Here is a 127,955-nt window from a genome sequence, read left to right on the forward strand (position 1 = left end):
TGGACTGATGTACAGTAGGTGGTGATGTAATCACTTTACCTTCTCATCTTGGGGAACAGTTAGAAAGTTTATAAATTACTTGGAACTGACAGCAATGGAGGTAAAATAGAGAATCATAAGAACATCAAACTTGAATTTATGTAGTACCATTGAAACACTTCACAGAAATGTTAAAGAATAAATTTAAAGGACAAATGACAGATGATTTAAATCAGCTCCACTATTGCAATCATTGCAAAAAGTTATTTGCTGCTGACGCAGCACAAGGTTTAAGAAGAATTTGGTGCTTTCGGGACTTTTCAGTGGGCTGCAATCGTATTGATCGGTTCAGCACTCGCAAGGGGCCAATAAGAAGTGATGGGTAAACAGAGTGGCCATTGTTGGAGTAGACAGCATTAGAGTGGCCAGGCTTTGGCTAAAACAGGCTTTGGTGAGAACAGGCTTGGGCAAGCAAGAGTGAAGGCTCTAAGTAAGTTTTAGCACTTTTTTACTGTTAATACATAGAATAGGTCCGGAGTTAGTGGCATGTTCTTTGTGTGAGATGTGGGAACTTTGGGTGACCACCAGTCTCCCTGCTAACTACATCTGCATGAAGTTCACCAAGTTGCTGCTCTTTAGAGATGTCACTAAAGAACTAGAGCTGCAGCTGGATGACCTTTGGCTGATACGGGAAAATTAGGATATGATAGATAGGAGCTACAGGGAGGTAGTCACCCCTAAGTTGGAGGAGGCAGAATGTCAAGAGAGTGAAAGTGAATAAGCAGCCAGTGCAGAGTATCCCATGTGACCATTCCCCCTCAATATGCCATTGGTAGGAGCAACCTACCACCAGAGGGAAGCTGCATTGACCTGATCTCTGGCTCAGAAGAGAAGGGGAAGCGAGAAGAGACGAGCAGTACTGATATAGTATTTCCTAATTAGAGGAGCAGACAGCCGACTCTGTGGACGTGAAAGAGACCCAAATGGAAAGACAGGAAAGACACTAGCATGGATAGAAGATGACTGACTGGAAGAGGCAAAGAGTAGGAATAAAGGGGGCTTTTTTTGTTGGCTGCCAGTAACAAGTGGTCTGCAGCAGTGGTCAATGCTAGACCGCTTCTTTTCACGTTACATGTTAATGATTTGGTTGATCGAATTGATGGCTTTGTGTCCAGGTTTGTGGATGATATGAAGATACTTGACGTGGCAGGTAATGTCGTGACAGCATGGTGTCTGCAGAAGGACTTAGACAAATTGGAAGAATGGGCAAAGAAGTGGCTGATGGAATATAGTGCAGGGAAATGCATGACCATGTGCTCTGGCAGAAGGATTAGAGGTGTGGAATATTTTCTAAAAGGGGAGAAAAATTTAAAAATCAGAGGTGCAAAGAGACTTGGGAGTCCTTGTGCAGGATTCCCTGAAAGTTAACTTGCAAACTGAGTCAGTGGTAAGGAAGGCAAATGCAAAGAGTAGAGGGACATCCATTTAGAACAGAGATGCCTGTAAGCAGTTTGTACGTTCTCCTTGTGAATGCATGGGTTTCCTCCAGTTGCTCTAGTTTCCTCCCATAGTCCAAAGACACACCTGTTGACAGGTTATTTGGTCATCATAAATTGTCCCTTGATTAGGTTAGGGTTAAATGGGGGGTTGCTGAGCAACATGGCTCAAAGAGCTAGAAAAGCCTATTCTGCACTGCATCTCAATAAATATAAATTAATTAATTTAGCTAGCAGGTGATGAATCTGTGGAATTTATTGACACACACCAAGTCATTTGGTATACTTAGGGTGGAGGTTGATAGGTTTTGATTAATCAGGGTATCAAAGGCTATGGGAAAAGATCACGTCAAAGTTTTGTCAAAGATCTTACATAGATTCATTAAGTAGAACAAAAAGTAAAGAGGAAGAAAGGTTTAAGCACAAGATTCAATGCTTAGCAATGTCTGAACATGGTTAATTCTCCAAAGGCAGAAGTGGAGAAACTCTGTGATGTTGGCTTGTTTTACATGCATATAAACATCAGAGGTAGGCCACTTGCCCTTGTGCCTGCTCTGCCAGTCAATATGATCACAAAGGATTGGAGGGAATTTACACAGATACAGAGAGACGTGAACATAGAAGAACTTGAAGTTGGGTATTGGAACTACAAGACAAATTTCAACATTGTGTTGGAAACAAGCTGTAGGGAATTCGTGGGAGACAATGTGTAACTAAGTTCTGTTGCTTTTAGCATTATGTTGGAATATTTCTGGACAGTGGTATTTGCCAAGGCATGAGGCTTGAGCAAGGCAAATGTAATGTTAGGCTTAAATGCCTAGAGTCCCAGTCATGCTGTCACTTACAAATTTGCAGCTCTAATGCCAAACCACTGCTGTTGTGAATTTCTTTCTTTCATCCAACCAGATAACATAGCTGATAACATGTGAAATTTGTTGTTGGATCGTGGCATCCCAAGCTCAGGGTAAGACTGACTAAAGTTCCATGGTTCACTCAGTCTTTGCTCAATCATACATAATACAGTTGCCAATCAGCTTTTATATTTCAGACTGCTGAAGCAGGGAACCTTTAAACCTTTTTTGTTACTTTTATAATTTAATGTGTTCCTTTAGTACTCTTGAATAAGAAATGGAAGCAGGAGTAGATATTCCAGCCTCTCACACCTGATCTATCATTCAATTATATTATGGTCAATTCTTTACCCCAGCACTGCTTCTCTGTTCTAACCCTGTATTAACTAAACAAATATCAGTTTCAGGCTCAAATAAACTCAGTGCCCTCTGTCAGTGCCCAGTGGCACTGATGCCAATCACCATGAAGTGCTTTGAATGGCCAGTAATGACTCATATCAAAAACTCCACTCCTGCCTCAGTGAACCCTCACCAATATGCTTACTGACAGAAACTCTCTCCAGCATCTGGTATGCACCCGGCCCTGGCACACCTAGAAAACAAGGACACATGCCAGAATGCTGTTTCTGGATTTCAGTTTGGCATTCAACTCTATTGTCTCACAGGCCCTGGTGAACAAACTCCTACTTCTTGGTCTAAATGCACAACTGTGCAAGCGGGCATTGGACTTCCTAATCAGTCAGGATGCACAACCACTCCTCACTCCCCATCATCCTCAACATGGGTGCTCCCCAGGGCTGTACATTCTGCTCATCCATGACTCTACAGCCAAATACCCAAGTAAGCGCATTGTCAAGATCTCCAGTGACATGGCAGTGGTGGGGTTCATACCAACAAGATGGCCTACAGAGAGCTCAAGGCCTAGTGGTTATCAACTTTGAGTAAATTTTCATCACTCACATCCCTTTTCACAATGACGGCACCGCAGATTCAAACTCCAGGATGGACACATCTTGCACAAACTCTCACAGTTCTAGATCACATACTGCACAGTCAAGATAGCTCAGCAATGCTTCTAGTTTCTGAGGAGGCTGCAGAGAGCTGTGTTCTGCAAATCTATACTCGCAACCTTTGACATATGCGCAGTTGAGAGCATCCCAGCATGCTGCATCATTGTCTGGTACAGAAACTGGACTGCAGCAGGCAGGAGGGCTCTACATTGGGCAGTTAAGACTGCCCAGTGCATTACTAGCACCAACCCACCCACCATCAAGGACATATATACTGAAAGATACTGGAAAAAGCAAGAGATATCATGAAGGATCCCATCTACCCTGCTTATGGACTGTTTATCCCACTCCCCTCAGGGGAGAGTCTATGCACCATACATGCCAGGAAACAGAAACAGTTATAAACAGTTACTTCCCCTAAACCGTCATGTTGATCCGCCCATCATCCCCCACTACTACTACAAACTACATTAGCCATTCCTCTCCACAGTCCCTCAGCACCTTTCATTCCCCCCACACACGGCTGCTTCATACATACACTCCACACCTCATACCTACACTGGCACAGTCACTAACTTACTGTATTTCCATTGCCATGCAGCTATCTAGAGTCACTTTGTCAACTTTATCATGTCTTGCCAGTCACTTTATGTACTGACGCTCCTGCATCTAGCAAAACTTCATGTACGGTTCATATAATCAATCTATTCCGGTAAGGCTGGAAGTTGCTGTCTGTGCTAGACCTTGATGAAAGAGCAGCTTGCAGGATGGGGGAGGAAGTAGAAAGAACCTCTTGCTGGATATGGAACAGACAAGAAGAGTTGAGCTGGAAGTCAGGAGCAGAGGGCAGTGATATGACCACCACCGCTGCTGACCCACCAGCTGGACAGTGAAGTGGTTAAGGGTCGAACCACTCTACAAAAGTCAGGTACCACCTGATGACATCTACTCCTGGCCAAAGGCTACAGTTACCTCATCAGGTAATTGAAGAGAGCACCCCAGTGTACGATGCAAGTCATGTATTGCATTGTACTGCTGTCACAAGTTTGTTAACAAATTTCACAACATATGCAAGTGATATTAAACCTGATTCTGAGATATATATAGCAGAATAGTGTTTGTTGTGTTCTTTATGCTCAATGTTGCATTGGATCCAGAATAGTAATCATTTTGTTTTCCTTTACACTCTCATACTGAAGAATGAGAATAAGAACTTTTGAATCTTGAATCTTGGTGAAGAACTTTCCTGTCACCTTTGTCCTAAATGGACTATGACTCCTAGCCCACAACACCCTGGTCAGGGGAACCACCATATTTGCATTTACCTTTCAAGCTGCATTACAATTAGTATGCTTTCATGAGATCCCTTTTCATTCTGAATTGTAGAGATTCTGCTGATGCTGGAAACCTTGATCAACATACACAAAATGCTAAAGGAACTCAGCAAGTCAAGCAGCATCTATGGAGGGAAATAAACAGTTGACATTTCAGTCCTGATGAAGGGTCTCAACCCAAAACATGAACTGTTTATTTCTTTCCATAGATGCTAAGCTCCTCCAGCATTTTGTGTGTGTTGCCCAATCTGTTTAATTATATAGGAAAATCTCCCCATTCCAAAAATTAATCAGATTTGTTACCCACGTCTTTAGTAGGAAAGGAAGGCCTGACCTCTACACAATATTTCTGGTACATTTTCAAAAGCGCACAATCTAATTTTAGGACATTGTAATTCTTGTATTTAAATGTTCTTGCAATAAAGGAAACATGCATTTTGCCTTCCTAATAATCTGCTGCACCCCCAGGTTAACTTCCAGTATTTTATATACAAAATCATCCGATTCCCTCAGACCTTTTCATCCTTGTGGATCAGTGGTCACTGTGGCTTCTGTGAGGAGTCAAACTGGTGATGTAGCAGCAGTGGCTCCCTGAACAGAACACTTCTGATCACATTTGCTAGGCTCCCTTTCCCCTCAAATGGAGTGCCCAGACTTCTGCCCAGAAAAAAAAAACTGTAATTCAACTTTTGTTTACAGTAATTATGATGATTGCTGTATTATATTTCAACTGTGAATGTTTAATCCATTTGCCAATGCCTCTGTGTTATTAATAAACCATTTGGGATATAAGCATAGACTGCTAAACACTAATCCCATTACATGTGTGAAAGTTGCTAAAGTGAGTGATGTAATGGATGGTTCAATAGCAATGCTACCGTGAGCATTTCAAAAAAAATGACTGATCATGGAAAGATGAATTTGCCTGTGCTAATACCACTGGCTACCCATACACATTGAAGAGGATACTCGATGAGTTTGAGTAGAATTGGGAATACGCATCTGATTTCCTTAGCAGGAGGGAAGAAGCCAAACGAAAGTTACTTTAAGATACAGCAGATATGTTTAAAATGGGTAAAGTTTGTTTATAAGGTATATATTATGCCTTTGCTAGAATTTATTGCTAGGATTTATTAGAAATGATTAACCGTTTTGGGAAGCAGCTTGCAGGATAGTTTTCAACATTCAATAAGCCTAGTGATGTTTCATAGATTTTCCCATTTGCTTTTATGCTTTCTCCATTATGTTCCATTATTTATGGGTAATTAAGGAATCTACTTGAAATATTGTTCCTTAAACCATGCCATGTGGTTTCTTTGCAATTAGATATAATTTACTGTAGTACAGCACATAATTAGGAGCCATGAATTTACCAACTATCACTTGCCTCCTCTGAGTTGAATTTAAATGGAACTTGCACCAGCTGAAAAGAGCTGTATCATTGCAGGTGCAGTCACTCAGATGAGAGGTGAACCGAAGGACCCATTTGGCTGCTCAAAGATCCCGGATCATTATCCAAGGAAGAGGGGAGTGCCCCCAGGCCGACATTTTATCCCTTAACTGCTAACGACAAAATGTGGACTAACTGAATATTTGATAGAACATTGGGGTTGCGGGATTTTGCTTTGCATAAAAGGACCGCCAACACTTTTGCTTAAATTGCAACTTCAAATAGTTCATCGCTGAGATTAATGGGGAGAGGAGAGATGTCCTGAGGATGTGAGAGGTTGGATAAGTAAATTTCCTGCAAATGCCTTGCAGCATCTTTATTGGCTGCTTCATGTCTGGGAAAGCTATGGAAGCTGGCAGCAGCTCAGTGATAAAGTCTTTTGCTGGATTATGCCACTTTAGTGCTCAATTTGGATAGTAGTAGACTGAACCATAGAAACATAGAACACTACAGCACAGTACAGGCCCTTCAGCCCTCCATGTTGTGCTGACCCATATAATCCTTAAAAAAAGTACTAAACCCACACTACCCCATAACCCTCCATTTTTCTTTCAGCCACGTGCCTGTCCAAGAGGCTCTTAAGTACCCCTAATGTTTTAGCCTCCACCACCATCCCTGGCAAGTCATTCCAGGCACTCACAACCCTCTGTGTAAAAAACTTACTCCGTCAGAACACTTGGCCCTCACAACTCATGGTCAGAGTCTCTGCAGAGTCAGGTGATGGCATGATTCCGTTCAGTAACATGGGCCTTGCGGTGAAAAAAGGAATACATGAAAAGCTGCCTGCAAAATTAAACCCCCATATAAATCAACATCTCAGTGTGAGCTGGCAACCAGCACTTCAACACCAATGTCCTGAGCCCAAGTCAGCATTTAACTGCCTGTCGAGGTGAAGCACCATCAATAACTCTCGAAGATGTGAGGCGAGATATAGGCTTTTATTGGCTGGAAGAAAGAACAAGCAGCAATTGACCACCACACTGCATCCTGGAGACTGAGGCCAGGGGCGGTGCCTCCAACCGCCTTTATACAGGGGTCAGTGCAGTGGGAGGAGCCACAGGAGCAGTCAGCAGGGGGGGGGGGGGCGTGTCCAGACAGGTATATCTAGTTCACCACACGAGGGTTCAAGCCAGTAGCCCAGTGTGAGTCAGAGCCTCAGTGGAAGTCAGCACTTCAGACTGACCTAGTGTGCCGTTCTGATCCCGTCATCAGAGTGGCCCAGTGCCCCAGTGTGACCCAGAGGCTCCGTGAGTCAGCACTGCAGCTTGGCAACTCCTACTAAAGCGCTGAGTCCCACATGTCATGTAGGCCAGAGCATCAGTCATCTTCTACTAGAAATATAGATCACAGCTGCAGACCGCAGAGGACCAAGGAGCCCTTGGTCTCCGCCTGTCTCTGAATTTACATCAAAATACAAAAATTACTTATGATAAGAAACACACAAAACTGTATTGCCAGAAACTTGCCACTTATCCCTGTGAACAATCTCCCACAGAGCAACCCTTGGAACTTGGTCACCAGTCTTCCAATGAAATGGTTATCTGAGCAAGTAATAAATACTGGCAATTGCCCCTTGGCAACCTAATATAATACCTCAGTCACAAAGAGGTCCATCTCCCTCAGATACATGTTCTTGCAACATTGCAACTTGTTCTTTCTGCTCACTTAAATCAAATGATGGGATTTGATATCTTGTCATGACATTTAATCGGTATCTGATGGACCAATTCTCTTAATAACATTATGCAACTATCAGTATCTTGATAGCATCTTTCTGCAGAGTGTGCAGAAATGAATAGGCCAGGTTCAACAGCTGAAGCGGCAGCCAATTCAACACATTCCTCTGATTAAAGTCTTTGAATCAATGTCAAAAATGCATCAGCATTTAGTTATGGCGAGCATGATTTCAATCTAACTGAATGTTCTGTTTTTTCAAGCTAAGACAGCCATTTCTGAGGCTATTGATAACAAAAGCATACTTTTATAAAAAGGTTTCTACTGAACCAGAACACTTCAGAAGAGCCTTTTCAGACCAATGTTGAGCTTGAGTAAGAGTAGAGGAACAGATGGGGACCAAATATTTGGTTGAAGTCACAGAGTCTACGCAATGACTTGAAGAGGATGCTGGAGTAAAGAAGGTGCAGAGTTCGGGAATTGAATTCCAGAGTTCAGGAGACGAATGCTAAAGGCATGGCAGACATTGGTGTAGTTAAAAAAATAACTGAACTTCACGCATAAAGTCAGAATTGAAAGAAGAGGGGGTTTTGGAAGATGATAGAGCTGGACAAAATTATTGCAAAAGAAAGAGGTGAGTTCAGGGAAACTTGAACACATCAAGGTTACAGTCAATATAAAGTACTAAGTAGTATGATATACCTAGCACTTCAGATATAATATGTGCTGCTTGAGACAGCCACATTGAAAAGTACAGTAAAGCACAAAATAACTGAGGCCTATCCAGTGTGCCACAGTTCCTGAGGAGATGCTGGATTGTGTAGTGGGAGAAAGAGTTCAAAGGAAGCGAGTGGGTGCAGTCAGGACATTCTGCTCACCACGGTCCCAGAGGAGACACTCAATTGTTCATAACTGAGCACCTGGCAAGGGCCAATAGAAAGAAACTCGGTTTAAGCAGAGCAGCCAGTGAGCCAGTGTTACCGTGGGGACCTCAGGCTTTGGCTCTTCGAGGCTTCAGCGAGGAGAGGCGAAGGCAGTAAGTAGAATATTTGTTTTTTTCCTTCCTTTTTTATTTCACAGAACAGCGGGGATGCCAGGCAGCATGGCAGAATGCTCTCCTTGTGGGATGTGGGAAGTTAGGGAGAACTCCGGTGCAAGAAGTGCATCAAGCTGCAGCTTCTTCCAGACCACGTTAAGGAATTGGAGCTGGAACTGGATGAACTCTATGTCATTCAGAAAACTAAGGGTTGATCGACAGGAAATACAGGGAGGTAGTGATATCCAAGGTACACAGCTGACCATCAGAAGGAGGTAAGGTGATAGGCAGCCAGTGCAGAGTAACCCATTGGCCATTGCCCTCAACAATGGGTATACACCTTTGTACTCTGTTGAGGGGATAACCTAGCAAATAAAGCCACAGTGGTCAGATCCCTGGCACTGAGTTTGACTCTGTGGCTCAGCAGCGGGGGTGGGGGGTGGGTAGTATGATAGTAATAGGAGATCCCAAAGTTAGATGAGCAGACAGGAGATATTTTGGATATGAAAGAGATACCTGGGTGGTTTGTTGCTCCCAGGTGACAGGGTCAGGGATATCTCAGATCTAGTCCACAGCATTCTAAAGGGGGAAAGTGAGCACCCGAAAGTCATTGTACATATTGGTACCAATGATGTAGGTAGGAAAACGGAGGAGGTCCTGAACAGAGAATGTAAGGAGTTAGGTATAAAATTGAAAACCAGGACCTTCAGAGTAATAACCTCTGCATTGTTGCCTGTTCCACGTGTCAGTGAAGCTAAGAATGGGATGATATGGCAAATAAATATGTGGCTGAGCAACTGGTGCAGGGGACAGGGTATCATATTTCTGGATCATTGGGACCTCTTCTAGGGAAGATAAGACCTGTACAAAAAGAACAGGTTACATCTGGACCCAAGGGAGACCAATATACTTGTGGACAGAGCTGTTGGGGAGGGTTGAAACTAGTTTGGCGGAGTGATAAGGCTGAGGATGGGGCAGATGGCAGATACAGTGTGTGGTGAGACTCTGAGGAAAGGCAGCACAAAATTACAGTCAGAGGGGTGAGTTAAGGTGCAACAGAGGACCAAAATCTAAAAGGGGTGATAAATACAAGACTGAAGATGTCATACTTGAATGCACAGAGTATATGGAATAAGGTAATGATCTTGGAGTACGGTTAGATATAGGCAGGTATGCATCACTGAGTCGAGGCAGAAAGAAGACAGCTGAGAGCTTAAAATCCAAGGATACATGTTATATCATAAAGATGGGCAGATAGGCAGAATGGGTGCAGCTGATAAAAATGAAATCAAATCCTTAGAAAGAGGTGACATAGGATCAGAAGATGTAGAATCCTTAAATCAATGAATTTGGGGAATTCATGACCACAGATAGCTGTGGAGGCCGTGTCATTGGGTATTTTTAAAGAGGAGGTTGATAGGTTCTTAATTAATCTGGCAGTCAAAGTTTACAGGAGAAGACAGAAGAATGGGGATAAATGGGATGGATTAGCAGAGCAGACTCAATGGGCTGAATGGCATTATCTGCTTCTATGTCTTATTGTCTTATGGTCTAAAGTGACTCTCCTTGGATAGCAGAAATCCTATTAGTAAGCTTTTGACTTTGAATGGGGTGGAATCAACAACAATCACCTGCATTTATGTGACGGTATTATTGCAGTCCTAAGGTCCTTTCCAGGAAAGTTATCATTGTTATAGAACACTGCAGCATAGAAATTGACCCTCAGCCAATCTAGTCCATGACAAACTGTTAATCTCACTAGTTCCATCAAACTGCACCCAGACCATAGCCCTCCGTAGCTTGCATCCATGTTCCTATTCAAATTTCTCTGAAATGTTGCAATCAAACTCGCATCTAGCACTTGCACTCAGCTAGTTCCATACTTTCACCACTCTCTGAGTGAAGAAGTTCCCCTTAAACATTTCATCTTTCAATCTTAACCCGTTAAAATTTTCACCAGGGGAGCATAAAATGAGCCACCTTTTGATCAGGGTGGTGATTGAGATTTTCAAGGCAGAGTTTCTCAGCAGGTTCTCCGAGTTGAGGAGCAACCAATCAACAAGAGGAATCCATTGGAAAAGGCCAATAGGAATAATTCAGGAGCAAGTGGAGTGGCCATTCATTGAGCGTGTGCCAGTCTTTAGAGTGACTTTGGCTGGTCAGGCTTGGGTGAGGTACAGTGGCTTGTAAGTTAGTCTCTCTCCCTGTTCTTATTTGTTCATTCCTCATCTATTCATGCATTGATTTGTGAGAATGGCTCCAGGGTCAGTGTTTTGTACTGTGTGCGGGATGTGGGAAGTCTGCTGCAGATCCTGCGAGAATGTATTAAAGAACTGAAACTGCAGCTCAATGACCATCGACTCATATGGGAGAATGAGGAGGTGATAGACAGGAGCTACAGGGTGGTAGTTACCAGGTAACTACCTTGCAGGTAACAGGCAATTGGGTTACAGTCAGGAGAAAGAGGGGAAATGCACAGCCAGTGCAGCGTACACCTACAGCCATTCCTCTCAATAATATGTATATAACTTTAGATACTATTGAGGGGGATAACCTACCAAGAGGAAGCCACTGACTGGGTCTCTGGCACTGAATCTGGTGCTGTGGCTCAGAAGAACAGAGAGATGAAGGGGAGATTACTTAGTCAGAGGAACAGGGAAAAGGATCTATGGGCACAATAGAGACACCTGAGTGTTAAGTTGCCTCCCTGGTGCCAGGATCAGGGATGTCTCAGATCATATCCATAGCATTCTGAAGGATGAGGGTGAGTAGCTAGAAGCCTTGGTATATATTGGCACCAGGTAGAAAAGGTGAGGAGGTCCTGAAGAGATTTTAGGGAGCTACATAGAAAGCGGAGAAACAGGATCTCCAGGATAGTAACATCTGGTATGCTGCCTGTGCCAGGTGCCAGTGAGGGTAAGAATAGGACGATTAGGCAGATGAATGCATGGCTGAGGAGCTGGTGCCAGGGGCAAGGATTGAGATTTATGGGTCATTGGGATCTGTTCTGGGGAAGGTATGACTTGTACAAAAGGGACGAGTTACACCTGAACCCAAGGGGGTCCAATATCCTTGCGGGCAGGTTGGTTAGAGTTGTTTGGGTAGGTTTAAACTAATTTTGCAGGGCAAGGGGAACTGGAGTGACAGTACTGAAGATGAGATAGTTAGTTTACAAACAAAGGCAATGTGTGGTATTACTTCTAGCAAAGAGAGGTTGATGATAGGTTAGAATCACAGTCAACAGGATGAGTTGCAACATAAAAGGTGGACAAAATCAAAAAAGGTGAATACAGGAATAAAGGTGTTATATTTGAGTGTGCACAGTATATGGAATAAGGTCGATGAACTTGTAGCACAGTTACAGATTGGCGTGTGTGATGTTGTAGGCATCACTAAATCTTGGCTGAAAGAAGATTATAGCTGGGAGCTTAATGTCCAAGGATACACATTGTATTGAAAGGACAGGCAGGAAGGCAGCGGGGAGTCATGCTTTGTTGGTAAAAATGAAATAAAATCATTAGACAGAGGTGACATAGGGTCAGAAGGTGTTGAATCATTGTGGCAGGAGCTAAGGAACTGCAAGGTTTAAAAGACCCTGATAGGAGTTGTATACAGACCCACAAACAGTAATAAGGATGTGGTCTACAACGGGAGATAGAAACCGCACGCCAAAAGGATGATGTTTCAAGAGTCATGGGGGACTTCAATATGCAGATAGATTGGGAAAGTGAGGTTGCTACGGGATTCCAAAAGGGGGAATTTCTAGAATTCCTATGGGATGGTTTTTTAGAACAGTTTTTTGAGCCCACTAGGGGAACAGCTATTCTGGATTGGGTTTTGCACAATGAAACAGAATTGATTAGAGAGCTAAGGGTAAAAGAACCTTTAGGGGCAAGTGATAATAATATGATCGAATTCATCCTGAAATTTGAAAAGGAGCTAAAGTCAGCTTATCAGTATTAAAGTGGAGTAAAAGGAATTACAGAGGTATGAGAGAGGAGTTCACCAGAATTGATTGGCATTTAACTCTGCCAGGGATGATGACAGAGCACCAAGGGCTGGAATTTTTGGAAACAAATCAGAAGGCACGGTATATATACATGCCAAGGAGGAAAAAGTATTCTAAAGACAAGAAGACACAACCATGGCTAACAAGAGAAGTCAAAGCCAACATAAAGGCTAAAGAGAGGGCATGCAAAAATTAGTGAGAAGTTAGGGAATTGGGAAGTTTTTAAATACCAATGGACAACTAAACAAGTCAGGAAGAAAGTAAAGATGAAATACTAAAGTAAGCTAGCCAACAATATTAAACAGAATATCAAATGTTTCTTCAGAAACATAAGGTGTAAAAGAGAGGCGGGAGTGGATATTGGACCGCTGGAAAATGATTCTGGAGAAATAGTAATAGTAAGTAGTAATGATTCGGGACAATGACATGTTGGATGAACTGAATAAGTATTTTGCAGCAGTCTTCACTGTATAAGACACCAGCAGGATGGTGGAAGATCCAGATGTCACAGACATGAGGTATGTGCAGTTACCATTACTAGAGAGAAGGTTCTTGGGAAACTGTGTCTGAAGGTAGATAAGTCACCTGAACCTGGTGCTATACACCCCAGACTTCTGAAAGAGGTGGCTAAAGAGAATGCAGAGGCATTAGTAATAAGCTTTCAAGAATCACTAGATTCTAAAACATAGAAACAAAGAAAACCTACAGCACAATACAAGCCCTTTGGCCCACAAAGCTGTGCTGAACATGTCCTTACCTTAAAACTACCTAGGCTTACCCATAGCCCTCTATTTTTCTAAGCTCCATGTATCCATCCAGGAGTCTCTAAAAAGACCCTATAGTTTCTGCCTCCACCACCGCCACTGACAGCCTACTCCATGCACTCACCACTCTCTACGTAAAAAACTTACCCCTGACATCTCCTCTGTACCTACTTCCAAGCACCTTAAAACTGTGCCATCTAGTGCTAGCGAATTCAGCCCTGGGAAAAAGCCTCTGACTACCACATGATCAATGCCTCTCATTATTTTGTACACCTTTATCAGGTCACCTCTCATCCTCCGTCGCTCCAAGGAGAAAAGGTCGAGCTCACTCAACCTATTCTCATAGGGCATGCTCCCCAATCCAGACAACATCTTAGTAAATCTCCTCTGCACCCTTTCTATGGCTTCCACGTCCTTCCTGTAGTGAGGTGACCAGAACTGAGCACAGTACTCCAAGTGGGATCTGACCAGGGTCCTATATAACTGCAACATTACCTCTCGGCTCCTAATTTCAATTCCACGATTGATGAAGGCCAATACACTGTATGCCTTCTTAACCACAGAGTCAACCTACGTAGCAGCTTTGAGTGTTCTATGGACTTTGTATCCCAAGATCCCTCTGATCCTCCACACTGCCAAGAGTCTTGCCATTAATGCAATCATATTTGACCTACCTAAATGAACCACTTCACACTTATCTGGGTTGAATTCCATCTGCCACTTCTCAGCCTAGTTTTGCATCCTATCAATGTCCTGCTGTAACCTCTGACAGCCCTCCACACTATCCACAACACACCCAACCTTCGTGTCATCAGGAAACTTACTAATCCATCCCTCCACTTCCTCATCCAGGTCATTTATAAAAATCACAAAGAGTGAGGGTCCCAGAACAGATCCCTAAGGCACACCACTAGTCACCAAACTCCATGCAGAATATGACCCATCTATAACCACTCTTAGCCTTCTGTGGGCAAGCCATTTCTGGATCCACAAAGCAATGTCCCCTTGGATCCCATGCCTCCTTACTTTCTCAATAAGCCTTGAATGGGGTACCTTATCAAATGCCTTGCTAAAATCCATATAAACTACATCTACAGCTCTACCTTCATCAATGTGTTTAGTCACATCCTCAAAAAATTCGATCAGGTTCGTAAGGCAGGTCCTGCCTTTGACAAAGCCATGCTGACTATTCCTAATCATATTATGCCTCTCCAAATGTTCATAAATCCTGCCTCTTAGGATCTTCTCCATCAACTTACCAACCACTAAAGTGGTTTCCTGGGCTATCCTTACTCCCTTTCTTGAATGAGGGAACAACATCTGCAACCGTCCAAATCCTCCAGAACATCTCCTGTCCTCATTGATGATGCAAAGATCATCGCCAGAAACTCAGCAATCTCCTCCCTCACTTCCCACAGTAGCCTGGTCCCAGTGACTTATACAACTTGATGCTTTCCAAAAGCTCCAGCACAACCTCTTCCTTAATATCTACGTGCTCAATTTGTCAGTCGGCTGCAAGCCATCCCTACAATCACAATGATCCTTTTCCATAGTGAATACTGAAGCAAAATATTCATTAAGTACCTCTGCCTTCTCCTCCAGTTCCATACACACATTTCCACTGTCACACTTGTCCTATTCTCTCACATCTTATCCTCTTGTTCTTCACATCCAGAAAATGGAAACTTCCAAATATTATTCTACTCTTCAAGAAGGGGTTGAGGCAAACAAAAAGAAATTATAGGCCAGTTAATCTGACCTCAGTAGTTGGGAAAATGTTGGAGTTCATTGTTGAGGATATGGTTTCAGGGTACTGGGAGCCACATGATAAAATAGGCCAGAGTCAGCATGGTTTCCTTATGCCTGACAAGTCTGTTGGAATTCTTTGAAGAAATAACATTTTTTTTTCTGCAACTGTCCATCGATTTTCGATGATGTCTGAGGCCTGGGCAAGGTTGTATGGAAGACCTGCAGTTGCCCATGCTGCAACCCCTCTCCACACCACCGATGTTGTCCAAGGGAAGGGCATTAGGACCCATAAAGCTTGGCACCGGTGCCGTCACAGAGCCATGTGCGGTTAAGTGCCTTGCTCAAGAACACAACACGCTGCCTCAGCTAAGGTCCAAACTAGTGGCCTTCAGATCACTAGACTGATGCCTTTACCACTTGGCCACGTGCCACACATATAGCAAGCAGGATAGAAAAAGGAGAAGCAGTTGATGTTGTGTACTTGGATTTTCAGAAGGCCTTTGACAAGGTGCTACACATGAGGCTGCATAACAAACTATGAGCCCATGGTATTACAGGAAAGATTCTGGCATGGATACAGCAATGGCTGATTGGCAGGAGACAAAGAGTGGGAATAAAGGGAGCCTAGTCTGGTTGGTTGCTGGTGACTAGTGGTGTTCAACAGGGGTCTGTGTTTGGACCATTTCTTTTGTCATTATATGTCAAAGATTTGGATGATGGAATTGATGGTTTTGCGACAAAGTTTGCAGACAATATGAAGGTAGGTGGAGGCATAGGCACTTTTGAAGAAATAGTGAGACTACAGAAGGTCTTAGACAGATTGGGGAAATGAGCAAAGAAGTGGCAGAGGAATACAGTGTAGGGAAGTGTATGGTCATGCACTTTGGTAGAAGAAATAAAAGGGTTGATTATTTTTTAAATAGAGAGAAAATACAAAAATCTGAGATGCAAAAGGAGTTGGGAATCCTCGTACAGGATTCCCTAAAGGTTAATTTGCAAGTTGAGTCAGTGGTGAGGAAGGCCAATGCAATGTTAGCATTCATTTCAAAAGGACTAGAATATAAAAGCAAGGATATAATGTTGAGACATTATAAAACACTAGTGAGGACTCACTTAAAGTATCGTGAGCAGTTTTGGGCCCCTTATCTTAGAAGGGATGTGCTGAAACTGGAGAGGATTCAAATCAAGTTTACAAAAATGATTCCAGGATTAAATGGCTTGTCATATGAAGAGCATCCTATGGCTTTGGGCCTGTAATCACTGGAATTTAGAAGAATGAGCGGTGACCTAATTGAAACTTATCACATGGTGCAAAGCCTTGATAGAGTGATTGGGAGAAGATGGTTCCTGTGGTGGGATTGTCTAAGACCAGAAGGACATCCTTTTAGAATGAAGATGAAGAGGAATTTCTTTAGCAAGAGAGTGGTGAATCTGTGGAATTCTTTGCCACAGGCAGCTGTGGAGGCCAAGTCTTTATGTATATTTAAGGCAGAGGTTGATAGATTCTTGATTAGTCTGGGCATGAAGGGATATGGGGGGTGGGGGGGAGAGGCAGGAGAGAGGGGCTGAGAGGAAAAATGGAATGGCTATGATGAAATGGCTGATCAGACTCAATGGTCCAATTGACCTAATTCTGCTCCTATATCTTTTGGTTTTATGATCTCTAGTTCTCATCTTACCCAAGCCTGCTTGCTTCTACCCTATCTACACCCCTCATAATCACACTATACATAACATCCCAACTTATGTATTCACTACCTTTATGTATTATGTACTCACTACATTATATATTCACTACTGCATGGAATGCACTGCCTGAGTCAGTGGTGGAGGCAGATACATTAGTGAAGTTTAAGAAACTACTAGACAGGTATATGGAGGAATTTGAGGTGGGGGATTATATGGGAGGCAGGGTTTGAGGGTCAGCACAATATTGTGGGCCGAAGGGCCTGTAATGTGCTGTACTATTCTATGTTCTCTATGTTCTATGTACCTTGATTCTGAAGGCCAATGTGCTAAAAGCTTTCTTTATGAACCCAATCTACTTGTGATTCATTTTCAAAGAAGTACAGATTTGTATTCCTAACTCTCTGTTCTACCACACTCCTCAGTGCCCTACCACTCACTGTGTAAGTCCTAGCCTGATTTGTCCTCTGAAAGTGCAACACCACACACTTAGCTGATTAAATTCCAGCTGCCATTTTTCAGCCCATTTTGCTGATCCAGTTCATTACATTATCATCCAGATTGTTGATAAAGATAACAAACTAAAATAAACCCAGTACCAATCTCTGCGGCACACCACTGGTCACAGGCCTCCAGTCAGAAAGCCAACCATCTATTTTCACTCTCTAAACACAAAGTGCACTGCAGATGCTGTGGTCAAAGCAACACGTACAACAAGCTGGAGGAACTCAGTAGGTCGGACAGCATCCATGGAAACTAGCAGTCAGCGTTTTGGGTCGAGACCCTTCATGACTTCTGACGAAGGGTCTCGGCCCGAAATGTTGACTGCTCATTTCCATGGATGCTGTCCGACCTACTGAGTTCCTCCAGTGTGTTGTACATATTATCACTCTCTGGTTTTTCTTACTAAGCCAAAGTTGAATCCAATTTACTTCTTCATTTTGAAAGCCAAGCACATGAATCATCTTGACCAATCTTCCATGACAGACCTTGTCAAAGGCCTTGCTAAAGTCCATGTAGACAACATCCATTGCTTTGCCTTCATCAACTTTCATGGTAACTTCTTTGAGAAACTCTATAAGTTTGGTTAGACACAACTTACCACGCATAAAGTCATGTTGACTATCTGTCTATCCAAATATTTATATATCCAGTCCCTTGGATTACTTTCCAATATTTACCCAGTACTGATGTCAGGCTCTCCAACCTATAATTTCCCAGCTATATAAAGCCTTAAAGCCTTTCTTAAACATCCTCTAATAATGAGGCGGACAGAAATGAACACAGTACTTTTCGTGTACTCCAACCAGAGTTTTATAGAGCTGCAACATTACCTCATGGTTCTTGAACTCAATCCCTCAACTAACAAAGGCCAACACATCATAGGCCTTCTTAACCAACTGATCAACATTGTGGGACCTATGGACTTGGACCCCAAGATCCTCAGTTTCTTTACACTACGGAGAATCCTGCCATTGACAATGTACTCCACTTTCAACACGTACAACATGCTGGAGGAACTTAGCGGGTCAGGCAGCATCCGTGGAAACAAACAGTCAACATTTCAGGCCAAGACCTTTGTCAGGACTAAAGAGGGAGGGAGCAGAGGCCCTATAAAAAAGGTGGGAGGAGGGTGGGAAGGAGGCTGGTAGGTGCCAGGTGAAAAACCAGTAAGGGGAAAGATCAAGCGGGGGGAGGGGAAGCAGGGAGGGGATAGGCTGGAGAGGTGAAGAAGGAATGTAAGGGGAAAGCACTATGGGTAGTAGAAGAAGGCAGAATCATGAGAGTGGTGACAGGCAGCTGGAGGAGGAGGCAGAGGGAAACTGGGATGGGGAAAGGGAGAGGGAGGGAATTACCAGAAGCTGGAGATTTCAATGTTCAGGCCAAACTCAGGGTGCTCCTCCACCCTGAGTTTGGCCTCATCATGGCAGTAGAGGATGTATGGACATATCAAATGGGAATGTGAAGCAGAGTTGAAGTGGGTAGAAACCGGGAGATCCTGTCTGTTGTGGCAGATGGAGTGGAGGTGCTCAACGAAGCGGTCCCCCAATCTGCGTCGGGTCTCACCGATGTAGAGGAGGCCACAGTGGGAGAACCGGATGTAATAGATGGCCCCAACAGGCTCATAAGTGAAGTGTTGCCTCACCTGGAAGGACTGTTTGAGGCCCTGAATGGTGGTAAGAGAGGAGGTGTAGGGACAGGTGTAGCGTTTATGCTTGCAGGGATAAGTGCCAGGTGGGAGATCTGTGGGGAGGGACGTGTGGACCAGGCAGTCACTGAGGGAACGACCCCTGCGGAAAGCAGAGAGGGGTAAAGAGGGAAAGATGTGCTTAGTGGTGGGGTCCTGTTGAAGGTGGCGCAAGTTGCAGAGGATAATGTGTTGGATCCGGAGGCTGGTGGGGTGGTAGGTGAGGACAAGCGAAACTCTGTCCCTGTTGTGGTGACGGAAGGATGGGGTGAGGGCCAAAGTGCTGGAGATGAAGGAGATGTGGGTGAGGACATCATTGATGACGGCAGAAGGGAAACCAGGATCCTTAAAGAAAGAGGACATTTGAGATGTCCTGGAACGGAAGGCCTCGTCCTGGGAGCAGATGCGGCGGAGACGGAGGAACTGGGAATAGGGAATAGCATTTTTGCACGTGGCGGGTTGGGAAGAAGTATTGTCGAGGTATTTATGAGAGTCATTCGGTTTATAGAAGATGTCAGTGGATAGTCTGTCTCCGGAGATGGAGACCAAGGGATTGAGAAAGAGGAGAGAAATATTTTGTGTTTACTCCAATTTAAAGTTTGATCTTCCAAGGTGCTTATAGCTAGGGGATCCAGTAGATAATGAGGTTATATCAAGGTCCAAGAGCTACTGCTGCTGATGAACCCCCTCTCTCTAAAACAATTCAAGTTCAAGTTCAGTTGGTCAATCAACCGTACACAAGCCAGCATTCCTCCAGGCTAAGGTGCACAAAACAGCACATATAACTCACACACACAACACATAAAGTAATATTACCACAAATAAATTAACAAACAATAAGGCTTATTTACAACACAAGTTAAAAAGTAAACATTGTAATGCTACTGGCGCTTCATATGTCATACAATTCAAAATCCTGGATTGTTAGAAACATGTTCTCAGAAGTGAACAATCAGTGGATCCATCAGGAACTGCTGCTTTGTGGTAGATCTTTATGGATGTCTACTTTAAGCCCTGAGGTGTGCTGTTAGTTGATGAGTCTTTTCATAACTGCTTAACACTAGCCACTGTTGGTGTATCTGTGCAGCCCTTTCACTGGGTTTGCCAGCTTTCATTGACAATATTTTTTGTTTCATAGTTTAATAGCTTCATGTGTTTGTTTTTTTTCATTTTTAAGAATTGTGTTTTCACATACTTCCTGCGTTTTTTGATCACCAGAGAAATTTGCAATGAAAAGGTTTTCTGATCATGCTAGCTATCAGTCTCAAAACGTTCCATTGGTGAAGCCTTAGTTCCAACTCAGAACCTGCTTAGAGATGCAGTGGCAAAGTTAGCAGGACCTTAGGGCTGGGATCACAGGCACAAAATCATAGCACAGTCATAGGGCCAGCACAAGTACACCCGCAATGCGCAGGCTGGAATCTATCCAATCCTACCTGATGTAATTATTCAAAGGTTTCAAAGTTTCAAAGGTACATTTAATGTCAGAGAAATGTATACAATATACATCCTGAAATGCATTTTTTTCGCAACCATCCACAAAAACAGAGGTGCCCCAAAGAATAAATGACAGTTAAATGTTGGAATCCCTAAGTCCCCCCTCCATCTCCCCTCCCTCCGTCACGTAAGCAGCAACAAGCAACAATCCCGCCTCCCCCCACTGGCAAAGAAAAGCATCAGCACCCACCACCGAGCACTCAAGTGTGAGCAAAGCAAAGACACAGACTTGAAGTACTCCAAAGACTACATGTTCATCCGGTATTTGACATACCACCAGCTCTCTCCCTCCCTAATACGGGAGAACGAGAGGTCTTTGTTTCAGAGCAAGAGGGGAGACACAACAAACAACTCGCTGGTTTACAATGTTAAAAGTCTGTTGTGTCACTTTTTGCAAGCTCTGTGCCCAAAGATCTCAGGTCTCTGGGCACACAGCCTTAGATCTTCCATCTCCCATGATACACCGGTCTTCTGCCCGGACACCAACCTCCGATTCCCCCCGTCTCCAGGCCACAAAATCTCAGTCCTCCAAAGCTGAGCGAAGCTCTTAGGCCAAGCCCTTGGCGTGCCGAATAATGGCCATTCATGAAACAGCGAAAGTGGGTCCTATTCCCGCAAAGAACTGTAGTCAGTGTGTAATTCCAGGTCACGGTCTTCAAAAGAACCCTGAAAGGGACAAATAGAGATATTGAAGACGGAAATAGAGCTGATTCCGAAGATGCAAGCAAAGGAGTCACTGTTAGGCTCTATTAATCCTCCTAAACTCCTCCATTCATACAGACATCTTGCCAAATTCAACTGAGTGATCCACCATACACTCAGTGTAGAGGGTAAGGTGCATCAACTCTAGAACGTCCTGTTATTTATCATTATGTATTGTGCCCTGATTTTCACTTTTGCACCAATTCCTGTAGTTCAGTCATTTTTCTTCAACTTAATGCAAAGTTCAGGATTAAGCTTTGATTGAACCTTGGGAAACTCCATTCTTGTTCACAATATTTCAACACTGATATCTAAGTTTCTTCCATTGTTCCTTTCAACTCTGTTCTCCACTTCTAGCCTCATAGCTCTGAACTAGTTCACAGAAGCTTCCAGTGGGTTCAAACTACTTTGTATCAGAAACAGACTGAAACCCATCAATGAAACTGGCAAAATATAAACATTTCCTATTTAAAAAAAACAAATCACAGATAACAAACTCTTGGCTAGCATTGTGTAACATCAAAGCATAAATGTTACATCAGAGATCACCCTTTAACCAAGATTTTATTTCCCAATTTGAATTCCAAAATGCCATTTTTTTGTCTTTAATTTATTCTGTTGCTGAGAAAAGTTCACACACACTTTTCTTTCCAACATCTTACAAAGAAAGATTAATCATGCCTACCAACAAAGTTGGCAATCTAAGGAGCATGTTGATTCATTTTATATCCTTTGATGCAGCGTCCAACATCCCAATGCATCAATCCAAATTTTGGATCCATGCATTTCCTTTGTAATGGAAAATAAATGGAAAAATGCATAATTGTAGTTCTTCTATTGCTTATCTTGAATTTTGCTTAGGGTAACCCAAGATTTAAGATTAAAAAAGTAAATTCAGTTTTTAGAAACTAATTGTCATTCTCTGGTGTAACAAATAAATGCTGGACACATTGGAAATCTGCATTAAAGATAGAACATTACACAGGTGCAGTGCTCAGCAGGACTGGCAAAATCTGTGGAGGGAGGAATTCAATGATAGGGTTGAAGGCAAGAACTATTAAATTGCAGAAGTGTTGAGAGTGCAGCAAATAGTAAAGGGTCATTAGAAATACAAAAGCTGTCAAGAGGAATTGTAAATTCTGGTCAAGATCCAATGCAAGGAAGACCTTCTAACAAGTAAGACCTCTGATCTTGAATTCACAACTGAAATTTCATTTGATTGGCTGTTCTCCATGGTTTCAACATCTGTTTACATCAGTATTTTTCAAATGAGCCCCTTTAATCAAATGCAACCCAATTATAAGCTCTGGAGTCTGCTGACCAGCATTTTAAAGTGTGGAGGTGGGAACCTGTCGTTTAGCATCCGGTGACTCAATCAAGGCCCGTGCCTTCCAACCTGAAAAGCAATTGGTTCAAAGTAAATTTATTAACAAAGTACACATATGTCACCATATGCTACCCTGAGATTAAATTCCTTGTGTGCATTCACAGCAAATACAAAGAAACACAATAGAACCAATGAAAATCTGCACAAAACAAAGACAAACAACCACTGCAAAATACAACAAACTGCGCAAATATAAAAAGAGGGAAAAAACAAAATAATAATAATGAATAAATATGCAATAAATATGGAGAACATGACGTAGAGTCCTTGAAAGTGAGTTCATGGGTTGCGGAATCAGTTCAATGTTGTGGTGAGTGAAGTTATCCCCTTTGCTTCAAGAGCCTGATGGTTGATGGGAAATAACTGTTCCTGAATCTAGTGATGGGGATTTAAGGCGCCTGTGCCTCCTTCCTGATGGCAAGGAAAGAATATGGTAGGGTTCCTTGATGATAGATGCTGCTTTCCTGCAACAGTGCTCCTTGCAGATGTGCTCAGTGGTGACGAGGGCTTTACCTTTAGTGGTCTGAGCTGTATCCATTACTTTTAGTAGGCTATTCCATTCAAGTGTATTGGTGTTCCCATACCAGGCCATGATGGAACCACTCAGAGGTAAGCACCAATCAGCACAACAGATCATGCATTGGTGAAGCAATGCAAGATTTAAAAAGAGTTTGGGTACTTTTTGGCTTTTTCTCAGCAGGTGACAAATCAGCGCAGGGCCAATGAGAAGAAAGGTGTAGTCAAGCAGCCATTGTTGGAGTGGGGCACTGTTAGAGTGGCCCGGCTTTGGCTCTGCATACTGAGATGGGAACAGGCTTGGGCAAGCACGGGTGGAGGTTCTAAATAAGTAAGAAGCTACAGGTAAGTTTTTCTGTTAGTTCATAACTTGTGCACTGAGTATGGATCTAAATTTAGTGGCATGTCCATTATTTGAAATGTGGGAAGTTTGGTAGACCTCCATCTGTACAAAATGCATCAAGCTGAAGGTCCTTAGGAACGGGAACTTCAGCTCGATAATCTTTGGCTCATACAGGAGAATGAGGAGCTGCTAGATAGGAACTAGAGCGAGATGGTCACTCCCTACATTACAGGAGTCAAGTCTTTGCATGACTGAGAAAAGGGAAATAGAACAGGTAGCTAGTGCAGAGGACCTCTGTGGCCATTCCTCACAATAATAAGTATACTGCTTTGGATAACATTGGGGAGAGGGGGAATGACCTACCAGGAAGAAGCTGCAGTGACTGGGTCTCTGGCACTGAGTTTGGCTCTGGGGCTCAAAAGGGAAGTGGGGAGAAAAGGAGTGCAGAGGATTCCATAATCAGAGGAGCAGATTCTGTGAACATGAAAGAGACACCCAGATGGTTTGTTGCCTCCCAGGTGCCAGGGTCAGGGATGTCTCAGATCAGATCCACAGATTCTAAAGGGGAAGAGTGAATGTGTGAGTCATGGCACTTATTGGTACCAACGACATACAGTAGGTAGGAAACGAGAGGAGGTCCTGAGAAGAAAATATAGGGAGTGAGGCAGAAAGCTGAAGAGCAGGACATCTGGGATAGTAATTTCTAGATTGCTGCCTGTGCTACGTGCCAGTGAGGGTAAGAAGAGGATGATTTGACAGATAAAGGTGTGGTTGAAGAATCAGTGCAGGGGTCAGGGATTCAGATTCCTGCATCATAAGGATCTATTCCAGGGAAGGTATGGTCTGCATAAAAAGGATGAGTTACACCCGAAGCTGAGAAGAACCAATATACTTGTGGGAAGGTTTGTTCAGGCTGTTGTGGAGGGGTTAAAATCTTTTGGCAGAGGGATGGGGCTGAGATTGGGGCAGTTGATATAGGTGTAGAAGCTGTGCATAGTGAGATTGTGGGAAAGAACAGGCAGATTATAGGGCAATATTGCAGTCACTAAGATGAGTTAAAGTGTGATCAAAAAAGGTGATGAATACAGCACTGAAGATGTTACGTTTGAATGCACAGAAGGCAGTGGCTGTATTTGTAAAAAAATGAAACCAAATTATTAGAAAAACATTGCTTAGGATCAAAAAAATGTCTGATCCTTGTGGGTGGAGCTAGGAAACTGCAAGGGTAAAAAGACTCAGATGAGATCTATACAGGCCTTTGAACTGTAGCAGGATGTGGGCTACAAACTACAATGGGAGATAGAAAATGCACATAAAAAGGGCAATGTTGCAATAATCATGGGCGATTTCAATATGCAGATAGATTGGGGAAATCTGATTTGAGTTAGATACCAAGAGAGGGAACTTGTTGAATGCTGCTTTTAGAACAGCTTGTGGTTGATCCCACTAGGGGAAAGGCAATTCCTGGATTGGATGTTATGTAATGACCCAGATTTGATTAGGAAACTTAAGGTAAAAGAATCCTTAGAAACAGTTATCTTCTTGTGTATTTAATATTTTAGTAATAATTGAGTGATATTGCAAATATATTATTTGATTGACCATTCTTGTTGACTTAAATAGTCCATTATGGGTTATGTGAATGTCATATATCAACACACCACCATGTCGTATGTGCATTTCTCGTTAGAAGTAAAATGAAACTAAGACACGTGTCTCTCAGGCTCCCTTGATTTCCTTTCAATTAGTTTTATGTTTTGGAGTTACAAAACTTACCAGTGACAATGAGAAAGTTTTAAATGAACCTCAGATGTTGAAGCACTGTGAGATGATTGCGTTCATAAAAAGGCAGAAACAGACAAATTCACAGGTTCATAAACAGTGCGTACTAGGTGATAATAATTACAAATAACAACGAACAGAAATGGCTGGCAAAATTAGAAAGATAGACATGTTCGATTGCACAAGAAGTAACTGGAATATGCATACTGATCGAATTGACAGCATTTTAAAGCCAAAGAGAAGCTCGTGGCTGTTTTACTGAGTGCATTGGGTTTAAAGGCAGAAAGTTTGCTTAGAAGTTTGACTGCTCCAATCAAGTCAGCTGAAATGAGCTTTGCTAATATCATGAAAGTAATCCAGTAACATTTAGAATTGATGCAGAATGCTTTTAATTTCATAAGTGGAATCAAAAGGAAGCGGTGTCCATTTCAATATATGTGGCTGAATTGAAAAGATTGAGCATTGTCAGTTCAGTGATGGCCTTAATGAGGCACTAAGCAATTGTTTAGTTTGTGGAATCTTACAAGAAAGCATTCAAAAATGCTTCCTAGGTGAAGCACAACGTAATTTAAAGTAATGGTTGAAATAGCTGTATAAATGGAAACAGCAGACAGAGATGCAACTGAGTTGTAGCCAAGATGGAAAGTAAATGTGAATAAAATTGCATCGTCTTAATGGAAACTAGGCTGGCTGAACAAATTGTGTTACTATTTTGATAGGGGGTCACATACACCAGACCAATGCAGATTCAAATGTGAAACTTGCATAAGATGCAACAATATAGGACACACACAGTGAAGAGAAAAAGATAGATAGTCAAGTTGCAGTTCCATAAAGAGCACAAATCTGCATGCTGTTGATCTAAAGTATGATGGGGTGAGAGTGACACAGTATGAGGTAACCGAGATTTACAGTGTGAAAACTAACAAGAGACAAGCAATATAGCTTAACTAGAAGTAATGGCAAATTAATTAAAATGGAATCGGACACTGTCTCGGCTGTTGCAGTCTTTTCACAAAATGAGTTAAAATGGCATTTCCAGGGAAACTAAATTGAAACCTGCAGATATCCAACTAAGAACTTACACCAGAGAAAATATAACTCTGGTGCAAAGACACTTGTAACAGCGAGGCAAGCCACATTGAGCTTGCATGTGGTAATAACAGGAGTGCCATCATTGTGGGATCTTGATTGGCTGAGACAACTACAACTTGACTGAAGATCTATCTACCATTTGCATGCGACAGCCATTGCAGTAAAGTCAACCAAAAGGGAATTAAGTAAAGTACTGGATGATATCGCAGCAGTGTTCAAGGATGGCATTGGAAAACTCAAACGTAACATAGGTAGAAGAGTGTTAAAAGAAAATGCCACATGCAGGTTTTAAAAAGCCTTTCTGGTTCCTTGTACCATCTGTGATAATGTAGCCAGTAAGCACATGGAAGCTGAAGGAATCCTTTCCAAGTTTGAGTGGAGCCAATGGGCAACGCCAATGATCCCAGAAGAATGAGTCTGTCAGGATCTGTGGTGATCTTAAGGTCACTATTAACCCAGTACTGAAAGTGGATCTTACCAGAAACACTCAGAAAGGGTTTTATCATTATAATACGCTTATTTTTGGAGCAGCATATGCACCTGCAGTCTGGCAGAAAGCTATATACATAGAAAACCTACAGCACAATACAGGGCCTTTGGCCCACAAAGTTGTGCTGAACATGTCCCCACCTTAGAAATTACTAGACTTACCTATAGCTCTCTATTTTTCTAAGCTCCATGTACCTATCCAAAAGTCTGTTAAAAGACCTTATCGTATCCACCTCCACCACCGTTGCCAGCAGCCCATTCCACACACTCACCACTCTCTGAGTAAAAAACTTACCCCTGACATCTCCTCTGTACCTACTCCCCAGCACCTTAAACCTGTGTCCTCTTGTGGCAACCATTTCAGCTCTGGGATAAAGCCTCTGACCATCCATACGATCAATGCCTCTCCTCATTTTATACACCTTTATCAGGTCACCTCTCATCCTCCATCACTCCAAGGAGAAAAGGCTGAGTTCACTCAACCTATTCTCATAAAGCATGCTCCCTGATCCAGGCAACATCCTTGTAAATCACTTCTGCTCCCTTTCTATGGTTTCCACATCCTTTCCGTAGTGTGGTGACCAGAACTGAGCACAGTACTCCAAGTGGAGTCTGACTAGGATGGAGTCTGACTAGTGGAGTCTGGCAAGGATGACAAGAAACATCTCCAAAAGCTCAGGACAGTACTAAAAAGATTAGAAGGTTATGGGCTCAGAGCCTGAAGCAGCAAATGTGAATTATTTAAACCCAACATCACTTACTGTGATCACACTATTGATGTACAAAGATTACACAAGTGTGCTGAGAAAATTCAAGTGCTGGTGGATGCCCCAAGGCCAAAAGATGTGTCATAGTTGTGGTCTTTTTTAGGATTTGTTGATTACTGTAACAGTTTCCTGCCAAACTTGGCTGCTGCGCTCCACCCTTTGAACTCATGACTACAAATCAGGAAGGAATGGCAATGGGCAAGGCAGTGTGAGGCGGCTTTCAAAAAGGTAAAAGAAATGATGACATCAGACACTGTACTCAAACATTATGATCCACATTGTCCAATGAGGCTCACCAGGCACTGTTTGGGATGTCAACATATCCAAACGAAGCTGTCCAGAGCTGTCAGAACCACTTAAGACCATAAGACGTAGAAGCAGAATTAGGCCATTTGGTCCATCAAGTCTACTGCACCATTTCATCATGGCCGATTCATTTTCTCTCTCAGCCCCAATCTCCTGCCTTCTCCCCATGTCCTTCTCTGCCCTGACAAGTAAAAACTCTATCAACCTCTGCCTTAAAAATACCCAACAACTTAGCTTCCACAGCTACCTGTGGCAATGAATTCCACAGATTCGCCATTGTCTGGCTAAATAAATAGCTCCTCATCTCCATTCTAAAAAGATGTCCCTCTATTCTGAGGTAGTGTCCTCTGGTCTTAGACTGCCCTACATAGAAAGCAGCCTCGCCACATCCCCTCTATCAAGGCCTTTCAACATTTGATAGGTTTCAATGAGATCACCCCTTATTCTTCTGAATTTCACTGAGTACAGGCACAGAGCTATCAAACACTCTTCATTTGCAAAGCCTTTCAATCCTGGAATCATCTTTGTGAACCTCCTTTAAACCCTTTCCAATGTCAGCACATCCTTTCTTAGATAAGGGGCCCAAAACTGCTCACAATACTGTAATTGAGGCCTCACCAGTGCTATATATGTCTCAACATTTCATCCTTGCTTTTATATTCTAGTCCTCTTGAAATGAATGCTAACATCACACAGACTCAAACTACATATTAACCTTTAGGGAATCCTGCACAAGGATTCTCAAGTCCTTTTACACTTCAGCCTTTTGAATTTTCTCTTCAATAAGGAAATAGTCAACCTTTTTATTTCTTCTTGCAAAGTACATGACCATACACTTCCCAACATTATATTCCATCTGCCTCTTCTTTATCTATTCTCATAATCTGTCCCATTCCTTCTGTAGCCTTTCAACTTCCTTAAAACTACCTGCCCTTCCACCTATCTTAGTATCATCTGCAAACTTTGCAACAAAGCCAACAATTCCATCATCTAAATCATTCACATATAACGTAAAAAGAAGTGGTCCCAACACAGAACCTTGTGGAACACCACTGGCAGCCAACCAGAAAAGGCTTCATTTGTTCTCTCTCTTTACCTCCTACCAATCAACCACTGCTTTATCCTTCCTTGCATCTTTCCTGTAATACCATGGGCTCTTAACTTGTTAAGCAACCCCATTTGTGGTACCTTGTCAAAGGCCTTCTGAAATTCCAAGTACACAATATTCAACAATTCTCCTTTTTTCTACCCTGTTGCTCTTTCTTCAAAGAATTACAACAGATTCATCAGGCATGATTTTCCTTTAAGGAAACCATGCTGACTACAGCCTATTTTATCATGTGCCACCAAGCACTGCACAATCATATCCTTAACAATCAACTCCAACATCTTCCCAACCACTGAGGTTAGACTAACTGGTCTATAATTTCTTTTCTTCTGGCTCTCTCCCTTCTTGAAGAGTGGAGTGACATTTGCTTTGACTTGTCTTGTTAGCCACTGTTACATCATCTTGCCTTCATTCTCTTTGTGATGTATATATCCTGCACCCTCTGAATTGCTTCCAGAACTTCTAGCCATTGCTGCTCTGCCATCGTCCCTGCCAGTGTTCTTTTCCAGTCAATTTGGGCCAGCTCCTCCCTCATGCTTTTGTAATTCCCTTTACTCAACTGCAATACTGATACATCTGACTATAGCTTCTCCTTTCCAAATTTCAGGGTGAATTATATCATATTATGATCTCTTTGCCCTAAGGGTTCCTTTACTTTAAACACTCTAATCAATGATGGTTCATTGCACAACACCCAATCCAGAATAGCTGATCCCCCTAGTGGGCTCAAGCTGCTCTAAAAAGCCATCTCATATGCATTCTCAATGTTCTCCTTCTTGGCTTACAGCACCAACCAGATTTTCCCAATCTACTGGCATATCCAAATACCCCATGACTATTGTAACATTGCCCTTTTGCAATGAATTTTTGATCTCCCATTGTAATTTGTAGACCAAATCCTTACTGCTGTTTGGGGAGGGGGCCTGTATATAACTCCCCTCAAGGTTCAAAGCTCAAAGCTCAGAGTAAAATTTATTATCAGAGTACAACATGTCACCAAATACAACCCTGAGGTTCTTTTTTTGCGGGCATACTTAGCAAATCTATAGAACAGTAACTGTAAACTTAAACACCAGGAACTATAAACTGCAAATGAACTGCAAGTACAGATATCAATAAGTAGCAATAAATAACGAGCATGAAATAACAATATAGCAGAGTCCTTAAATCAGTCCTTAAATAAGTATAATTGTCCTGTTTTGTTCAAGAGTCTGATAGTTGAGGGGTAGTAGCTGTTCTTGAACCTGGTGGTGCCTGAGATTCCCAGACCTTCTACCTGATGGCAGCAGCGAGAAGAGAAAGGGTCTTTTTACCCCTGCAGCTCCTTAGCTTAACCCTCAATAATTCAAACACCTTCCAACCCTGTATCACTTCTTTCCAATGATTTGATTTCATTTTTCACCAATAGAGCCACACCACCCCTTCTACCTACCTTCCTGTCCTTTCAATACAATGTGTACACTTGGATGTTAAGCTCCCAGCTATAATCTTCCTGCTACTCCTACAATCACCAAGGAGAAGATCATGGGACGGGAGGCCTATGGAGAAAGAAAGGGGGAGGGGAGCACCAGAGGGAGATGGAGAGCAGGCAAGGAGTGATTGCCTAGCCTGCGTTCCACCAGCATTTTGTGTGTGTAACTTAGACAGGGGAATGGTCAAAGAAGTGGCATAGAATGTAGGGAAGTGCATGGTCATGCACTTTGGCAGAGGGAATAAAGGAATGGAACATTTTTCTAAATGGGAAGAAAATTCAAAAATCGGTGATGCAGAGGGACTTTGGAGTCCTCATGCTGGATCCCCTAAAGCTTAATTTCCAGGTTGAATCAGTGGTAAGGAGGGCCAATGCAATTTTAGCATGCAGTTTGAGTGGACTAGTATACAAAGGCTAGGATGTAATGCTGAGGCTTTAAAAGGCATTGGTCAGATCGCACTTGGAGCATTGTAGGGAGTTTTGGACCCCTTATCTGAGAAAAATGTGCTGCATTGGAGAGAGTCCAGAGAAGGTTCATAAGAATAATTCCAGGAATGAAAGGTTCATGTGAGGAGCTTTTGATGGCTCTGGGTCTGTATTCACTGGAGTGTAGAAGTATGAGGGGGATTGCATTGAAATCTATCAAATATTGTAAGGTTTAGATAGCGTGGATATGAAGAGGATGTTTCATTGTGGGGAGTGGTCTGTGACTACAGTACATAGCCTCATAATTGAGGGACATCTGTTTGAAACAGAGATGAGGAGAAATTTCTTTGGCCAGAGGTTGGTGAATCTGTGGAATTTGTTGCCACAGATGGCAGTGGAGGCTAGGTCACTGGGTGCATTTAAGGCGGAGGTTGATATGTTCTTGATTAGTCAGGGTGTGAAGGGTTATGGGGAGAGGGCAGGAGAATGGGATTGAGAGAGAAATGGAACAGACATGATGGAGTGGCAGGACAGGTTCAATGGGATGAATAGCCTAATTCTGCTCCTACATCTTATGGTCCCCCATTTTCTGGTTTTGGTTAAAACCTACGTTTACATTATATTACCGTTACTTATTAATTTACAGCAATTTAGTCTTGTACTTAGATCCTCATCAAAAATTAGATCTAACTGTTGATCTCGCCAAGATTTTCAGGATTCCACTCAGATAGAGACAGATCTGTACAGTGCAGAAATGGGCTTCACAGCCCAACTCATCATGCCCAGCAAAGTGCCTGCTTGAGTTCAAAGTTCAAAATAAATGTATTATCTAAGTACATACGCATATGTCACATATACAACCCTGAGATTCATTTTCTTGCAGGCATATTCCATAAATCTATAGAATAAAACTATAACAAAATCAATGAAAGATCACAGCAAGCAATGTACAAAAGACAATAAACTGTGGAAATACAAAAGAAAGTAATCATAATAATAACTAAATAAGCAATAAATATTGAAGACTCGAGACCAAGAGCCTTTGAATGTGAGTCCATTGGTTGTAGGAACACTTTAATGATGGATCAAGTGAAGTTATCCCCTTTAGTTTAAGAGCCTGATGGTTAACTGGTAACAATTGTTCCTGAACCTGGTGGTGTGAGTTCTGAGACTCTTGTACATACTTCCTGATGGCTGCAATGAGAATAGAACAAGGGGCGGGGATCCCTGATGGTGGATGCTGCTTTCCTGCAACAACATTTCATGTAGATGTGCTCAATGCTGGGGAAGGCGTTCGACATAATGGACTGGGCCATATCCATTACTTTTTGTAGGATTTTCCATTCAATGCAATGGTGTTTCCATACCAGGCTGTGAAGCAGCGCGTCAATGTACTCTCCACTACACATCAATAAAAGTTTGTTGAAGTTCCAGATGTCACACTGAATCTCCAAAAACTCCTGAGGAAGTAGAGCACTGCTGTGCTTTCTTTGTAATTGAACTTAACGTTCTGGGCCCAGGACAGGTCCTCTGGCAAAATAGCACTGATGAATTTGAAGTTGCTGATCCCCTCAAACTCTGATACTCTGATGAGGACTTGCTCATGGACCTCTGATTTCATTATCAAGAAATCAATAATCCAGTCCTTGGTCTTGTTGCCATTGAGTAAGAGATAGTTGTTCTGGCAACACTCAGCCAGATTTTCAAACTCCCTTTTATATGCTGATTCATTACCACCTTTGATTCAGCCTATGCCATCAAAATTAGAGCTGCGCTTAGCCATAGTGTAAAGCAAGGAGAGCAGAGAGCTAAGCACACAGCCTGCGGTGCAGCTGTGCTGATGGAAATTGTGGAGAAAATGTTATTGCCATTCCAATCTGACTGGGGTCAGCAAGTGAGGGAATTGAGGATCCAATTGCACAAAGAGGTATTAAGGCCAACGTCTAGGAGCTTATTGATTCATTTTGAGGGGATGACGGTATTGAATGCTAAGCTGTAGTCGATAAAGATCATCCTGATTTTTGTATCATTGCTGTCCAGATGTTGCAGGGTTGAATGAAGAGCCAATAAGATTGCATCTGATGTGAACCTGTTGTTCCGATAGGCAAACTGGAATGGGTCTAAGTCACTTCCTATACAGGAGTTGATAAGTACATAAGAAATAGGAGCAGGAGTAGGCCATCTGGCCCATCAAGCCTGTTCTGCCATTCAATAAGATCATGGCTGATCTGACCATGGACTCATCTTGATATGTTTCATCACAAATCTCTCAAAACACTTCATCACTGTGGATGTAAATGCTACTGGATGATAGGTCTCCATGTTCTTCTTGGGCACTGGTATAATTGAAGACTGCTTAAAGCAGGTGGGTATCTCAGGATGCCAAAGTGAGAGGTTAAAGATCTGAGAACACTCCAGCCAGTTGATCAGTACAGGTCTGTTGTACTTGGTAGCCCATCTGAGCCGGATGTTTTTCATGGGTTCACCCACATGAAGGCTGCTCAAACATCGGCCTCAGGGACTGAAACCATAGGATTATTGCAGGCTGTGGGAGATCATGGTGGTTCCTCCATGTTTTGATTGTTAAAGTGAGCAACGGTGGATTGAGCTCACCTGGAAGTGAAGCCATGTTGTCACCTATGTCACTAAAATTAACTTTATAAGAGGTGATAGTATTCAAGCCCTGCCATAACTGAAAACCATCCTTCACTGATTCAGGTTTAGTCTGGAATTGCCACTTCACCCATGAGATGGCTTTTCAGACATCATTCTTGGACCTCGAGTAACTTTCTTAGTCAGCAGACTTGAATGCCTCTGATCTGGCTCTCAGAAGATCGCAGATCTCATGGTACATCCAGGGCTTCTGATTGGGGAATATTCTGAATGATTTAGTAGAGACACGCTTGTCTCCAGCTGACTTTAGAAAGTCCATATTAACCATGCTGTATTCATTCAGATCCCTAGATAAGTGTTTGAACACGGCCTAGTCCACTGACTCAAAGCAATCCCATAGCTGCTTCTCTGCCTCCCATGACCACCTCTTTGTTGTCCTGATCTGGAGTTCTGCTCTTTAGCCTCTGCCCATATGGAGGTAAGCGTACAGGCAAATGATCCGATTTACCGAAATGAGGTCTGGGCATGAAACGGTAGGCATTCTTTATCTCTATATAACAGTTGTCTAGTATGTTAGGACCTCAGGTGCTGCAAGTTATATGCTGATAGTAATTGGCCAGGGTTCTCTTCAAACTACACACATAAAATGCTGGTGGAACGCAGCAGGCCAGGCAGTGTCTATAAGGAGAGGCGCTGTCGACGTTTTGGGCCGAGACCCGTCCTGACTAAGGGTCTTGGCCCGAAACATCAACAGCGCTTCTCCCTATAGATGCTGCCTGTCCTACTGCATTCCACCAGCATTTTGTGTGTTGCTTGAATTTCCAGCATCTGCAGATTTCTTCATGTTTGCCTTTTTTTCAAACTAGCCTGATTGAAGTCACTGACTTTTATTTGAAATGTGTCAGGATGGACTGTTTCTTGTTTGGAGATGGCTTCATGCAGAATCTCAAGATGGGAGAATAGTTTAGCTCATGGTGGAGTGGCAGAGCAGACTTGATGGGCTGAATGGCCTATTTCTGCTCCTTTGTCTTGTGATCTTGTGGAGTGCTCGATTATAGTCGGCCATTGGCAGTACATAAACTGCGGTCAGGCTTATGGAGGATCACTCCCCTGGTAAATAGAATGGATGACATTTGACCATTAAGTGTTTAAGGTTGGGGAAACACAAATTCAACAAAACCACCACATTAGAGCACCACTGAGAGTTCATCAAGAAACACGCACCTCCACCTTTTGCCTGTTCCGAATCGGCAGCTCAGTCCATACAAAAAAATCGAGAAGCCTTCCAGTTTGACCACTACATCTGGCATGCTAGGAGACAGCAAAGTCTTGCTCAGTCATAGAATACAACCATCGCTCAGTTCCTCCTGAGACAGCAATCTTGCCATCAGGTCCTCAATTTTGTTCTCCAGCAACTGCACATTTGTTAACAAGATTCTGTGTGGAGAGGGGGCTCATCCCTCTGCATTGCAGCCTGGTTTGGAGTAAGGGCCACCCCCACTTCCTGCCATGGCGATGAACCTTCGTCCACTTAAAGGTGCAGTACCTGCCTGGTCCCCCAAGCCTTTCACACGATTATGAAATCTGTAGGTCATTAAGTTGATTTAAAAGTACTTTGCTTCTAGAGAGATTACATGCTGCAGATTGCAGTGAGAGTAATTTGAAAGATGTATATTTAGAAGTATCTTCCGTAGCCCACAAAATGTCACCGTGGATCACCAGTGCCATTGTGACGTCATCATGAGCTTGTCTCATTTGCCAGCATTTGGACTATATCCACACATCTTTTAAAAGTTGTAATTATTTCGCTCCTAGCACTTCCTCTGGAAGCTCGTTCCATATTCAGATTTGCCTCATGTGTGAAATATTTGTCCCTCAGATCCAATTTAAATCTTTCCCCTCTCTTCTTACACTTATGCCCTTTAGTTTTAAACTCCCCTATCCTGGGGAGAAAACAAAACTATAACCATTCGTCTTATCTAAGCTCCTCATTATATTATATACCTCTATAAGTTCACCCCTTAGCCTCCTACACTCCAGGGAAAAGAGCCCTCACCTATCCAGTGTCTCTGTATACCTGAAATCATCCAGTCCAGGTAACCTCTTTATGAATCTTTCCTGCATCCTTTCCAGCTTAATGACTGTGGTGAACTACATGTACCTGTCTGGACACGCCCCACTGTTGACTGCTCCTGTGGCTCCTCCCACAGACCCCGTATAAAGGCGATTGAGGCCTGAGCCCTGCCCTCAGTCTTCAGGATGTAGTATGGTGGTCACTCACTGCTTGTTCAGTAAAAGCCAATATCTCGCCTCACATTTCGGAGAGTTATTGATGGTGCATCAATGACATCCATCCTACAAGAGGTGATCAGAATTGCACACAATACTTGAGGTGCAGTCTCACTAAGGACTCGCACAGTTGTAGCATGACACCCCTCTTGTACTCTGTGCCCTGGCCATTGAGGGCAAGCACCTTCTTCACCACTGTCTATCTGAGTCACTACTTTTGTGGAGCCAAGTACTTCTATCCCTAGATTTCTCTGCTCTGTAACACTCTCCTTTTATTCTGTAGGTCGTGCCCTGGTCACACCAGTCCATGTTAAATTCCAGCTGCTGTCCTTGGCCAGTTTTAGATAATATTAACATCGCCTCAATGTCCTTGGAATGCATACTTTACCTAGTGGATAAAATGAAACTTGTGGCAATAACAAAGCAAGTCAAAGTTATGAACAATTGTTTATTAATCATATACAGCAGCACTTAAACAGCACACACCCAGTATAAAGCTATTGGAGAAAATAAAATGGTCAGTAAAATAAAAGCAGTTATTACTTTCAAAAGCAACATAATGACTTACAAATTTACACTGAAAATCCTACTCTGTAATTAATGGAATTAGCTTCTCAGCCTATTCAGTGTATCACTGTTTGTTCAATGAAACCTTTTGAGCAGAAATGAGGGTCACAAATGGCAAGTGTGTGCATAGGTGCAGTGAGTGAATTTTACTACCTCCCAAATATTTGGTTCCATTGTTGTCAACATGGCACAAGACACTAAAACCACAAGCCATTTCCCTGGCTTCCACTGCTGAATATACACAAAAGGCAAATCATATCCTACTTAATGCTTGTATTGGCAGTTTTCCAGAATACTCATCATCTTATCCAGCCCAAATGGAATTGCTTGTTTTATCTTCCCTGGGAGGATCACTTTGAGGCAGACTTTTGAAGCTCAGGAGACGCCATTTCAGGTCCACCTGCATCCACTTCTACCCTGGTAGCTTTGTCTTAAATCTGACATTCCAGAATCTGGTTCAGATAGATATGCCAAATATTAGGGTGGCTTAGCCAAATATTGTTTTGTTACCTTTCTCTCTGGTTATCAATTTTTGTATTTCAGTGATAATTTTGAGACACAAAATACTAACAGCACAATGTAAATTATAAAAAGAATCTAACATAAACCCGTAAAAGCCTTTAGTACCACAAAAACTGGTGTCTTGCCATTAATTTCCAAAATAACCATTGACCAATTCCAAATTAACTGTGCATTGGAAACCAATAAACTTGCCCAGCCATATCCCTGAGAACTCAATAAACTATCTGCACTTCTTGACCATCCTTTATCTCTTCATAACATTGCCAACAAAGGACCTCAAATAAGGGCATTTGATACCACGACTAACAAACTGTAAAGTCTGTGATCTTAATTACTTGTGTATCCTGGTGAGGATTTTTTTTACATTAAACTGCAATTTAGTTAGAATTTCACAACTATCTGACATTCAATCTGATTACATGTTAAAGAATCAGTAAAGACAATTTTTAAGAAATACTGTTTCTAACAATTATTCACAGCTTATGTCAGAATTCAATGGCTGGCAATCTGCAACTTGTTATATCCTTGTAAGGAAAAACATCTTTTGCCATCCCTCGAGCAGGAAAAAAATTGACACATTTATATCCATATTGAAAATAAATAAGTTGGAAAGATGTGAATACAAAAAATTGTTTCATCAGCTGAGGCAGTTACCTGTATTTTTGTTTCAGAACAAAAAGAAAGTATATTAAACAGTTTCAGGTTTATGAGATATCATGTTGATACCGTGTGATGTGAAATGAATTGGTTTTGCCAGTTTCACATTGTAAGATACAATTAATACATTAATAGATACAAACTTGCAATTACAAAGCAGGGATTGCCCCAATTTATGATAAAATAATGCACAAATGTACTACTTGTCACCATAGTAGAAATAATTAATTGCACTGACCATTGAGAAAGCATCCTTTGCTTTTTGTTATCTTTGGCAGTCCCTGAAATTGGCACAGGAACTTCCTAACATATTAGACACTGACAGCCAGAATGAAGGATAACAAAATAATTCTACAAAGATTTAGTTTAAACATCACTGGAAATATTTCTTCAAACTCCATATCTTTTTCCTGCCTTGAAAACAATTGGGCATTAACTCACATACTGTGGTGTGTTTTTGATTTAATAACTTATTTGCAGATTACAATCAGCTTGGTCTAAAACAAAAGTCTTAATTGAGTATCAAGTAGCAGATTTTTTTGAGGGTTTTAAACTCTCTTTGGGAATGTTCTAAAACTTGTGTTAGCCAAATAAAAAGTCTATCCAGCTTTCAACAAACCTGCAGTTATCAGGTTAATTTAATTTAAAAATGAGTTTCTTTTGAAAATATCTGTGGCAGTCAAAATATTCTTCAAGGCTAAAACACACAACTTTACCACCTAATGCTGCTAAGTCAAAGAACATCCATAAGCTGCAGATACCATTTACTTGACGCCAATTCCTATTCCAGCAGTTCCAGACTTTCCTCTAATGTAAGATCAATCACTTCAACAAACAGAGGTGAACACAATCTACAGGTTAACAAGAAAGCCACTTAATATATGAACAAGAATAAGAATTGTTTTTGATCCTTTTCATTTTGTCTTCTTTTTCACCAAATGGAATTAGCTTCTTAGAAACTTAGCTTCTGATCAAAAAGCCAAGGCCTGCACAGGAACAGGCAAAGTTGCAGAGTCTTGGTCTCCAGCTTCTTTTGCTGCTCACTACTTGGAAGTGATAAAGGAGCTGGCAGTAGGGTAATGTCACTGCTTCGCATGCCATCTTTGGAAACACAAGGATGAATATCCGCACCAAGATTTGCCATCAAATTGCAGTTACTAAACCCCTGGGCACTGCTTTAAAGGATAAGATGCATTGATATTGATCGTCCAGCTGCGCTTTTCATAAGTTGTCTCTCAAACCCAGTTGCATCTTTAACGTTTATAGATACTCTTCTATTTGGGACTTTGTGTATAAATTTGCTCATATTACAAAAATAGTACGAAGACATTCAATCAACCCAAGTGACATGAAGATGTAAACTATGACCCTGAGAAGGGATGTCTGGACAAGCATCTCATTTCTCTTCATTGTTTTTTTTCCCAAACGAGTGTCTTGCTGTAGTATTCCTGTTGCTGCTCCTTAAAACTGGCTTTAACTTTTGCTCTTTTTAGGGCTCCATCCCTAGACAAAAGAACAAATTTAATAGACTGAGCCTTTGACCACTTTTCACACCTGCCTTTATTCCCTCCTCCTGGACAGGACAAGAACAGAGTTTCCTCCAGAGTCCTTACCTTCCATGCCACCAGCCTCAACTTTCAATGGCCATCCTTTGTCAGTTTCAAAAACATTCAGTACCAGACATAGTCCCCTCCCCTTTCAGGGATCATAACTCCCTGGAGCACTCATTCATTTCCAGCTATCTCTCCCCATCTCATGACATTTTTCCATGCAACTACAGGAACTGCTGCACCCAATTGTTCACTTCTTCCTTCCACAATCCTAAGACTCAAATAGTGCTACAAGGTGAAAAAACAATTCATGAGCAGTTCATCCAATTTGAGAGTATTGCATTCAGTGTTGACTCCTCTACATTACAGAAACCAAATGCTCTGTAGATTGGCTAATTGCTTTACAGGTAACCTACATTCAGTGCAAAAGAATAAATAATTCCAGTAGCATGTCACTTCGGTTCACTGTCACAGAGTGAATTTCTGTTTGTAACTTCTGACACAGCTACAAGAAGACACAACACAAGCTTGAGGAGCAAAGCTCCATTTTCCTTCAGGACCTCTTGTAACTTTCCATGCTCAATATTGAATTCCCCATCTTCAATCTTTCTTCCTGCCATAGAAACAGACCTTTCATCCCAACTTGTCATTGTTGACCAAGGTATCTACCAAGCAAATCCATTTTGCCTCTGTCTGGTCCACATCCCACTTCCAATCCATGAATCTGTTCTAATTTCTTTTAAATGCTGTAATTGCACCAGCCTCTACCACTCCTTATAACAGCTTGCTCCATACACCCTCCTCCCTCTTTATGAAAAGCTTATCCCTCAGGTCCCCTTTAAATCATTCTGCTCTCACCTTCAGCCTATCCCTACTAGTCTTAGGCTTCTTTGCATTGGGTAAAAGATTGCAACTATTTGCATTATCTATGCCCCTTGTAATTTATGAATCTCTATCGTTACCCCTCAGCCTCTTTTGCTCCAAGAAAAACAGTCCAGTCTATCCAGTAACTCCTTATAACCCCAGGCCTCCAGTCCCAGCAACACTGTTACAAATCTCTTTTGCATCGTAAGATTAATCACATGTTTGCTTTAGTATAGGAACCAGGACCGTACACATTATTCCAGGTGCAGTCACATCAACATCTTGTACAGCTGTAACACGACATCCCAACTCTTGCACTTAATGCCCAGTTGATAAAGGCAGCATGCCATGGACTGCTTCTACCCTGTCTATGTCGTGCTTGTGCCCATAGGTCTCTCTGCTCTACAACATTTTCTGGGACCCTATAATTCACAGTGTATGCACTCCCTTGGTTTAACTTCCTTTTGCATTTTTCTCTCTCACACTGCCCATCAATTAACCTCAATTGTCCCATCAGCCACCCACACTAGAGAAGATTTGCAAAAGCCATTTGCTAGTCCAGCAACAAGGTCCAGCCAATGACTAAAGGGATTTGCTGCCCTTCAATTGGGTAGATTAAAAGAAAATCTGAAAATTATAAAATGACTTATTCTTTTTTTTTATCACCCTCCATACAATTAGGTTTAAATACCAGGCAAGATCCACAAGGCCTCCTTGCTGTGCTATGACTGCTTTTACTCGATTGGCAAACTGTACGGCATCTTCCCCTTCCTGTAGGGTGACAACAGAGAAAATCATTACAGAGGAACCAATTAAAACTTAATAGAACAAATTAAAGGCTCACATTTAAATAAAAGAAGAATGTCAACAAGTAGTCTCTGGAAGGATTTTTATCCAGTGAAATCAATGGTAATCTTGGAATAGCAGATGTGTACACCTTGCTCGCATAAAGTGAACCATGGTACACACATACCTGTGTTTTGAAATTATCTGAATGGATGGCATACAAAAGGTGTTTCAATGCATCTTGGTTTATGTGACTGTAGTAAGTAAATTGGCATTCTGACAATGCAATAACTACATCTGTTATAGATACATGATTTCCAACCAGGTTAACTTGCTAAACTCTTTGATTTACATCAAAAAATTTACAAAATGGAATGGAGATCTTTGGCCCAAATGGTTTATGGTGAACGTAATAAAAACAGAAAATGCTGGAGGAACTCACTGTGGAAGTTCCTATGAAAAGAAAAGCCAGTTGAAGTTTTAGGTCATTAACCCTCAGAACTGGGGGAGAGGGTGGAGAGTTTACAGTGTTCAAAGCAGATCAGGGCAGTTAGTGAGGTGTAGGACAAAGGACCATGTAGAAATAAGTTAAGACAGATCAGTCAAAGTCAATAAACCAAGTCAAAATTGGTGTCATATCAAAATGTGCAATGGAAAACTTATTTACAGCAGCACCACAGGCAAATAGCATTATGTAAACAGCATTCACAAGAAACGGACAAACACATCCAGATGGTATCTGGCCTGCCAGGTGCCAGGGTTGTCTTGGATTGGGTCTATGGCATTCTAAAGGGGGAGGGTGAACAGCTAGAAGTCATTATAAATATTAGTACCAATGGCATAGGTAGGAAAAGGGATGAGGTCCTGAAGAGAGAATATAGGGAGATGGACAGAAAGCTGGAAAGCAGGAGCTCCAGGGTAGTAATCTCTGGATTTCTGCCTGTGTCACGTGCCAGTGAAGATAAGAATAGGATGTCTTGGCAGGTGAATGTGTGTTTGAAGAATTGGTGTAGGGGGCCAGATTTCAGATTTCTGGGGAAGGTATGATCTTTATAAAAAGGACAGGTTAAACCTGAGGCTGAGGGGGACAGATACCCTTGCAGGCAGGTTTGCTACAGCTGTTGGAGAGGGTTTAAGTTTATTTGACAGGGGTATGGGAACCAGAATGATAAGATAGATAATGGGGCAATTGGTGCACAACTAGATTCAATGTGTAATAATACTCTGAGAAAGGACAGGCAGATGATAAAGCAAAATTGCAATCAGTGGGATGAGTTAAAATGTAACATAGGGCCAACATCCAAAAGGGTGATGAATACAGGACTGAAGGTGGTAATTTGAATGTGCACAGTTAATAGAATAAGGTAAATGATCTAGTGGTGCAGTTAGAGACTGGCAGGTATGATGATGTGGGCATCTCTTGAGTCATGGCTGAAAGAAGCTCATAGTTGGGAGCTTATCATCCAGATACATATTGCATCGAGAGAACAGGCAGGTGGGCAGAGGGGCTGGGGTGGCATCTCTTGGTTAAAAAAATGAAACCAAATCCTTGGAAAAGGTTGATATAGATGCCACATTGGAAGATGTAAAATCCTTGTGGGTAGAGTTAAGAAACTGCAAGGGTAAAAAGATGCTAATGGGAATTATATGCCGGCTTCTGAAGAGTAGCCAGGATGTGGGCTACAAACTACAACAGAAGATAGAAAAGGGCAATGTTGTGATAATCATGAGGAATTTCAATATGCAGGTAGGTTGGGAAAATCTGGTTGATTCCCAAGAGAGAGAATTTGTAGAAAGCCTATGAGATGATTCAATCCTGAAGCCCTGCTTCAAGCACATTTACACCAGTGCCTAAGAAGAAAGCGCTAACCTGCCTCAATGACTATCGCCCAGTAATACTTACATCTACTGCAATAAATTGTTTTGAGAGTTGGGTGATTAAACATATCAACCCCTGTCTGAGAAGCAACTTGGATCCACTCTAATTTGCCTACTGGTAAAATAGGTCCACTGCAAATGCCATTTCCTTGTCTGGGTGGATGTTGTTTATTTCAATTTTCAGAAGGCCTTTGACAAGGTGCTGCATTTGTGGCTGCTTAACAAAATAACCGGTATTACAAGAAAGGTACTAGCATGGATAGAAGACAGGCTAAATGTCAGGAAGCAAAGAGTGGGAATAAAGGGTCCTTTTCTGGTTGGCTGCAGCAGTCAGTGTTGGGAGCAGACTTGAACTGATGACTTTGTTATCAAGACTGTGGATGATATGAAGAAAGGTGGAGGGGCAAGTAGTGTTGAGGAAGCAGGGAGTCTGCAGAAGGACTGAGACAGATTAAGGGAATGTGCAAAGAAATGGCAAATGGAATATAATGTGGGGAAGTGCATGGTCATGCACTTTGGCAGAAGGAATGAAGGAGTGGCTTATTTCCTAAATAGGAAAAAGTTTAAAATTAAGAGATGCAGAGGTACTTTGGAGTCCCTCTGCAACATTCCCTAAAGCTTAACTTGCAGGTTGAGTCGGTGGTAAGAAAAACAAATGCAATGTTAGAATTCATTTTGAGTGGACTAGAAAGCAAAAGCAAGGATGTTATGCTGAGGCTCTATAAGGCATTGGTCAGACCACACACAAGAGTATTGTAAGCTTTTCTGGGCCCCTTATCTAGGAAAAGCTGTGCCAGCATTAGAGAGGGTCTCGAGGAGATACAAGAATGATCCGGTAACAAAGGGTTAACATATGAGGAGTATTTGAAGGCTCTGGGCCTCTACTTACTGGAGTTTAGAAGAAAGATGATGATTCATTGAAACCAATTGAATATTGAAAAGTATGGTTAAAGTGGACGTGAAGAGTACGTTTCCTATAGTGGGGTAGTCGAGGACCAGAGTGCACAGCCTCAGAATTGAGAGACGTCCATTCAGAATGGAGATGAGGAAAAATTTCCTTAGCCAGAGATTGGTGAATCTGTGGAATTCATTGCCAAGACAGTTGTGCAGACCGAGTCATTGGGAATATTTGATGCAGAGTTGATAGCTCCTTGATTAATCAGGAATTCAAAGCATACAGCGAGAAGGCGGCAGAATGGGGTTGAGAGGAATAATAAATTAGCCATGATGGAATGGTGAAGCAGACTTGATGGGCTGAATGGCCTAATTCTGCTCCTATTTCTTATAGTCTAATAGTCCCTAAAGTAGATACACCCTTTAACAAGAAAGAACACCTGTAGAAAGAAAACAAAGTCCATTTTAATACAATTGATCAAAGGGTTCACAGTGCCATGAAACTAGTGATTAGGATTGTGCTGGGTCATTCGCAAACTGAACTAGAGGAGTTGTGCACAGATGGACAGTTCAGAATTGGAGTTAGACAGAGAATTAAAGTAGCTTGCAAAATGAAGCTCAGGATCACACTCGGAGACTGAGTGCAGATGTTTACTCCGATCTAGAGGAGACCACACTGTGAACATTAAATGCACTACACGAGAATGCAATGAATCACTGCTATATCTGGCATAATTGGTTTGGTCCCTAGGTGATTGGAAAGGAAGAAGTGAATTGATGCGTGCCAAGGGAACACTATCCTTGAACTATACCAGGATCAGTGAGTGGGAGGAGACGAGCAAGAAAAGGGGGAAATATGAATGATGTCCACTCTGACTGAGAGGGAGCCATGTTTCAGTAAGGAGGGGGAAACCGAGAGGCTGCAGAACAAAAGCCTGACTATTGGGACAAATACAATGCAAACAAGGACATCGGGAAAATGAAATGGTGTCCACACAGGAGGTAGGGTGAGAGGCTGCTTGGCTGAGCAAGTTCTTCCTGAATTTCTGTTTTTGTTTCAGATTCCAGCACCAGCAGCTTGATTTGTTTTCCTCTGCTTCAGACAAGTCCCTTCTCACCCAAAGCATCAAACCACAGAGAGAATCCTCCCTCATGGATATAACTAGCATGGCATTTGTCTCAAGTAAGTATTCACATTCTGCCCATTTTCATTATAACAAAGTTCCTCTTGAATCTCCCATTTATTACATAATATCAATTAAAATCCACAGCAATGTACCTCAATGTTTACCCCATTAAACATCATAATTTTGGATATTTCTATTGGATTCCCTTTAGTATTCTCTTCTACAGAAAAAAGTATCATGACCAACAATTACAGCCGTTTTGTGATATTCTTCACAGTCTCCAAGCCTTGCTGCTCTTTATGCTTTCTTGGGTTTAGTACAAGTTTGCGCACAAGCAATCCTGAAAGGTTCTTACCTCTGCAGTCTGGAACCAGACACTCTCCTCTCCTCATGAACAAGCTTTATGTGGCCACCCCCAACACAGTGTGACACTGGCTTACGTTACACATGGCAAATACCAAACAAGTTCACTGTATCTCCCTCCCTCTCCTCTCAGTTAGATAATAAAAACCACTAGCTCTGGGAAAGCCACAGTGGAGCAAATTCTAGGTTTGGTAATTTCTTAAGAGCAATGAGTTCTTTTTTTATTATCCTGGTTAGATATTTAAATAGGAAATGTATTGAGCCATGGGTCAAAAAGTAACCCAGCCGAATTCATGAGGGTGTGGTCGCGTGCAAAGCGCTACTAAAGAAACACACGGAGGCAGAGAGACCTGAACTCGGAATGCCTTTACTGATTCAAACTCGCGCACTTAAATCTCCCCTCCCAAGGGCCCCTGCGACCAGCGGGGTGGATGTGACGTCAGACCGTCCCCGGAAGGTCCGCCCCGAGTGGGCCGCGCGTCTGCCTGCGGCTCCCAATGGCAGTTCGAGTTCTGTGTGTGCGGACTGCCACACCACCTCAGAAACGTCCATCGGGGGAGTGGAGCCCCCAGTCTGTGTGGCTTGCCTGGGTGGCCGGCCTCACCGGCGCGGTGTGGGCACTCTCACTGGTCGCTCAAAGTCAAAGTGCGCCAGTTTGAGGTGGTCCACTGTAAAACTCTCTTCCCGGCCACCAACCTCCACGACACACGTGGTTCCGTTGTGCCAGATCACCTTGAAGGGTCCCTCAAACGGCTGTTGTAGAGGTGACCTGTGCATGCCCCTGCGAATAAAAACATACTCACCGTCTCGGAGGTCTTTGGAGGTGAAGGATGGCGTGGGACCATGCCTGGAGGTCGGGACCGGTGCCAGGGTCCTTACCTTGTCCTGCAGCCTCGTTAGCACCACTGCTGGGGTTTTGTCCGAACCTTGGGCCTCTTGGACAAACTTGTCCAGGACCGTCAGAGGGGCGCCATAGACCAATTCCGCCAAGGAGGTGTCCAGGTCCTCTTTGGGGGCTGTGCGGTTGCCTAGTAGGATCCAGGGAAGCTCGTCTGGCCAGTCGGGGTCCCTGAGGTGCGCCATCAGGGCCGACAAGATGCCGGTGGAATCGCTGAGCCAAACCGTTGGACTGGGGATGGTACACTGTGGTGTGATGCAGCTGGGTGCCCAGGAGCAGCTCCAGAGCTGTCCACAAACCAGAAGTGAAGTGTGCCCCTCTGTCGGAGGTGATGTCCATTGGGAGGCCGAACCTGGTGATCCAGTTTGCAATGAGTGTCCTGACGCAGGACTCAGTGGACGTGTCTGCGAGCGGTACAGCTTCCAGCCATCTGGTGAACCTGTCTACCATGGTAAAGGTATACCTGGCGCCCCAGGAGACTGGCAGGGGGCCGACGATGTCCATTGGATGTGTTGGAACCTCCTGTGCGTTGGCTGGAACTGCTGGAGGGGAGCCTTCACGTGCCGCTGGTCTTTGGCAGTCTGGCAGTGTACGCAGGTCCTGGCCCAGTGTCTGACCTGTTTGCACAAACCATGCCAGACGAATCTGTCCGCTACCAGCTTGATGGATGCCCAGATGGACGGGTGAGCCAGGTCGTACAGCGTGTCGAACACCCGGCAACAACATTGTGCTTCTGCCAGTGCTGTGTAGTCTATTCCTGAGGATGATATGCCTACCGAGTGGAGGCAGGGGCGAGACGGTGTGTCAGCGACAACGTTGTTCTTCCCTGCGATGTGGCGGATGTCCGCGGTGAATTCTGAAATAAAGGACAGGTGCCTCTGTTGCTGAGCCAACCATGGGTCCGATACCTTGGCCAGTGCGAAGTTGAGGGGCTTGTGGTCCGTATACACGGTGAACTCCCTTCCCTCGAGGAGGTACCAGAAATGCCGGACAGCCAGGTAGAGTGCTAGCAACTCTCTGTCGAAGGCGCTGTATTTCGCCTCTGGTGGACGTAGGTGCCAGCTGAAGAAAGCGAGTGGTCACCACTAGTCCTCGACGAGCTGCTCCAGGACTCTGCCGACTGCTGTGTCGGAAGTGTCGACTGTGAGTGCTGTGGGTACATCGACTCTCGGGTGCACTAGGAGGGCCGTCTTTGCCAGTGCCTCCTTGGTCTGCTCGAATGCTTCCGTGGATTCCGCGTCCCATGCCACTTCTTTGGCCTTGCCGGCCATCAGGCGGAACAAGGGTCTCATGATGCGTGCCACTGCCGGCATGAACCGATGATAAAAGTTGACCATCCCTGTGAACTCCTGCAGGCCCTTGACCGAGCTGGGCTTGGGGAACTGGCGGATGGCCTGGACCTTGTTCGGTAGGGGAGCTGCACCATGTCGGTTGACTCTGTGGCCCAAGAAGTCGATCTCCATCAGCCCGAACTGGCACTTCAGATTGATTGCCAGTCCGTGGTCGCTCAGGCATTGGCAGAGCTGGCGCAAGTGTGCCACGTGCTCTTGGTGCGAACTGCTGGCCACCAGGATATCATCTAAGTAAATGAAAATGAAATCCAGGCCACGTCCCACCGAGTCCATGAGCCTTTGGAAAGTTTGGGCTGCATTCTTGAGACCAAAAGGCATCCTCAGGAATTTGAACAAGCCAAACGGGGTGATGAGGGCTTTCTTGGGCACATCGTCAGGGTGCACTGGGATCTGATGATATCCCCTGACCAGGTCGATTTTCCAGAAGATGATTCCTCCGTGCAGGTTGTCGTGAAATCCTGGATATGGAGTACCGGGTATCTGTTGGCGGTTGTGGCATCGTTGAGCTTTCTGTAGTCTCCGCAGGGCCTCCATCCTCCTGCAGACTTGGGCACCATGTGCAACGGGGATGTCCATGGGCAATTTGAGCTGCATACAATTCCCATCTCTTCCATCTTATGGAACTCCTCCTTGGTGAGGTGGAGCTTGTCAGGTGGGAGCCTGCGAGCTCAGGTGTGCAGCGGTCCTTGCATGAAGATGTGGTGCTGCACGCCATGCTTGGGGTCGGCCGTGGAGAACTGCGAGGTGACTATAGAGGGGAATTCCGCCAACACTGGCGAATTCATTACCCGAGAGGGTCACAGAATCCAGGTGAAGGGCCGGTAGCTTGGCTTCTCCGAGCTGGAAAGTCTGGAACGTCTTGGCGTGGACCAAACGCCGGCCTTTCAAGTCGACCAGGAGGCAGATGGCTCATAGGAAGTCTGCCCCTAGTAGTGGCTGTGACGCCACTGCCAACCTGAAAGTCCAAGTGAAACGGCTGGACCCGAAATGCAGTGCAATAGTTCGCAGGCCGTACGTCCGAGTATTGGTGCCATTTGCAGCGGTGAGTTCAGGGCCTAGGACCGCGTTACGAGTGTCCATGTTCGGGGGGGGGGGAGTACGCTGACTTCGGCCCCGATGTCTACCAGGAAGCACTGCCTGGAGTGTCAGTCCCAGAGGTACAAGAGGCTGTCTCGGTGGCCAGCCATCACAGCCTTTAGCGACGGTTGGCCCCGACGTTTCCCGGAGAAGCACATGGTGGACGGCAGCGGCGCGCGCCTGAGCCCCATCTTTGGTGATAGAAACACCGTTGTTCCGAACTTTCGTCTTGTCCCTACATGGATCTTGGTGGCTTCAGTTCACGGCGAGAGAGTCCAAAGGTATGGATCAGGAGCGCCTTAAGCTTAGTGTACCTGTCCTCCATTAGTGGCTTGCGTAGGAAGTCAATGATCCGGCCTGCCGTCTCCTGGTCGAGCGTGCTGACCACGCAGTTATACCACGTGGCGTCGGCTGTAATGTCTCTGATATTGAACTGGGCCTCAGCCTGCTCGAACCAAACATGGGGCTCGGTGGCCCAGAAAGTCAGAAGCTTCAGAGAGACCGCGCTGTGTGAGTTGCTGGAATTCATGGCTGGTCGCTGAGTCGCTGGTTCCAGATGCCGTCTGGAACGTCGGGGTCACCAATGTAGTCACCTCAATGAGATTATCTCTCAATCTTGCAAACTCAAGAGTCTACAACTAACCAAACAGTAACTCCAGATGAATCACTCACCGTGAAACAACCACATTCAATCTAAACCTGTACACATCCATGTCTGTTTAAAAAAAAACTACCGGATCTGAAACCAAGGCAATACTCTTACATTCTTAACCTCATCAGACTCTTGGACCACAACTGAAGTGTCAAAATGTCCTCTGAGAAATTTCAATTCCTCTTCTGCACAGAATATTTCTTACTCACAAAATATTTCTTAATTCTGGTCTGAGACCCGGTCACCCTTAAACAAATCCACCATCTCCTTACCTGGGCAGTCACTACAACAGAAACAATGACACGTTTATCTGTTCCATTCTCCTCAACTTGTCTACACCACGGAATCCCTCAAATAAACTATTATTTAATTTAACGTCATTTCCTATGCACAATTGTGAAGGAGAATGGAAAAATTGTTACTCCAGATCCATTGCAGCACAAATGAAAACTCAATTAGATAATAAATATTAGACAGCTTATATACATAAATTAATTGTATGTCCATAAAGCGATGCTAGGCACAGGAGTGTCTGTACACAAGGTGACTCTGACGGGAACCAATCAAGTAGGGATGGTAGGTTACTGATTTTAAGTACTGTAGACCTGGCATAGATGTTAAGTAACCTCCTCCCTGATGGCAGTGGCACAAATAATACCACGCGGGGACCATTGTGATGCTACTGGCCCTTTTCTGGCACCTCGCTGTGGAAAAGTCTTTGATGATGAGTAGGGTGGTGCCGGGGATTTGCTGGACAGCTTTGCCTACCTACTGTGGAGTCTTCCTGTCTGCCGCAGTGCAGTTTCCGTATCATTAGGTGTTGCAGCCTGTTAGAATGCTTTCTAATGTGTATCAGTAGAAGGACATGAGTGTGGATGTGCGTAGTCAGCCTCCTCAGAAAGTAGAGTTGTTCCTGATTGTGCACAATGTGCTCCAGGACTATGAAAAGTTCAGCACTCCCAGAAGCTTGAAACTGCTGTGCCGCCAATGTGGGAGGTGCAAGTCTAAAATCGATAACCACCTCCTTTGTCTTGTTGACTTTGAGGAAGAGAGATTACTTGCCAGCTAATTATTGTTGAGGGAATTAAATCCAGATTTGCTGTCACCAAATATGTCAGGAAGGGGAAGGAGGGCCAGTGTGCACTAGGGGATTAGCAGTGGAGAGGGACAGCAGATTCAAACTCTTTAGTGTGAACATATCAGAAAACCTACCCTAGATCCAGCACACAGATGCATTCATAAGGAAGGCATGTCAGCACTTTTACTTTCTTAGAAAGCTGAAGATGATTGGCTTGTCACTGAACACTAATAAACCTCTACAGATGTATTTTTTGAAAGCGACCTAACTGGTTGTGGCATGGTCTGGTGCAAACTGAATTTGCAGGAATGCAAGCGGATATAGAGAATAGTGAACTCAACCCAATACATCACTGGCTTTATCTCCAACCCTATTACAAACCTCATTCACTCTGGAGAAGTCCCATACACTTCCACCAAGCTCAGATCCCTTACCCTGTATTGCTCGTTTCTACCTCTTACCCAAGATCCACACACCTGACTGTCCTGACTGTTTGAATTACTGGGTAACTTTAACAAAGAGAGTGTCACAAAGGGGTTGTTAATAAGTGAAGAAGTCATTACTTTATAATCAACCCAACAAAAAGATTTGAAAGGCCTGGATAGAGTGGACGTAGAAAGGATGTTTCCATTAGTGGGAGAGTCTCAAATCTAAGAGTAGAATAAAGGCACATCCCTTTAAAACAGAGCTGAGGAAGAATTTTGCCAGCCAGAGAGTGGTGAATTTGTGGAACATTGCCACACATTGGCTACGGAGAACAAGTCATTGGGTACATTTAAAGCAGTGATAGGTTCTTGATTGGTGTGGTGGGGGGGGTTGTTTACAGGGAGAAGTTGGGAGAACGGAGTTGGAAAAAATTAAAATTTTATTCCCATTTCTTATGGTTTACAGGTTATCCCCTAGGTTAGAACAAAGTTCGATTTCCGTGGATTGTAACCCAAACATTTCACGAGTCCAGAATAAAAACCACAAATTGAGTTCCCAGGTGGCAGAAGATGCTTACAGCCCTGCAGCAGCCAGCCAGGCCAGTCTCCCAGTTATTCATAAGTTGGGAAGGGCCTGTATATTCCTTGTGCCTCTAACAATGAAAAGTTATAGATAAACCATTGTAATTTTACACTTTATCTATATAACCAAAACATGCTTGAAAGTTATACATACTTTCTTTGTCATTTCTTTTCCCCATCATAAATTTCTTTGTAATAGGAATTAACTATATAAATATCACATTGTAATTACATCACACTGTCAAATGTGGCACTGTGACCTCCAGCCTGTACCAGAGAAGAAATTCAATTCTCCAACCAGTTCTACCTTTCTCCTTCATACAAGATTCATTACTTAACTGAAGAAAACTCTAAATATGAAGGGAAAATACGTGGTTTTAAAATTACAATCCTCTGGTTCAACAATCTTTGTTCTCTGGAATCACAAGGTGTTTCAGATGTTGGAATCTGAAGTAACACACAAAAAGCTAGAGGAATTCATCAGGTCAGGCAGCATCCCTGGAGGGAAATGGACAGCTGATATTTTGGGTCAAGGTCCTTCATCTGGATTGGCGGAGGGTGTCTCAGTCCAAATCTCCCTTATATAAAGCTTACATTGGGTGTTGCTGTGCATCTGCAAAGCCACATAATGCAATCGGTTACAAACCAGTAACATACCTGTCTAGTCATTGGAGGCATGTACCATACATTGCAGACAATAGCCCAACTGCTCATCATTTGGAGCAGGTAGCTCACCATTCCATATTTACTGCTGTTCCAAAAGGGATCACCAAACCGAGGGTCATACTGCAACAAAATAGACAATAACCCTCAATAAAGTACTTACTAATGCAGTCAATACTCTAGGGGGCAATTACAATAATTGACTTTAAGGCTCCAAATCTTACACATTGCCATCAGACTAATTAGCCTGTTTTTGCAAGCAGCCCTTTCTGTTTTTTGTCCAGACATGCTGTAATCTTAGTAACATATGGGAGGGGAAGGGGTGGAAAAGGAAAACAATATAGACCTTAAACACAGAATATTATTTCAATATTTGATGACAAATGAAAATCATACTTGGTATCACTTCCTAATGAGGAGACTTTATGGATTAATAAGAGGAAACTGCTAACACAGAAGGAAGGAAAAGTCATTCAGCATAAAGGCAAAAGTGCAGTGACATGAAGAGACTTCTCTTAACATGATACATGGCTATGATCTACAACTAATACAACTGATACAACTAATGGAAAAATACTGGTTACAAATTTAAACAGCAAGGCAATTGGGACTAATTGGTAGCTCCTTCAAAGTAATGGCTGAAAAAAACTATAGATTCTATCGTGTGCTTTCTGCTTTGTGGCTCCTAATGTTTCCATTAGGAGCTGTAAATTAAATGATTCAATATAGGAAACAAATGCGAAACAGATAATAAAATACACGTATAACTATTAGGAGTACATACCCTTTAAAGGATTAAGAGAATTAAGGACAGCAGGCATTAGTCCTGTTATTTTGCTTGTTGGGAAACTGAAAGTAAAAAACTAAATAAAACTTGCAATAAGGTGCCTTTGTAAATGAACAGAAATATAGCACACATCTAGAACATGTTCTATATTTATCATACCAGATCTTTCCTCTTGGCTTTGGCACAAAATGCACTCTTAATCACTCTGAACATTGCTTATCCCAAAGATAAAACATATGAAAGATTGAAACAGGTAACAGTCAGACTTGGGAAAACCTTTCTCAATTTACCTTGATTGCAACGGGATAGATAGTGGCTCCTATCTCAAAGCTTCCCTTCTTAAACATCATAACTGAGGTATTGTTTATGCAGGTACCTGAAAGAAAGTTTCATATTCCACAATCATAAGACAAGCTGTTATGTGATTACTGCCAATCACTATAGGGCCTGGATTTGCTCCATTCACATCATGACACAGTGTCCAGCATAAACTCAATCCAATCCTGTTGAACGTACAATGCAATTTTACTCAACTCATCCTTCAGTAGAATCTCCGACCCATCCCATTCAACTCGAACAATATATTTGTGCTCAATGTCCAATATCCTCTTGATATTACAATGTCCCATTTGTTGCAATGCAATTTATTCCACCTAACAGAAGTATTTATTGCAAAAGTATTTTAATAACTTTGAAGTATAAGTAGTAAATGCTAGAAATAATCATTGGGTCTGTGGGGAGAGAAAATGGATTTATCTTTTAGGTTTATGGCAAATGTCAGAACAGGGAAAAATTAGAAATCATGAATTCATGTTGAGTTCTGAATGCTATAGTATGCCAAATCAAAAGTTGAGATGGTGTTCTTTGAGCTAATACTGAGCTTCAATGTAAAAGTATAGAAAGAAGAATTTTCAATCAACTGCACCACTTATTATCAATCTGTCTTTTGTAACATATCAGAGATCCTACCTTTTGTTTTCCTTGTCCCACTAACTTTTTCTTCGACTTAAAACTTGCTTTATTTTCAACCTCGTCCAGTGATGAAAGACCACAACCCAAAACATTAACTCATTTCCTCTTTCCATAGATGCTGCTTGACCTGTTATGCTTTTCCAGCATTTTCTGCTTTTATTTTCAATTTCCAGCATCTACTGTTTTTGCATTTAGACTTCTTCATTAACATATTGGCATAGAAATTTTATTTGGATATTGAATCAAGTTCAGCACAGAATTACTCAGGTAACATCAGATGTTGGGTCCACAAATCCAGCAACGATGAGAGGCATTCCAATTCCAAACATCAACAAGCTTCTCAAAAAATTTTACTGAGAGTGAAAATCTACCTCTGGAATAGAGACCATTTTTAAATGATAAATTCAAATGCCATTTTTAATACTTTTTAGGAAACTTTCTGATCATAAGGAAGCAAATGATAAAAATGTCCTTACCCTCAGGGAATATTAATATTGGTAGCTTTGTCTTATTTGCAGCATGATCACCTAGTCTGAAAGAAGAGAAGCTTCATCACACATGGAAATTCTGATCAAGTTATTTTACTAATCTGTATTCAGATCTCCTGCTATTTATTGCATGTGAATTTGAGTTATTCGTTGCCTCAAAGAAACAAATCTGATTCTACCATGCAAAGTAATTAATTGCCTTATGTAGCTGATTCAACAAAGACTTGACAACCAAATGAAACTGTTAGATAGACGGAATCAATCTTATGCTTCAAAATGATGCTCTTTTATTAGAATAATTAAATGCTCCAAAATCCAAGAGTGCCAAGGAGTGCCAAGGACATTTCAGCAACCCCAACTCATCTTCCTCAATCACTATCCTCAATAATTAAGAGTTCTATGTACACTGTAATTGTGAAGAACACAAATGAATGGACAACAAATTAACAGAACAGGTACACTGACACATCAGGGAGAAGGTGTGGTCATTAGCACCAAAGGAGTTCTGTCTCAGTAGGGTAGCATAAATAGGAGTGAAGCGTCGTGAAAGCTAGTCCAGGGGAGTAATGGCTCTTGACAATCATATTCTGAGCTCTGCGAGTGCCTGGAGTAAGCAACATCAATTTCAAGGTTAAAAGGTACAAAGAACCAACCACACAGCAACAGGAAGCCTCAATGCTATAACACAAGAGGAAAAATAACAGCATAGCATTATGCCTTGCTGAGTTTCCAGAAAAGGACTCTTCAATGGCAGAAACTGAGCTAATAAAATTCAATTAGCTAATGAGAGGAGGATATAGCAGGACTCTCTATTCCCTTGAGTATGTGATTTTAAAAAGTGTCCAGCTAAAGTGTTTAATAATGTAGATGGGCAAAATCAAAATTAAATACAAGATATTCACAGGGGTTGCCAGGAAGCACCTCACAAAGGGAATAGCCGAAATCTGCAAAATCCAGCTGAGGTTCACTGAGATTGACATCCTTTTTGATACAGAACCAAATCAGGTTGGAGGACTTGGAATAGACTGTAGATTAGTCATGACTTTCAGTTATCGGCACATCAGACTTGAGTAACTTTCCAAAGTTCCACTTCTTGAATTAAACTGCAACCATAACCAATACAAAGCTAATTCAAAGTTGGTTAGTTATAGAACTGTTTCATAACCAACCAACAACACCTGTAAAAACCTGCTACACTGCACGTACATTAACTCATCTCTCCATAAATGCTGCATAGCATGCTTTTTATTTCAAGTTTCCAGCGTTTGTGGTATTTCCTCTGGGGAGGATCCTGAAGCATCGAGCTTCTGACTGAGACAACTCTTGAGCCGTAACCAATCTCCTCAGAAAAAAACCTTATTACATTAACACACAAGGTACTACACAAAAGCTAAACATTCTGCAACACTAAATCAACATTTACTGAAAACCTTAATCAGTAATTACAAACCAGTTTGTTGACATTTTTCCAGTTCTTCTCCACTGACTTCTTCAGTCACTTCCTGGATTGCTGGACACAGACGGAAAATCTATGGAGATTACTGGAGATAACAGTGACTAAATCTAACCTTTTTAATACAATTTGGCGATCTTTCATTTCGGAACGTTCAAACCAGATGTGTGGACAAGCTTTGACCATGGATCTCTGAATAATTCCCATCAGTCCTCCATGCACTTGTCCAACCTGTTCAGAAATGGGACATTTTAACCTTACACAGTTAAATAATCTTTCAATGTCAACATCTTAACAAAGAAAATAAACACCAAAAATTACAAAATTACATGAGTATGAAAACACAATTAAAATTACCAACATGTTATTATGCCACTAGGTAGTTAAGCTGACTGTGGTTCAGACCTGGCCCCAGCTATGTCTGTGTGGAGCTTGCGCACTCTCTCTGTGACTGTGTGTGTTTCCCCCCACAATCCAGTGATGTGTGAGTTGGTAGGTTAAGTGACCACTCTAAATTGTCCCTGGTGTAAAGGTGGCTGGGGAGAATGTCAGTGGAGTTGATGAGGATATGGGGAGAATAATCAATAGGACTGCCAAGGGATTAGTGTAAATAAGTAGTTGATGGGAGGTACAGTATGGACTCAGTGGCTGAAGGTCCTGTTTCTGTGCAGTGCTCTTTCTCGCTCTCTATGACTCCAAGGAGACTCAAAAACTACTTACGGTAAACAGGATCAAAAGTTTTAAATCTCGCTGCAAATTCACCCAAAATAGCAAATAAACATCTTCAATCATTAATTCACAAGTGCAAGCATACTTTTAAATAATGAATTAATGGATTCTTCTTGTAGAAGTGGACTATTTGGATAGTTCACTACACAATTCATTCTTCTCACCATTGCATAACCTCCATCATTGGCCAGTATAACAACATCTATTGGTGATGTGTGGTTTGCTACACAAATACCTCCTCTCTTTGGCTTGTTTTCCCTGCAATTACAAAATATGGATTAAAAAGATCCTGTTGTTAACAATTGATAAACCCCAGCACTTTCAGTATATCAATTCATACTTCCCTATCTAGGATAAAGAAATTGCAAATCTATTCTGAGTTAGACCACCTTGCCTGGAGCATTTCTTGCCAGCAGCCTTGCTACTGCTCACACAGCTGAGCTGAAGCTACCTCACGAACTGCAATCTAACTTACCCTCATGAAGCAGACTTATTACCACTGACATATAATGTTTAGTGTGTTGTAGCAGCAGCACAAAGCAAAGACATGGAAGACCTATAGATTTTACAAGAATAAACTAATAGTGCAAAAAGGAAAGTGATTACAAGTAATAGTGTAAATGGACAAATCAGAAATCTGACGGCAGAGGAGAAGACGCTGTTCATAAATCAATGAGTATGGACCTTCAGGCTCTTCTCCCTCCTCCTTAACGAGGAGGCAGGTCCCAGGTGGGGAGGGTCCTTAGTGATGGATTCAGTTCTCCTGTGGCACTGTCTCCTGAAGATATCCTCAAAGGCATGGAGGGTTATGCCCATGATGGAGCTGGCAGAGTCTATAATGCTTTGTACCCTCGTGATCCTCCGCACCAGGCTGACACAACCAGTCAGAATGCTCTCCACCATATTGTATATCTATAGAAATACGCAAGAGTCTGTGATGGCATACTCTTCAAACTCCTAGCAATGTGGAGCCACGGGCATGACTGCAATGATGTGTCAGGCTCAGGATAGATCCTCCAAGAATTTGACACCCAAGAACTGGAAACCGCACACACTCCGTTCACTGCTGACCCTTCAACGAGCACTGGGTTGTGATCTCCTGAAGCCTACAATTAATTCCTTGGTGCTGCTGATGCTCAATGCCAAGCTGTTGTTGCAACAAAGCAACTCTAAGTTATAATGCATGTGCACAAGTCAGCACCTGCACCATCCATTTATGCACTCGTGAGCACTGAACCTATTCTTTCCATTCACACTGATGCACAACTGGAGCCGGTGCTGAACTTGGAACAAAAGCTATCGATGGGAGTGATGATGCCTATTGGTGGAAAACGAATCTGTGGTTGGTTCCATTACTCTGTGCCAACTAAAGCATCGAACAAGGTTCAAATCGACGAGGACGAGAGCGGAAAACGAACAGGTATTCAGTGCCGTCCGTCTGCGTTTGACCAGTCTCCGGGTCACTGCTGCCAGTGGAAGGTGCAGGAGCTTCGGGATTCACGCCGCAAGGTTCAATCGCCGTGGTGTCTTGTGGCTGTCGACTCACTTTCAGCTAGAGGGTTAGATGTTTAATATCCTCAGTGCTGAATGCAGTTTACTCGTTGCGCGGGTTGATTGTGGCGCTTCAGCATGGCACCGCATCTGCAGCTGTGTTCTGAAGCCATCAACACAACGTTGACCTGAGTACCTCGGCGGCTGTGACCACCGGCTCCTGGACTGGCTTTGCTCGCCTCAGAAGCTCACACTGTGGGCACTCCATGGGGTTTGATGTTCCGTGTTTTGTGTTATTTGTTTGCTGTTTGCATGATTTATTTCACACATCTGATAGTTTTGTTGAATGGGAGGTTTCTTTAAATGGGTTCTATGGTTTTTCTTTGCTTTGTGGCTATCTGCAAGAAGGTGAATCTCAAAGTTGCATATTGTATACATACTATGATAATAATGTACTTTGAACATATTGAACAGGAAATGTCACAGTAATTAAAAGTACTGCCACCAGGGCTAATTAAAATCTCTAACATTTATGGGGAAGAAAATAATGTGTGCCCAGGAAGTTAACAAAGGATGTCAGAAACTATTACTTTCACAAAGCAGATAGATAACTCACCCTAACAGGAAGTTTGGAAAGTAAAGTCAAACACATGGAAAGAGCGGACAGAGACAGCCCTGCTAGCCCATCAAACCTTCCTAACATCCAATTTTCCTAAAAATGCCACTAAATATTTCCTACATCATCAAGAACTGAGATCTTTGTAGAGAGCCAAAAAGACAAAAAAAAAGTGTCCAAGACATGTTGAATATGATGAAATTCTTCCAGACTAATGAAAATCTTATAAGTAAATCTTTCAAAATAAAAGCCTGTTTTTATTTTAAATGGTAAGTTTTCGTGTGTCTGCCGAAACATAACTCTTAAGGGAGACTTCAAATCAAACCATGAAGAATAAACTAAAGGGTTGGATTGTCGATTTAGGATGTGTTACACTAATTACCTATACACAAGGCATCCGCTAAACTGAGGGGAAAGTAATGGTGTGACACAGCTGTGCAGCAGGTGGTGCTGCTGTCTCAGAGCTCCAGCAAAACGTTCAAAGTAACTTTTGTTCATCAAAGTACCTGTACTGAATGTTACCATACATTACTTCAAGATTCATTTTCTTGCAGTCATTTACAGGAAAATACAATAGAATTTTTGAAAATTGTACATAATTAATGTGCAAAAGAAGACAAACTGCAAGTAGGAACTCTTCTGAGAGATGAGTAGTGGAGAGTGAACCTATCCATGCCAAAGAATTTGAACTTACTGTCCCTCTCCAGCTCCATTCCCTAATGAGGGCTGGCTCATAAACTTTTTGCTTCATCCTCCTGTTCTCAATAACCGGCTCTTTGGTTTTGCTGACATTAAGTGAGAGGTTGTAGTTGCTGCACCACTCAATCAGATTTTCAATCTCCCCATCCCCGTATGCTGATTAGTGTTATAAGCGAATTTAAATATGGCATTGGAGCTATACTTAGAGTAGGGAACTAAACACACAGTCCTGTAGTGCACACGTGCTGATAGATACGTGTGGAAGAGATGTTGCTGACAATCTATACAAGATGAAGTCTGCCATTGAGGAAATCAAGGATCCAGTCGCACAGCGAATTACCAAGGCCCAGGCCTTACAGCAGGGATGGCCAACCTATGGTGCATCTGCCAAAAGTGGCGAATTGCACCCCAGTGATAATAATAAAAAAGTAAGCCTACTCATGCAAAAAGTATTAACCAAAAACCGATTTGTAGAAAAAAAATCTATAACAGGAATTCCAGTAGCTTAGAGCTAGAAATAGGTTTTACTGAGAATAAATCTAAAACTTAGCAATTATTTTTAGCGATTTTATTACTTAGTGCACATCTTTTGGCAAATGTTATCTTCTTTCACATTAATCTGTTTTCAATTTTTAAAAAATGTCCAATGAGTCTAACTAGGAAAGAAGGACTTTTGTTCTGCAGTCGTTCCATAACTGTTCAATACACGTTACTTGTTTGATCCTGAGGCACCAGGTGTCTGCACCAGCGGTGCGTCGCAGGTTTTTGCCAGTTAGTTTACAATTGACACTCGTGCGCTACAGAGTTGTGCTTTGTCCGTCCTGTGTGAACATTCACAGTTTTGTACTTTTTCAAAAATTAAGCCTTGTTTTTACATTCAGTTACCCATCACAGTGCAAAAGAAAATGAGCAAAAGAAAAGCAGAAAGTGATAGCAAGCGTGAATTCAATGAACAGTGGGAAAATGAGTTCTTATTTATAGCGGGTCTGTCAGGAAAATTGTTGTGCATTGTTTGTGAAAACACTTTCTCACATAATAGAAGACAATCTTAATAGACACTATAAAACACACCATCAGACTGAAATAGAAGAAAAACTGAAGCTAGTGCTTGGGTCTGAGTTATGGAAAGAATATGTGATTAAGAAAAAGGAAGAAATCAAAAGAAGACAAAATATATTTGTTAGAAGTCCCATTAAGGTATATTAAATCAATATATCATGTAAAAATGCTAAATATGTCTATATTAACATATTTTTACAAGAATTGAACGCGGGCACCTGAACTTGTATGGTGCATCTGAACTTGTGTGTGAAAAAATTGACGCATGGAACGTAAAAGGTTGGCCACCCCTGCCTTAGAGCATCATGATGAGTTTCGAGGAGATGACAGTGTTGAACGCTGAATAGCACTCAATGAAGAACATCTTAACATATGCATTGTTACTGTCCAGATCTTCCAGATCTCTGTGAAGAGCCAATGAAATAGCATCTGAAACTGAGCTGTGGTGACGGTGGGCAACTTGGAGCCGATCCATTCACTCCTCACACGGGAGTTGATAAACTACAAGACCAACCAACGTCTCAAGGCTTCATCACAGTGGATGCAAGATCTATTGGATAATGGTCATTGAGGCAGGTGACCATGTTCTTGGGCACCAGCACTACTGTACCATCTCATTACCAAGTTCAATCCTCACCTCGGGTGCTATGTTTATCGAGACTGGATAGTCACTGTCACACATGATTTTCCCTTCTCAGAGCTTGTGGCATCATCCCTCATCCTAAAGGTAGATTGACTACTCCTGTACATCACCTCCAGTGTAGGTGGGTGAGAAGTTCATGGGCCCGTGAGGGAGGATAGATTCAGAGAAATGGTGGGGAGAGTTGTGCGCAACAGGCAGTGGCTGCTATAAACTCAATGAACCAAAAGACCCCCTTCTATATCGTGGTATACAGTATGTAGAATTAGGCAAGCAGCTGAAGGATGCTAGTGGGGCAACATGAGTGAATCTGCAGATGCTGGAAATAAATAAAAAAACATCCTCCCATAGATGCTGACTGGCCTGCTGAGTTCTGCCAGCATTTCGTGTTTTTGAAGGATGCTAGTATTGGTATCAGTTTATTTTTGCCACCTGCATTGAGGAACAGTGGAAAAACTTTTGCTTTCAGTGCCATCCAGACAGATCATGCCACATGTAACTTTATCAAGGTAATAAAAGGGAAATAGAATGCAGAATATAATGTTGCCATAATGGAGAAAGCGCAGTGCAGGAAGACAAATACACTGTTGGTGAAGGAGAACATGAGAATCAGAGCTCATTCTATAGCATCTAAGCATCTAAAGACAGTCAAATAAAAGCTGTATTTGTGTTATGGTGGTGTGTGCTCTCAAAGTTTTGTATCATCAGCCCAATGGAAGAAGGGGTAATAGAGAACGACTAAGATGGGAGGGTTCCTTATTTATGTTGGCTGCTTTGTGGGAAGTGCAGACAACGATTAGTGTAAAGCAGGCTAGTTTGCATGATATAATGGACTGGGCTACATTTCCAACTCCCTGCAATTTCCTGCAGTCTTGGACACAGCAGCTGCTAAATTAAACTATGATACGTCCAGATGAGATGTTTTCTCTACTAACATCAATTAATATTTCCAAGAGCCATTGGGGTCATGCCTAATTTCTTACACTGAGGATGTGGAGTAGATGCTTAATTCCCCTCTGTTCCTCGTCTATCTGATAATTCAAGTTTCAGGAAAATAGTGATCTTACAGGAGACTGCAACACAAACTGGATAACGAAATTTCTGCTACTAGTTATTGTCCTGCAATATTAATTCATACTGGCATATTCTTGGTGTTCCATTAGTATTTCTTCCTAAATGAAGGTACCTCCAATTCTGAGGTAGGGAATACTGGAATATTGAATGATGGAACAAATTTATTGGTCCATTCTAGAAACAGTCTGATGTCTTTACAGTTCAAGACACTAAATGTAAGTCAGAGTAGCCTACCATCTTTCCATACATACAAGAGGTAGCGTAGATGCAATACACACAATGTGCTGGAGGAGCTCAGCAAGTCAGGCAGCATCTACAGATGGGAATAAACAATCAACATTTTGGGCTGAGTCCCTTCATGAAGTGTCAACTGCTTATTCCCATTCATAGATACTGCCCGACCTACTGAGCTCTTATCATACTTCCAGGTCTGTTTTGTCTTCGCCATGGCAGAAAACAAGGTTTACAAAGATCTTGTTAAGAATAGGAAAATGTAGCTATGAGGAAAGATCAGACGTATGAGATTTTTTGCTTTATAAAAATGTCAGCTAAGGAGAGACTTATTGAAAGATTTAAAACAACATACAAAGTAAATAGTTCCATGAGCAGAGGATCCAAAAACACAGAAGCACAGTTTGAAGGGAATGATGGAAACCTATTAGCAGGGAGAAGGAGAGTAGATTTATCCCCCACAAGGGGTATGTAACAGACTGAAAGGACGGTAGACACAGAAACCCACATCGCATTAGTAAAACTGATATGTACTTGAAAGGCTACAACTTGCAGGGGCTATGGAATTGGTACATGAAGATAGGATTAAGTTAAAAAGTTACTTTTCAACTGCCTTGAAGATAATAAACTGAATGGTCTCCCATGATGTAACATCTCAATAACTCTCAATTCCATTGTCTTCCCGGCTGGCTGGATCAATTCTGTGGACAAACCAGCTGGAGCTGGAAAGCTGTTGCAACTATGCAAAACTCCTCATTGTTCTTGTAATCTTTCAAAGAGTCACTAGCTCTCCAAATAATTAAAGAGGGAATTGAAACCCAGATAAAGCTGACATATTTCACAATCTGCACTATTTGCTTTGGAATAGTTTTGTACTGTTAAATCATGATTGAATAAACTGGCTTTTGTTCTTATGTAATTAAGTTAGAGAAGAAGCTTAAGTAAACTGAGAAGGAAAACAAAAAGACCATTCAAAGACTGCCAAAGACATGAAGTCTAGTTAGTCTAAATAACTATATCTGAAATCCAATTGAGTAAAGTGCACACACATTAATATTTTTATAACTTCACTAGCTGCTACTTTCTGTTATAATTTCATTTCCTTCCAAATGATATTCAATATTTGTAGGATGTAAGAGCTATCACCCATCCTCCGCCACTCGGCCGCCCTGGCTTCCCAATCCACCCTCCCCTCACAGAAGGTGTGACAGTCCCAATATAACATAAAGTTGTGAAAAACCAGCCGCGTCAAACAAATACTCCTGATTAATTATTAAATTCTGGATCACTATAACAAGAATATTACAAAACTATTTAAAACACTTTCTGATTGAAAGGTTTATGAAAGTGAATTATTTGTTAATGAATATAACACAAAGTATTACAGGGACGTCATAATGCATTACCCCAGAAGTTATATTGATGTTCATGAAATCAGGAATTCCCTTTACATAGCATGTAGTAGAAATCATGCTCACTGCACATATATACAGAAGGTAGGTGTCAACATTCTTTGCCCATAATTACATACAGTAATGGAATACTAAGAAATCAGAGAGTTAAAAGCATAATCATTTAATTTCACAGACAAGCTCTAGGAATTGCTGGCAAATCTACTACATGTGGCTACAACAGGTTAAGTTTCACAATTGCTTAGTAGTTATTGGAGGGGTGGGAAAGTCGTGAATAGTTTGAGAACAATTTCATTGCAGATGAAATGTCATATGAGTCAAAATGGGTAGAGTTGGAAAGCAAGAATTAAAATTGAATGGGGGAGGGACTGGGTAATAAATGTAATTTAACAGCTTTGATTTAATATTACAAAAATTGCTGGAATCCTAGTTGCACCATTATTACAATGTTGGTAATTACTTAACCACCAAATTAGAAGTATTATGATATTGTTATTTTAAAAAATATTTGGGATCGTTTCATTTCCAAGTCAGTGCATGATCATCTGCAGTTATTTAGTATTGCCAATGGTGTTATTAATAGCAATTAATGAGATATGAAACACTATGATAAATAACAAACAAGAGAAAATCTGCAGTTGCTGGAAATCTGAGCAACACACACAAAATGCTGGAGAAACTCAGCAGGCCAGGCAGCATCTCGGAAACGAGTACAGTCAACGTTTCACGCTGAAACGCTTCGGCAGGACTGAGGGTTTCAGCCTGAAACACCAACTGTACTTGTTTCCTAGATACTACCTGGCCTGCTGAGTTCCTCCAGCATTTTGTGTGTGTTACTATGGTAAAATAAATTCCACCAACATTGGAATCACTTTCTTCTTCTCAGATGTGCTGAAAGCATCTATTGCTCAGGAATTCCTTTATGGCAAACTAAGAGTGAAATAGCTTCCACTATACCAATTATTCATCTTCACACCTTCCACAACTGTGTAAACATCAGGAGCTGTACAGGGTTATATTAGAGAACGAAATACAATCCAAAATAGGTATGTAACCTCATAAAATAACATATTGTTTCAAAGAACATAGAATATTACAGTACAGACCCTTTGGCCCACAATGTTGTGCCAATCTTATAACGTACTCTAAGCTCAATCTAACACTTCCTTCCTATACAGCCCTCCATTTTTTTCTATCATCCACATTGAAAATAAAGTACAATTATACTGTATAGTTTGGCCATTACATGAACATGTGCTTTAACTTCAAATTGCCCAAGGTTCCTCAGAATAGTATCCCTCAATATACTATAAATTCACAAGTTTTAAAAATATCCTTAACCTTGTTTTCATATCTGTCAATAAGTTCACCACATCTGCCTTCTGCAACCACCTCTAACTTTATAATTTTACCCCACCCCACAAGGATCTCTAAATCCAGTCTCTTGATTTTAATTCAGCAGACACACTTTCACATCTGTACCCTAAACTCTTGAATTCATTCCATAATTCGAGGAACAGAGATGAGTTTCTATGTGTGCAATAGAGACACCCAGATGTATGCTGCCTCCCAGGTGCCAGGGTCAGGGATATTTCAGACATGGCATTCTAAATGGGGAGGGTGAGCACCAGAAGTCTTGGTACACAGTGGCACTAATGACCTAGATAAGAAAGATGAGGGAGCCCTGAAAAGAGATATCAGGGAGCTAGGTAGAAAGTTGAAAAACAGAACCTCCAAGGTAGTAATCTCTGTGTCATGTGCCAGTGAGGTTAAGAACATGATGATTTAGCAGATGGATGTGTGGCTAAGGAACAGGTGTGGGGGGCAATGGTTCAGATTTATGAATCATTGGTATCTCTTCTGGGGAAGGTATGACCTGTAAAAAGGGACGGATTACACCTGAACCCAAGTGGGACCAATATCCTTGCAGGCAAGTTTGCTAGAGCTTTTCGGGAGGATTTAAACTAATGGTGGGAACTGGAGTGATAGTGGTGAAGATGAGGCAGTTAGTTTGTAAACACAGACGGTGTGTAGTGAGACTGCTAGCAAGGACAGGCTGATGATCGGTCAAAATTGCAGTCAACAGGATAAGTTGCAATGTAAAAGTTGGACAAAATCGCAGAGTCAGCACAGGACTGAAGGTATTAAATTTGAATGTGCTTTGTAAATGGAATAAGGTAGATGAACTTGTAGCACAGTTACAGATTGACATGTATGATGTTGTGGGCATCACTGAAACATGGCTGAAAGAAGATGACATCTGGGAGCTTAACATCCAAGGATAAGCATTGAACTGAAGGGACAGATAGATAAGCAGATGAGGTTGCGTGGCTCTGTTGGTAAAAATGAAATCATTAGAAAGGGGTGACATAGGTTCAGGTGTTGAACTGTTGTGGGTAGAGCTAAGGAACTACAAAGGTAAAAAAACCATGATGGGAGTCATATGCAGACACCCCCCCCCCCCCAACAGTGGTAAAGGTGTGGCCTACAAATTACAACAGGGAGATAGAAAATGCATGTCAAAAGGACAATGTTACGATGGTCCTGGGGGATTTCAATATGTAGGTAGATTAGGAAAATCAGTTTTGTGCTTGATCCCGAGGGGTAATGCCTATCAGATGGCTTCTTTGAGCAGCTCGTGGTTGAACCCACTGAGGGATCAGCTACTCTGGAGTGGGTGTTGTGCAATGAACCAGAACTGAAGAGAGCTGAAAGAAACCCTTAGGGGCTAGTGATCATAATCAGTGATAGAATTCACCCTGCTTTTTGAGAAGGAGAAGCTAATGTCAGATGTATCAGTATTACAGTGGAGTAAAGGGAATTATAGAGGCATGAGAGAGGAGTTGGCCAAAATTGGCTGGAACGGAACACTGGCAGGAATGATGACAGAGCAGCAATGGCTGGAAGTCTTGGAAGCAGTTTGGAAGGCACAGTATATACAAGACCATAGACCACAAGATCATAAGTCATAGGAGCAGAATTAGGCCATTTGGCCTATCGAATCTGCTCCACAATTCAATCATGGCTGATCCTTTTTTTTCCTCCTCAACCCCATTTCCCAGCCTTCTCCCTGTAACATTCGATGCCATGTCCAGCCTGGAACTATCAATCTTTGCCTTAAATACACCCAACAACCTGGCCTCCACAGCTGCACCTGGCAACAAATTCCACAAATTCTCCACCCTCTGGCTGCATCTCTGTTTTGAATGGACACCCTTCTATCCTGAGGCTGTACCCTCTTGTCCTAGACTCTCCCATCATGGAAACATCCTTTCCACATCTACTCTGTCTCGGCCTTTCAACATTTGAAAGGTTTCAATAAGATCCCCCCTCATCCTTCTGAATTTCTTACGGATGTACATCCCAAAGAGGAAGAAATATTCTGAAGACAAGATGATACAACCGTGGGTGACAAGAGAAGTTGAAGCCAAGTTAAGAGCCAAAGCGAGGGCGTATAATAGAGCAAAATTAGTGGGAAGTTAGAGAATTGGAAAGCTTTTAAAAAACAATAGAAGGCAACTAAAAAGGTCATAAAGAAGGAAAAGATGAAATACAAAGGTAAGTTAGCCAATAATACTAAAGAGTTACCAAAAGTTTCTTCAGATATATATATATATATAGTAATAGAGAGGCAGAGGAGATATTGGACCACTGGAAAATGATGCTAGAGAGGTAGTAATGGAGAACAATAAAATGGTGGATGAGCTGAGTATGTATCTTGCATCAGTCTTAACTGTGGAAGATACTAGCAGTATACCAGAAATTCAAGTGTCAGGTGGCTGAAGTGTGTGAAGTTGCCATTACTAGGGTGAAGGTTCTTGGAAAATTGGAATATTTTAAGGTAGATAAATCATCTGGACAAGAAGGACTATACCCCAGGATTCTGAAAGAGGTAGTTGAAGAGATTGTGGTGGACTTAGTATTGATCTTTCAAGAATCAGTTGATTCTGTCATGGCTCCAGAGTACTAAAAAATTGAAAATGTCACTCCACTCTTCCGGAAGGTAGAGAGGTGGAAGAAAGGAAATTTTAGGCCAGTTAGTCTGACCTCAGTGGTTGGAAAGATGTTGGAGTCAATTGTTAAGGTTGTGGTTTCGGGGTACTTGGAGGCACATGATAAAACAGGCCATGGTTTCCTCAAGGGAAAACCTTACCTGAGAAATTTGTTGGAATTCTTTGAAGAAATAACGAACAGGTTAGACAAAGGAGAATTGGTGGATGTTGTATACTTGGGTTTTCAGAAAGCCTTTGACAAGGTGTCACACAGGGCTGCCCATGGCATTACAGAAAAGACACTAATATGGATCGTGCATTAGCTGAATGGCAGGAAGAAAAGAATAAAGGGAACTTTTTCTGGTTGGCTGCTAGTGATTAGTGGTGTATCACAGGGGTCTGTGTAGGACCGCTTCTTTTTACTTTATATGTCAATGATCTGGATGACAGAATTGGTGGTTTTGTGGCCAATACGAAGATAGGTGGGGTGACAGGAATGTTTAGAAGTAGAAGAGTGGCTAAAGAAGGACTGAGACAGTTTAGGAGAATGGGCAAAGAGGTGGCTGATGGAATACAGTGTCGGGAAGTGTATGGTCAGGCACTTTGGTAGAAGAAATAAAAGTATAGAATATTTTCTAAATGGAGAGAAAATTCAAAAATCAGAGGCCCAAAGTGACTTGGGAGTCCTTGTGCGGGATTTGCGGACATTTTATCTGCAGGGTGAGTTGGTGGTGAGGAAGGCTAATGCAATGCTAGCATTCATAAAAGCAAGGATGTAATGTTGAGGCTTTATAAAGCACTGGTGAGGCTTCACTTGGAGTATTGTGAGCAGTTTTGGGCCCCTAATCCTAGAAAGGATGTGCTGACTTTGGACAGGATTCGAAAGAAGTTCACGAAAATGATTCAGGATTGAAAGGCTTGTCATATGAAGAACATTTGATGGCTCTGAGCCTGTATTCTCTGGAATTCAGAATAGTGAATTATGAAAGGCCTTGATAGAGTGGACGTGGAGAGGCTGTTTCCTATGCTGGGAGAGTCTAAGACCAGAGGACATGGCTTCAGAATAGAGGGGCATCATTTTAGAACAGAGATGTGGAGGAATTTATTTAGCCAGAGGGTGGGAATCTGTGGTGAGTGGGTGGCTGTGGGGGCCAAATCATAGGGTATATTTAAGGCAGAGGTTGATAGATTCTTAATTAGTCATGGCATGAAGGGATACAGGGAGAAGGCAGGAGATTGAGGCTGAGAGGGTAAATGGATCAGCCTTGATGAAATGGCAGAGCAGACTCAATGGGCCAAATGGCTTAATTCCATTCCTATATCTTATGTACTCCTTAAAACCTACCTCTGACCAGGCTCACGGTCATCCCTCCCAATGTGACTCAGTGCGAATTTCCTGTAAAGCTCCTTGAGACAATTCATTGTGTGAATGGTACTATGATATTCGAGAATGTAAATTAATCAGAAATTGTTGGAAGCACTCAGTAGATCAAGCAGCATCTGTGGAAATGAAGCAGTATCAGTGTTTCAGGTCAAGGACTCTTCTGACAAGAGGGTCTTTCCCTCTGCACAGATGCTGCCTGATTTTCAGAGTGTTGCATTATTTTGTTTTTATTACAGACATCCAGCATCTGCAGTTTTAGATTTCAGTGCGAGTTGTTGTTGATTAAGTGCAGAGAATTGTTAGTAATATAGTAAACACAAGAGATTTTGCAGGTTTATCAGGATTTATGAAGAGTCTCGGCCCAAAACATCCGTTGTTTAGTCCTCTCCATAGATGATCCCTGACCCCTTGAGTTCTTCCAGTATTTTGTGTGTGTTACTCTTAGCAAAATATGGCATTGGGCTCCCTTGTGTGAAGCTGACACATACTTTGAGCAATTAATTGCACCAATATGTTTCACTCTCTTTTTGGAATGCTCATTGCATTATTTTCCATGTTGCTGTTGCACAAAAATTCCCTTAATGTTGTTCCCATTAAGGATCTTTGAAAATGCCAATGTTCTCTTGAAGCATTTATAAAGCAAACAAATAGTATATTGAATACGCCTACAATGATGAATCATTAAATGTCAGTACATCATTCTGCACAATCTGAATAAACCCACACTCCATACTGAGAATCAAGAGCGCTACTGTGCCTATCCAATATGGTTACAGCTCAGGAGATCCAGAGTTCAATTACAGTACCGTTCTCTAAGGAGTCTGTACATTCGCGCTGTGGAATGCGTGGTTTTCCCCGGTGCCCTGGTTTCCACAGTCCAAAGATATACAGGGTGGGTTAATTGGTCATGAAATTTTCCCATGATTAGGTTAGGGTTAATCAGATTTGTTGGGAGTTGTGTGGGTGGTGTGGCTCGAAAGGTCAGTAGAGCGTATTCCCTGCTGTATCGCTAAATAAATAAATAACACCTAGTCTCCTTGCCTGTATTGGGCATCAAATTAAATTTCAAAATGTTTTAATTTGATAACTTATACTTTGGCAGATTTTACACTTTACAAGTCCACAAAGTATCAAATAAAAATTAGTTCATTACAAGATTAACCTTGCCAAGTTCGCCTTGAAATTATTGCATTACTATTCTTTTGAAGTTTCAAAAAGCATCAATGTTATAAACTTGTGAAATAAAAACAGAAAATGCTGGAAATACCAAGCAGGTTAGATGAGATCTATGGGAAGGAAACAAAGTTAACATTCAGGTTGAAGACCTTTCCTCAGAACTGAGAAAGAGATAAAAGAAGCTCGTTAAGCTACAGGAAATGTGTCATCTTTAGGATCAGCAACCTGATGCTGGCCAGTAAAACTGGTGTGGTAAAGGAGAGAAACAGTTAACAAGGTATTCTTATCAATATGTGAATGGAAGTGTGGAAGTTGTGGCAAGGGTTAAGATAATCTGTAGGCAAGGATAGTTTACAGATAATGTACAGTCAACCCAGGCAAGAAAGGTCTTCAAAGAGCTTATCTCCCCTTTGCACAGCAGGGGACTGGAGGCATTTGATATGACAAGGATGCAATTGAATGCACTATTGAGCAGTTATTTTACCAATTGTGAATTATTATTGGCCTTTATTGCACATATTCTATTGACACATGTATCATAGTGTGATTGGTAACTGAATAAGGAATTTGAACATAAACAAGGTTAGCGATTGCTCAGTATCAGTATCCAACTAGTCAATTTCAATATAAAAATAGCATTTCTTTTTTCAGACTTTAGAAGAGTTTGGTGGCAGAGCTGTTCTCCTTGTACACAAGAAATTCAAATGTTTGAGAAACAAGTGCAACTTTTCAAAGTCCCTTTCATCACTGGTGAAAGAAGCAGTTCGAGAATAGGAACACAGGCAAAAGAACGTACAAATTGCAAAACATAGAGCAGGAAGCCATGCTTGGCAGATAAGTTGGCCACGTCCTCCATTTCCAAAGATAAAGGAAGTGGGGGTGGGGCTGAGCTGGGGAAGCAACCAAGCTAAACCAATATCACAGAAGGGTGAATGACACACACAGTGAAATCAATTACATTAAGTTATAGAATCCTTCATGGAACCCAGAAGGCTGTAACATGCCCAGATGGAAGATGAAGTGTTGTTTCTTAAGCTTGTGACCCGAGGAGGTCACAGACAAAGTCAGAGTAGGAGTGAGATAAAGAATTAAAAAGGCAGCTAATTAAATTTGCTGATGACGCTACACGGATTGGCCTAATCTCAAATAATAATGAGGCAGCCTGCAGAGAAGAAGTCATCTCTCTGACACAGAGGTGTCAAGAAAACAACCTCTCCCTCAATATCACAGAAACAAAGGTTGTGGACTACAGGAGGAATGGAGACAGGCTAACCTCTATTGTCATCAATGGATCTGGGGTTGAGAGGGTGAACAGCTTTAAGTTCCTTGGCATACACGTCACCAAGTCTCACTTGGTCTGTCCATACTGGCTGTGTGGTGGGAAAGGCACAACTGTGCCTCTTTCACCTCAGACGGTTGAAGAAGTTTGGTTTGAACCACCAAATCCTAAGAACTTTCTATAGGGGTACAAATGAGAGCATCCTGACTGGCTGCATCACTGCCTGGCATGGGAACTGTACCTCCCTTAATCGCAGGACTTTGCAGAGAGTGGTGTGGACAGCCCAGCGCATCTGTAGATGTGAACTTCCCACTATTCAGGACCTTTACAAAGACAGGTGTGTAAAAAGAGCCCAAAGGATCACTGCGTACCTGAGACACCCCAACCACAAACTGTTTCAGCTGCTACCATCTGGGAAACAGTACCACAGCATTATAGCCAGGATCGACAGGCTCCAGGACAGCTTCTTCCACTGATTAATTTACGCTGATACAATTGTATTTCTATGCTATATTGACTGTCCTGTTGTACATACTATTTATTATATATTACTATAAATTGCACATTGCTCATTTAGACGGAGACATAACGTAAAGAATTTACTCTCGTATATGAAAGAGGTAAGAAAAAAAGTCAATTCAATTCAAGAAGAGGAAGCTGCAGACTGAATGCAGGTGCATGGCAAAGTGGTCACCCAGTATGCTTCTGGGTTTTCCAATGATGCAGTACATAGATTGGAAGTGCAAGTGCAACTGTTTTCTGTCCCTGGACAACGGAAGACAAAGGGGTGAAAGGTTGCATTATTCATGAGTGCTTGGGAAAGTGCCACAAGGGGCTGGTGGGGTGGGGTCTGTTGAAAGGGGTATGAGGACCAAGGTGAACCGGGGGTCTTAAAAGGAATGGCCTTGGAGTTTGAAAGGGAATGAAAGGGAACAATGTGTTTGGTTGTGGGATCTCTTTAAATGCAAAAACAATTAAATTTCTAAATTTTTTTTTTGAAAACTTTTTTTATTGCATTTTTAAATAGTTACAAAGTAAAGTATGAAAAAAAATGTATATAACCCTTACCCCCTCCCCCCTAACTGCCCTATAGAAAAAAAAGAGAAAGAAAGAAAAAAAAAGAAAGAAAGAATGCCTGGTTGTTGGAAGATCTCCACATGCTCCATGGAATTCGTAATAACTTTAATATGTATATCTATTTCTTTCCCCTAATAACCAATTGTTTCATCTTCAGAGCATCTATATATTTAATCCTGTCTTTTGTAAATAAGGGCTCCAAATTTTCAGAAATGTTTCATATTTATCTCTTAAATTATAAGTATTTTTTTCTAATGGAATACAGCCATAGATTTCTTTCTTCCAAGAGTCTATACTTAAATATGTATCCGATTTCCAAGTAACTGCAATAGCTTTTTTGGCTACTGCCAGTGCAATTTTTATAAATTCTTTCTGATATTTATTTAGTTTGAGTTTCGGTTTTATCCCTTCAATATCACCTAATAAGAGTAATATTGGATTATGAGGAAATTGTGTTCCTGTAATGTGTTCCAGTAAAAGTCTTAAGTTTGTCCAAAAAGGTTGAATTTTAGAGCAAGACCATGTCGAATGTAAAAAAGTACCAGTTTCCTGGTTACATCGGAAACACTGATCCGATAAATTTGGATTTAATTTTTTTATTTTTTGTGGTGTAATATATAATTGATGTAGAAAATTATACTGCACTAATCTTAACCGAACATTTATTGTATTTGTCATACTATCAAGACATAGTCTTGACCAATTTGTTTCTTCAATTTTAATATTCAAATCACTTTCCCATTTTTTTCTTGACTTATGGACTCCTTGTTTAATTGCCTGTCTTTGAATCAAATTATACATACAAGATATAAATTTTTTAATATTTCCTTTTTGAATTAAAATTTCTATTTCATTAGATTTCGGCAATAACATTGTTTGACCTAATTTTTCTCTTAAATAAGCCCTTAATTGAAAGTAACAAAATAAAGTGTTATTTTATATTTTATATTTATTCTTTAATTGATCTAAAATGTTAAACAATTTTTTTAAGTAGCCATCCAAAGCAGTCATGTCATCTCTTGCACTGTGTTTTGACAACAATGGGCAATGGTGTGACTCTACTGATTTCTCCCAACATCAAACAGGTGAAAATGAGAGCATACCTATCCAATATAGAACAGTATAAGAGCAGCGTGGTTTATATCAGAGCAGCGAAACATATACGAGAGGTTATGGGCAGAACATCCACATTCACCCAGCATTACAATCCTCACAATTCCTCACAAAACTGCCCTGTGCCACCAGAGAATTCAGAAAACTATATACAACTAAAAGACTATATATAACTTACAAAGTAGTTTCTATTTAAACTCATCTCATTAATGCCACTATTAAAAGAGAACAATCACTCTATTGAGAGTATTCTATAGACCCACCTCCCCCCACCCCGACAGCAATAGAGAATTGGGGAGCATATTGGGAAGAAGCAAAAATTCAAAGTTCAAAGTAAATTTTAGTATCAGAGTACATATATGCCACCACATACAACCCTGAGATTCTTTTTCCCCATGGACATACTCAGCAAATCTATAGAATAGTAACTCTAATAGAATCAATGAAAGATCAAATAGAGCAGAGAAGACAACAAATTGGGCAAATTCAAATATTAATAAATATCAATGAATAATAAGAGCATGAAATAAGAGATAAAGAGGTTGTATTGGTCGTTGGAACATCTCAATGGATGAGTGTAGTTATCCCTTTTTGTTCAAGTCTGATGATTGAGGGATAGTAACTGTTTTTTGAACCTGGTGGTGTGAGTCCTGAGGCTGATGGCAACAGCAAGAAAAGAGAACAGTGATGAGGATCTTCGATAATTGATCTGGCTTTCAAATGACAGCATTTCATGTAGATGTGCTCAGTGGCTGGGTGGATGTTATCTGCAATGTACTAGGCTGAATCCACTACCTTTTGTGGAATTTTCCATTTAAAGGCATTGGTGTTCTCATACCAGGCTGTGATGTGGACAGCCAATACACTTTCAACCACACATCGATAGAAGTTTGTCAAAGTTTTTGATGTCATACTGAATCACCGCAGACTCCTAAGGAAGTAATGGTGGTGTTGCACTTTCTTTGCAATTACATTTTTTTGAGGGGCTGTTTTCATGGGAGACTTCAACTTCCCTATTATTGACTGGCAGCTCCTTATTGCAAAAGGTTTTGGTGGTTAGAATTTTTTAGGTGCATCTAGGAAGGACTCCTGATACAATGGGTAAGACGGCCAACTAGAGGAGAGACCATACTGGATCTGGTACTAGGCAATGAACCTGGTCAGGGAACAGATCTCTCTGTGGATGAGCATCTTAAAGACAATGACAACTCCCTGACTTTTACCATATCCTTAGACAGGGAGAGGAGCAGACAATATGGAGAAGTATTTAATTGGGGGAGGGATTACTATTAGGCAAGTGTTTGGCAGCATAAATTAGGAACAGATGTACTCAGAAAAATGCATAACGGAAGTTTGGAGGTTGTGTATGGAGCACTTACATGGAGTTCTGGATAGGTTTGTTGGCCCCACTGAGGCAGGGAGAGGATGGTAGGGTGAAGGACAAGAGATGTGGAAACTCTAGTCAGGAGAAAGAAAGAAGCATTCTTAACATTTGAGAAGCAAGGATCAGAACGCTTAAGAGTCATAAGGTAGCCAGGAAGGAGCTTAAGAAAGGATTTAGTGGAGCTAGAAGGGGACATGAGAAGGTCTTGGCGAGAAGGATTAAGGAAACACCCAAGGCATTCTACACATCTATGAAGAACAGTAGGATGACTAGAGTGAGGGTAGGACTGATCAGGGATAAAGCAGAAACACGTATGGATGTTGGAGACCCGATATCGGCAAGTCTGGGCCAGAAACTCTAGGTTGGGGTCCTGGAGGTGGCCTGTCCTGCAGTTGGAGGCACGTGTGTGACAGTGTGTGAGTGGGAGGGAGGAAGGGGGGGTTGTTGTTGTCATTTTTGTTTTGTTGTTGCTGCTGCTGCTTGTGTTGGACTGCTGACAATTGTGGGCATACTATATTGACACTGGAATGCATCTACAGCTGCTCCGGTACATTGATAGGTTGAGCCAGTTGTTAAGACAAATGTTTCAATAGGGATAAATAAATGAATCTGAATCTGGAGTCACAGGAAATAGGAGAGATCCTTAATGAATACTTGAGTTCAGTATTCACAAGTGAGTACAAAGTGAAGATCCTGTCAAAAGGTGAGGACAGCTTAGAACAGGTTAATATGCTGGAACATGCCAACATTAAGGAAAATAATGTGCTGGAACTTTTGAAAAACATTGGAATAGTTAAGTCCCCAAAGCTGGAGGGAAATATACCCCAGGTTACTTCAGGGAGTACAGCATTACACTTTGGAATGCAGTATTACTTATAGGATTCTTAGTAGTGTTAGGGAACTGGGATCTTGGGGCCCACGTCCACAGACCAGGTTGATAGGAAAGCATATGGCATGTTGTCATTCATTAGTCGGGAAACTGTGTTCATGAGCTGCAAGGTAATGTTGCTGTTCTATAAAACACTGGTTAGGAGGGCTATGTGGCAGGTAAGCATTAGAATTACCTCGAAGTAGGTTAAAAGGGTTATCACAACACTCTGAGCTGAAAGGCCTGCACTGTTCTATGTCACAATCTTGACACCAAACGTTTACAGACCACCACTTTCCAAATTTTAGACACCATTTCTCCAGTTTTCTGGCCATCTCTGAGTAAATATCCATAGAAGGTAAAGGAAAATGTCTCCATTTCTGCTTTTGTTTCTTGTAACTTAGCTTGTACCCAGAACAGCAGTGACTCAGGATGTTATAAGGCAAGTATTTCATGAAGTCTAAAGGTGCATTCTCCACACCACTTTCTTCTCAATATGTTACAATAGAATAATAAAAGTTTACTAATCCTTTGCATTATCTATCCTCATGGAATTAGTTTGCTAAGAGTTGGTCATGTCAATGAGACTGTTGTTCTGCTTACAGCATTATAATTGTCTCCTTCAGTATTACCTTCTGCATCTCTTCGTTCCTCAAGATCTGGTATCCAGTATTGACCTGAACCTAATCTCTCTTCCTGCCACATCATAACTCCATGATTACTTGCGCATTCTTCTCAATGTTATTTCCTACACAAATGTATTGAAAATTCCTTCTGGATCCTTGCAATTTCCCTCAATCTGTTTCCAAGCTATATTATACAATATGTGCCTTATTACAAGGAAACAAGCCCTTTGGCCCAACTTATCCCTGCTGACCAAGATGCCCATCAAGCTAGTCCCTTAACTTTCTAAACATTTCCTATCCATACTCATCCTGCTGTCTTTTAAAAGTTGTTATTGTACCTGCCTCAACTACCTCTTCTGGCAGTTCAATCCACATACATACCACCCTGTGTGTAAAAAAACAAAATTGCCCATCAAACTCCTGGTAAATCTTTCCCCTCTCACCTTAAACTTATGTCCCATAGTTCTTTAATTCTCCAGCCCTGGGAAAAGACTGAGTGCACTCACCCCATGTGATTTTGTATACTGCTATAAGATCACCTTTCTGTCTCTGAGGCTCCAAGAAAAAAAGTTCCTTGCCTGTCATAGTTCTCCCTATAATTCAGTCTCTCATGTCCTGACAATACTCTTGTATATCTTTTTTGCACTCTCTTCAGTTGAATAACATCTTCCCTATAACTACAGTTAATGCAGTCTGTATTTCCCAAGTTTACATTGATTCTCCCATTTAATTCCACATCCCTCTTCAGGATTAGTTTAACTTTCTCCAGTGACACCAAGGAACCTGCCCACATGACACTGTTGAGACCCAGTCAATCCAGCTTGTACAGGGCAACATTCAAGTTGTTTCAAGAATTTAAAACATCTCCTCCTGTAATGACTGTTTAGCCAAGTATTCATGTGGATTGTCCTCCCATCCCTAACCCTGCTGCCAAATGGCACCAGTAATAATCCAGAGAATTCAATATGCTACAGTATATTCCTTAACAGTCTTTTGATTTTGTATAAGCCATTCAGTAGCTAAACTTGCCCCTCACACAGATGAAAGATCACTGGGGGCTCCATGTACTTCCACAACACCAATGAAATCCCATGACTGACTCTGAATGGATGAAGTGTAATATATTGGATCAAGTCCTGTTTCTGTGATCCAATCTGACCTTTCTGTTTCTAGAAAGCAGGTTTGGTAGCAACTGTGGATGGCAATGGACAGTCAACACATTGGGTTCAAATCCTTTACCTGGACTGAAAGATAGAGAGCAGGTAGCCATTATAAAGAGTATAAATCTTATCAAGTGTTTACATCTTGACCATCTCCTCCTAATCAGATGAATGGACCTGCTGAGCCATCCACTGTCATTTCCCTCTACAGATGCTACCTGCTCTGCTAAGTTCCTCCAGCTTTCAGTATCTCAAGTCTCCTCCTTGCTCCCAGTTCAGAACACACCATTGCAGATGCAGTAGAAGCACGCTTATCTAAAAATATTAAACTTTACTCTTCAAGCACAGTTTAACAAATGTGATTACCGGTATATTCTCGCACATTTGCTTTTTAAAATTGCCTTGAAATTCACAAAGTTCACAAAAAGCATGATGTCTTCTTAAGTACCTCTATAAATCAGGGCATTTTAGACCACTTTCATATTTAATTTGTTATAGGATTAATTCAGAGAAACACTCCCCTCCATCACAGAGTATATACAGCAGCAGAAATCCAAATTATCTATGCCTTTTTCACCTGCATGATATCTCTACTTCAGAACTCCAATCAGAGCTGATACTTCATTGTTGTTCCAAATTCAGAGCAAGTTAGGAACTAGAAGGTAAAATTGGTATAAGTTTTATTTCTGGGACCAAACCTGTTGCTGGAGGAACAGCCATTACAATGGTGTGGCTTCAAAGCCATGTTATAGATCTAAAGATTAAAACTTTGTTTTTGTTCAACTATTCCATATCTCCCTGGGATAAAGTTATTTTGTATTGAAATCCCCCTGTGGATTTAATAATCGAATAGAATGATTATTGTCTATTTTTGCTCAGATAGAACTGCTCTGCCCTAAATCTTTACAAAAAAAACATACTTAAATCACTTTTTGATTATTATACACTTACTTGTTGTGGTAACGGATTGATGCAGACAGTCCCCTTGCACATATCCTATAGCACATCAAGTGAACAAGCTCACTGAGCCATATCTTCACACTGCCAGAAAAAAAAGTCTTCAAGAAATCACTTTATTTTTAATTCTCAAAAAAATGAATTGTATTATCATGAACAAAATGATTCCCAATACAGTAGATCACTGAAAACATGGTTTATCGTATTTGCTTAAGACAATGAAAGACTTTCTGCTCATTGAATTTCTGACTGATTTCCAATTATTCCATCAATCCCAATCTTCCACTTATCTCCCTGCAATTTATTCCCTCTCACTGACACATCAATCGTTCTGAATTCTCCAACCATCCACCTGGGAGAATTTATAGTAGCCATTTAAGCTAACAGAACATCACTGGGATATGGGAGGAAATTGAAGCACTATAGCTTAATGCACATTATTTTATCCACTACCTCAACCAAGGTGCTTATGTGTACTCTTACGAAGAGGTACCCAAGATTGAAACTCTCTTGTCTATCACCCTTGGGACCTGACCAGTGCTAGACCACAGAAAATGCCCTGTTATCATCTTCTTACAACTGTTTTTTTTTCTAAACACTGATATGATGGAAACTAAAGCACATAGTTGATGGAGGATCCTGACAGATTACAATACTGATCCACAGAATAATCTATGGCTCGAAGTCCATAGCTTCATGAAAGTGGGTGCACAAGCTTATGAGTGGTAAACAAGGTGCATAGCATGCTTGCTCTTATTAGTTAGGGCACTGAGTTCTAGAATCAAGAAGTCACGTTGCAGCTTTATAAAAACCTGATTAGGCCATGCCTGGAGTATTAGATGCAATTCCGTTTGCCCCATTACAGGAAAAATGTGGAGGCTTTAGAGAGGGTGCAAATGAGGTTTAGAGCCGGATTAGAGGGCACGTGCTATAAACAGATGTTGGGCAAACTAGGGTTGTTTTCTCTGGAGTACTGGAGGCTGTGCAAACATCTGATAGAAGTTTATGGAATTATGAGAGGCATAAAGCAGAAAGCCGGTATATTTTTATCCAGCATCAACATGTCCACTGCTAGAGGGTATACATTTAAGGAGAGGAGGGGAAAGTTCAAAAGAGAAATGGGGCAAGTTTTTTAAAAAACACAGATTGGTGGGTGGTGGGAATATACTCTAGGGAAGCGGTGGAGGCAGATAGAATAGAGGCGGCACGTGAATATGTAGAAAATGGAAAGATATGAACCACATTCAGAGAGAAGGGATTACTTAATTAGGCATAAGCTTTATTAGTTCAGCACAACATCATGAACTAAGCGCCTGTATCTGTGCTGTACCGTTCTATATCTCTGTTCACGCCCCAAACATTCCAGGAAATATCTGCACCTAAAGTTTGCATTCGTCAGAAACGCTGACAGTTGAGATCACAAAGGTTGATTAGCTATAGTACTGGTCTTAGTTAAATTTAATCTTAGTTAGGTCTTACTGTGTCAGGATTTCAGCTGGAAGCCAAATCAAGGGGTACATAAAAATAGCAAATGTACTAAAGATCCTTCAATAAGTTAAAAATACAGCATAGCAGCTGGGAAATTTAACATTGGTTTAATAAAGGTAGAAACATTTGGGTTTCCATAACAAAGTCTAATTGGGAAGAAAACCTGCTGTGCAATCTAACCTGACACAAGGTTGATACCTTCTGTCTTTTGGAACAGCTTAACAAGGAACTGATCTAAGGGAAGGTCATTAGGGGTAGGCAATGGGATCAGGCCTGGTCTATTTTGTTTACGCCCCTGTGTATGAATGGGTGATGTGTAGACTCTGTGACTCAGAGCAATTCATTGCAATCAAAGCCAAACTAGAACCAGTTTCCATTACTCCTTCCCAAATAAATGCATTAAAAAATGGCCCGATGGCAATGATCTAAACTACTTGCTGTGCTTATCCCATCCGAAAGGTTGCCCTCAATTTCCTTAAACCAATTTGCACCCATCTCCTATAGTAAACCACAAGATTACCTCTGATCCTTATCCTTAGCATTGAAAGGACCCAAGATTAATGGTAAGCAATCTTATGATTAACACTATATGACATGGCAAACATTCAGTGCTGAACTTTAACCAGACTTGTCCTAAAATCTCTGTTTGTTTCCTTTCTCTGGTTGTGGAAATTGCAATGTTTATTTTACAGAGAGTGACTGAGATACTGAGAACAAATCACCTATTCTGTCAGAGACAAGCACCATATAGCTCAAACTTAAAAGTGTCAGGTTCAAAAAATTCTTAATTGTGTTTGCAGTTTTTGCACTGAGGATCGTGGATAAAGAAAGGGTAGCAGAGGAAGATGCAGAAATTCTATCAGAGACCACTGAAGAAACTGCATGCAACTGTACAACATGTTCTCTTTTACCTGCTGTTTGGCAGCTGTCCTACTAAAGTGGTTCCAATCACCAACCAGCTAATACCAATCACACCCAAAGTGATCCTGCAGGAGAGAAGAGATTGGAAGGTCTTGTTGAGCTGGATCCAATGAAGGTAGCACAAAATCAATTTCACTTACTTTAGAGCAGCATTAAATCACATCAAAATTGAAAAAATATATAACCTCTGCAAACGATCTTTTCTTTGCAAATTCTAGAAATGGAACACAATATGACCATTGAAATTTCTTCTTAGATAGAAAGATCCTAAGGGGAATAAAAGGCAGTCATGGCTGATGAGGGAAGTAAAGGGCAGTATAAAAATAAAAGAGAAGAAGTATAACATAGCAAAGATGAGCGGGAAACCAGAGGACTGGGAAGCTTTTAAAGAGCAACAGAAGATAACAAAAAAGGCAATACAACAAGAAAAAATGAGGTACGAAGGTAAACTAGCCAAGAATATAAAGGAGGATAGTAAAAGCTTCTTTAGGTATGTGAATAGCAAAAAAATAGTTAAGACCAAAATTGGACCATTGAAGACAGGAAAGGGTGAATTTATTATGGGAAACAAGGAAATGGCAGATGAGTTGAACAAGTACTTTGGATCTGTCTTCACTAGGGAAGACACAAACAATCTCCCAGATGTAATAGTGGCCAAAGGAACTAGGGTAAAGGATGAACTGAAGGAAGTTTATATTAGGCAAGAAACAGTGTTGGATAGACTGTTGAGTCTGAAGGCTGATAAGTCCCCGGGACCTGATGGTTTGCATCCCAGGGTACTTAAAGAGGTGGCTCTAGAAATCGTGGATGCATTGGTAATCATTTTCCAATGTTCTTTAGATTCAGGAACAGTTCCTACTGACTGGAGGGTGGCTAATGTTGTCCCACATTTCAAGAAAGGAGGGAGAGAGAAAACAGGGAATTATCGACCGGTTAGCCTGACGTCAGTAGTGAGAAAGATGCTGGAGTCAATTACAAAAGATGAAATTACGACACATTTGGATAGCAGTAGAAGGATCAGTCCGAGTCAGCATGGACTTATGAAGGGAAAATCATGCTTGACTAATCTTCTGGAGTTTTTTTGAGGATGTAACTATGAAAATGGACAAGGGAGAGCCAGTGGATGTAGTGTACCTGGACTTCCAGAAAGCTTTTGATAAAGTCCCATATAGGAGATTAGTGGGCAAAATTAGGGCACATGGTATTGGGGGCAGAGTACTGACATGGATTGAAAATTGGCTGGCTGACAGGAAACAAAGAGTAGCGATTAACGGGTTCCTTTCGGAATGGCAGGCTGTGACCAGTGGGGTACCACAAGGTTCGGTGCTGGGACCGCTGCTGTTTACAATATACATTAATGATTTAGATGAAGGGATTAAAAGTTACATTAGCAAATTTGCTGATGACACAAAGCTGGGTGGCAGTGTGAAATGACAGGAGGATGTTATGAGAACGCAGGGTGACTTGGACAGGTTGGGTGAGTGGGCAAATGTATGGCAGATGCAGTTTAATGTGGATAAATGTGAGGTTATCCACTTTTGTGGCAAGAACAGGAAGGCAGATTACTATCTAAATGGAGTCAAGTTAGGAAAAGGGGAAGTACAACAAGATCTAGGTGTTCTTGTACATCAGTCAATGAAAGCAAGCATGCAGGTACAGCAGGCAGTGAAGAAAGCTAATGGCATGCTGGCCTTTATAACAAGAGGAATTGAGTATAGGAGTAAAGAGGTCCTTCTGCAGCCGTACAGGGCCCTGGTGAGACCCCACCTGGAGTACTGTGTGCAGTTTTGGTCTCCAAATTTGAGGAAGGATATTCTTGCTATTGAGGGAGTGCAGCGTAGGTTCACAAGGTTAATTCCCGGAATGGCGGGACTGTCATATGTTGAAAGATTGGAGCGACTGGGTTTGTATACACTGGAATTTAGAAGGATAAGAGGGGATCTGATTCAGACATATAAGGTTATTAAGGGATTGGACACGTTGGAGGCAGGAAGCATGTTCCCGCTGATGGGCGAGTCCAGAACTAGAGGCCACAGTTTAAGAAGAAGGGGTAGGCCATTTAGAACTGAGATGCAGAAAAACTTTTTCACCCAGAGAGTGGTGGATATGTGGAATGCTCTGCCCCAGAAGGCAGTGGAGGCCAAGCCTCTGGATGCATTCAAGAGAGAGTTAGATAGCGGGGTCGAGAGATATGGGGAGAGGGCAGGAACGGGGTACTGATTGTGTATGATCAGCCATGATCACAGTGAATGGCGGTGCTGGCTAGAAGGGCCAAATGGCCTACTCCTGGCACTTATTGTCTATTGCTGCTGCAAATTCAGTTTTGGAGTAACAGCATCTTTAAGGGTATTGTGACCTTTCAGGACAAAGTTAGATTGCTGGCCTTTACACTACTTTTAAAAAGGTTAAGGAGAAACATCAGACAAATATTGTGCTGTATAAATCAGCTCAAACATCAAAGGATTCAAATTCCCTCCAGTCCTGTACGCTCTTTGCTGTCACTTATATCAAAGTTCTACTTTCACTGATGCAGTTCTGACAGTTGTACACGCACAATTTATAGTAAAATGATTGGCTACTGTGATCATTATAATAAACTATTGCAGCTTTTCGTTTGTATAGCCTTGGCAACTACACATTGAAAACACAACCAAGTGTCAATTAGTTTTTGAGGCCTGCAGAAGTCAAGGACAATGAGTTTGAGACACCAATCAAAATTGGCTGTGGAAGTTAGAGCAGTAAAACAAGCAGTGATGCCAAAACAAGCAAAATAATATCTACCTGCTATAAATATGGTCAGATTTTACAACAGGTTTACAACTAGTTAAAATGTTATTTAAAGGTACATTGTTATTGGTCATTAAAATTGTGTCAAATTTCACTAGTCTGACACCTGGCAACTACTGGAACATAGCAGTATCACAAGGTGCCACACGTTTCGGGCTGAGACTGTTCATCGGGATGGGAAAGGAAGGGGGAAGAAGCCAGAATAAAAAGGTGTGGGGAGGGGAAGGAGGTGATAGGTGAAGCCAGGTGGATGGGAAAGGGGTGTGCGAAGTAACAAGCTGTGAGGTGATGCATGTTTAGAGAAGAGGAAATCTGATAGGAGATGAGCGTGGAGCATGGGAGAAAGGGAACAAGGAGGGGCAACAGGGAGGGTTGATAGAAAAGAGGCAAGAGGAAGAGGGAAAAAATTAGCAGTAATTGGAGAAATCATTGTCCATGCCACCAGCTTGGAAGCAACCCAGATATGAGGTGTTACTTCTCCAACCCAGGAGAGTGCCCTCATCATGGCAGTAAAGGAGGTCATGGACTAACATGTCAGAATGAGAATGGGGATTGGAATTAAATAGCTGGCCACTGGGAAATCCTGCTTTTTGCAGTTAGATCGAAGGTACTCAATGAAGAGCTCTGGTGCTGAAACCTGAAAGACGGAAGATGTGAGTCAGCTGTAGTTATCATTCCGTGATCAGATGGTAGGTTAAGAGCACTGTAGGAAATGGAACAAAGCTGGGTACATAGACGTTGTGTTATGGATCAACTTCAATTAACTTAAAATGGTAGGAAGAGATCAAGAGGCTGAATGGTCTTTTCCTATTCCCTTTTTGCCAGCTTGTAAACTATCATCATTGACTAACCAGGGGAATAATTATTTTTAAAAATGTCTGTTGATCTATGGCTGCTTTCCTTTCCCACCCTGTAAACTATTTGAAAATATTGATTCATTTAAAAAAACTTGGAACCTCCCATTGCATCCTAGCACGTACTGGCTGCCATACAAACTTCAGTCATTTTATAACTCTGATAGATGCAACAGCATCACGCAGTTATGTAATAAACATGATAGGTATTTCCAAATTTTTTGATAATTCTGGAATTTTATGGTGAAATAGAAACTGATAACAACATGGACTCTGACCGCATGTTTGATTCACACTGTACCAATCCTATTTGAGCAACACACACAAAACGCTGGAGGAACTCAGCAGGCTTGGCAGCATCTATGATAAAGAGTACAATTGACACTTCAGGCTGAGACCCTTCAGCAGGACTGGAGAAAAAGAGATGAGGAATAGATCTAAAAGGAAACACAAGGTGATAACCTGGAGAGGGAGGGGTGAAGTAAAGAACTGGGATAGATTGGTGGAAGGGATAAAGGGCTGGAGAAAACAGAAGCTAATAGGAGAGGTCAGAAGGCCATGGAATAAAGAAAAAGGGGGAAGGAGCACCCGAGGGAGGCAATGGGCAGGCAAGGAAATAAGGTGAGAGGGGGCAAAGGGGATGGGGAATGGTGAAGGGGCTGGGCCATTACCGGAAGTTCAGGAAATCAATGTTCATGCCATCAGGTTGGAGGCTACTCGGACAGAATTCAAGATGTTGTTCTTCCAACCCGAGTGTGGCCTCACCTCAACAGCAGAGGAGGTCATGGATTGTCATATCAGAATGGGAATGGGAGGTGGAATTAAAATGGGTGGCCACTGGGAGATCCGCATCTGCTGCGGACAGAGTGTGGGTGCTCAACAAAGCAGTTTTCCAATCTATGTCGGGTCTCACCGAAATACAGGAGGCCACACCGGAAGCACTGGACATAATATATACTCCCAATCTACATTGTACAGAAGGCCACACCGGGTGTTTTGCCGAGCACCTACACTCAATCCACCAGAAGAAGCGGGATCTCCCAGTGGCCACCCATTTTAATTCCATTTCCCAGTCCTATTCCAATATGTCTATCCATGGCCTCCACTACTGTCTCAATGAGGCCACACTCAGGTTGGAGGAACAACACCTTGTATTCCATCTAGGTAGCTTCCAACCTGATAGTATGAACATCGATTTCTTGAACTTCTAGTAATGGACTTGCCCTTCACCCAATTCCCATCCACATTTCCCTCTCTCACCTCATCTCCTTGCTTGGCCATTGCCTCCCTCTGGTGCTCCTCCCCTTTTTCTTTCTTCCATGGCCTTCTGTCCTCTCCTATTAGATCCTCCCTTCTCCAGCCCTGTATCTCTTTCACCAATCTACTTCCCACCCCTCCCACTCCCAGTTTCACCTATCACCTTGTGTTTCTCTCTCACGTCCCCCATCTTTTAAATCTACTCATCTTTCTTCTCTCCAGTCCTACTGAAAGGTCTCGGCCCAAAACATCAACTGTAGTCTTTTCCATAGATAATACATCTGATAACTTCAAGGGAGTCACATTATTGGGGCATATAGTTGAGAACCTCGGTCAGGCGGGGCTCATCAACCTTGGATGGCAGCCCACTTAGGAGAAGGAAAACTCTGATTTTAAACTTCTTCTGCCTTGCAGCCAGACCCACCCATGGGAAAGCCTTTCGGAGTAAACCCCGAAAAAAGAATCTGGAACCAGGGTGCCTAAGGCAGTTTGATGTTGTTTACAACTTCACCCTGGCAGCCTCTGCGACAGCAGTGGTGCCAAGCTGTATTGGCGCTTGCCCTTCCCTTGGACTACATCAGTGATGTGGAGAGGGAGGACCCACTGCATGGGCAACAGCCAGTTCTTCAAATCTTCCCGCCCAGAGTTGTGCCCTGGGATCGACGGCTGCCTACTACCAGGGAAAGGTATACTAAAGAAGAGGGAGATCCAAGACAGCACACATCAAAAAGAAAAAACAAGGCTTAAAGACAAAAAATATGTGAGGAAGGTGCAAAGTCAAGACTAAGGGGAGACATCAGCTGACAACAGGCAGAATATGGTCAGTGTTTTAAAAAGGGAGCAACTACATGGACTGTCATAGGTGACTCCCATAAAGCTGGAACAGTTTCACTCAGAGCAACAATCTTCCGGAGGCACTCAGCAGTTTGAGCAGCATCTATTGTGGGAGGGTGCTGGGAGAGGACAGGAACTGTTAAGGTTATGGGTTGGAGCCCTGCAGCAAGACTGAAGATAGAGTCAGGAGTGTGGAGGTGGAGACAACTCCCGGAGAGAGATAAGCAGGGGCTCAAAGGACTACTGCGGTGGAACCCAAGAAGAAAGGAAGATGATACTGGGAACCATTCGGGGAGAAATGAAAGGTAGATGAAACTAGAACTAGATGGAGGAGAGGGGAAGAACCAGTGGGTGAAATGGGTGCACGGGAGGTGGATGGAACCAGGCAGGGTGTGTGGGAAAGGGAATTAAAGTAGTAGAGGGGCCAGAGGAAGAACAAAAGTGTGGGGGCTGTGGGTTCCTGAAGGTGGAAAAACCAGAATACAAGTTTTTTTTTCCAGAAACATACAACTCATTAGCACACTATGTCCCAAACTCTATCAAGCTGCTCAAATGACTATTCCGTTGCACTCCAGTCTGGATTCCCTCATTAACTACTCTATGACATTTGGGTTGCTCTTGCCAGATTAATGTTGCTATTGAAATAGAAGGTGTTGATGCCATTGAACAGCATTCACAAACTGCCTCCTTTACTTCGGGGGACCAAACAGAACCACTGGGCACCATGTCTCTTCTTTTGCACTTACCGCAGGGGCAGGAGGACCCCATATCGAATTGCAACTCCCAGACCCCAGAGGATGGTCAGTCGAACACTGATATACTGGAAGTTTCTATTGGTTCTCGTTAACAGGTTCCACAAGACCAACTCTTCCGAGCTGAACCGAGTAGTCACTTCATCCTCGACAATGGCCTCAAATCCTTTCTTTGAGAAGTAGAACACATCAGAGAGGTCAAAGTTGCCCTCAGGAACAGCCTTGCTTCTGCTTGAGTATCGCCTCAGTTCGGTGATCTCTTCTTCCAGGGAGACTTTATCACGCTTCTCAATAATTTCTGTAAAACAACAATGAACACTTTCGTATTCTTATAAACTGCAACTTACAAATCAGAAAGTCCAAGATAAAAAATGCTCGCATTACTAACAATAGGTGAGAGGAAAGGCAACAAAGGGAACAAGCATGAGAAAGCAAAACATGTCATGGGAAGTACTGCAAAAGATAAGTTTGTATGGTGAAAATGCATTTGTCTAAACACTGGAGAAGGTCGGGGGAATGTGAATCTGGAATATTAGCCTATATTGTATACTCCTTGAACTCAAGGGCAGTGCAGGGCTATCAGAAGGTTTTAGTAAACATGTGCCAAAAGCAACTGAGTGTATTTGTGCATCAAGCAATACAGGAATAAAATTTAATCACAAAGATCAGACACTGCATGGCTTTTATAGCTCAGTTATGTTGAAACTTTCCTGGAACTTGAAGCAACTTAATATTTAGATCAATTATCACTCAAGAATCCACTTGTCAGAAAACAGTCAACTCTACAAATGTCCATCAGTGATCTATCCCCAATTGCCTGCAGGTGAGGTGCAACTAATTGACTTTAATCTGTCATTTCAAAAGACTCAAAGCATAGGATTGATGAGGTGGATAAGCTGGACCAGACCAGAATGGTAGGTTTTCTTTCCTGAAGCACAGTAGCAAATCAGTTGGAACAGTCTGATGGCTTCTTAGCAACCCTTCACTTCTTTTCCAATAGATATTATTTAAGTCCTTGTCAAAATCCAAGCTTACATTCTTCTATAATTTGTCCTGTTATATAATCATATGGCATAGGGTACTTCGTAATCAACAGGGAGGAAAACAACCAACCAAACAAAAACCACAGTTTGCACCAATTTAACTGAATCGAAGGCTCATGCCTCTACACTTCACCTATTCTTTTCTTGTGAAACTCTCTGAATCTGCTGCTCTTCTACACTGTAACAACTTCCCAGGAAAATATGAACAAGCCTCAGAAATTTAAAGGCATCAATATGCAACATGGGTCTGCAAATACTTAAAGGTTATATCTTGCTAATAAAACACAAGGCGGCAGAGAAGGCAGATACTTTTTTTTTACATTAAACCATGCAGTGTTGGTGGCAGGTTAACCAGTAAATGATTGGCTTGTACAAGAAGATAAAATTGATGTCACTTTATCATTCTACTGCTACTTAAGAACAAGAAGTCAGAGAAGTTACATACAATGTTTACAGCAGGAAACAACTTTACTTTCTTATAATTAGTCTATTTTTGAAAATACATGATGTGTGAGTTGTAGCTGAAGCCAGTACATTAACCCATGTTCTGGAAAACTGCTTACATTTGAACTTCTGTATAATTGCCTGGTCTGCAGGGCTCCAATGTCAAATTTACAGGATAATGTAATAATATTAGTAACCATGTAGAACAAAACAATACAAACTTATCTAGTCACAGTTGCCAATGCATTTCAAGGTTCATCTTAAAGTTGACACTTGGAGTTTTGTCACTTGCTGTTGAAGCTAATAACGCACCACTAAAATGATTGACGTCAGTATTACTTTATTGTGGCTTCTGTGATAGTGTTGATTTACAAGTAAGATGGACTAAGTGACTAAAAATGCACCCAAAGCAACTTGGCAAGAACTCAAGAGGTGAAATTAGTTGTTTTTTTTTTGTTTTTTTTTAAATTAAATTTTAGAGATTACAAAGAATAAATGTGATAACAAAATAGTAAGAAAAATAATATTGATCCTCCCCCCTCCCCTTAACCCTACCCCCCTTAACCCCTATCTAAAGAAAGAAGAAAAAAAAGAAAGAAGAGAAAGATTGCCTGGATATCGGAGGATCCCCACATGCTCCATGGAGTTCAAAATAATTTTAATATTTGTTTTTACTTTCTCCAATTACTATAATTTTATCTTCAAAGGACCTGTGCATTTAATCCTATCTTTTGTAAGTATGGGAGCCAAATTTTCAAAAATATATCATATTCATTTCTTAGATTATACGTAATTTTTTCAAATGGAATACAACTATGTATTTCATTATTCCAACAATCCATAGTTAAATATAAATCAGATTTCCAACTGCGATAACTTTTTTGGCTACTGCCAATGCAATTTTTATAAATTTTTTCTGATACTTGTTCAATTTAAGTTTCGGTATTGTCCCTTCAATGTCTCCTAATAAAAATAATAGTGGACTATGTGGGAGTTGTACTCCAATGATTTGTTCCAATAAAAGTCTTAAATTTATCCAAAATGGTTGAATTTTAAAACAAGACCAGGTAGAATGTAAAAAAGTACCAATTTCTTGATTACATCGAAAACATTGGTCAGACATATTTGAATTCAATCTATTTATTTTCTGTGGTGTTATATATAATTGATGTAAAAAATTATATTGTATTAATCTAAGTCGAACATTTATTGTATTTCTCATACCATCAAAACATAATCTTGACCAGTTTTTTCCATCAATTTTAACATTCAGATCAGATTCCCATTTTTGTCTTGATTTATGAATTCCTAATTTAATTGTTTGAACTTAGAGAGGTGAACTTAGTAATACGTAACACACAGAAAATGCTGGAGGAACTCAGCAGGCCAGGCAGCATCGATGAAAAAGAGTATAATTGACATTTCGGGCTGAAATCCTTAATAATATGCCGGGTCCTACCATATCCATCAACTACAAGTGTGGACTACACTTTCCTAACCTGTATGCTACTACACAAACACACTGATGTAGTGTTTATTTCAATGCCCCCAGCAGTTGTCTAAATTACACCTATACAGTACAGGAAAGGATAGTTTTATATTTTCTATTCACAAGATTTATCCCCAATATGGTAAAGTAAATAACTTTGCAATAATGTACAACAAATTGTGTCTCCCTTTCTTGTATACATTGTAATTGCAAAACACTGAGAAGCCTCCCTATATATTCACCCAGGATATTAGACTTTCTTTTCAGAACCAGCACTACTGCTCTCTGACATCTATGCTTTACAGGAACGTACGATAGTAAAAGTTCTGCCATTTTCACCAGGTAACTGCCAATTTTATGACAGTAGACCCAACATATTCAAGATGATGTCTTATGAACTAACTATTGTGTCCTTCCTTGTGAAAGGATATATGGTGGTCCTTAATAAATTTTGAGTAAGAGATGTGTTACACAAAAGACATCTACTCCAGTTTTAAATAAGTGTTAACCTAAAACACTGCTTTTTTACCAGCACACTACCACAGGCCTAAAAGAATGAATTTAAACCTTACCGTTGGAGGGTGAATAGGATTGGCCAGGCTTCTCCTGGGCTGTCTTCTGTATTTTCCGTGTGGCCCACTAAAAAATGCAAACAGCACTTTGATCATTTGCAGGTCCATGTGACCCTCAGATTTCAATTATACATTACCATTCCACAGATTACTACTCCTGTGTTATTCACATGCAATAGTGAAAATACCAACCAGGTCCTTTCATTGTGAAGGTAATCAGCTACATACTTTCTTCCATAAACTAGTGTGACTGAGAGTGTTGATGGGGTGAAGTAATGGCAGGGGATTGCAAGGTGGATTGGTGTGTGACGTAGGAGTTGGACTGCAACCAATTGCTCAGTGGGACTAAGTGAAGACAGCTACCTTTTCAATCATGTCCACACTCAAGATTCAAAAGGCAGAACTTTGGAGCAATTTTTTCCGGAGATGGACTGTGACCAATTGCTGAGCAGAATTCATTAGAAAGGGCGAAAAGGGATAGTGCTGAGTGGTCCTGTAGGCATACCCCTCAATATGTATTACAATTTAGATACTGTTGAGGGGTGTGACCTACTGGGGGAAGCCACAGCAACCTGGTCTCTGGCACTGAGTCAGGTGCTGTGATTCCAGAGAGCACAGAAGTGAAGTGGACTGCAGTGGTGATAGGAAATTCCAGAGTCAGAGGAACAGAGATGAGATTCTGTGGGTGCAACAGAGACACCTGGATGGCATGCTACCTCTCAGGTGCCAGGGTCCGGAATGTCTTGGATCGGGTCCACAGCACTCACAAAGGAGGAGAGTGAGCAGCCAGAAGTCCTGGTACAAATTGACACCAATGACATAGGTAGAAAAAGTGAAGAGAGATTTCAGGGAGCTAGGCAGACAGCTGAAAAACAGGACCTCCAGGTTAGTGATCTCTGGATTGCTACCCATGCCACATGCCAGTGAGGGTAAAAAGAGGACAATCTGGCAGGTAAATATGTGGCTGAGGAACTGGTGCGGGGGCAGGGGTTCAGGTTTACATATCATTGGGATCTCTTCTGTCTACAAAGGGGACGGATTACAGCTGAACCCAAGGGCAACCAATATCCTTGCAGGCAGTTTTGCTAGCATCGTTCAGCAGGGTCTAATCTAATTTGGCGGGATGATAGGAAGCAGAGTGATAGCACTGAGGATGGGGTAATTGATTTACAAATAGTGGTAGAGTGCAGTGAGACTGCTAGCAAGAAGAGGTTGATGAAAGGGGAAAAATTCAGTCAACAGGATGAGTTGCAATATAAAAGGAAGACAAAATTGAAAAGGGTGAACACTGGATTGAAGGTGTTACATTTGAATGCACACAGTATATGGATAAGGTAGATGATCTTGTAGCACAGTTACAGATTGGCATGTATGATGTTGTGGGCATCACTGAATCAAGGCTGAAAGAGGATCACAGCTGGGAGTTTAACATACAAGGATACATATTGTATCAAAAGGACAAGCAGGTAGGCAGAGGGGAAGGTGTGGCTCTGTTGGTAAAAAAATAAAGTCAAATCATTAGAAAGAAGTGACATAGGGTCGACAGATGTTGAATCATTGTGGGTTCAGCTAAGAAACTGCAAGGAGAAAAAGACCCTGGTACAGGGTCCCAAAGAGTAATGAGGATGTTGGCTACAAATTGCAAAGGGAAATAGAAAATGCATGTCAAAAGTTATCATAGTCATGTGGGATTTCAATATGGTGGTAGATTGGGAAAATCAGGTTTGTGCTGGATTCCCAGAGGGAGACTTTTTAGAAAGCCTATGAAATGGCATTATAGAGCAGAATGTGGTTGAGCACACTAAGAGATCAGCTAATCTAGTGTTGTGCAATGAACCAGAATTGATTAGAGAGCTTAAGGTAAAGAAACCCTTAGCACCAAGTGATCATGATATGGTAGAATTCACCTTGCAATTTGAGAAGAAGAAGCTAAAGTCAGATGTATCAGTATACTATGGAGAAAAGGGAACTATAGAGGCATGAGATAGGAGCTGGTCAAAACTGATGATACCAGAACAGCAACAGCTGGAAGATTTGGATGCATTTCAGAAGGCACAGGATATATACATCTCAAAGAGGAAGAACTATTCTAAAGACAAGATGACACAACCGTTGCTAACAGGAGAAGTCAAAGCCAACTCAAAGGCCAAAGAGAGGCTATATAATAGAGCAAAAATTAGTGGGAAGTTAGAGAATTGGGAAGCTTTTAAAAACCATCAGAAGGCAAGAATGGATATTGGAACACTGGAAAATGACATGTGAAAGGTAGTAATGAGGGACAATGAAATGGCAGATGATCTGAATATGTATTTTGCCACAGTCTTCACTACAGAAGACACTAGTAATATGCCAAAGGTTCGAGGGTATCAGGGATCAGAAGTCTGCAAAATTGCTGTTACTAGGGAAAAGGTTCTTGGGAAACTAAAATGTCTTAAGGTAGATTAAGTCACCTGGACCAGCTGGTATATACTCCAGAATTCTGAAAGAGGTGGCTGAAGGGATAGTGGAGGCATTAGTTATTTTCTTTCCAGAATCAATTGATTCTGGTATGGTTCCAGAGGAATGAAAAAGTGCAAATGTCACTCCACTCTTCAGGAAGGGAGAGAGGCAGAAGAAAGGAAATTACAAGTCAGTTAGTCTGAGTTCAGTGGTTGGGAAGATGTTGGAGTAGATGGTTAAGGATATGGCTTCAGGGTACTTGGAGGCAAGATAAAATAGGCCATTGTCAGCATGGTCTCCTTAAGGAAAAATATTGCCTAACAAATCTGTTGGGATTCTTCAAAGAAGTAACGAGAAGAATAGACAGCTGAATCAGTGGATGTTATATACTTGGATTTTCACAAAGTGTTTGACAAAGTGCAACACATGAGACTGCTTAAAAAGTTAAGAGCCTATAGTATTACAGGAAAGATACTAGAATGGATAAAGCAGTGGCTGATTGGCAAGAGACAAAAAGTGGGAATAAAGGGAGCCTTTTCTGGATGGCTGCTAGTGACTAGTGGTGTTCCACTGGGGTCTGTGTTGGGACTGATCCTTTTTATGTTATATATCAATGATTTGGAAGACGGACTTGATGGCTTTGTGGCAAAATTTGTGGATGATATGTAGGTGGAGGGACAGATAGTTTTGAGGAAGTTGAGAAGCTACAGAAGGACTTAGACAGATTAGGAGAAGAGGCAGATAGAATACATTGTCGGGAAGTGTATAGTTATGCACTTTGGTAGAAGAAATAAAAGAGTAGACCATTTTCTAAGTGGAGAGAATACTAAAAAATCAGAGGACCAAAGTGATTTGGGAGTCCTCCTGCAGGATTCCCTAAAGATAATTTGCAGGTTGAATCGATGCTGAGGTAGGTAAATGGAATGTTGGCATTCATTTGAAGAAGATTAGAATATAAAAGCAAGGATGTAATGTTGAGACTTTATAAAGCACTGGGGAGGCCTCACTTGGAATATTATGAGCAGTTTTGAGCCCCTTATCTAAGAATGAATGTGCTGACATTGGAGAGGGTTTAAAGGAGGTTCACAAAAAATGATACTGGCATTTAAAGGCTTGTCATATAAAGAGTGTTTGACAACTCTGGGCCTCTACTCACTGGAATTCAAATGATGGATGAGGGATGACTTTATTGAACTTAACAAATTTTGAACAGCCTTGAAAGAGTAGATGTTTCCTATGGTGAGGGAGTCCAAGATCAGAGAATCGCCTCAGAACAGAAGGTTGTCATGTTAGAACAGTAATGAGGAGGAATTTCTTCATCCCTGAGAATCATGAATCTGTGGAATTTGTTGCCACAGGCAGCTGTGGAGGCCAAGTCATTGGGTATATTTAAGGCAGAAGTTGACAGAGTCTTGATTAGTCAGAGCATGATGGGATATGGGGAGATGGTAGGAGATTGGGGCTGAGAGGGAAAATGGATCAACCATATTGAAATGGTTGAGAAGACTTGATGGGCCAAATTGCTTAATTCTGCTCCTGTATCTTATGGCCATGGTCTCATACTAGTTTAGGTTGTATATAGTGGTATAGGGAGAGGTGTTTGCTTTCACTTGCAGGGGCTTGTTGTTGCAAATAGCGTATGTGCCTCTGTAAAATAATCCATACACTCTCCAACTTTCTCTTTCATCTTGACTTTATTTAGAAACATAGAAAACCTACAGCAACATACAGGCCCTTTGGCCCACAAAGTTGTGCTGAACATGTCCCTACCTTAGAAATTACTAGGCTTACCTATAGCCCTCTATTTTTCTAAGCTTCATGTACCCATCCAAAAGTCTCTTAAAAGACCCTATCGTATCTGCTTCCACCACCGTTGCCAGCAGCCCATTCCACGCACTCACCACAATCTGCATAAAAAGCTTACCCCTGACATCTCCTCTGCACCTACTCCCCAGCAGCTTAAACCTGTGTCCTCTTGTGGCAACCATTTCAGCCCTGGGAAAAAGCCTCTGACTATCCACATGATCAATCCCTCTCATCATCTTATACACCTCTATGAGGTCACCTCTCATCCTCCTTCGCTTCAAGGAGAAGCCAAGTTCACTCAACTTGTTTTCATAAGGCATGCTGCCCAAACCAGGCAACATCCTTGTAAATCTCCTCTGCACCCTTTCTATGGTTTCCACATCCTTCCTGTAGTGAGGCAACCAGAACTGAGCACAGTACTCCAAGTGGGGTCTGACCAGCATCCTATATGGCTGCAACATTACCTCTCAACTCTTAAACTCAATACCACGATTGATGAATGCCAATACACCATACACCTTCTTAACCATGGAGTCAATCTGCACATTGCTTTCAGCGTCCTATGGACTCGGACCCCAAGATCCCTCTGATCCTCCACACCGCCAAGAGTCTTACCATTAATACTATATTCTGCCATCATACTTGACCTACCAAAATGAACCACTTCACACTTATCTAGGTTGAATTCCATCTGCCACTTCTCGGCTCAGTTTGGCATCCTATCACTGTCCCGCTGTAACCTCTGAAAGCCCTCCAAACTATCCACAACACCTCCAACATTTGTGTCATCAGCAAACTTATTAACCCATCCCTCCACTTCCTCATCCAGGTCATTCATAAAAATCACGAGGAGTAAGGATCCCAGAACAGATCACTGAGGCACTCCACTGGTCACTGACCTCCATGCTGAATATGACCCATCTACAACCACTCTTTGCCTTCTGTGGGCAAGCCAGTTCTGGATCAACAAAGCAATGTCCCCTTGGATCCCATGCCTCCTTACTTTCTCAGTAAGCCCTGCATGGGGTATATTGTCAAATGCACTGGTTTAGTCCTGCTTTCAAAAATATTTACTCTCCTAACATCAAAAAGAATAAAAGAAATCAAAGACACTAATCTGTGCCACATAATGAACTATACTGCAACTTCAGTGGGTTATTCGACCTATACACAGACCAATCTCAAGTTTATTTCAATCTGAATTATGGCATTATCAAATGTCAATCACAACATTACATCCTACTCCCCTGCTGCTCTCCCACAACATAAAGGGCTGAAAGATTTAATAGGATAGCCATTAAATGCTATGATTCATAGCCCTGAAGTCTGTTCCTGCATTGAAAGTTTAAACTGCCAATATGTCAAGAGAAAAATACAGCAAGATTATTGAAGGTTATTTTCCCTTTTCAGAGTTATCAAAGCACTTGAAAGATTGAAATGTAATTTTGTAATAAACATTATACAAGGCTAAAACTGTATCTCAGTGGCAATCACTGTTCTAGAAGGGTTCTAGAAATGTCTACTTTGGAAGGAAATTTCTTTTACCCAAGTAGAAATATGAAAAACTAAATGCAAAGAACACCATGTTGCAACAAGAAGAGACAAGTGTAAAATTACTTCCACCCACTTGTTACAACATGCTTCCCCAGTATTTATTTTTTGTTTTCATTTGCTCTACTTACTTCAATTATATCACAAGGATACAGTGGGAGAGGGGAGGTTAGAGAGGAAGGATGAGATGGGGTTTGGAAAATGTGGGAGATGGGGGTTAATGTGGAAATAAAAACAAGGAACAGCTTGAATGCAGGGCAGCATAATATCATAGCAAAGATCTCCTCTCAGCCAACATCCACTCACATTGCCTGGTGCCTAACTCAAGGTATTTAAGAGAGCTTGGTAGCCAACCATTCTCCACCCTGTGAAATCTGCAAATGCAACAAGGGATGCCCATTGGACTGGAGTTACAAACAGTTCAGTTCCACACCACACAAACCTAATAACCTACATTATTATCAGTTTACTGCAAGTAACTGAATCTTTTCAAATATCATTAAGTAAAAAATTAAGTTCTTTCCTACAAAAAGGGGCTGCACAAATCTGAAATGTACCAGGAGAGAAACAGAAGATGAAATGAACAATAAATGTATAGCAGTCTCGAACTGAGAAACTTCATGTTTCTAATAGTACCAAAGTAAATTCAAATAAACTTACCAATTAAGAAATATCTGTCAACAATATTTTCATTCAATATCAGTTCCATTAAAAAAAAATTCCCATTATCTGCAATGTGACCCCAACTATCTACTTTGATGTAAATGCACTGGATGATCAGACAGAAAGGTATGTATCCAACCTGCCTAATGACATTAAGATAGGGACACTGGATCTAAAGAGATTGAGGACATCATGCAAACACATCATTGCAATAGCATGAATAGATGCAGAAAATAAACTGATTTATGATTGTTTATGATTGTCACACATACTATCCAGACACATAACTTCATCACATCAGTACACCGAGGTAGTACAAGAGGAAAGCAGTAACAGAATGCAGAATAGAGTTCGAAGTATATTTATTATCAAAAGTGCACGTCACTATATACAATCCTGAGATTCATTTTCTGTGTAGCAATACCTACATCAGGCTGTTGTTTATTGACTACAGCTCAGCATTCAACACAATCATGCTTCAGTTCTAATCAACAAGCTCCAAAACCTGGGCCTCTCTACCTCCCTCTGCCAGTGGACTTCCTCACCAGGAGACCACAGTCTGTACAGACCGGAAATAGCATCTCCTCTGGGCTGGCAACCAACACTGGCTCACCTCAAGGATGTATGCTTAACCCACTGCTATAACTCCTTCTACACTCATGACTGCACAATTAGGCACAGCTCAAATGCCATCTATAAATTTGCCGATGACACAACTATGTTGGTAGAATTTCAGATGGTGACAAGGAGGAGTACAGGAGCGAGACTGATTAACTGGTTGAGTGGTGTTGCAACACCAACCTTGCCCTCAAAGTCAGTAAGATCTCAGAATTGACTGTGGTCATCAGGAAGGGGATGTCAAGGAACACACATCAGCCCTCAGCAAAGGATCAGCAGTGGAAAGGTTCAGCAGTTTCTGGTTCCTGGGTGTCAACATCTCTGAAGATCTATCCTGAGCCTAACATATTAATGCAATTACAAAGAAGGCACAACAGTAGCTATATTTTCTTAGGTGTTTGGGGATACTTGATATGTCACCAAGGACTCCAGCAACTTTCTACAGATGTACAATGGAGAGCTTTCTAACTGCTTGTATGGTGTGTGGTATGGAGGGGTCTCTGCACAGGAAGAGGAAAAAGCTGCAGAAATTTGTAAGCTCAGTTGGTTATATCGCAGGTACTAGCCTCCCCAGCTTTGAGGACACCTTCTAAAAGCAATGCCTCAGAAAGATGGGATCCATCATTAAGGACCCAGGACTTGCCCTCTTCACATTGCTACTGTCCAGGAGGAAGTACAGGAGCCTGAAGACAAATTCAATGTTTCAGGACCAGCTTTGACCCCGCCACCTTTGGATTTCTGAATGGACAGTGAACCCATGAACACTGCTTCACTATTTTTGATCTCTCTTTGCACCACTTAGTTTTTTTTAGGTGCACTTCTTATTGTAATTTAACAATTTTAATTATGTATTGCAATGTACTGTTGCTGCACAACAACAAACTGTGTGACATATGGCAGTGACATTAAACCTGATTCTGATTATTGATTATTTATATGTCACAGCTGTATAAAACCTTTATTAGAACACATCTGGACCAGGGCATTCTATTCTAGACAACACAGAAAGGACAGACTTGGAAGGAATGCATTGCAAATTTACCATTGGTTAAACTATGAGCAATTATACAACCTGGCACTTAAATAACTGGAATTTAAATGAATAATTTGATTGAATACATTCAAGGGAACTGAAAGTATACAGAGCAATCATGCTGTAAGAGAGTTCAGAATTAGGGAATTCTGTCCAGGAATTACAGACAGGTGTAAACATTAGAAGGAGATTCAAAAAGAAAAAGGTGATAGAATTCCAATTTTCTGTTTTATAAATGGCTTGGTCAATTGTAAATATTAATGATTGTCAATTAAAACTGAATTAAGGTGATATGAAAAAAAAGTCTGTAGTTAAATCACTATCAGCAGCCTTGAAGGATAAAATCACCATTGACATTTTTAAGAACTGATCTTCAAATTAAACATATTTTGTTTAACATGTTAAACAAAAGCACTTACCTCAAGTGTCTTGACCAGAATCTTCATGTAAAGTTCTGTGATTCCCAATGAAACACCAAACATGGCAGGCAGCATAATGAGAGTAATCCCTAGGATCAGCCATATTGACAGCAACTTCAACACAAGTCCCCCAAGCCCCTCCATCGACAGCGTCCTGCCCTGAAGATCACACAAGTTAAAACAAGTTGAAGACCTTCAGGAATGGGACACACTCCTGCACACACAAATGCTATGAGTTTAATATCCCAGATCTGCCTGCACAAAAACTTATGGCACCCTTCACCTAAAACATCCCAAATGCTTCACATTGCGAACATTAGATCAAATCTAGCACTGAGTCACTTGATCTAAGTCTGGGTGAAAGATTTTACAGAGCTGCTCAAAGAATTCTTTAAAAATTCTGAGGATGCTGGAGTAGTTTAAACCTAGAAAGTTGAAAAGAAACAGTGACAGAGGGGTGAAAATAAAGGCTATTCAACAGATGAGAAAAGGTGAAACTTCTCATATAATTAGTTACCACACAGAAGGAAGCCATTCAGCCTATCAAGTTGATGCTAGCTCAGAGTAATCCTATGCCTTCACTAATTTACCCGTAATCCATTTGGCTATAATGGTATCAACTTCCTCCAGCTTCTGCCGCCCACTTACACCGAAGGCAATTTACAGTCGCTTCTTACAAAGCCGCACATCTCTGGGATGTGGATCAAAACTGAACCCTTTGAATAAGCCCCACATTGACAACAGCACAGGTCGGGACTGCGCCTCAATCACCTCTGCTGCGGAGTAGCGACTCTACTTGCTGTGTCACTGTGATACAAAGAACTTGGAACACCCGTTTTAAAGCAGGTTGCGTTAACAAGGTGAAGTCAAGCCCCAATACCGTGCAAGAGAAAGCACTGAAACTTGACAAAACACTGCTATTTACCGTAGACCTCGGGACTCGTATTCATACCAATACAGGAATGAACCTCAACACTGTTCAAAGGGAACCTACAATACCTCTGCTTCTCAATATGGCAGGAGCGGAAAGCCACACAGTAAACCACCCTGGTGGAAAGTGGATGATAAAACGTATATGCACCCCAAAGATCAATGGAGCCCTGGGAGGAATCTACCCCAAACCAATAGGGATTCGCCCATCGCGGTGGGAGTCATATACTGGGGGGTATGCCCAGCCCATTGTGCATTTCTGACACAAACAAGAGAAAATCTGCAGATGCTGGAAATCCGAGCAACACACAAAGTGCTGGAGGAACTTAGCAGGCCCGGCAGCATCTGTAGTAAAGAGTACAGTCAAGATTTCGGGCCGAAGCCCTTCGGCTGTCAGGTCTGCGGAGTTCCTCCAGCACTTTGTGAGGAATCCTGACAGCCCACTTCTCTTATCAGCATTGGTTGAAAAGGGATGTACCACCCAACACACCGACCGGAACAGTGACTGCACCGTATCTTGGAACCAGCTCCCCTCCCCGTTGGCAAGTGGCAGCGCTCTCTGACAAGCGGTTGCCGCGGGGAATGGCTAAAACTATCCAATTTTGCCAATTAAAAGGAGCCTTGCTACAGGACGAGTGGATCACAGGCAGGCTCAGGCTCGGGCTCCGGCTCTTGGCATTCTTGCTCCGGTTTTGCTTCCTATTCCTTTCTCTCACTCCGGACCCAGACCAGGTCTTCAGCCTCACTACGGGCTCAGTCCTAGACCTAGTCCGACTCCCGACCCTCCAATACACTCCCTTCGCTCGCTCCAAAACCGGATCGGTTTCTTACTCCGGGTTTACTCGAGTCCAGAGTTCATCGGCTTCTTACCCCGCCCATCCGGAACTCCCAACTCGTTAGTTTCCCGTCACTCCCGGACTTACCGAGGCTCAGCAAAACAAGCAATGAAAGTGGAGTTCGGGAGACTAGGGAGTGGGTGACTGCGCTGAGAGCGGAACATACCAGTGATCCTGTCGCTAACTCCCGTTTGATTTTCTCAGTAATTTAAACTCCTCCGTTCTGTTTGTCTATTGTCACTCAGTCTTGCAATTCTGAGAATGTTCTTTCACACTCGCGCGCGCGCGCGCGCACACACACACACACACACAGACACACACACACACACACACACACAGACACACACACAGACACACACACACACACACACACACACACACACACAGACACACACACACACACACACACACACACACACACACACACACACACACAGACACAGACACACACACACACACACACACACACACACACACACACACACCCCAACCCCCCCCCCCCCCCCCCCCCAGCGGCGGTGTAGTGGCATCAGCGCTGGATTTCGAGGCGAATGATCTGGCGTTTGAATCCGTCCGGCTCCCTGTTGGGCTGCGCTACCAATTTGGCCTCGTAGAAAATAGACCATGCTAATGAAACAGCAAAACTGCCGCGAGGCGAGATGAGGCAACGTACCGTATATAATACAGTAAAGTGAGTTGACCCAATGTAAAGTAAAATCAGAATTGGGGAACCATGGTTTAGATACTGGACAGATGGCTTGGCCAATATTTTCTTTATGTCTATCCAACACCATCAAACATATAGTTATATATTCCCTTGTACATAACGTACCCATCACATTTCCATTTCTCAGAATAATTGGCAGATATACCATATGAGATACCATATAAAGGCAAATTCCTTCTTTAACTAGACCTTAGATATCACCACGTACAGTGACTCCCAATGAGAAAAAAGATAAGAGAGATGTTTGCATTTCATTATAAAATGTCAACTCCTTTTACATATTGTTGTAAGATGCCAGTTCATAATTTATCTTGCGAGTGTAGATCTCCAGCACCAAAATACATCAATCCCTGTAGCAAAAGATACTCCCTGTAGAGTAAGGAATTTTGGTGTTTTACTCAGACTGATGTGCCACGTAGATTATGTTACTCACTTGACCCTTTTGAGACTGTACTCCAAGGTGGTGAAGACTGCATGTTTTGAAAAATGTGTCAGATAAGCCTTGGTAAACTGACGCAGAGTATTTTGTAGATGATGCATATTACAATCATAATAGTGGAAAGAGCAAATTTTCAGAGGTGGGATGTCAATCAATCTAGATACTACCTTTCCTGTATGGTGTTGAGCTCCTTGACTGTTGTTATATTAATTCAGTGAAGTGAAAAATAAGAATTCATACTCCTAAACTATACCCTCTCATTGACAGAAACCCTCAGTCAAGTCAGAAGCTGAGGATCACAGTGTAGAATACTCAAAAGCTGACTTGTTCTTGCAACAACAATAACTATGTGGTTAGTCCAGATTGGTTCCTAGTCAATTGTGATCCCAGATTGTTAAAGCTGGATGCTCAGTTATAGCAACACCATTGAGTGACACAAATCTTACATCACATCATGCCTCAGTGTTGTCAATGCCATTTGATTGGGTCAATCAAAAGGAAGGAATCAAATTCATCAGAAAAAATCCATCAGCTTAATTATACACTCCCTCGACCACCAATTCAACAAATCTCCATAATGGACATCATCAGCACCTTGCAAAGCAGCAACCCTGCCACCTAGAAACTCAATGCACCAGACAAATAGGAACAAAACTATCTGCAGCATTACTCCAAATCACAAACCATTCCACTTGGAAATATATCACTGTTTCTTCATCAATGTTGCTTTAAAGTCAATATTGGTTTAAAATCCTGGGGCATCAGCACATGATATCTTCAACACAGAGACTGCAGTGATGAAGATTATATCTTACAACCATCCACATATGGCTAAGCAGGACAACTAATGCCAGCCTTAACACTACCAGTTGTATCCTATGAATCGATCTACAAAAATTATTCTCAAAAAAATAGTTTGAACTATTAAAGTTAAGAATATTACTTTAAATCAGAACAGGCAAAACATATAACTATCAATTTGAGAATAACGAGAGAAAGAGCAGTTTCTCTTGCTCAGTAGTGATTTCACTGTTGATACACGCACATACCTGAACCTTCACCTGAAATTTCATCATTACTCATTTCTTTGGTGTTTATCTTGATGGTAATGAATATAAATAAAAATGTAAATACTAGATTTGCTCTATAATTTATACAGGTCACCGGGATAAATACAAATCAGTTTACTGTGTATTAAATAAATCAGGAGAAAGTGACTGAAACTGTTTGTCTATCTGGTTGTTGATGCTTTTTCTATCACAGAACCCATTGTAGCAACAAAGGCAATTTGAATTGGCAACGTGCCGGCTATCTTCATATCTAAGTATTTCTCAGTGTTCAGTGACCCATTATCTACAGTGGTGGTAAGATGTTTCCCCAGTCCTAACATTTGTGATTCACTGCAGAATTTTTACTGAATGTGGTTATAGCATTTCACTTGCAAAACCTTTTTTAATCCCAGTTGGTTACAATGTAGATTTTGTTTCCTAGCTATCCTTCTGTGTTTGAGATATTTGCATATAATTGATATGTTTTCTCTTCCTCCCTCCCTCCCCCCCCCCCCCCACAACACTTATTTTTCTTTTTCTAGGTTAATTACAGTTCTGAGCTAAATGTTGTTCCCTTTTCATTAACATTGTGCATTTACAGAGCTAAATAAAGCAATTATTTGCATGGAATGGCCCATTGCAAGGCAAACAATGGCTGACACCTGAATATGGTTCAGACTTGGCTGACTCTTGCACCAATAAGCAATGTCAGCACATCATTGAATCCTGTAGAATTTATCACACAGTGGACAAAGAATTAGTTATCTTTGAACTTTTATAACTTATATATGCCTAAACTGTAAAGTACTATGAAAATGCCTGCTCCATATGTGGCCCTTCACAGTTGGTGTTTCTCATTAATCAATTGCAGTGAATGTGGAAGCTCAGATGGGGCGGGAGATGCTTGATCTAGAAGGGTAGTTTGAATGTGATATTCCCCTTCTACTGTTTCCTTCCCACAGATAAACTTGAAGCTCTCGTTGCAATCCTAAACGTTGCTTTTTCCCTTTGAGCTATCATTGGCCAGGGACTCCTATGACTCTGAGAGAAAATATGCTTTCTAAAGGAAGCTTTCAAATTATCCTTAAATTGTTCCCCTGTCCTGTGGTGACAAAGCTTGGATTACAATGTCTGGTCCAAGAGTCTACCATTGGGCAAATGAGGAATGCGATCCACTCATTAGAGCCAACTGCAATGAGGACCTTAATACTGGGATACCAGTCTGCGAGAGGATGCTCATAATGGTTCATGAATTCTAGCAGTGCACTTGGAGGATTTTGTGGCAGACTTATTGATACTTTGAGGTCTGTGGTATAGGTAGTCCATGACTCAGCAGTATACAGGGTTAACTGTAGACAGGAGCTTTGCAAGCATTGCTCGTTTCCTTTGTGCATTTTTTTTTCTTCAGATAGCACAAGATTGTGTTGGCAGACTGCGATCAATGGTAAATTTCAACATTGTTGTCTGCTTTTGTTTAATAGGTGTTCCCAAGATATGGAAGACTGCGAGTGTAAATTTTCCAGGATCTCATGGCAGAACTTCATATTGAAGGGTGGTGTTATAGGGTGGGTTGGTAGGGGATATTTATTTTGTAGATGTTAGGTATAAGACCCATTTGTTGCTGCATGAACAAAGTCACCAGAGAGAAGTACTGGTACATATGAAGCAGTCTCATCATTTGACAAAATGAAATACAGGAGGCATCATATTGAGACCCCTTCAGAGGGAAGAGGCCCACTCAACCCAACACTACATGACATTTTATATTCTGAAGATCAAAGGACAATTCTACTTTTACAATTATCTACAATGCTTTCCTTGACCACACATAACTCCCACACACCCCTCTTCATACTCACACATAGGACAATGCTAATCAACACTGTTTGGTCCTTCAATCAACCATTCTAAGAACCCATCATCCAGTGCTGCATTTTTAATCTACGGTCTATATCAGATCTGAAGATTGGTGGCTGAAAACATATATGTGCTATATGCCCTAACCCCAAAAAGGCCCTAACCTCATTCCCTGAAACACATCAGTAAACAAACTGATAACCAATTGGATCGAGTCCTCCAAAGGTGTACAAACACAAGCATTATCTTTGTCTTGTAACTTCATGACTGAAATTGAAGGACCTTGGTTGTGGCATTAAGGCAATGTAGGTTCTCCACTTGTCCTGTCAATCGGTTCCTGTGGTTCAATTCTCTCCAGTAGAAAGCTTATTGGAGGTAAAGTGGAGATTTGTGGCAAGAAAAATCCAGTTTCAGTGTAGGAGCAATGACAGAACCTTACTTGACACCAGCCCACACTGAGATTACGTGCCTTGAGAACTCAATGTTTAAGATGACAGCTCCATACCATCACATAGCAGAACCAAGTGAAGACAAATTTCCCAAACATTCCACTTTAAATTGGCTTTAATTGCGTAAGTGAGAGATAGAATCTGGGAGAACTGTGCGTTAAATATTAATGAAGAGTTAGTGTAAATGGGTGATTGATGTCAACATGGATTTGGTGAGCCAAAGAGCCTTTTTCTGTGCTGTGCAGTTCTGTGACTATGATTCAGTGACAGGCTTTTATGAAGTCAAGGAGGCCATGCTTCATGGTTGAGGAGCAGAAACTCAGGCCCTAGGAGAATAATAGAGAAGGAGAGTACTAAATTGGGATCTCTCTTGTCTCTGTTCTTGAAAATATACATCTGATGTGTCCTGGCAAGTCCTTCTTCCCAGATGTGTGAGATGAAGTAGTGAATTGTGACAGAAGATCACTTTCAAAGTCAACTTTGAGTTTATTGTCATATGCACATAAATAGGTACAATGAAAAACTTTACTTGCAGCAGTATCACAGATACCCAGCATCATTTAAGCAACGATCACGACTAAAACAAAAGTTCAACATAAACTATACATAGTTTTACAAGATAGAATCAAATTAAAACAAAATACAAAGTCTATTGTGGTACAAAGTGATCAAAGTGGTCATTGTATTGCTAAACTGCAGTGATTAAGGTTGTGCCAGTTGACTTGAGATAGAATAAACTTGTCAGTAAAGATACACTATGATTCTGAGGTTATGTTATTTTTCAGATTTCATATGACCTTTTAGTTGGTCCAAGCTGGTGTTACAGTCAACCATTTACTCTGCTTTGGAGTCAAGGCCATTCAAGTCAATGACAAATTCAGGGTTGAGGAGTTCCTCAAAGTTTTCCTTCCAGCAATGGCCGACTGCCTTAATAAAATTCCCTCCATTTTTGGCACAACAGTGTGGGCCGTGAGATTTTGATTGTAGTGGCGAGCCATGTTGGAACTCAAAGTTAAAGAAGAATCACATGTAATGCTCACGCTATCGGCTGGTGTATGTCAAGGGGAAAATCCGTCCAGCCGCCAAACTGTGTCTCCCATATACGTGGATGCTGTGAAATACACACTGGTATAAACTCGCACAGACAATATCAGACTGCATACCATGTACGTTTACAGTATACACTTTATAAATCTTACTAGAACTAGGTAATTAATAGTGATACAATATATTTTAAAAAAGGAAAAGAAAAGAAAAGGTGCCAAAACTTATCAGAGTTCAGTCAATTCGTGCACAACCGTTGGAGCTCAATTATTGAAGTCTTCGGTCCACTATTCGATCTTATCCGACCTCATCGACCAGCCGTCTGGGACCAAACTCGGTGATCAACCAGAGCACATCCAGCATGTCCTCCTTCCTCGCGATCTCCCCTCCAACCCCCCAAAAGTTCACGCAACACTCTCTTACAGACCCACAAGAAAGAATAACATCTATCCCTATTGGTTAACAAATGAATACTATTCTCATTATTAGTAATTATAACCCAAACAAGCTGAGAGAGAAAACACTATCTCACCAGTAACCATAACAAAGAAGCATTCTTACTTTTAACTTAACAAAGAAGCCATTTTGATTAACATACGCAATAACATATAGAACCCCCTTACATTCTCTCCCCACCAACAAAAGTCATGCCCTCATGACATTAATAGAGCTTCTTGCAAGACACAAAACCCAACCCAGATGCATAAAGCAGTGACATAACTTCCCAGGGCAGTGGAAATCACACTCGGTTCTCCCTCCACTGCATATGTCAATTGCTTCAGGGGGTGCCTACTTCTCTGAGACCTCTGTACCTCCACTGCTGACCCTTCCGCCTCAGACACCACTGGGGACACCCCAGGTCTACCTGTTGGACCCTCACCCTCTCCCTCACTGGGATCCCTCGTCACCTGAGAGTCCTCTGTCTCGCGTTTGGGTTCCACCCTCTCTCCCCCAAATGCCGGCTGTACCTCAGTCTGCCCCTCAACACCCTCCCTCCTGTCACCGAACTCAGCGGGGGAAGGGCCAGGAGCCTCTTCTTCCAGTACTAGGGAGTTAGCGAACGGAAACAGGTGCCACACATCTGAATTGTCATCTTCCGAAGCAGTATCCTTTTCTGGGGTGAGGACCAGTCCCGTCTCTTCCACAGTGGGTTCTTCCCTCGCCCCGCGCCCTCGCAGGGTCCTCATACTAGGCGTAACCTCCCACTTGGGCTCTTGATCCACTTGCACTTCTTGACCCAGGGCAACAGGTGGTTCCAGTGGAGTATCTTGACAGGCCCCTTCCCATCCTCAGGTCTCACCTGGTCAACAGGTAGATTCGACATCTGGCTCTCGACCACATAGGGGGGTGACCGCCCATCGGTCTGCCAACTTGTGCTTACCAGGTAGTCCTAAATTCTGAATAAGGACCCGATCTCCCGGCAACAGTTGGGCGAACTTCACTTTCTGATCATATCTCCTCGTTCCTCTGATTCTGCTTGGTGGCCGCCAGCTCAGCCAACTCGCCCTTTTCAACTCTCTCCTCATATCCGACACATACTTCAGATAGTGCTTCGAAGGTAATTCACCCGCCTCAGTCCCAAAACACAAGTCAACAGGCAACCTCGTTTCCTGCCCGAACATCAGATAATAGGGCGAGTGCCCTGTAGAGTCACTGCAAGTAACGGTGGAGCAAATGCCCGATGTGCCAACTCCACTTACTTTTCTGACCAATCTCCAGCATCCCGAGTATATCCAAAAGGGTCCGGTTAAACCTCTCAGGCTGAGGATCACCCTGCGGGTGATAGGGTGTGGTCCTCGATTTCTCAACCCCAAGCATACCCAGTAATTCATGGAATAGCCGGCTCTCAAAGTCCTGTCCCTGATCACTACGGATCCACCTGGGAAGGCCAAACACCTTCGCCACTGTAGTCACTTTCTGATCCATTGTGGGAAATGCCTGAGCATACTGAGTGTAGTGATCCGTGATGAGTATGACATTCACGGTGTTGTTGGTGTCTGGCTTAATAGACAGGAAATCCATACACACCAGGCCCATGGGTCCCGCACTCTGCAAGTGTGACAAAGGAGCCGCCTGCGCAGGCAGGGTCTTCCTCCTGATGCAACGACTGCACTTCTTACAGTATTCTTCAACCTCCCCCCTCATCCGAGGCCAGTAGAACTGGTCCTTAAGTAATCCATAGGTCTTTTCCACCCCCAAGTGCCCGGAATCATCATGCAGTGCCTGGAGCACAGTCTTCCGATATCTCTCAGGCACGACCAGCTGCCAACACCGGGGGTGGTCCGGGGGCAACGTGACCCAGTACAAGACTTGGTTCTTCAACTTTAGCCGAGGCCATTCCTTCAATAACAGAGGCACTGAAACGTGTTTCGTCTTCTCTGCCCACGCTACATCCCCCTTCTCCACTGCGCTCCACACAGTGCCGGTGGCCGGGTCATCTCAGGTCTCCACTTCCCCTGGACTTAGTTCCGGCAACTGTTTAGTCTTCAGTGCAGTCAGGTCACAGTAAACGGGGGACAGGGCATCATCAGAAGCCCCCAGTGGGTCCACTGCTCGCTCTGGCCTCCCCTTTTCCTCAGCCTTCATGGTGATAGCAAACTGACACATGGTTTTCACCCCAGGGGCAGGAATGCTCTCCCACTCCTCGCCTGTCTCCAGTTCCCCATGATCCCGCCATGACAAAGCATCCGCATCGACATTTCTGCTTTCTGGCCGGTACTTCAGGCTGAAATCATGTACCAACAAAGCTGCCAACCACCGATGGCCTGTGGCATCCAGTTTCGCCGAAGTCAGGATATAAGTGAGAGGATTGTTATCCGTTCTCATCTCAAACTTGGCCCTGTATGGATAGTCACTCAGCTTGTCCACCACCACCCATTTCAGTGCCAGGAACTCCAACTTGTCAGTGGGATAGTTTCCCTCAGATGGCGACAAACTTCGGCTGACAAATACCACCAGCCTCAATTCGTTGCCCTGTTCCTGGTACAGGGCAGCCCCTAGACCTTCTCGGCTGGCATCAGTTTGCAGCACATGGCTTCTGGGGGTCGGCAAAAGCCAACACCGGGGCCTGGGTCAGCACCCTTTTCAGAGATTAGAACGCTTCCTCACATTGATCATCCCATCTCAAACCAAAAAGCTCCGCCGGGTTCCAGTATCCTCCTGCTTCTTGCCCACGGTACCCCTTCCTTTTCTTCCCCACGGGTGGATAGCCACACAATAGCTGGTTCAACGGCTGACTCATTTTAGCATATCCTCTCAGGAATCGCCGGTAATACCCACAGAACCCCAAAAACGAGCGTAGGGCGCTCACCTTCTGGGGTCTAGGCCAGGTGGTCACTGTGTCTATCTTAGACGGGTCAGCAGCCACTCCTTCTTGCAAAATTATAGCCAATCGACAGCTTACGGAACTGTCATTTGTCCAGGGTAAGTTTCAACCATTCCTCCTTAAGCCGGCTTAATACCTTCAGCAGCCTCTCCTCATGTTCCTCCAAAGTAGATCCAAACACTATCAAATCATCCAGATACACCAGCACCTCGAGCAGGTTCATATCCCCCACAGTCCTCTCCATGGGCCTCTGGAAGGTGGCTGGGACCCCCGATAAGCCTTGGGGCATTTGTTTGAACTGAAAGAATGCCAGTGGGCAGATAGAGGCCATCTTCTCTTTACCGGCCTCACTCATCAGAATCTGGTAATATCCACTCCTGAAGTCCAGCACACTAAACCACTTCGCTCCACTCAGACAGGCCAGCGCGTCTTCGACCCTCGGGACGGTATACTGGTCAGGGACAGTGCGCCGGTTCAAGGTCCTATAGTCCACACACAAGCATACCCTTCCGTTCTTCTTCTGGGCCACTACTACTGGGGACACATAGGGGCTTTGGGACTCAGCGATGATTCCAGTTTCCTTCAACTTGCACACATCGTCCACATCTGCAGGGGCCAGTCACCGTGACCGCTCTCTAAACGGGCTGTCCTCAGTCACTCGGATGGTATGGCGAGTGCTCTTGGAGCAACCCACATCAAACTCGCCAAGGGAAAAAACATCTTCCAGCTTCAACATCTTCTCCACCAGCCTGCGTTTCCACTCCGGCGGCACAGGAGAGTCCCCAAAGTTAAAGGCCTCAGCAGTCAGCTTTCCTCTGTTTTCCAATCCTTCCCCCTTAGTGGGCCTCACAGGGGCGCTAGACATTACCGTCACCGGGAACAAATGCACCAGTGGCATCCCTCTCTTAAAGGTGATCTCTCTCTCCGTACTGTTCCTGACACTCACGACTATCCGCCTCGCATGTACCACCGAGGGCCTCTGCACTTCGAGCCTCACCAGCACCCCAGCCGGAAATCATGTCTCCCCCTCGAGATCTTCTGGGGCGTCTATTAACAGGGCTTTGCCCGCCGGCACTCCGGGAATCTAGGGGTTCCCATCACTAGTGCCACCTCCCCTGGCCGTATCACTTTAGGCCTCGCCTGCGTACACCACACCCACCCTTGATTGCACTCAGGATCCAGCCCTTGGGGGTCACCCACTTCTTCGAACATCGCTCGAAACACTAGGTGTACTGAGAGAGTCTTCAGAAAGTTTTCCCCCGCTTTCTCCTTACAGACTCCCAGGAGCCGTCGCACAAGAGGGGATTTAGTCCCCACCTGTTTCCACCGGATCCGGACAAACCAACACCAACGTCTCAAGAGCTTCAGACATTCCCACATCTCACTCCGAGAATTCCAATCTCACTGACAGGTACCCATTGTACGGATAATCACCCTCACTTACATCCCAAATCTCCAGGGCTTTAAATGGGGTTTCTGGCAAGTGCTTTAGATATTTGTTATAGAACGACTGGGATCAATAAGGTAACCTGAGATCCTGTGTTGAGGATGACTTTTGCATAAACTCTCTCTATCCGTCAGCACACGCTGGAACAGGGTCCCACCAGCCCAGCCGGAATAAAGGCTTGGGCTTCCGGTGGTCCATTGGCTGATCTCTGGGGACATGTTCCTCCAGAGACTCCAGTCCGTTCCCATCACTGAGTCTCTCCTGTTTTCCGACACCTCTCCCTTCTTCGTCGCCCAGGGGCTTGCCCTCTGCAGGGCACCTTGTCTCTCACAAGCCCCCATAAAGTGTGCCTCTTCCCCACAGCTGTAGCAGACCCCTGGCCGCTCACATTCCCACCGGAAATGCCCCTCTTTCCCAGTTATAGCACACGCTACCCGCCACCCCTCCTCTCCCGGGACACCTGCCACTCCCAGCCCATTGCGCGGGTCGTCCCCCGAAGGGGGTACTATCCTTGTCCATCCCCTCAAATGGGGGGTTCCTACTCCCTTGGGACCCCTTGGGTTTCTCAGTCCTCAACCCGGCTTCCGGTGGCCCGAGCCCCTTTTCCGGCCCAATGCGCTCCCTTCCTCCCGCACCTCTCTGATCAGCTGCCCGTATGATGGAGGGGGGGCCCTTTTTATAGGACTGCCGGAGACTCCAAGCCACCTTGTCCTCCTCCAGGGAATCACTAAATATCTGACTCATGCTCACCCTCGCCACTTCATCCGCCTCCACTACCCCCCAGCGCGCAACCCAGTAAGCATTCTCTCCAGCCGAAATATGTATTCTGAGAGCTTTTCCCCTCTACCCTGCTCCATGTGGTGAAACTCCACTAAAAGCTCCCAGGGATCCCCTGACGTCCCAAACACTTCCTGCAAAGCTTCTAAATACTCCGCCAGTGAAGCCGAGGGCTGTTCAGCTTTCAACTCTGATGCAGCATCAATAACCCTCCGAGACGTGAGGTGAGATATTGGCTCTTACGAATTTTGACAACTCAAGTTCCACCGTTCTTGTCTCCCTCAACAGATTCGGTGATGGTGAAGGGCTTCTTTTCCTTCAACTTCTTCTCAACCTTGGTTTCAGGAGCCTTGTATTTGCGCTTGTACATGACCCTTCTGGCAAACATGGCAGAACGAGAATACTAGCCAATGCCCCTGGCCAGTACAGGGTTGCGACTACAATGGCGGCAAGGTTTCTTCTGTTCTTTTTTCTCGCCCACCACTGGCTCCTTTTTCTCCCCCATTGCTGGCTCCTTTGTTTCCCCTGCCATCTTAACACTAAAGGAAGGGAATGGTCTCGTCCACCGCATGCATCGTTGCTTTGGCAATGCCCCCTTTAATGCAGCTGAAGGCCGCGGGGGCCTCGGCAGAGACGGGAAATGTGGTAGACTTGACCAGGGGGTGGGCCTTGTCTGCGTAATATTGATGGTGATATTATCCAGATAGGGAAATGTGGCCTTCAGTTGGCACTGGTCCACCATCCGGTCCATTTCCCTCTGGAAGACAGAGACACCATTTCTGACACCGAAGAGGACGCGCAGGAAGTGATAGAGCCTGCCACCCGCCTCGAAGGCGGTGTAGGGGTGGTCCTCTGGGCAGATGGGGAGCTGGTGATAAGCGGATTTCAGATCTATTGTCAAGTACACCTTGTACTGAGCTATCTGGATGACCATATCCACGATGCAGGGTAGGGGATACGCGTCATGCTGCATGAACTTATTGATGGTCTGGCTATAGTCCACGACCATCCTATTTTTCTGCCCGGTCCGAACAACAACCACCTGGGCCCTCCAAGGACTTGTGCTTGGCTCAATGATCCCCTCCCTGAGCAGCCGCTGCACCTCTGACTGAATGAAGGCCCTGTCCCCCGCGCTGTACCTCCTGCTTTTAGTTGCCACAGGTTTACAGTCGGGGGTCAGGTTGGCGAACAGCGATGGGGGATGGATCTTGAGGGTGGAGAGGCTGCAAATGGTGTCAGTAGCGCAGCTGTCGGCATGGTGCTGGGTGGGATGTGTGTGTGTGTGTGTGTGTGTGTGTGTGTGTGTGAGGTCAGTAGTGGGGTATATGACGAAGTCCCACAAAACTGAGGATGGGGGAACTCGAGTTGTCAAAATCTGTAAGAGCCAATATCTTGCCTCACGTCTCAGAGAGTTATTGATAGTGCATCAATTTTATTGACTGGAAGAAAGAACAAGCAGTAATTGACCACCATACTACATCCTGGAGACTGAGGGCCAGGCTCAGGCCTCAATCACCTTTATACCGGGATCTGTGGGAGGAGCCATGGTCAGTGGGAGGAGCCACAGGAGCAGTCAGCAGGGGGGCATGTCCAGACAGGTATATATAGTTCACCACAAACTCCCAGATGACTCCAGCCATCCCACAGCTCAAACTTTCCACCAATCGCTGTCTTTTTTCCTCATCCGAGCCTGGCCACGCCTCTAACAACAGAGACGTGTTTTCAATCCAGGTATCGTAGCCATCCTCCCCTTTTGGGATAGGCGTGGCTCCTGAGAAAATCCTCAGCTTCGGCCCCTCTCACCAGGGAGGTAAGGGCAACTACTAGCTTGGAGGTCTCAGCTCTAGCTGGGGGGTGGGGCCTGGCCAAGCCTTCCCACTCTGACCTCTCTCCTTACTGGTTACTGGCACCTCCCCGGGGACTCACCTAGCTCCTCCTCCTCCTCTGGGAGGGTGTGGAGGCCCCACAGCCCCGCCTCCCCAGGATGCTGACCGTCATTGGCAGTTCCAACGTCATGACCTCAGCACTCATATGAACCAACACTCAGCTAGCCTCCACCTCTTTACCACACCTTCTAGCTACCAATTCTACTTGCCCCATACCTTTGACCAAACACAACTCCCGCACTAACGCAGCTCCTGAAATGCAGAAATCCACTTCGCTTAACATACACACATAATTCACCGGTACGTCCTCTAACTCACACCAGTTTACAATCTTATCTCGGTCCGTCTCCGCACTACTGAACATGGCGATTTACACAGCTTACTGAAAATTCAATCCGGGACGAGCCCCCACAAATGTAACGCTCACGCAGTCGGCTGGTGTATGTCAAGGGGAAAATCTGTCCATCCTCCAAACTGTGTCTCCCGTATATGTGGATGCTGTGAAATGCGCACTGGTACAAACTCGCACACACAATATCAGACCGCACAACATGTACATTTACAGAATACTCTTTATAAATCTTACTAGAACTAGGTAATTAATAGTGATAGAATATATTAAAAAAAGAAAAAGAAAAGGCGCCAAAACTTGTCAGAGTTCAGTCAATTCGTGCACCACCGTTGGAGCTCAATTATTGAAGTCTTCAGTCCACTGGATAGATAGATAGATACTTTATTCATCCCCAAGGGGAAATTCAACATTTTTCCAGTGTCCCATACACTTATTGTAGCAAAACTAATTACATACAGTATTTAACTCAGTATAAATATGATATGCATCTAAAATCACCCTCCCAAAAAGCATTAATAAATAGCTTTTAAAAAGTTCTTAAATAGTTTACTAAAGTGCATTGAGTGGTAACTTAAGCTCAGTCCTAACCCCAGCACTTTAACATGTCTTGCCCCTGGTGGTTGAATTGTAGAGCCGAATGGCATTGGGGAGTAATGATCTCTTCATCCTGTCTGAGGAGCATTGCATTGACAACAACCTGCCGCTGAAGCTGCTTCTCTGTCTCTGGATGGTGCTGTGCAGAGGATGTTCAGGGTTTTCCATGATTGACCATAGCCTACTCAGCGCCCTCCGCTCTGCCACCGATGTCATACTCTCCAGTTCTGTGCCCACGACAGAGCCCACCTTCCATACCAGCTTATTAAGACGTGAGGCTATAAGACTTAAGACTATTCGATCTTCTCCGACCTCCTTGACCCGCCACCTGGGACCAAGCTCGGTGGTCAACCAGAGCTCATCCGGCATGGCCTCCTTCCTTGCGACCTCCCCTCCAACTCCCCAAAAGCTCACGCAACACTAGCTTACAGACCTACAAGAAAGAATAACATCTATCCCAATTGGTTAACAAATGAATACAATTCTTGTTATCAGTAATTATAACCCAAACAAGCTGCTAGAGAAAGCACTCTCTCACCAGTTACCATAACAAAGAAGCATTCTTACTTTTAACTTAACAAAGAAGCCATTTTGATTAACATACACAGTAACATAAAGAAGAACCCCCTTACATAAAGAAAAGTTATTCAGTTCTTGAATATCCTGCTTATTCTCATTAAATAGTTCTGGTAATGAATCCAGATAATACATGTTAATTGCAGAGAACTTCCAGGGCAGTTAACCACTGTGAGCACTTTATAGTTTGCAGCTGTGAGTTACACGCTGAGAAGAACTGTCTTTGGGGATCCTTTAAATCTTCAATGTTGATTTCCTTGCACTGTTATTTTGGGGCATATTGATTGAGGTAACAGAATGGACTAGTCAAAACTCAGTACAACAGTAAGCAGCACCTGCCATGGCTAATCCAACAGGTGCCAGTACCTGGGTGTTGATAGAAGATCTTGAGTTTTCACTTTAATGAAACATGGTGTTAGTTCTGAGAGGAGTGCATTCCATGCATCTTGTCAGGAGAAGGACTTCCAAGCAGATTGCTCTTATAACTGCAATAAAATTGAACATCTGTCAGCAGTTTTCAGGAGCTGTTAAGAAGAATTGCAGCCCATGGTTTGCTCAAAGACAAGAAAATGTGACAACCCAGAGATGTGGGGCAGACGCTGAAACCCAGCTTGCGGTGCAGCCTCACAGCCCAGTTCAATGCTGACATCTGGTGTTGTGTTGAGTTGGTACCTTTTCCCTGTGACTGCATGGGTTTCTTCAAAGATCACTAAGACAAATGAGATTGCAGATTAATTTGCCCTTTGTGTGTAGGTAGGTGGTTATTGGGAATATGAGGAAGGGGGGAATTAAGGTAGCTCGAGGGAAAATGCGGGGTTGATGGTCAATGGACACTTGGAAGGCCAGAGGGCAGCTATTTGACTCTAGGTGTTTTGATGTTTAGGAATGCATATTCAATGAAACTCATAACAGAAAAGCATGGCAAGAGGCTGAGAATATTAAAAGCTAACTTAATAATAATCAAAGTAACACACAAAATGCTGGAGGAACTCAGCAGGTCAGGCAGCATCAATGAAAATGAATAAAAAGATGATTGTTTATTTACTTCCATAGATGCTGCCCCTGCTGAGTTGTTACATTTATAACTTCAGAATATTAAACTAATTTAAAGCAAGACACAGGAGTCCAAAATGTGAGTCTAACTTCCTTTTCTCTTAATGCAAGTTGCACACCTATCAAGTGGTAACATGATGACATATGCAATTCATGTATTTATACATAATACCCGCAATGAATTATTAAAATGAACAAGAATGCTTAATCATTCATTACATATACAAGATTACTCAGATACTGAGCTCTGAGTAGAGACTAATCCAGACATCAGGAGTTTGAGAGGAGGGGATTTCATTCAGCTTCATTGCCCGAGTAGAAAAAGGCAGATGTGGATTGCAGCAGCGTAATTGAGCTCTGACCTGCGACCAATTGGTGTCTGGGGTTGATTAGCAAGAGCAAATTAAAGGAAGGCAGGGGCAAGCGCTGTGAGCATCGTCTGAGTGGTGATCTTGGGTCTTTAGCTCTTTGAGGCTTCAACAAGGAGAAGCTTCAATCTGAGAAAGCAAAAGAAAGAAAATGTCCAGTTTAAGTCTTTTTCATTCCCTTCTTTACATCTGCTCAATTAGGACAGTAGAGATGCCAGGTAGGATAGTTGAATGCTCCTCTTGCAGGATGTGGGAAGGCAGGGCGACGTCCAGTGTCCATGACAACTACATCTGCGAGAGGTGCATCCAGCTGCAGCTTCGAACAATCTGCGTTAAGGAGTTGGACCTGAAACTGGATGAACTCTGGATCATTCGGGAGGCTGAAGAGTTGATAGATAGGACATGTAGAGAGGTAGTTACACCCACCCAAGGTGCAGGACACAGAAAACTGGGTGACAGTCAGGAAGGGGAAAGGGGTTAAACAGCCAGTGCAGAGCAGGTATACCACTTTGGATATGGTTGGGGGGGTGAGGGAGGGGGAGATGACCTAACAGAGTGAAGTCATAGTGGTCGAGGCTCTGGCACTGAATCTGCCTCTGTAATTCAGGAGGTAAGTGGGATAGAAGAGGCACACTGTGCTGATAGCAGATTCGTTTGTTGGGGGTAATGGACAGAAGGTTCTGTGGGCGAGAACAGGATTCTCAGATGGCATGTTGTCCCCCAGGCACCTGGGTCCAGAATATCTTGGATCAGGTCCTCAGCATTCTTGAGGAGGTCGTGGTCCAGGGTCAATGGAGGTCATGGAGGTCATGGTCCATGTAGGTACCAATGACATGAATAGGATGAATGACGAGGTTCTGCATAGGGAGTTCAAACGTTTATTTTGTTATCAAAGTATTTATGCAGAATACAACTCTGAGATTTGTCTTCTTCAGATAACCATGAAATACAGAAAAATCATAATAAAGTCATTGAATGAAAAGACATCAATACCTTCAACACAAAAAAGAAAAAGAAGCAAAACTTGCAAACCTCAAATTTCCCAACCCCTCCCTCTCACAAAAACTAACAGATCGCCCACCTGGACATGACAGCTAAAATATCAAACCCCTAATCACCCCCCCCCCCCAAGCCACAGCTACAGAAAAAAAGTGACAATAATATCAGACATCAGCAACAAGAAAGAAAACGCAGAATACTGAAGGAGACCATATATACAACAGTCCACAACAATAACACATCTCGGAATTTTTGAAAACATGCTCCATCAGCATCGAGGGGAGCAACAGCTTGAAGTCAGTCCTCCCGTGGGGAGCAATGGCTGATCCGCGGCTCCTGACCTCCATTCATCCCGTGAAGAGCGACTGCCGACCTGGCCTCTTCGGTATTCGCCTCGATGTGTCAATCTTCCTCAACATTTTGATTAGTGAGAAATGGGGTCGATCATAGCCCTGTGCCCAGTTTGGGACAGCCCATGCTTGCAGTCCTCTCTTGGAACTTTCCTGGGGGCAACAGAGCACTAGATCACTTGATTGAATTTCAAACTGTAAGTCACAGGCTCCAACAGTTTTGAAACACAATTAAGATAAGAAGAATAAGTAGAAGATGTAGAAAAAAATGAAATAATTGACTATCTGGAAGATGTTGCCAGAGGAATCATTGTTTGCTGGTGCCATCTTGAATGAAAGTTGGGTTCTAAGTTAAAGGACAGGACCTCCAGGGTTGTGATCTCATCATGCTCTACCTTCTGATTCCTAACTGTCTGAGGTCTTACCGACATCTGCCTCCGCAACCTCTCCACCAACTGTTCTGGTACTCCAGTTCCCATCCCACTGCAATTCTAGTTTAAACCCCACCATGCAGCATTAACAAACTTTCCCGTGAGGATATCAGTCCCCTTCTAGTTCAGGTGCTGACCGTCCCTTTTTACAGGTCCCACCCTGCCTGGAAAAGAGCCCAATGATCCAAAAATCTTATGCCATCCCTCCTGCACTAACTCCTTAGCCACGTATTAAACTCTGTAACTTTCCTAGTTCTGGCATCACTATCACGTGGCATGAGTAGCAAACCTGAGATCACAACACTAGAGGTCCTGCCCTGTAACTTAGCACCTAACTCCCTGAACTGCCTATGCAGCACCTCGTCATTCATCCTACCCACATCATTGGTACCTACATTGGCCACGACTTCTGGCTGTTCACCCACCCCATCCACCTAAGAATGCCGAGGACTCCACCTGAGATATCCCGGACCCTGTCACCCGCGAGCCAGCACACTATCTGTGATTCTTGTTCTCATCCACAGAACCTCTTGACCTTCCCCTAACTAACAAATCCCCCATCACCATAGCGTGTCTCTTCTTCCCCCTTCCTTTCTGAGTCACAGAGGCAGACTCAGTGCCAGAGACCCAATCACTGTGACTTCCCTCTGTTAGGTCATTGAACACCTCGCACCCCCGACAGTATCCAAAGTGATATTCCTGTTGTTGAGTGGGATAGCCACAGGGGTACTCTGCACTGGCTCCTTAACCGTTTTCCCCTTACTGGACATCACCCAGTTCCCTGAGTCCTGCACCTTGGGTCTAACTACCTCTCTATATGTCCTATCTATCACACCCACAGGCCCCCGAATGATCTGGAGTCCATCCAGTTTCAGCTCCAAATCCTGAACTCAGATTGTTAGAAGCTGCAGCTGGACACACTTCTTGTGAAGAGGACCATTGCACTATACTGTCTGACATCTGTATTGACCTAGCTCAGATATAAAGAAGAGAAGGAAAAAAAAAACTTGAGCTTTTCTTTCTTCTGCTTTCTTTCAGTGAAGCCTCGAAGAGCTAAAGCTAAGATCATCACTCTGTGTCCAGACGATGGCTGCTGCGCTTGTCCCTGCCTTCCTTTAATTTGCTCTTACAAATCAATCCCAAACATTGATTGGCCGCTGGTCAAAGCTCTGTTACAATGTTGTGAACTGCTCCTGCCTTTTATCCTTGGGCAGTGAAGCTGTTTGAAGTCCCCTCCTCTCCAATCTTCCAATGCCTGGATTGGCTGTTGGACAAAGCTCTACTGCAGGTTGATGGGAGTAGGCAGTTTAAATAGTTTTCAACATGGACTAGATGGGCCTTAGAGCCTGTTATACTTCTCTATGACTCTATATTACTAAGATATTAAATGCACAAGTTTCTCCAGCATTTTGGTGTGTGCTGCTTTAGATTTCCAGCATCTGCAGAATTTCTTGTGTTAATAATAATGGTCAAGCCGAATTTATTCAGAGTTCAAAGGAAATTTATTATCAAAATACATATATGTCACCATATACAACTCTGAGATTCATTTTCTTGCGAGCATTCCTAGTAAACACAAAGAAATGATAGAATCAATGAAAGATACATACAAGATGGACAAACAACCAACATGCAAAAGTCAACACACTGCGCAAACAAAAAAGAATAAATAAGTAAGCAATAAATATTGAGAACATGAGATGAACATTTCTTGAAAGTGAGTTCATAGGTTGCGTTTAGTTCAGTGTTGGGATAAATGATATTGAGTGAAGTTGTCCCCTCTGGTTCAAGAGTCTGATGGTTGAGGGGTAATATTTGTTCCTGAACCTATTGGCATGCACAGGTACAATGGAAAACCTGCAGCAACATCATGGGCTCATTATATCATGAAAGCAGTAGTATTCACAAAAACCTAAACTATTGTACACAATTTCTGCAAGAAAACTCTATTAGAACAAAAAAACCCAATATCCATTTTAGTGCAAAGTGGTCAAAGTTGGCAAACTGTAGTGATTAGTGTTTTGGCAATTGGAGGTCAAGAAATGAATGAGTGTGGATGTTGGAGCAGACTGCTCAGTAATTAATGATGCCCACAGTGTCATCAGACGAGACTATTGTAAGTTCTAAGGGTTCTGTAATGTCCAAAAGCCGAAAGGGTGCTGCATATACTGAGAAATGAGGGACACAGTGCTCAAAGGTAATGAGAAAGCAACACTACCAATAATTTCAGCAGATTATACCCAGAGATCAACAGTGCTAAACTAGATTTTATTTGGGAACTCAGACTTGTAACTTTATGTCTTCACCCAAATTTGAATGGAGGCAGACCATTATCCTCTCCCTCAATGGTTACTGGATGGTTCAATGGTTTCATTTTACTTCTCCCAATTAGAAGAGAAGAAAAGACGACATGCAAACTTGCACAACCAGAATTGGCAGAAAGAACAGGCCGATGACTAAGAAGCACAATTCTCTGACCAAATACAGCAAGATGGAGGTAGTGGATAGCCATTTGCGATTGTAGGGATTCACAAGAAGTTGCAAATTTGGCTGACAATTGAGAAACTGAACGTTTAGTCATGTGTTCAGGGTGAGATTGATGCAATAGGAAATTTTGCAGCAGCCAAAAATGGAAAGCAATAGGGAAAGAATGGGGAAATTGTGGTGAATGAACATAGTTGGCAATGAAAATAGCACTAGAAATCAAAGCCAAATTATGGTGATGAGGTTTATAGGTACAGTGCACGCCAAACAACCAGATGTTAGTTCTTTCGTCATGTGTTACATTGGGAGCTTAGAAAGGATTTGAATACAATACATAGAGAAAACTCGGTGCAAGAAATTGCAAAGAAGCATCAAGCTGTACAGATCCACAATAAGAGTAGTTAATGTGATCAAGATGTATGGATTGAGAATTTCAAAGAAAACATAAAAAGTATTCTTTGACTTCAATCATTTACAGTTTAGGCTATCAGAATTGTGAGCAACAAGCTGTAGTTATGTTTACAAACACAAGAAATCTGCAGATGCTAGAAATCCAAGCAACAAACACAAAATGCTGGAGGAATTCAGCAGGTCAAGGAACATCTATGGAAAAGAGTGAAGAGTCAACACTTCAGGCCAAGACCCTTCACCGTGATTGGAAAGGAAGGGAGAAGGAGTCAGATTAAGAAGGTAGGGGGAGAGGTGGACAAAGAATAAGGTGGCAAATGAAAGGTGGAGCAAGGAGAGGGGGAGGGGTGAAGAAAAGAGCTGGGAAGTTGATTGGTGGAAGAGCTAAAGGGCTAGAGAAGGGGGGAATCTGATAAGAGGGTAGAGGACCTTAGAAGAAAAGGAAGGGGGAGGAGCATCATAAGGAAGTGATGGGTAGGTAAGGAGAGAAGATGTGAGAAGGAAATAAGAATGGGGGAATGGTAAAGTGGGGTGGTGGTGGTCAATTACTAGAAGTCTGAGAAATCGATGTACATGCCATCAGGTTGGAGACAACCAATTCCCATTCCGACATGTCAGTCCATGGCCTCTTTTACTGCCATGATAAGGCCACACTCAGGTTGGAGGAAGAATACCTTCCATCTGGATAGCCTCCAACCTCATGGCATGAATATTGATTTTTCCTTCTGCTAAAAAAATTCCCCCCCCCTTTCTATTCCCCACTCTGGCTCCTTACCTCTTCTCACCTGCCTATCATCTCCCCTTCTCCTATCAGATTCCTTCCCTCTCCAGCCTTTTATCTTTCCAACTCACCTGGCTTTACCTATCACCTTCTAACTATCTCCTTCCCTTCCACGCATCTTTTTATTCTTCCATCTTCCCCTTCCTTTCCAGTCCTGAAGAAAGGACTCAGCCCGAAATACTGACTGTTTATTCATTTCCATAGATGCTGCCTGATGCCGCCTGGAGAGCGCCCTCTTCTTTGTGGTGGTGTGTTGGGGAGGCAGCATTAAGAAGAGGGACGCCTCATGTCTTAATAAGCTGGTAAGGAAGGCGGGCTCTGTCGTGGGCACAGAACTGGAGAGTATGACATCGGTGGCAGAGCGGAGGGCGCTGAGTAGGCTACGGTCAATCATGGTAAACCCTGAACATCCTCTGCACAGCACCATCCAGAGACAGAAAAGCAGCTTCAGCGGCAGGTTGCTGTCAATGCAATGCTCCTCAGACAGGATGAAGAGATCATTACTCCCCTACGCCATTCAGCTCTACAATTCAACCACCAGGGGCAAGACATGTTAAAGTGCTGGGGTTAGGACTAAGCTTAAGTTACCACTCAATGCACTTTAGTAAACTAAACTATTATTTAAGAACTTTTTAAAAGCTATTTATTAATACTTTTTGGGAGGGTGATTTTAGATGCATATCATATTTATATTGTCAAATACTGTATGTAATTAGTTTTGCTACAATAAGTGTATGGGACACTGGAAAAATGTTGAATTTCCCCTTGGGGATGAATAAAGTATCTATCTATCTATCTGCTGAGTTTCTCCAGCATTTTATATGTGTTCCTTTAGTTTCCAGTATCTGCTGAATTTTTTGTTTGTGTGGCTGATCCATTTCAGCTTTCCTCTGAGATCCCCATCACTAAAGAAATTAACCTTCAGGTAATGGGATTCACATCATATGGCATCAAGAAGCAGCTGAGAGCACTAAAATATCAAAAGTCCATGTGGCTAGACAACATCCCAACTGTTGTACTACAGCTCTGTCAATGGACTGTACACGCAACAGCTTTACCGTTGCCTGAACAAGCCTGTTCCAATACGGTCACATCAATGGCAGTTAATCAATAATATGGAAATAGCTAAATCACACAAATCTAACTGGGTTAAGTGTTGATTACAAGTAAAGTGGTGAAAGGTATCACTGATGGTGCTATCAAGTGGTACTTACTGAAGTCCAGTTTGGGTCTTGCCAGTATCATACTGTGCTAGTCTTCACCATAGTCTTGATTCAATCAAGCACCAAGGAGCTGAATATACACTGTAAGTGGTGGGTTGATATTAATGGCCTGTGATACAAAAAAATGCATCAAAGAGCTGTTAAAAGTGAAATTGATTACATCAAGAGGTTGCATGGTTGGAACCATACTTCACACAAAGGAAGATGGTTGCTGATGCTGGTCAACTATCGCGGTCTGAGGCTGTCACTGCAGAGACTCTTCAGGGCAGTGTTTGAGATCCAGCCATTTTCAACTGCTTTATCAGTGACCTTCTTTCCATCATAAAGTCTGACGTGAGAATTTTTGCTGGACTAGTCTACAATGTTCAGTTCCATTTGCAACGGCTCAGCAAATAAAGACACCAACTACAACGAAGAAATTGAATCAAACTCTCAATAAAAGTGCAGGTAATATCCACCTCGCAACGAGAACATCTAATCACTTACTCCTGACAGTCAATATCAGTGCCATTGTTTGAGTGCCCTGCCAACAGCATCCTGAGATGATTATTAACCAGACACAAAAGAGGTCTAGCCACATAAATATTGCAGCTGCAATATCAGATCAAGGGCTAGATATCTACTGGGGAGCGAGTTCCCAATCATCCCAAAGCCTATCCATCATACCAGGAATTTTAACTTGCCAGGAGAAAACCTGTTCAATGCCATCTAGGACAAAATAGCTCGCCTGAATGGTATCCCACCTTCACCACGGGCATCCATTTCGTCTTGTGTTTGTTCGATGAAATGTGTACCAGCTACATATCACTCTGCTATTAATCATCAGGGCTTCTGCAGCAGTACTCCAAAACTCAAGTTACAAGATCTTCATACACATCGGAATATACTGGTTGCATAATATACTGTTTAGAAATACATTGTTGTTCCTTCCTCATCAGTAGATCTAAATCCTGGAACTTCCTCCTTGACAGCAATGTGGGCTGTCAACAGAAGGAATGCAGCAGTTTAAGAAGCTAACTCATCACCACCACCTTCAGGGCAATTGAGAAATGCAATAAATGCTGGCTTTAGCTGCAATTTCCAGATCTCCAAAAAATGAATTTAAAAAAAAATTATGTTCTTTATTTTCATTATTGTGAATAGATTTTTGTGCCAATGCTTCTTTAACATTTAGTTTAATTATTGTACTTCACTTTATAGGCCAATGACAGACAATATAAATATTTGAATTAATAAGCAAATGTATTTAACCTTGTTTCTCTTTATTATTGAGATTTAAAACACCCAATCAGCAATTAAAACAAGTTTATAAATTAAAATCATATTCATATACTATACTCTATGTACTGATAATAAAGGAATGCCAATATTTGTGCATTGTACAACTTCTTGTGGCATTTAACTTATTTTCTTCATGGGGATTTTAACTGGGTTTAATCTTTGCACATCATGCCTTGGGAATGTGTTCCATATCAAGCTCTTTTATTTGGTTGCATAATTGGAGAATTAGTGCTGGATCATGATGGCACTGCCAACAAATCTCACTATCACTAAGCCAGATATTTTAGAATGCATATTTTGACCTGGAATATCTCATATATGTAACGTAAACCACAGTCTTTGTTAGCTATCCATTGAAGAACTGGAAACAGGTCAGCTGATTCAACATTTCTGAGGTTATATCTAATTATTAGCAATAATAATTACTAGAATTACAGGAAATCATGTTAAACAAAAAGTCAAAAGAAATTCAGGAAAAAGTTGTCGATATATATCCCATTGGATCAATTTTTCTATAATACATTTCCATATCACATCTAAAAATATGAAAATTAGTGGTTGTAGTCTAAACATCAAAAAATACTTTAAGCACACATCCAATCAAACTCCACATTTGGCTTGAGAGACCAGGTCATAGTTTCAGGTCATTTCAGAAGTGAAAGGTTCTTAGATGTGAACTGCTTATAAGGAAGTGAAAGTTTAGAGCCAAGAAAATGGAAGTGGTGGGTGATAGCAGCCAGTGGATAGATGGGTTGAGCAATGAAGAATGGAGGGGATATGAAAGAAGCATTGGATACAGTTACACAGAAAACTGGCATGATTTAATATCAACAGAAATTCAGGCTCAAAAGTCAAAAGAAAGTGAGACTAGTGTGAGACAGAGGAAGTATAATAGCTTGCAGCAGAATAGCAATTAGCAAGGGAATTATTGAGCAGTTATCAGCCACAATGACAGTGTGAGAATAAAAATCCTAGATTAAGCAAAAAATATTTACAGAAGCCTAAGAAGGAGGGCGGTTTGGCTTTGCCAAATTTGAGATTTTACTATTGGGCAGTTAATATACGATATTTAATATTTTGGATACAAGAATCGACTATAGCTGCTTGCCCACAATGGGTAAATTTGGAATGTAAATCTGTACAAGACTTTTCATTGTTTTCAATTTTAGGATTTTCACTTCCTTTTTCTTTATCTAAATTGAATAAACAAATAACTAATCCTATAGTTAAACATACATTGCGAATTTGGTTTCAATTTCATAATTTTTTTGTCTTGAATAAGTTCATCTTATCGAGCCCTATAATATCTAACTTTCTTTTTCGGCCCTCTTTTATGGATCAATCTTTTGTTTCATGGAAAACAAAAGGTATAAAATGTTTTCGTGATCTATTTTTAGAGGATAGTTTTATGTCCTTTGAACAGCTATCTAATAAATATAATTTACCTAAAACTCATTTTTTTAGATATTTGCAAGTTAGAAATTTTTTGAATAATGAGTTACAGTCTTTTCCGAAACTATGTCCATTGGACATTACGGAAAGAATTTTAGCTCTGAATCCTTGTCAGAAGGGTTTAGTAGCTGTCATTTATAACATGATCATGAAAATACAGCCAGAGGTATCAGAAAAAATTAAGAAGGAATGGAAAAAAGAACTTCATTGTCTTATACCCACTGAGCAATGGGAGAAAATATTACCATTAGTCAATTCTTCTTCTATTTGTGCTAAACATGCCTTAATACAATTTAAGGTTGTACATATAATGTCTAAGACATACAATGTCTAAGGATAAACTTGCTCGATTTTACTCTTATGTTAATCCAACCTGTGACAGATGTCATTCTGATGTTGCTTCATTGACCCATATGTTTTGGTCTTGTCCTTGTTTGCAAAATTACTGGAAAGATATTTTCAGTATTATTTCAACAGTTCTGAATATCAATTTCCAACCGCATCCTATTACTGCAATTTTCGGTTTACCAACGGTAGGTAATAGTCGTTTATCCCCCTCATCTCGTCGAATGATTGCATTTGTTACATTAATGGCTAGAAGATCTATTTTATTGAATTAGAAAGAAATTAATCCTCCAACTATATTTCAGTGGTTTTCTCAAACTATCTCTTGTTTGAGCTTAGAAAAGATTAGAAGTGTTGTCTTTGATCCTTCGGTTAAATTTGAAGAAACTTGGAGACCATTTATTCAACATTTTCATATGCGTTAAATTGTCTTTTCCTAAACCTCACTTTTCTTATCCTCAATTATTTGGATGGAGGTTCAGAGTTATTGGCACTTCTGTATATATTTGCCATTATGCAATGGCCCATGTTGGTTAGTGTTTTTTCCCCTCTTTTTTTTGTTTTTTTTTTATTTCTTTTGTTCATAAATACTATGAGTTTGGGAGGTTATTATATATTGATTATCATATATTTGAATGTCTATTTAAACTATTAACTATGTACTCTCAAACTCTCTGTATTCATGTTTCATTTATGTTTGCTTAAAAATTAATAAAAAGATTTAAAAAGAAAGAAAAGAAAGACAGTGTGAGAATTGGATGGAGTGACTGATCCTTTGCTGAGGCCGAAAGTCTTTTCAGAACCTACCTTATAGAAGGTAGTATACTGTAATTGGAACAGAAATGACAGGTATAAGAAACTGAGATTAAAATAACCCTAAACTTAAAGCATTATGGGAAGAAA

The 127,955-nt window shown here is 42.2% G+C and overlaps 1 protein-coding gene across 6 annotated transcripts; it reads right to left on the bottom strand.

Annotated features, from left to right (window-relative positions):
• Window positions 1-20,892: 20,892 nt before the first annotated feature.
• Window positions 20,893-101,736, bottom strand: gpat3 (glycerol-3-phosphate acyltransferase 3). Of its 6 annotated transcripts, none has more exons than XM_059965315.1 (13): window positions 101,522-101,736; window positions 99,590-99,748; window positions 91,061-91,127; window positions 87,507-87,810; window positions 81,019-81,093; window positions 78,614-78,703; window positions 56,546-56,639; window positions 55,768-55,883; window positions 54,188-54,243; window positions 53,030-53,115; window positions 51,947-52,075; window positions 40,869-40,948; window positions 20,893-21,389 (listed from the first exon to the last, which is right to left on the bottom strand). In XM_059965315.1, the coding sequence occupies exons 2-13, from the start codon at window positions 99,731-99,733 to the stop codon at window positions 21,161-21,163; spliced, it is 1,470 nt and encodes a 489-aa protein (XP_059821298.1). In that variant the 5' UTR covers window positions 99,734-99,748; window positions 101,522-101,736; the 3' UTR covers window positions 20,893-21,160. The 6 variants fall into 6 exon arrangements, with proteins under 6 accessions (XP_059821298.1, XP_059821301.1, XP_059821300.1 ...); XM_059965318.1 differs by lacking the exon at window positions 101,522-101,736 and adding an exon at window positions 101,443-101,517; XM_059965317.1 differs by lacking the exon at window positions 101,522-101,736 and adding an exon at window positions 101,351-101,412.
• Between the last annotated feature and the right edge of the window lie 26,219 nt (window positions 101,737-127,955).

This window comes from Hypanus sabinus, chromosome 3 (genome assembly GCF_030144855.1).
Source record: "Hypanus sabinus isolate sHypSab1 chromosome 3, sHypSab1.hap1, whole genome shotgun sequence".
NCBI lineage: Eukaryota > Metazoa > Chordata > Chondrichthyes > Myliobatiformes > Dasyatidae > Hypanus > Hypanus sabinus.

Coding starts and splice junctions, on each gene's coding strand:
- gpat3 (XM_059965315.1), bottom strand. CDS start 99,733: ATGGAGGGGCTTGGGGGACTTGTGTTGAAGTTGCTGTCAATATGGCTG. Junction 55,884..56,545: donor ATGATGGAGGTTATGCAATG/GTGAGAAGAATG, acceptor ATTTCTGAACAG/GTTGGACAAGTGCATGGAGG. Junction 40,949..51,946: donor TGCCTCCAATGACTAGACAG/GTATGTTACTGG, acceptor GTCACCCTACAG/GAAGGGGAAGATGCCGTACA.